The following is a 124,943-nucleotide window of genomic DNA, read 5'->3' on the forward strand; positions in this document are numbered from 1 at the left end:
CACAGCACCACTGCTGGTTTTTGAGTGGTTTATTGGAGATAAGAGTCTCACGGACTTTTCTGCCTGGGCTGGCTTTGAACTGTGATCCTCAGATCTCAGCCCCCTGAGTAGCTTGGATTACAGGCATGAGCCACCTGCGCCCCGCTTAGAGAACTGCTTTAGGAAGAATTGCTTCATGACTTTAAAAGGTCCTCAGTACTTTTGCCTGCTTGAACTTCTTTCTCCATAAAATAAAAAAAGTAAAAAATTACATTGGATGATAATATTGGTATAAAGGTGAATATACTATATTAATAGCACATATTGGCTTAGTCTGCTTTCTGGTATTATAACAAAACATTTTAGATAAACAACTTATAAGGAGAAAAGGCTTACCTTGACTTAGTTGGCTGCACCACATTGGGATGGAAACAAAATCACTCCTACCATAGCCTGGGAAAAGAAAAGAAGAAGGAGGACTGGGGTCTCAGTTTCCTCTTCAAGGCTTTACCCTGGTGTTCCAAAGACTTCCTTCTTGGCCCCACCCATTAAAGGTTCCACCACCACCCAGCAGCATCACCAAGACTTTAAACAAACACATGGGCCTTTGCAAGACATTCAATATTCAACCAATAGTATATCACAACATTCTCATTGATCCTAAAGTTCACTTTCTTTTGATTTTAAAAGAAATAACACAATTTCATGGATCTCTAATTTTTTTATAGGCCCCCATGACTAGTGGATAAGTCAGCCCAAGCCTTGTGTGGCATACAGTTAATCAGGAAGGAAACCTTTCTTCTAGATGATATTCAGACCTACTTGATAGCATCATAATTAGAAGCTTCTGGAAGATCTAGCGATACTACCATCATTATAATGGGCACTAGCACAGATAAAACTACTTAAAGTGGTTCTGAGATCAACATATATAAACAAGGGAGAGATAAAGTAGTAGAAGACATTCCGGAGGGACAATTTCATGATGAATGTAGTGACAATGAGGGTTTTTTTAATTTTGAGATAATCAAGACATTTTCCTTTTTAAAAAAGTTTTCTTTATTGAGATTAAGTGATTACATAAATTTCACAGTATTGTGGGATAGTGATACTTAGCTAAAGTTACAAACACATTTTAACCTTCACAAGGGGAATTGTCATTACCATGGTCTATGTTAACTAACATTCATTACTGCAGAGGACAAGTATCAATTTCCAAAAACCAGTACTCCACCGTCATCGTTTTATGTGGTTCTGGAAATGGAACTGAGGGCCTTATGCTTCCTAAGTACTGAGACACACCCTTAGTCCTTCCATTTCTAGTTTATTTTCACAAACAGTCTCAGCTAACTTTTCCAGGGTGGCCTTGAATCATTGTTATACTTTTAACTCTACCACCCAAGTATCCTGGATTACAGATGTATACCACCACTCTATTTCTTACTCCTCATTATTTTATTTTACTTTCAATTCAGCATTCAAATGAATTTATATTCCAGTTTTTATTGTTTTTCTCAAATTCTTTATTTGATTAAGTGATTACATAAATTTCCCAAATTTCACAGTATTGTGGGATAGTGATGCTTAGTTAAAGTCACAAACACATTCTAACTTTCATGGGGCAAATTGTCTATTGTGGTCTATAACATTTACAAGTTCTATGAGCATTGACAATACAGTTATTTCTTCCACATTGGATGGTATGTACATTTCTTTCGTTTTGCATAGCATCAGCTGTTCCCTCTTTCTCACTTGTTCCCTCCCTCTTTATTGATGTTTTATCACTAATCACATGATTAAAATGTTTCTAGCCCTGCTCACCACTCATCACTCCCAGCTTAAGTGATATTACAAAGCTCAAAGCCCCAAGCCCTTAATCATGCAATTAGTTTCCCTAGTATGAACACACTCCAGCCTGTGTCACCTTACTACTATAAACTCAAGTATGGTCCCAGGGGTGCTCACCATGAAAACAAAAACACTCCTGTCACTTAGGAAATTCTAAGGGCTTAGTTTTTCTCCCAGAAAACAAGGAGAAGACTAGAAAAAACTATTTATTGTACAATAGTGTGTGAATAAGAGATACATGCATCTAGTGCACTTAAAGGAGTATATACATAGTAGGCATTCGGTAAATGGTACAATTAGCTTATACTACAAACTATGAAGGAAAGGTCCTTGTAGAACACCTGTGCAATCCAATAAAAACATTTTTATAATATCTATGAAAACATTTAGTACAGAATTTTGATAATGAGGTTGCTTAGAAAATCTCTTTTAGCTATCTTTAGTTTTATTTCCATATAAAGTTGGCATCAGGCTCTCTTTTCTTCCTTCCTTCCTTCCTTCCTTCCTTCCTTCCTTCCTTCCTTCCTTCCTTCCTTCCTTTCTTTCTTTCTTTTCTTTGTTGGTTATGGGCCTGAACTCTGGGCCTGGGTGCTGTCCCTCAGTTCTTCAGCTCAAGGCTGGCGCTCTACCACTTGAGCCACAGCACCACTTCCAACTTTTTCTGCTTATGTGGTCCTGATGAATCGAACCAGGGCCTCATGCATACAAGGCAAACATTCTACCATTGAGCCACATTCCTAGCCCTCTCTTTTCAAAATAAGGAAGTTGTGAGAGGACCAGATGGAAAGAAGACAACTTTATTAATGATTATACTGAACTGAAGATACATTTTATTTTTAATTGTAAATTCAGAATTCAAAGAGAGTTGAAATACATATGTTCTTTGTACGATTAAAAACGTCCCAATATTACTGCTTCATTTGCTTGCTAAAGCTACTACCTGAGTGTATCATAATCCTCTTGAGAAAGCTCATGATCATGTTATTAGTATTTTGAATGCTGACCTACTCAGTGATATTAAATAGCCTGTAAATCTGTATTAAGAGAAATAGAGCCAACAGGAAGTGTGTGTGTGTGTGTGTGTGTGTGTGTGTGTGTGTGTGTGTGTGTGTAGAACTTTGTTATAAGGAATTTCCTTCCTATTCCTTATGGAGGCTTGATGAAAGTTTAATCCAAAGCAAGTTGAAGATAAAAGAGTTGCAGTTTGAGTCCAAAGGCAGTCTGCTATAGACTCAGTAAGAGCTAATATTGCAGAGGATGTTCAAATATGCTGTTCAGTTCAATATGCTAGAGAATTCCTTCTTGCCTGGGGAGAGGGGAGCAAGGAGGTCAGTCTTTGGTTCTACTCAGGCTGTCAATCACTGGATTTAGGTAAAGCCCACCATATTGTAGATAGCAACGTGCTCTTCTCAAAGTCAAATAATTTAAAAATGGAAACACCCAGAATAATGACCAAATAATCTGAGTATCATGGCCCAGCCAAGCTGAAACAAAATTAGCTATCATAAAATTGTTATCTATAATGCACTACAATGATGTGGTCTGACATAAATAGTTCTACTACATTAAAAAAATGATTAGAAGAAAGTCTTCTTGAAAAGCTGGGCGTGAAAAACCATACCTATAGTTCTAATTTCCCAGAAGGCAAAGGGTAGGAAATTCATGGTCCAAAGTCAGACTGGGTAAAGCATAAGACCATATCTGGAAAATAAATTAAGAGCAAAAGGACTTGGGGTATTGCTCAAGTGGTAAAGCACTTGCCTAATAAATGAGATCCTGAGTTTAATTCCCAGCACTGAGTAGAGAGATTGAGATAGAGAGAGGAAGGAGGGGAGGGACCAACTATGGGTGATTGTATTAAGATGGTGGAATCAGGATCATTTATTATCTTTCCTGAACTTCTGGCTTGAGGAAAGGCCTAATTCAGCAGAGTTGGGGATACTAGTAAACCTCAGTCTAAAGCAACTGGGTATAGACTAAGGAACTCAGATATTTCTTAGATAGGTAGACCCATAGGTCCCAGCCAGAGAGATTCCTCTAACAGGTAAAGAAATTAGAAATCTGAAAGCCAGGGTCCCACCTGGGATTATAATATTCATCAGCCTCAAGAAGGAAAACAAAGGGAATAAGGAGAAACATTGAGGAAATGAGAAACTGTCAACAAATGGCCTGTTACAATAGAAAAGTTTCGATTAGAAACTGGTCTACTTAACTGAAGAAATTATTCTCATTTTACTTACTGGGTTTGCTAGATACACTGACTTTTCTATTTGCTCTTTTCCTAATCTTTCACGTATACATTTCCATTGCCTTTCAGGCTCTGATGGAAAATTAGATCCATTTTGTTAAATGAGAGAGCTTTTGTGAACTCTATTAAATCAGCCTCATAAATCAGCTTCCCTATTCCTTAACTATTGATTCTGCTCAGACCTGGACTCTCTCCCACTTATCTCCGTCTGGCATGGAATTATCCATGGCTGAACAGAGTGTCCTTGATTGTAGCAAGCCTGTGTTATCGCACATCCTCCCTCCTATCTTTCCTAATCTCTCCTAGCCCTTCCTCTCCATTCCTCCCTTCCAAGGTCCTCACTTGACTGGAACATGTTTTACTCAGCACTTAGTGCTCTATTGTGCCCCCCAGACAAGACTCTGGGCCAAATCTTATCTAGGCACTTCTCTTTGGCGCCTCCGTATTTGTCTGCAAATTTGGCAACTTCTTCCAGCAAGAGGGACCTATGATGGTGTACTCTTGACCCAGGAAATTCTCACTGAAAGTGCAGCTCTGGAGGATCTGAAGGCTGGGATGTGGTGCTAAAAGAACTTTTATTTTAGGAAGGCCTCAAGGCTAAACTTGGATGTAACTATGAAGCTGGCAGAACTTACCTTCAGGCCCATCATGATCTTTCCTTCCAAGTTCACAGGGCTGTCAGTAAGATCCATCCAAATGTATATTTCATTAACTCTCAACCAATAATGAAAGGGCAAAAGACTTGAAGAGGTCATTAAAGAAGATAAAGAGTCACTGGGTGCCAGCGGCTCACTCCTGTAAATCCTAGCTACTCAGGAGGTTGAGATCTGAAGACTGTGGTTCAAAGCCAGCCAGGGACAGAAAAGTCCTCCTGAGACTCTTATGTCCAATTTACCACTAAAAAGACAACAACAAAAAACAAAAAAACAGAAGTGGAGCTGTGGCTCAAAGTGGTACTGTGCTAGCCTTGAGCAAAAAAGAGTTCAGGACAGTACCCAGGCCTTGAGTTCAAAAAGAAGATACAGAGTGAACAATTAAGTACATGAAAGAATGACCAACATCACTAGTCATTAGGAAAATGCAAACTAAACCCACAATGAGGTGCCACTACTCACAGGGTGTGTTAACCTCAGGGTGGTTAAAATGCAAAGGTATTGGTAATAACATAAAGCAACTAGAAGCCTCATTCACTGCTGGTGGGAATGTGCAGCTTGTTTGGTGAGTAATTTGAACCATTTATTTAAAAGTAAAACATACATTTCCCACTTAACTTAGGTATTTGGCTTTCTAGGTATGTACCCAGGAGAAATGAAAGTGTAGTTTCCCACAAACACTTGCACACAAATGCTCACTGCAGCTTCAAAGCTTCACACTGGAAACCACCTTGGTGGGTTTACTCAAGCTGCCATCACAAAATACCACAGTCTCTATGGCTTAAAGGGCAAAAATTTTATTTTCTTACAGTTCTAGAAGCCAGAAAGACCAAGATCAAGGGTCTGGCAGGATTTCTGCTCTGAGTTCTGTCTGCTTTCAGACAGGAGGGAGGAGATATGCATGGTCAGAGCACTTGTTAAATAACTGTTAAAGCACCGTTACTGTTAATGATAAGCCTTTATTGTAAGCACTTCTAATGTCTTTTTTTCCCCTTTACGTTGTCTAATTTATTGGGGGACTGGAATGATTTGACTTCCTGTTAGACATTTCCCGGGTGCCCTCATACCAGAAGCTGCTGCTTTGAACATCTCTCAGATACCTAGAGGAAGCTAGGCAACCACACGTTGCTGCTAAAGCACAAGCCTGGCTCCTGGAGGCACTGTCCCAGCAAACACCAACCTTTTTGCTACCTTGGTGAACTCTTGAAGACCCAGCAGATATTTCCACCAGAAGGCTCATGAGTGGTACAATAAAAACACTCGTTTATTTGTATGAAAGAGCTTCTCTGATGGTGCAGAGACCCGGCTGCACCCACTTTTATGTAAATTGGTTGTTTGGTTCACTTCAAGTCAGCTAAAATACACTCCCTGGTGCTGCCCATTGGTACTGCAACATTAGGCTTCTCTCAAATGGTCTTCTATTGCCTGGTTTTGATTTTCATCATCAGCTGAGCTGGGAAGGTCCGCACACACACAAAAAGAAGTGGCAGTGGCAGGAGCAGCCTAGGAGCTAGCACTGGCTGCTGTGACAGAGGAGCTGCACCAGTGGCCCAGTGGTGACAGTGGTGACCAGCGATGGCAGCCTCAGAGCAGCAGAGGAGCTAGTGACAGCACTGCTTCCAGCAGTGGCAGAGCACTGCCCAGTAGCAGTAACAGTGGTGGCAGTGGCCAGGATAAAATGACAGAAACAGAAGTGGCAGACACAAACAACGAGGGATGGCAGAAGTAAAGAGGAAGACAGATGTTGGAGAGCCGAGCTGAGCAAAGTCAGCAGATTATATAGAGCCATGAAGATGAGAAACTGAGCCCCAATTGGTGGGGGAGAGATATAATACCCATTACCACTGTCCAGTGCTGAACAGCATGACCTCTAAGGTCCAAGAGCTGCAACCCTGGTCATACCTCCTGTTGTTCACTGCTTTCTGCTGACACCACTCTGAGAATAACAAAAGTTGGCCAGGGATAACTGGATGAGCTTCTCATCTACCTTACCCATGATTCCTTGTTCAGTTTTTTTCACTGGTTCTGATGCTACTATATAACTGAGTCACAGTGGGAGTTAAGAACAGCAATAAAGCAAGTTGTGGTAGTGCACTCATGTAATCCCAGAATTCAGGAGGCTGAGGCAACAGGATCTTGAAGTTCAAGGCCAGCCTGGGCTACATAGTTAGACAAAACAGCAACCTAGTACCAGGTAGCTTACCTTGTTTACATTATAATTAGTTAAGGTTTGGATGCACATTAAGTTCAGTTACTTAGATTCGAAACCCCTACTCACATAAAATGAAATCTTCACGACTTTTACATCTTGACTATTAGTGGAAGCAAATATTTTAGTTTCTGTATCCAGATTCTTTGTCAAATGTTTTCTGCCCAAATAAACATTTATATAGAAGATTAAGAAAATTTTTATCTTTAAAGAAAACAGATTGTCATACGTGGAAGAAGATGTGGAATAGTGGTAAGTACTCTGGTTGTGGATCTATTATTGGAAATATTCTTTAATATTCTATTATTTGGGTTTCTAATGAGTCTTACTATGAGAGGCAACTTGTATGATATTAGGAAATATTTCCAAGGATCTGAGTTGGCTCAAAAGTGTATAGTGTCCATTAAGAACATTTATAACAAAAAAATCTGTCTCTGCCCCTACATACACTGTCTCTTTTTTTTTTTAATATTTTTTATTGTGAAAATACCGTACAGAGGGATTACAATTACATGAGCAAGGTAATGAGTACATTTCTTATCAAGCATTGTTGCCTCCTCCTTTGTTTCCCCTTCCCATCCCTTCTCATCCTTTCTAGCCCTCTGCCCCTCACTGACTCTTCTTGAGACAGCATCTTGTTAAGTGAACCAGGTTGTCCTTTAATTCTTAGGCTCAAAGATCCTCCTGCCTGTCTCCTTAACTACCATTTGCATCTTGCTTTGGAATCTGTCCTGATGATTTTTTCCTTTGGAAATAAGCATAGCTGACTTAGTAGAAGGGAGAATGGGTACAGCAGGAGCTAACAGGGGCTTTGTAGAAATAGCACACATGCTGTCCTGAAACAAGCTCCAGCCTTCAGCCAAAGGACTTGTGTAGATTTCTATAAATAAAAGACCTCATGGTAAATATAGATCCACTGCAGGGTCTTAAAATAGGAGCCACTTTGCATTGTAACTTTCCTCTCCTAGTTTTTTGCTGTACTCATTCATGAGCTTTTACCCAAAATGGATAGCAAAGACGTGTCAAGACTCAGGTTAAAAGTAACTCAGTGGGGGCTGGGAAGGTGGCTCAGTGGTAGAGCGCTTGCCTTGCATGCATGAGGCTCTGGGTTCAATTCCTCAGCACCACATAAGCAGAAAAAGCCAGAAATGGTGCTGTGGCTCAAGTGGTAGAGCACTGGCCTTGAGCTGAAGAGCTGGCCCAAAGTTCAGGCCCCACAACCAAAAAAAAAAAAAAAAAAGTAACTCAGTGGCCACTTTAGTTCTAAGGCTATTTTTCTTTTGAGATTTAAAAAAAAAAATCAAAACAACTAAGTCCTGGGATGGCAGCCCCAATCTGAGCTCCTGATTGATCTGGCTCCAAATGCCTCCTGTATTTATATCTCTGCTCAAAATACAGATTCCCCAGAAAGACATTCCAAGTGAATATTTTGGGTCTTAAATCTACTCTGCGGTCAGACTAAGGGGGTCCTGTGTTTTATGGCCTTGCTAGAAGAACAGAGGATGATAGGGTGACACAGCTCACCCAAGCTGTGTATGTGCTGGGAATGGGTTTAGTAGCTGTTACCCTAAGTGAGAGGTCATAGAAATGCCATAATGCCTAAGACTTGAGAACTTCTTAGGGACAACCACAAGTGGCCTCCATTAGAGGCCACTCAAGTGCTCCCAGGACATAACTGGATAATTTCAGCAGCTTGAGAAACAGTTGGCCAGAAGACTGACAAACAGTGGCTGACTTGTATCACAGAAGGCAGAGTCTATACTTCTCCTTTCCATATAACCTTTATGAATAACTGACCATCAGTGGTGTGTGTTGCGGTTTGATTCCTTGGTACCATATAAACAAAAATAAATAAAAAAAAATTAAAAAAAGAATACTATATCTGTCCTTACTCCTGATCAAACTAAGTATTAATCATTATTATTATTGTTACTATTAGAACAGGGAAGGGGTTAGGGGCTGAAGCCTTCCTAGTCAGAAAAATCAACTGTTTTGACTGGCAGAGACCCAGAGTCCACAGCATTCTACTCTTCGCCAAACTAGTCTTTGGGAGATCTGAGAGGCAGGACTTTTATTTTCAGCACCAACAACTGGATGGAACTCTGGTGGATAATGTTAAGGGCATGTCAGAATAACTGCTATGATCTAATTTCGTTCTTTCCTTCACACCCACCCCTACCTATAAGTGATCTGGTATCACAGCCCCAAAAGACAGCATGGAGAGAAGCAGGCGAGTGATCAAGGATGTAGGGCAGGAACTTCAAACTCTACTATAGAGCCATAATAACAAAGACAGCATGGTACTGGCACAGAAACAGACCCGAAGAGCAATGGAATAGAATAGAAGATCCAGAAATAAAACCACATACCTACTGTCAGCTGATGTTTGACAAAGGAGCCAAAGACATACAGTGGAAGAAACACAGCCTCTTCAACCACTGGTGCTGGGAAAACTGGGCAGCCACAGGCAGAAGACTAAAAGTGGACCCCAGCCTATCACCATGCACCAACAAAAACCCAAAATGGATTAAAGACCTTAACATCAAACCTGAATCTCTGAAACTACTGCAGGGCAGAGTAGGAGAGACACTTGAACTTACAGGCACAGGCAGGAACTTCCTGAACAGTCTCAGGGTCACAACAAATTGGAAAGAGACTCGACAAATGGGACTACCTTAAAATAAAAAGTTTCTGCACAGCTAAAGCTATAGCAACCAAGCTAGAAAGACAAACAACTAATTGGGAAAAAATATTTACCAGCAGTATATCAGACAATGGGTTAATATCCAGTATATACAGGGAACTCAAGAAACTAATCCCTCCCAAACCTAACAAACTAATTACTAAATGGGTAAGGGAACTAAAGAGAGACTTCTCAGAAGAAGAGATAAAAATGGCAAAGAAACACGTGAGGAAATGTTCACCATCCCTGGTTGTGAAGGAGATGCAAATAAAGACAACCCTGAGATACTACTTTACCCCAGTCAGAATGTCCCACATCCTAAAGTCAGCCAATGACAAATGCTGGAGGGGATGTGGAGAAAGAGGAACCCTATTACACTGCTGGTGGGAATGCACACTTACACAACCACTTTGGAAAGCAGTCTGTAGGGTCCTCAGAAAGCTAAATCTTGACCTCCCTTATGACCCAGTCATACCACTTCTAGGCATCTATCCTGAACAACAGGAACCAGTATACAAGGACACATGTACCCCCATGTTTATTGCAGCACTGTTCACAATAGCCAGGATATGGACACAACCCAGATGTCCCACCACAGATGAATGGATCCAAAAATTGTGGTATCTATACACAATGGAATATTATGCAGCCATTAGAAATGACAAAATAATGACATTTGCAGGGAAATGGATGGAGCTAGAAGAAATCATGTTGAGCGAGGTAAGCCAAGTACAAAGAGACAAACGGCACATGGTCTCCCTGATAACTGGATGTTAAATCCAAAATGTTAGGTGATACAACAAAATTAACAGGACTTAAGAAACAAAGGACTTCCACTCATCTGGTCAAATCACTACTAAATAACCCCCATTCTGCTTATCACATGTATGGCATATATGTGTACACCAGAGGGGAACCAGGAAGACAACACAGAACTAGAGGGAATCAGGGAAAAACACAACAGCAGGATCCATCAACTGCACTGGACATTGACCAAAATGAACTAAGCAACTCAATGGCAGCAATGGGAGGGAGGGAACAAGTAGGAAAGAGGGAACAGGTGATGCTATGCAAAACAAAAGAAATGTACATATCACCCAAGTGGAAGAAATTACTGTATTGCAAAGTTCATAGAACTCATAAATGCTATAGACCACGATAGACAATTTGTCCTATGAAAGTCAGAATGTGTTTGTGACTTTAACTAAGCTTCCCTATCCCACAATACTGTGAAATTTGGGGAATTATGTAACCACTTAATCACAATAAAAAAAATTTTTTTTGGGTCCGGTCATGGGGCCTGAACTCTGGGCCTGGGCGCTGTCCCTCAGCTCTTCAGCTCAAGGCTAGCACTCTACCACTTGAGCCACAGCGCCACTTCTGGCTTTTTTCTTTTTGCTTATGTGGTGCTGAGGAATCGAACCCAGGGCCTCTGGCATGCAAGGCAAGCGCTCTACCACTGAGCCACCTTCCCAGCCCCACAATAAAAAATTTAAAAAAAAAAAAAAAAACAAAGGATGTAGGGCAGAGAGGAAGGGGGAGGAAGAGGGCAGCAGCGGGGACCCAGCAGAAGCTCCCCAACTGCGCAATCATGCTCAGCCTGTGCCTGAACAGCTGCGGGAGGAGGGGCGGGAGGATGGGGGCCACCACGGGAGTAGACGGAGTGACAGGAGACGAGTGTGCTGACTGTGGGATATTAATAGGCACCAGAACATACATTTACAGCCAGTGGTGTGAAATAAGGGCAGAGGAGTCCCACGGAGACATGTCTAAGCACCACACAAAAGGCGCCGCAAGTGCAGAGGTAACACAAACCCCTCCACGTTCCTCGAGGGCTCGCTCTGTCCCAGGCACTGTTCTTACTGTGCAGATCACCTAATTTCATCTTGCAAACAACATTAGGATTTTTTTTTTTTTTTTGTCAGTGGTGGGGCCTGAACTCTGGGCCTGGGCGCTGTCCCTCAGCTCTTCAGTTCAAGATTAGTGCTCTACCACTTAAGCCACAGTGCCACTTCCGGCTTTTTCTGCTTATGTGGTGCTGAGGAATCGAACCCAGGGCCTCATGCATGCAAGGCAAGCGCTCTACCACTGAGCCACCTTCCCAGCCCAGGAATTTTTTTTTTTTTTTGTCGGTCGTGGGGCTTGAACTCTGGGCCTGGGCGCTGTCCCTCAGCTCTTCAGCTCAAGGCGAGCGCTCTACCACTTGAGCTACAGCGCCACTTCCGGTTTTCTGGTGGTTTATTGGAGATAGGAGTCTCACGGTCTCTCCTGCCCGGGCTGGCTTTGAACCGCGATCCTCAGATCTCAGCCTCCTGAGTAGCTAGGATTACAGGCGTGAGCCACCAGCGCCCGGCCAGGAATTGTTTTTTATTGTACTTGAAGAAACAAGTTTCACACAGAGAGGTCAAGTAGTTTAGGACACACAGCAAATCACAGCAGGACTGGGATAAACCCAGGCAATCTGTTTTCAGAGTCTGTGCTTCTCATCAGAACAGGAGCACCTCTCTGCACAGCTGTTTTCTGCACTGTAAAATGCTACATGGACGCTAATTGTTGTTAGACCCATGGTATAGCTGGTTAGGAGGGGGCATCACGTTTATGTACTAAGGGCATGTGTGTGAGTGCCTAACCCACTGTGGTGCTCTGCCACCTCTGTAATAAAATAGGAGAGTGGCAGAGCCCACAGTGGAAAGCAACCACACCTGATGCAAGTGAACACTGACAAAACCAAAAGAAGCAAAGAAGGGAAGTACGTCTGCAGCTAGCTCTCCTGATCTTCAGTAGACCACAGAGTGTAGGACACAGGGTTCCATCCAGCAGAGGACAGGAGGCAGACATCCCAAGGTTTAACCAAGTGTTTGGAGACTCATGTTTTATGTCTATGACAAGAGAGAACAGCTTTCAACCAAAGAGGCAGAGCTATAAAAGCATTGCTCTCTGCAGAAATCTGGTGAAAAACCAGATACTAAAATGGAAAGCATTTTGTCATCGGAGGCGCTGGAGTGAATGTCTTCCATGTCTGTGGGGTTATTACTGTCCCGTGTCTTTCCAGTTATGAACAACTGTTCTTGTCTGAACTCAAGCCATACATCATCCACTGCCTACCTGACATTTGCATCGAGGGGGCGATCTCCAACCTAGCACAGTAACATCAAACTTGAGATTTTCCTCACTTCTCCACAAATGGAAATCCTCGCTTTTCAGTTGCTCAGGCCAAACTTTCATGCTATCCCTGACTCCTTTCTAATCCATCAGCAAAGCTGTGGTCTGCCTTCAAAGTGTATTTTACAATCTAAGCACCTTTCATCCTACCCCACTGTCTCTTTCTTTGTTAGGTCTGTTCTCATTTCCTAACAGCATTATAAAGAGCCCATCTCCAGCCCTCCTTTCTCAGTCCACTGTGAACCCAGGAGCCCCAGGAGCTCGTTAGTCCGCCTGACCACACCACTCCCTCGTCTAAAGTTCTCCAATGGCCTAGCTCCCTAAAAGTAGCAGTCAAAGGCCTCCTGGGACGTGAAACGGCCACGCCTGGACTGGACTCTCCCATTACCTCTCAGGGATCCTACTCCCTTTGAGTCCTTATTCTGGCTCTCTTTCCAGGAGCATTTCCCTGCTCCAGGGCCTTTGTACTATTGTGCAAAACTTGGCTGAATGTTCTCCCCACGTATCTGTTTACTCAGTTTTTCCTTTCTTGATTCAAAGGTCACCTTGTCAAGGAGGCCTTCCCTGGCCAGTATGAAATGTATCCCTTCTGAGGTTCCCACCCCTCCAACCCTGGCTCTTTTCTTTCTTTGCATTTACCTCTCTCTAAAATTATATTATGTATTATTGCATATCCTGTTGTTCTGTCTCCACTCACGAAACATGAGCTTTATGTGGGCTGTGCTGCCTTGTTTGTTCACTACTGTAATTCTCAATGCTTTCACACCCATAGTAACCATATATGTAAATATTTGGTGACTAAATGGATGAGTAAAATATAATGGGCCTCAAAATTTGCTATGGAAACATTAGCAAGTAATTGACCCCAATCTAGGTCTTTTTTTTTGGAGGGGAGGGGTGTGCATGTGAAATTATATGTCTAACTCTAAGTACTCCCCCAACCCATACCTTTGCCTTATCTGAAAGGCTGGGTTAACGCGAAAAGCTGGGTACAGTTGTGGTAAGAAAAGTTCTGGTGTTCTTTTTTCGCAGCCTCCCTTTTGTTTATTTATTTTAGATAACAAATACAAATTGTACGTATGGTACAACATGTTTTTGACCTTTTGGTTCAAGCTCTGACAGTCCATTTGTTTAAGCCTTTGTTTCCACGCTAACAAATTGATAGGGCTCCACTCACTGAAGGCTAAGGGGAATAATAAAATACCGAAACAAGGACAGAGGAAGACCCATTGCAACAATGATACTCACAAGACACTATGTTGGAAATTAACTTTACAACTTTGGGGGGAAGGAAGGGAAGAGGTGGGGAGGGAAGGGAAGGTAGTAAAAAAACAAAGGAGGGGTAACAATGCCTGACAAGAAATGGACTCATTACCTTACTCATGTAACTGTAACATCTCTGTACAGCATCCTTACAATAAAATAAAATATTATATATACATATAGATAGATATATAGAATATGTATCTATATATAAACAAAAAAACCCCTCTGAGAGGCGATATATTCTTCATGACCACACGGTGGCGCAATCACCTCCCACTGTCTCTTAAGATTAGGTTGTGCCAAGTCCATTATGAAACTGTAGCAGCTACTGTAAAATAGGTTGGCCCGCCACTATGAGATGCTTGTTCAGATTTTTATTAGTTCATTAAATAGAAAATGACGAGAACAAAATCCTTAAATTGATATTACTTCAGATAACAAGGCATAAATCTCAGAACCAGAACAAGGAGTTGAACTTTGAGCTAAGGCTTTCTGACCAACGTGATTTAAAGACCAGATTTGGAAAAGCTGAGGAATCTAAGGAAGCCTATGCCAGTATTAGGTGAATGACGCTTGGTTAAATCAGATCATGCATCTGTCTACAGGCAACAAAAAACAGGAGGCACTAGGAGAGGAAACGGATGAAGTGTTTGGGTTCCAGGATGATTTTGTTTTTCTTAGAAGACTGCTTGAGTCTCTGGTATTTTTTTTTTTTTTGCCAGTCCTGGGACTTGAACTTGGGGCTTAGGCACTGTCCCTGAGCTGCTTTTGCTCAAGGCTAGCACTCTACCACTTGAGCCACAGTGCCACTACTAGCTTTTTCTGTTTATGTGGTACTGAGGAATCAAATTCAGGGCTTCATGCATGCTAGGCAAGCACTCTATCACTAAGCCACATTCCCAGCTCTCTGATAAAGTAAAAAAAAAATGATTGTGGATAGCAAGCAACACCCAGTAAGCCTGCAATTTATAGTGGATTTTATCCTTATGTCAATTATTGGGTGTCATCTTTGATTCAGGTTTTGTTTTTCTTTCCTCTAGCATCTCTTTAGCTAACAATGATTATTAATTAATAAAAAAAAAAACCAAAGATTTTGTATTCTTATTTCATTTACAGGAATACTCCATGGAAAATAAAGAAAAGTAAATGAAAGCAAGAAAAATCAGCTATAGAGCTCAGAAATTTGAGATCTGGACATCACACACTCAGACACAATTGTGATGCATTCTATATACAGGCTCTTTCTACTACTGTTTCATTCATTATACCATAAACATAATTCTATATCATTAAAGTATTTCCTAATTATCATTAATTACATGCTGTTTGTTTGTGGTAGCCACTCTTTTACTTTTGTTACATTGCAAATCAAAATTACATATTTATGGTGTACAAAATGTTTTGATATATATGCCTCTATATAACAATCTATATATATTTTGTATCATGTACTTTTCTGCATGCTGAACAGCTAAAATTTATTGTTAAAAATTAAAGCATAAGCCAGGTGCTGGTGGATCATATTTGTATTCCTAGCTACTCAGGAGGCTGAGATCTGAGGATAGTGGTTTGAAGCCAGCCCCAGCAGGAAACACTGTGAGATTCATATCTCTAATAAACTACTCAAAAAAAGCCAGAAGTGGCGCTGTGGCTCAAGTGGTAGAGAGCAGCCTTGAGCAAAAGAAGCCCAAGAACAGCACCAAGGCCCAGAGTTCAAGCCCAAGGGCCAGCAAAAAATAAAAAGCAAAAAATAAAGCATAATTTGGTGCTGCATCCCAAACCCACCACCATGGCTGCCTACACGCTGGTGTTGATCTAGGCGAGAGCCCCTGGAACCTAGAGAATGGCTTTAGCACATGTTGAACCCTGTGGGCCAAGTGGAGGCAAAGAGTGGCAGGCCGGCTCTACGAGATAGATTCTGGCTATGATTTTGACATCTGCTTCACTTCAGTGCAGAAATAAAGACTTAGGACCCACTGGACAGTACTGGACACCACTGACCAGATGTACTTGTCAGTCGTGAGGACTTGGCGCCTCCATGAGCGGCACTGCGGGCCTGACTGGCCTCAACAAAACAGAAACTGCTGCTAAGCATGGTGAGGCCCAGATGAAGATCTGGAGGTGCTCCTAGGATGTCCCTCCTCCAATGGAGCCTGACCATCCCTTCTGTAGCAACATCAGTGAAGATCGCAGGTAAGATCTCACTGAAGGTCAGCTGCCCTCCTGTGAGAGCCTGAAAGATAACTATTGCCAGAGCACTGCCCTTCTGGAATGAAGAAATTGTCCCCCAGATCAAAGAGGAGAAAAAGGGTCTGATTGTAGTCCACGGTGGCAGCCTCCTGGGCATCATGGAATTGAACCTGCCAACCTGTATTCCCATCATCGGTGAACTGAACAAGAACCTAAAGCCCATAAAGCCCATGCAGTTCCTGGGGGATGAAGAGACCGTGCATAAAGCCACGGAGGCTGTGGCTGCCCAGGGCAAGGCCAAGAAGTGAAGGCGAGCAGGCCGACTGCCACCCCATGGAACACCTTCCCTACCCACTCATTGCTCTGCACCTCACACTGACCACATCTATACATCTTAAGTTGTAAGTATCTGCAGATGGGGACAAGCGGCTCCCATTTGCATTCTTAACATTATCTCTTACACTTACTACCTTCATAGAATCTAGTCAGAATGGCACCTTTGGGGTGCAGGTTTTCAGCCTGAGCCCAGGGAAGGCTCCTCTTAAACTCAGGAGGGTTGAGAGACAGGAGTTCCAGTTTTTCCTAGCGCTTTGTTTACTAAGGACCTGCTTGAGTAGGGGTTAGGGAGGAACCAAGCCATGGCATGACCAATGAGAAGCCAGAATTCACTGTGAGCCAGCACCCAGTCCTAAGCTCTGATCCTCAGGTTCTGGTTGAGGAGGCTGGAGTCATTCCAGTGGAAGGTGAAAGTGCCCTCCATGGTGATTTCAAAAGAGCTATTTCCTCTGACTCCAGAGTTGCTGGCTCCAGATGGTTGCTATCAATCCTGAACTACATTTTTGTATTACATTCACATTTACAAAAAAAAGGAAATTATACATATTTATATATACATTATTGATATATATATATATATATACTGATATATACACATGTATTATGTATTACTGAACAAAAACCCTTCTAGAGTTTCTAGTGGCAGTTGAAATAGTGCCACATGTAGTCATCCCAAGATGAGCCATTCCTCACACCAATGTGGAAAAGCTCCTTGGCCTATGGGAACAGGAGTGCTTCCTGTTTGGACTTAAAATCCTCCTACCTTGTTCTGTGGCAGTGTATCTGGTTTTCCAGTTGCTTAGTTCTGCCACATGGACCCTATGCTCATTTTTAGCATAACTACTAAATCTTTCTTCCAGATCAGTGTGATTAAAGGAGTGATGTGAAAAGAAATGAAAACATAAAAGACATCATTTTTACGTTCACTATGTTACACAGTAGCTCTCTTGTCAATATTCCTCTTTTGTAGTTGAAATGTTGTGTGCTTTGGCCAACATCTCCCTAATTTCTCCATCCCCCAGACTCCTTCCATTTTACTGTTTTCCAGCATCGGCTTTCTTAGATTTCCCCAAAAAAGTGGAATTTTATAGAATTTTTATTTCTGCATCCAACATACTTTCTTAATGTGAAAATCAGTACTTGTAATGGTAGGAAAGACTAAATAGGCCAGGACAAAGCAAATAATCAACTCTAATCCCATCATCGAGATTGAAATATTTGTTGTTCACATTTTAATATCTTTATTTCAATAACATTTCTGCATTTTTTCTCTTACTATATCAATCATTTAAAAATAACAGAAGATTGGTTTCTACTTTTGTTTCTCACTTGTGTGGTTATTTTTCTGGTCATTACATGTTCTTTATCTCTTCTTTTGATTGTATCTATTTGGCACCCCTTGACAGTAAGTCTTACATGAAGGCCTTGAAGAGCTAGCACAGTCACAGTGGCGTAATTTCACAGAGAGCTGTCCCAGAGGCTCAATATGCCACCAGCCTGCATGAAGCAGACATTCACTCCTTGATTTAAGGCTCTGATCCTAACAAATGCAGCTCTCCAGAGAGTTGACATTCAAAACAACCCTCTTCCTTAGTCTGTTTTCCTTCTAAACTAAGGTTTTCCTAGGAGATAGGAGGGAGAGGGAAAATAGGAGAGATTCCTTACCATTCTGGTGTTCTAAAGCAGCAACCATTCTCAGAAGGCAGGAATAAAAATACTGTCAACTGTAAGAAGAACATGTATAAATAACTGAGCACTTATATGTTAGCTACTGCCAGGGGACCTCTTACTTCATCTAACCTTACAACCCTATTTTATACATCCTCAGTAAAAGCTCAGAGAGGTGAAGTGCCTCATCCATTGTATATTCTCCTAAACCATTTGCTTAAAATCACACTTGATACAAAATGGAGCATATGAATTAGTGTCTAAGAGTCATTTACTTGAGAATTAGAGCATAAGAAACAAGAGGAGCATGCTGACCACCTCCTCCTGCTCCTCCTCCTCCTCCTTCTTCTTCTTCTTTTCCTTAAAGAAAGGTTGATGTTTGTACCAAAGTACTGATTTAACATGATTCCCAAAAGGACCAATGGAAGAGTAACACTCATCACTCATTCATATCAAATGATAACTAGGTGCTAGAGTCTATGTTAGGCACAAAATACACATATATCATGGGTAAGCTAGAAATAAGTATTATTATTCTAATTTCCAGATGAGGATTGAAGGCACTGGAGAAGAGAAGTATCATTCAGTATCCAAATTTAACTTTGAATCCAAGAATTTAAATTCAGAATCCAAAGCAAAAAATGGGTCATTTCTGTAATTAATTATCTATTTTGCCAGTCCTGGGGTTTGAACTCTGAGCCTGAGCGCTGTCCCTGGGCTTCTTTGTGCTTAAGCCACAGCACCACTTAGTTTTTTTGAGTAGCTTATTAGAAATAAGAGTCTCATGGAGTTCCCTGCTTGGGCTGGCTTCAAACCATGATCCTCAGATCTCAGCCTCCTGAATAGCCAGGATTACAGGTGTGAGCCACCGGTACCCAGCTTCTTCTATTTTTTATTTTTTTAGAAAAACCTTAGGCTTAGCTTCTTGCCAAGAGATCTTTGCAGTTTTCTAAGGTACATGTTTCTGAGGAAAATGTATAGAGAAAAGACAGAGATAGACATGTTGAATATCTGCTGGGTGATAAGAAGCATGCTTTTGGATGTCTTATTTAATCCTGTATACATCCATGAAAAAGAAGATTCTATTATTATACCTATGCCAAGATGAGGAAACTGGGGTTCAAAAAAGGATAAGGCTACCTCTCTCTCTCTTTTTCTTAAAGGATAGAGTGAGGATATATCATGATTTTTAACCCAAGTCTAGTGCCAACCTGAATTTCTGATTGTCATAATTTTCTCTTGCTTTGTGCTAATCTTTCCAGTGTGGTAGGGGGGAAAATGTTCCTTTTGGGGTGACATTTGTCAGCTTCTCACTCAGGAACCTAACAGTAGTAAAATTTGGTAATTCCACCTAGATTTCAAAGTCTCAAAATCTTGTTTAGTCCCTTTTTTGCTCTGTCGTCTTCCCTGGTTAGATTTTTTGTTGTTGCTGTTTTTTGAAACAGGGTCTTGCTATTGTAGCTCAGGCTGGCCTCAAACTGGTGATTCTCTTGCCTCAGACTCCCTCTAGCTAGAATTTCTACCAATGCCTATTATATTAGTTTCAACACCTATGACTTCTACTGTCCATCAATTAAATTAATTAATATCCTTCAATGCCGAACTTTGACCTCTCCAAATCTATTCTAGAGGCATTACTTAGTCACTGTGCAGCCCTGCTCAAAACCTTCCTTCTATGGGCTGCATAAAACCCAGACTTTCTAGGCTGGTATCCAAGTCAGCCATTCAAGTGTGACTACTTCCTGAGAGTCAATTAGGTGACAGGAATTCTCTAGGTGCTGGGAAAACTGCTGAGAACCAGATAAACCAGTTCCTGCCTTTATGGCAAACACACTTGGCATTAAATAATTACAAATAATCAATTAAATAATTACAATGATGAGTCAAATAATTACAAGCTCCTCTACAACTTGTTTGCAATCCATCTTTTCTGAGTTCTTTCTCATCCTTTGATTCCATCCACATGGACTCACTTTCCTACCATTTCCCATATCTATGGTTGTACCTATTCCTTCCTTCCTTTCCTGAACCCTAGCTCTTTCCTGCTCTTCCCCACACCCCTCTAGGAATTTCTTTCCTGAAGCCTTGTCGGGCAACTGTGTTCTAAAGGCTCTTTCCTCACATGAATTCCTAGCACTTATCCATTCAACAAATATTTACTGAATGACTTGCTGAAATGTTTAATGAATGAATCTTCATGAGATCTTAAATACCTGTTGTGGTACTAAAGACTTAAATAACACAGGGAGTTAGTTGCCTATTTCTAAGGGATCAAGGATTATTTTCCTCCTCTCTTCTCTCAAAACTACATAAACCATAAAAAATTATAGACAAGCAAAATGACAATAAAGATAATCCAACTGCTCATAATCCTACTAGTTGAATAGACCCAACAGACATTTCTTCTGATATTTTATTTATCTGTGTCTATACCTAATTTGTAAAACTCCTGTCTCTCCTAAAGGTAAATTTTATGAAGAAAATCAATTATCATCTGAATACCGGTAGCTCATGCCTGTAATCCTAGCTATTTGGAGAGCTAAGATTTGAGGATCACAGTTCAAAATCATAGCAAAGTCTGTGAAACAGTCAGAAATGGAGCTGTTGTTCAAGTGGTAGTTATTGTTCAAATGCCAGTCTTGAGTGGAAAAAATTAAGAAACAGCATCCAGGTCCTGAGTTTAAGCCTCAGTACTGGCACAGAAAAAAAGAAAATCTTTAAGATCATAAATTCTCTTCTGTGTTTCTAATACTTTTGTCTTAAAAAAAAAAGTCAGAGGGCTGGGAAGGTGGCTGAGTGGTAGAGTGCTTGCCTTGCATGCATGAGGCCATGGGTTTGATTCCTCAGCACCACATAAGCAGAAAACCTGGAAGTGGTGCTGTGGCTCAAGTGGTAAAGCGCTAGCCTTGAGCTGAATTGCTGAGGGACAGCGCCAAGGCCCAGAGTTCAGGCCCCATGACCAACAAAAATAAATAAATAAATAAGAAATCAGAGAACTTAGACTCATCTGTATCTTCTCCAGTTCATCAATCCTATCTACAGTAAGAACTGAATATTAGTTGAGGGCATTTACTTCAGGGATTTTCTCAAGAACTACTCTGGATACTCGTTTGAAGAATACTACTTACCTCTCATTTTTAAGACCTTCAATGTGTAGTGTGCTGGATTTATAATACAGCCATATTCACCAGCAAAGCACAGAATGTCGGGATGTCCAGTCATGCCCTTCACTTTTTCCTCAAGCACTTTCCCAGGGTCATGCAATTGATTGCTGATTTTTTTTCAAAATGTTTTCTAATAATAAGCCCCAAACTAAAATTAAACAATAGTCAGAAGTGGCATGATGGTACATGCCTATAATCACAGCACTCAGGAGCCAAAGGCAGGACGATTTCAAGTTCAAAGCTACTCTGGACTACATAGTAAGACCCTGTCTCAAAAACAAACCAACCTATCTGCCTCAGTAAAATAGTAACTCTTGCTTAAGTTATTTGTGTCTGTTCGAGCTTCGGAAGGGGAAAAAATTTGGAAGACATTAGGCTAGATCCTTAAGTATCGGCTCATTTTTAATATCAGAATATATATATATATATATATATATATATATATATATATATATATATTCTGCAGCACACATCGCTCCGGTAGAAACAGGGGCCACCGGTCTAGTCTTAAGGTTTGAAGAAAAAAACAAACAGCAGTCTGAGCTAGGCACCGGTGGCTCATGCCTGTAATCCTAGCTACTAAGGAGGCTGAGATTTGAGGATCCTGGTTTGAAGCCAGTCTGGGCAGAAAAGTCCCGATGAGACTCCTACCTCCAATTAACTAGTCAAAAAACCGGAAGTGGAACTGTGGCTCAAAGTGGTAGTGAGCTAGCCTTGAGCACAGAGCTCAGGGTCAGTACCCAGACCCTGAGTTCAAGCCCCACCACTGAAAAAAATAAATAAAAACAGAGTCTCTATATAAAGAATTGTAGAAGGCCAGGCCTTGCTGGAGTAAAGGCTCCAGCTTGCATACCTATATATCTACACAGCCACACACAGACAGACAGACACACACACGTTTTTCTTGATCTGATCTCTATAGGCGTCACCACCAGTGGAGGTGCAATTAAAACCAGGCAAGAGAAACTCCAAGTGGAGTCGAAAAGAAGATTCTCATCAGAGTCCACAGCTTTCTTAACCTCAGCTTGAAGCCCACACAGATGGTCTGTGACCTTTCTTTTCTGGTCTTCTAAGGCCACAGTGGTGTTGAACTCTTGACTCGGAAAGGGAGAGCTGCAGGCAAGTCTTTATGAAGGCCAGAAGCGCAAAGCACTTCCCAACGGGACAGAAGTGCTTCACTGAGGGCGAGAGGGGGCATCCAAACTGGTCCGAGGGTTGGACTAAGAGGCAGATGCGAAAGGTGCAGAGTCAATTGAAAAGAGACTTTTTTGGGGGGGTGCACCCCTGCTCATTCCTGTGTCCCCTTCTGCAGGCCCCTCGGGGTGAAAACACCGTGCACCCCAGAAGAGCTCCAACCCACCTACCGCAAACAAAAGGAGCGACCGCCCCACCAGCCTTTTCCTCTGAATGAACGCCCGCCGTCACCCTTCAGGACCCACCCTTCGCTGCGGACGTGCCCAATGAGGCCCGGCCTTCCTCACGGCGGGAGGTGTCTAACTCTCCCCGGAAACGGACAGGTGCGGCGGACCAATGGTTGGAGTCACGGCGGACCAATAGCGAGAGCGCTGGGTCGACCTGGGGTTCGAGAATAGGAGGAGAACCCTCCAAAAGGGTGGGACAAGGGGCGGTGCGACTGTAACGCAGAGGGGTGAGGGAACCTGCGAGGCCCTCCCAACCGCGGTGGTGGGGGGGGGAGGGGGGGAGGGGAGGAGGAGAAACCCGGGCGGTCACCGCAGCCAATGGGAGGACGACCTGATGCCGGGGACGGGGCCCAGGCCTCTAGCCCCGCCCCTCAGGTCTGCAGGGCTGGGGCGGAGCCAGGCCTGCGTCAGGTGGTCCCGGGCGTGCGGGAGGCGCAGGGGGCGGGGCCCGCGCGGCGCGGGGCGGATTGGGGAGCGGCAGCCAGCGGGCGGCGGCGGGCACCGGCTGCGCGGGCAGGTACGCGCACGGCAGGGAAGGTGAGGCCGCCCCCGGGGGCGGGGGGGCGGGGGCCGACGCGCAGGCGGGGACTCCGGCTCGCCGCGCCCCTCCGCTGCGGTGAGCACCTGGCTGTCGGCGCCCCAGTCCAGCCGCGCCGCACCGCGCCGCGCCTCCAGCCCCGGGCCAGTTGGCTCTCCCCGCCCCGGCAGCCCGGGCCCTACCTGCGGCCGCCGTCGGGGGGGGAGGGGGTCCCCCCCAGCTCTGCGGAGCCGCATGAACAATAGGCGGCGGCGGCTCCTGCGGGCGGCGGCGGCCCCGCACCCTATGGATCGGCCGCTCCATGGAGCCCCCGAGCGCGCTTCTCGGCTGCCTGGCGAGCGCCGCCGCTGCCGCCCCGCCGGGGGAGGATGGAACGGGGACCGGGGCCGAGGAGGAGGAGGAAGAGGAGGAGGAGGCGGCGGCGGCCCCCGGGGGGCTGGGTTCGGACGCCCCGCTACCCTACTGGACGGCCGTGTTCGAGTACGAGGCGGCGGGCGAGGACGAGCTGACCCTGCGGCTGGGCGACGTGGTGGAGGTGCTGTCCAAGGACTCGCAGGTGTCCGGCGACGAGGGCTGGTGGACCGGGCAGCTGAACCAGCGGGTGGGCATCTTCCCCAGCAACTACGTGACCCCGCGCAGCGCCTTCTCCAGCCGCTGCCCGCCCGGCGGCGAGGACCCCAGTTGCTACCCGCCCATTCAGTGTAAGGCGAAGGCGGGGCGCGGGATCGGGGCGCGGGGCGGGGAGGGGGGAGGGACGGGGTGGAGGCCTGGGGTGGTCGTGGAGGGAGGGAAGGCCCGGCCGAGGGTGGTGGGTTAGAAGTGGGAAGCCAGGGTGGGGCGTGATGGGCGATCCGGGTGGAGGGGGTGCGCGCCATCTCCGGGCGGCCCGGGCTTTAGTTTGGTGAGGTGGATTTCCCAGGGACGCCGCAGGCCGGACCTGGAATTCAGACTCCTGGGCTTCCTCTCCCCACTCAGCAAGAACCCCTGGGGTCCACGTTCCGGAACCTGAGAGTCTCCCCGCGTCCTTCCTCCTCTTTACCCTTCCTCGTCTCCCCTTCAAATCGGGAAAGATTTTCAGGCAAGCGGGTGGTTGGTTACTACTGAAACCACCAAAGTCCCCACATCAGGGACTTTGCCGACCTCTGGTGTCGCCTATCCCCGCCTCTTAAAGGTATTTGTTGAGAGAGGGAGAGAGAGAGGGAGAGGTGGAGGGTTGGGCTGGCTGACTTACAAGTTCCGGAAGTATGTGTGAACTCAGGGCTGAAGTGTCTTTGAAATGTGTTGATTTCCTGGATCCTAGTGCTGTGTTTCAGAATCGCACCTTTAGGAGTCTCGCTGGATGATGTGTTAAGAAAGGTGTGTGTGAGGTGGTGGTTGGGGTTGGGCTGGGGAAGTGTTGGGTGGAGAAATTATTAGAAAGGGACAAGGATGTTGGAGCATAGGGTCCTTCAACAGTCTTAACAGTTCACACGATAAAGATTTTCTCCTCTCCTCTCACCCTAGATCTTTGCCTATATTTGGAATTGCCCAAGTCTCGGGGGTGGGGGGGGGGGGGAGTATGTCCAAGGTTCCCTCCCAGGGCCTTTATCCCAGTGTCCTGGTTTTTATCAGTTTCCCAAGAGCACTCTGGTCCACACCTGTAATAAAATTCCCTTTGTTTTTTTTTTCTTTAGAATTCCCTAAACAATCATACATACTTGATTGTTTTAGAAGGATGCAAATGTCTTAAAATGCAGTTTACTGTGTGTGCATGTGTGCACACACCAGTTCTAGGACTTGAACTTTTTTGCTCAAAGCTAAAGCTCTATCACTTGAGCCACAACTCCACTTCCAGCTGTTTTGGTGTTTAATGGGAGATGAGGATCCCTCGAGCTTTCCTGCCTAGCCTGGTACCCTTATGCTCAAATCACAGACCTCTGAGTATCTAGGATTACAGGCTTGAACCACTGGAGCCCAGCCATACTGTTTTTGTATTTAAGAATTCCACTGTTTCTTCTCTGTTAAGATACATTGCAAGCATGTATTTATTATTGAACATTTATTTCAATTGTAACAGTTATTTTTTGTGAATCTCTAACTTATCTCCACTTGAATAATGGTGCCACTTTGTCTTAAGATATGTAGTAATTAACATCAGAATCATTAGTTTTTTTTTGTTTTTCTACCTATTTCTTTTGGTGTTTTGAATGCCAAATTGATACTCAGATCTTTGATTTTCTTCATATTTCTTTCATTCAGTTTAAAGCTTTATATTTCTACCTTTTGATCTCTAGAATGCCTGAATGACAAATTAAATTGTTTCCAGTGCTACATCTTTTTGGCACAGGTATTGGTAAGATGAAGGCTACTCAAAGGTCCTGGCATAATGTTTTGAAATAGTGTTAAAGTTAAACTTAGCCATATGTTGGAAGACATAAAAATAGTGGCATGTTAGAAAACACTGTAGTTTTAAATGTAAGAGGTTCTTTGTGGGTGAAGTTCTGTTTTGTTTTTTAGCAACAACTAGTGTCAGAGTTCATGTGCAGTTTGTGAGCAGAAACTGTTTCTTCAGAGTCTTGATCGCTGTCAGAGCAGTCAAGAGTGAATATCAGTGACTATGACTTAGACTAAAGAAACTTTGTAGAGGGAGCCAGACATGTCAGGAGTGTGCTACTTTGGGAGTTCCTTCTCTGTAAGATGGCCAAGACTTACTTATATTATAATCAAAGCTTCCTTGGATAGAGTTGATTCTGAAATCTAGAACCCAGATGATGAGGAAGGAAGAAGTATCTTCTGCTTGAATAACATAGCATTTGAAAGTCCTGGTTGTTAAGTACTCTAATTTGGCTTTGCTAAATTTGATTACCATCAATTCTTGATAATTCAGAAATTTTATTTCCAGTCAGAAGTTGAGTGCTTAGTGACAGATAGTGTTAGGTACCAGGAGATATATGACAAAAAGGTGCTTAATTTCATTTTAGTGCTTTGTAAAGACAGGTGGTTCTCTGATCTGTATGGATCTATCCACAAGTTCAGTAAGTGTCAGAAAAAAAAAAGCGATTGACAAATTTTTCTTTTAAGATTTGGAAATATAAAGGAGACACCAACAACTCTTGAACTTCCTCTCCGGAACTTCCATCATGGTGCCCAGGTTATATTCTGGATTGTGTGAATAGATGACATTAAGTCAAGCAATAATGCTCAGTTAATGTTAGGTTTTTTTACTTTTCCAAAGTGAAATTTTTGTTCCAACTTTATTCCAAACAAAGGGAAAATTATTAAACTTTTTGTTAAAAAAAAAAAGCAGTGATACTATAAACCATTTATATTTATATAATGCTTTTTTTCTTGTCCTATGTAGGTGTTAGGGTTGAGCTTTCCTTTGATGATAAATATAAATGAATCAGGAGCACATTCATTTTACTTATTTTAGAAAAATATGTAAATGTAAAGTTCCAAATTTATGATTTTGAGTGACATAGTCCTAGGTCTTTAAAAAAACGTTTCTCTTCCATGACAGTTGTGTCTGTTTGAAAACAGGGCATTAAATTCATTATTAATTCACACTTTTTCTTACATCCACTAAAAATGTAAGAATGTGTTTTCAGGTGTATTTAAGATTGTTTTAAAATTATTTTTAAATAGTTGTACAAAGGAGTTGCTATTTAGCAAAGCAGTTTATAAATACAATATACCTTGATCAGTGTTATGCCTTTCAACATTCTTACCCATCCTTTCTCTACCCACCCCCTTCACTCTTCTTAATTTTGTAGGTTATACATTAGATTCTTTTTTAAATAGTTATTATAAAGGTGATGTACATACAGAGGGGTTACAGTTAATAAATCCGGTAAAGAGCACATTTTTTTTGGGGGGGGGTCCGGTTATGGGGCCTGAAATCTGGGCCTGGGCGCTGTCTCTCAGCTCTTCAGCTCAAGGCTAGCGCTCTACCACTTGAGCCACAGCACCACTTCCGGCTTTTTTCTTTTTGCTTATGTGGTGCTGAGGAATCGAACCCAGGGCCTCGAGCATGCAAGGCAAGCGCTCTACTACTGAGCCACCTTCCCAGCCCCGAGCATATTTATTTTTGGACAGTGTCATCTCTTCCCTTGTTCTCTCCCAGTTTTTCCCTCCTGTCCCCACCCACAAGTTGTATAGTTCATTGTCAACATAGTGTCTAGTGAGTACCACTGCTGCATTTGTTCACCTTTTGTCCCTCCATTTCTAGGACCCATCTTACCCTCCCAAAGACAGATAAATGAACAAACAAAAACAAAAAAGAAAGCAACAACTACAAAAAAAAAAAGCGCCCTTCGTTTCCATTTCCTGGAGTTCATTTCAGTAAATACTGTTGTATATGTTCAGATGCACATAGGCATTGCACTTCTGTGTTCCTTCCATAAGAGAATCCACCTTTGGTCTCACTGTGTGTGAATGCTTAGAGACCTGTATAATTTATCATGTTCCAGTGTATTTTAGAGCTAGTTTCTGCATGTGAGAGAAAACATCCCCCATTTTGTCTCTCTGAGCTTGTCTTACCTCACTTAACTTGATTTGTTCAAGGTCATTCAGTTCCCTGCAAATGACATACTATTCTTTCTAATGGCTGTGTAAAATTCTATTATGTATAGGGTACCACATATTTTGGATCCACTCATCTATGGCAGCCCTCTTTCCATAGCTTGGGTATTATGAATAGTGCAGCAGTCAACATGGATGTACAAGTATTTCTATGGTATCCTGGCTTGTAATGTTCTAGGTAGATGCCCGTAAGTGGTATGCCTGGGTTGTACAAAAGATCTATGTTTAGTTTTTTGAGGAACTTACAGACTGATGATCTGAGTGGTTGTATTAGTTTACATTTCCACCAACAGTGCAATTGGGTTCTTTTTCCCCCTACATTGGATTCTTGACTGCATTTTCCTTTACTTCTCTTCATTTGTCCACTGCTTTCCCCTTGACCCATACCACCCTATCTAGTACTTGCTTCTTGGTGTTTTGTTTTGCTTAATTTTGACTTTACCTTTCTAAGGAATTACACTATTTGAGTTCTCCCTTGGATCTACCATATTTCTGTACTTAAGATTTGAGGTTTATTATTTTTTTTTAAGACAAGATCTCATGTGTACCCTAAGCTGGCCTTAATTTCATGATTTTCTGTCTCTGCTTCCCAAGTGCTAGGAATACTGGCATGCAGCAATATTTCCACAGACCCAGCTCTTTAGGAAAGATTTTTTTTTTAATGAGTAGAATATATACCATTCATATACTTTATGATGGAGTATATACCATTTGTTTGTACAAACTTCCCAAGAATCTTCCTCTATATTCAGTTTCCAACCATACACCTAAAAAGGAATACCATTTTCACTCTTAAAAAAAAAGTTTTCCTTCCTTCCTTCCTTCTTTCTTTCGTTCTTCTTTCTTTCGAGTCGTGGGGCATGAACTTGGTCTGGGCACTATCCCTGAGCTTGTCAGCTCAAGGCTAGTACTCTAACACTTGAGCCACAGCACCATTTCCCATTTTCTGGTGGTTAATTGTAGATAAGAATCTCATAGGGGCTGGGAAGGTGGCTCAGTGGTAGAGCGCTTGCCTTGCATGCCTGAGGCCCTGGGTTCGATTCTTCAGTACTACATAAGCAAAAAGAAAAAAGCTGGAAGTGGTGCTGTGGCTCAAGTGGTAGAGTGCTAGCCTTGAGCTGAAGAGCTGAGGGACAGCGCCCAGGCCCAGAGTTCAGGCCCCACGTCCGGACCCAAAAAAAAGTCTCATGGACTTCCTGCCCAGGCTGGCTTTGAACCTCAGTCCTCAAATCTCAGCCACCTGAGTAGCTAGGATTACAGGCGTGAACCACAGGCACTCAGCTTTTTTCCTTTCTAAAAACCAGGTCTTGACTGGAGTGATAAATATATATACATATATATAGAAATATATATGGAGAATATATATGGAGAGCTCCATATATTCTCTGCTGAAACTGCAATTCTAGTTCCTTAGCTCTTATCCAAAGGGACTTCTTAGCAGGGAAGAAAAAGAAAGTCCTCCATCTTGCTTCCAGTCTTTGTGTAGTAGAATTCTGTGCTCTATACTTTTCTTGAAGGCTGGTCCCAAAAGCTCCTTAGCTACGTAGGAGGAACCTGAGCTTTTATGTTCTTACCAAAGAGAGGTGATTGTTTTCCTTTGTCCACAAAGGATTTCAGTCTTTGGTGACCTGCCCTAGAGGAGCTGTCCTTTCAGCACCCTAGTCCCAAGTTAGATGTGTTTCCCCACCCCCATCCTGGCATTTAAATAAACATTCAACACCTACTGTGTGTTGAGAAAGTACAACAGTAATTCCCTAAGGAAGAACTCAAGACACTGTTGAGGAACTAGGATAATGAATACAAATTTGTTGAGAGGCAGATAACTTTTCTTCATATAAATGGTAGGGGGTGGGAGACTCTGATCATAGTTCTCTAAGAGGTTTTCTACCTTTCTTTAAGACAGATGTTTTTCTCATACGTAGAGACTGCATCAGGCAAAAATTAGTAATCAGTTAGGGTCCAGTTTTAGGACTCAGAAACACTGAAGCTATTTTAAGCAGGAAAGGGATCTAGCACAGGAAATTAGGTGTTCACGGAATTGTTGGAAGGACTGAGAGAGGAGACTCAGCTGAACCTATAGGAAGAACTCTTGGGATATGGCCTACCAGGCGAGCTGCCACTTCTCTGTTTGGGCAGGTAAAGATTCTGGAGAGGCCATTGAAGATGCTGGCTTCAGGAACACCCTTTGTGTCTGGAGCCCTGAGATGAGGCCACCACTTGGTGATGAAGCAATCCTTCCTACATCTACAGAGCTAGTAATTGGACAACTATCTGTTGTTGCAGATAGACATGCTTGTGAGGAGAAGCATCAAGATGGTCTCTTTGTTGCTTCTGCATCTGGTTGGCAGAACTTTTTCTGTAAACAAACCTGGGAAATACAGGTTTCTTGCCTTTAGTACTGAAAGGTGTTGCTAGCGTAAAATGGATGCTGACTGCTAGTCTGCAGTATCATCCACATCACTTGTTTTTCAAGAAGATTGCTAGATGAAGCAATAACTAAGTGTTGTTGGCAATCAAACCAGGTCCTTGCAAATGCTAAGCACATGCTCTACCATCAGCATGCTATAACTGCATCCCCAAGGCTATAACTTTTAAAAATATATGTGTTTTTTATTGTAAAGATACTGTACAGAGGACTTACAGTTACATGAGCAAGGTAATGAGTCCCTTTCCTATTGAGCATTATTACCCCCTCCTTTGTTTTTCCCCTACCATCCCTCCCCTCCCCCCTGCAAAATTGTAAAGTTCCTTTTCAACATAGTGTCTTGTACATCTCCTTGTTACAGTGGGTCATCCTGTATCCTTATTTCAGCATTTTTTTTTTTTGTCGGTCGTGGGGCTTGAACTCTGGGCCTGGGCACTGTCCCTCAGCTCTTCAGCTCAAGGCGAGCACTCTACCACTTGAGCTACAGCGCCACTTCCAGTTTTCTGGTGGTTTATTGGAGATGGGAGTCTCATGGTCTCTCCTGCCCAGGCTGGGTTTGAACCGCGATCCTCAGATCTCAGCCTCCTGAGTAGCTAGGATTACAGGCGTGAGCCACCAGCGCCCGGCTATTTCAGCATTTTTATAACTTCTTTTTTTTTCCTTTGTGGTTCTTCTGGTCTTTGAAATAAGGGCCTAGGTGCTGTCCCTGAGCTTTTTTACTCAAGGCTAGTACTCTGCTACTTGAGCCACAGCTGCACTTGTGAATTTTTGGTGTTTAATTGGATATAAGTATCTTATAGATTTTCCTAGCTACCTCACTTTGGAGCCTTTATCCTCAGCTCTCAGCCTCCTCAGTAGCTAGAATTATAGGTATGAGCCACTGGTGCCTGGCTAAGGCCTTTTTAATTGGAACTTTTAGAATCAAATGCCAATCTATCCAACTTTCTCTTAAGAGTTTCCTTTTAGCAGCCTGACAGTTGCACTGCAAAAATTCAAGTGACTATCAGTCCCAGATAAAATGGAAGTACTATAATTAAGCAAGGACAGATTTTTATTTTGGGGCATCACCATCATCTGAGTAGAGATCAGGGGTGTGGCAGAGCTGGCCAAGTAAGGAACGGAACAGCTAGCAGTGGGCAGTTCCTCTTTCAATCTTGCCAAAAGTTCAGAAATATCTTTGTTTTCTTAGTATTTTAGTAGAGTGTGATTGTTATCTTTGTTTTAGAAAGCCCAAGTGGGGGCTGGGAAGGTGGCTTAATGGTAGAGCACTTGCCGTGCATGCCTGAGGCCCTGGGTTCGATTCCTCAGCACCACATAAGCAAAAAGAAAAAAGCCGGAAGTGGCGCTGTGGCTCAAGTGGTAGAGTGCTAGCCTTGAAAGAGCTGAGGGACAGAGCCCAGGCCCAGAGTTCAAGCCCCATGACCGGACCCAAAAAGAAAAAAAAAAGAAAGCCCAAGTGGATTTTATTTTGTAGACCTGAAGTTGGTTTACATTCTGCTGAGGTAGATTTGTTTGTTTTCATTTTATTTCAGCAAACTATTGGTCATCTACTAACTTTTTAGCATGGTAAGTACAGTGGTGAGAAGGCAAACAATATCATATGGACCTTTTTTTTTAGGGTGAGGGAGTCGGTTGTGTGGCTTGAACTCTGGATTTGGGCACTGTCCATGATCTACAGCACCACTTCTGGTTTTCTGGTGGTTAATTGGAGATAAGAGTCTCATGGACTTTTCCTGCCCGGGCTGGCTTTGAACTGCGATCCTTAGTTCTGAGCTTCCTGAGTAGCTAGGATTTCAGGCTTGAGCCACCGGTGCCCGGCTATCCTGTGGATCTTACTGTCCAGCAGGGTAGCAGGTGTTGAACAGACCATTAGATTTTGTTTTTGGTTTTTTTTTTTTGGTTCCGGTCATGGGGCCTGAACTCTGGGCCTGGGCGCTGTCCCTTGGCTCTTCAGCTCAAGGCTAGCACTCTACCACTTGAGCCACAGTGCCACTTCCAGCTTTTTTCTTTTTGCTTATGTGGTGCTAAGGAATCAAACCCAGGGCCTCAGGCATGCAAGGCAAGCGCTCTACCACTGAGCTACCTTCCCAGGCCCGACCATTAGATTTTGTAATCTTGACTAGGTCATTGTAATCTTGACAAGTCTTGCAGAATAGAAATGCCACTGAAGTATTATATATAGGGGCTTGACTTCATTGGTCTCAGGATTAGAAGTTCTTCTGTGAGATCTTTTAGCTGACTGTAAATGAGTCTGATTTACAGTCATCTAAAAGAGAATAAAGAGTGATGTAATGAGTTTAAAGGACAGAGAACAGTTTCATAATGAGAAACATAAAATAGCACTATGTTCATATAGCTCTTAACACTATATCTTCTAGCTCAAGATTTATAATCACTGGTAGCTGTTATTATCTATCCTTGAAAGCCTTTTTGAACAGAGCTGAAGGTATAATCAAGTATCTTAGGGTCTGACTGGATTTGGGAAGGAGAATGAGTGGTTTACCCATTAGGTAAAATGGATAGTTAAATGATGTTCTTAGGATTTTTTTTTTGGGGGGGGGGGTCTGGTCGTGGGGCCTGAACTCTGGGCCTGGACGCTGTCCCTCAGCTCTTCAGCTCAAGGCTAGCACTCTACCACTTGAGCCACAGCACCACTTCTGGTTTTCTAGTGGTTTATTGGAGATAAGAGTCTCACAGACTTTACTGCCTGGGCTGGCTTTGAACCGTGATCCTCAAATCTCGGCCTCCTTAGTAGTTAGGATTACAGGTGTGAGCCACTGGCTTCTGACTTTAGTATATTTTTTATTTGCTTCCTTTTATGTTCTTTTTCAGTGTTAGAGATTGATTTTGCGGAGCTAACGCTGGAGGAGATCATCGGCATTGGTGGCTTTGGGAAGGTCTATCGTGCCTTCTGGATAGGCGACGAGGTTGCTGTGAAAGCAGCTCGCCACGACCCGGATGAGGACATCAGCCAGACCATAGAGAATGTTCGCCAAGAGGCCAAGCTTTTTGCCATGCTAAAGCATCCCAACATCATTGCCCTTAGAGGGGTGTGCCTGAAAGAACCCAACTTCTGTTTGGTCATGGAGTTTGCTCGCGGAGGGCCTTTGAATAGAGTGTTATCTGGGAAAAGGATTCCCCCAGACATCCTGGTGAACTGGGCTGTGCAGATCGCCCGAGGGATGAACTACCTTCATGATGAAGCAATTGTCCCCATCATCCACCGAGACCTTAAGTCCAGCAACAGTGAGTATAAAGAGCTGGGCTGCCCACTTAGTCCCTAGCTTTAGCGGGAGTGGGTTCCCAATGGAAACTTGTTTTAAAATGTTCCATCTTGGAGTGGAGATGTAGGGCTGGAATGAATGCTAGGAAAAGAGGTTTAGAAAGAGATGGATGGAGGTACCTGAGGCATATGGGAGTAATTTTGAACTCATCAGACAAAGTTGACAGTGTGTGATTCTGATATACTGTGAAAAAAAAAAAAAAAGGCAGGTTTATTTTCTCACTTAAGGGAAATGTGTATGTAATCACACAGGGAGGTTTGCCCTTTGTGGAACAGCAGGTAAAGCAAACCTTTAACAGCTATTTGAAGTGCTGCCTCAACATCTCAACTCGAGGTGCCTGCTGGAGCAGATACCATCAAACACTGAGGCATATTCAGCTTCAACTGAGCTAGTTCAGGTGCTGGTGTCAATCTGGAGAGCATGATATTGTGATGGTATTATGTTACAGACCTCTTTGTAGCCCGAGGCTAGTGTTAATTAATTTCATAACTCTTAGAATTTAATAGCAGGGAACAGAGAAGTAACTGTTTATTAAGGACTCATAATCCACAAACTAGATTGTAAAGTAGGTGTGAGGTATAATTAAGCAGTAAGTTGCTAGAGACTTCAGTCTTTCACCTGTATAAGTATGCTAGGAATATGCTTCGTTTGGGGGTAATTTGCATTCTCTCTTGCCTAAACTGACTGTAGAGATGATAGAATTTCTTGATGTGTTTTAAGATCACTTTGAGCATCACGCCCCAGAGAGGAGGGCATAAATATATGTATATATAAATATATAATCCCAATTTACTTTAAAATAGTCATTATTACTTTTTTTTCTACAAGTATGCTCTGCCTGCTTAATAAAAGAAAACTTTGTTTCTGAAGGAGTAGAAATATTAGATCCGTATTTTAGGTAAAAATCTGTTTTTTCTCCCTTACTATTATTTTATCTCCTTACTTTGTAGTAATTCTTCCCTCCTCTAAAGCTCTGTACTTTAAGGTATTAAACAATTAGGCTTTCAGTGGCTTCTTTTCAGAATACTTTCTACCTAGAGATCACTCTGGATGTTGGGATAAGAAGCAGCAGGTGTGTTGTTCAGAAATGTGACATTGAAGATGGATTTTCCTTATTTTTTTCTTATGTCCTTACCATGCTGAAAGAACTGGGCAAAGCTATGTTATATAACCAAGCCCATTTAGAAAGCTAGGTTAGGATAATAAAATTGTAAAAGTTTGTAATTTCCTCAGTGAAGGCTTCAAGCTAGACATGCAAAGTTTTCTTTCATAAGATATCTCTTTTAGATCTAGGTTCTCATGACTTAAAAAGCACTGCCAAAGTTAGGGTATTTGTAGGAGAGGGCAGGGGAACTGAGTGTCACTCTGTCATCCAGGCAACAATGCTCTTGTCCTTTCTGGGTCTTCTTTTTTTTCTTTCTGGATCTTAGAGTGCTAGCAGGGAATCTCTCAGGGAAGTGTGTTGTTGCAAAAATTGACTTCTACATAGGTAGCGTTTTAAAGGAGTCAGGCAAAACGTGGCCAGAAATGTTCATGATGCATGGAATGGCATGGTTGGTACTGATACTGATGTTAGCTGTAAATCTCACATGTGAGTTGGGTAACTCCTGGGTAAATAGTCTATGGGTGGGTGACAATTATACATACCAATATGAACCTAAATAACACTACCGTTCCTAATTCATTGCAATGTGTGGTAAGCATATTTGGAAATCTTTTTGGAAATGTGATGTCACTTCTTTGCTTATTGCTTTTAGTTTGGGAGTTGTAACTTCATTATTTTTTGTTTTGTTTTGTTTTGTCTGTTGTGGGGCTTGAGCTCAGGGCTTGGGACTTGTCCCTGAACTTTTTCACCCTAGGCTAGTGCTCTGCCTCTTTGAGCCATAGTGCCACTTCCCTTTTCCTGGTCATTAACTGGACATAAGAGTCTCACAGACTTTCCTCCCCATGCTGGCTTTGAACTATGATCCTCAGATCGCAGTCTCCTGAGTAGCTAAGATTACAAGGGTGAGTCACTGGTACCCAGCTGAGTTATAACTTCTTTATGTTTTGTAGCCTTGAGGACTTTGTCTTCTCTCTATTTTTATTAGACGTTCCAGAGAGCTGGATTCTGACCACTATCATGTAAGGGCAGAATACTGGAAATCATGTGAGTTAGTTTTGAGCCAACAGAGTGATGGATACATAGGAGTAGCCTAGTAGCCTTTCTGTGGTAAAGTAGTTGATGATAAACATTGATTTGTCATAAAGTCAAGGTGATTTATTAAATGGTTTTATTATTATGATCAGCTATTTAAAACAGTTTTTTGATGTTTACTGATAATAAAAGATTTATGGCATGGACATTAGAGTACCCTGTGCTGGTGTATACTTGGCATTAAGTTTAGGTTTGATTCCATATAATATAGGAAACAAATCAAAATGACACTAAAATAAGGTCTAGATTTATTTTTCTTTGAAAAGAAGTCCGGAGGATTTTATTTTATTTTATTTTATTTATTTATTTGTTTTTTTTTTTTTGGGTCCGGTCGTGGGGCCTGAACTCTGGGCCTGGGCGCTGTCCCTCAGCTCTTCAGCTCAAGGCTAGCACTCTACCACTTGAGCCACAGCGCCACTTCGGCTTTTTTCTTTTTTGCTTATGTGGTGCTGAGGAATCGAACCCAGGGCCTCAGGCATGCAAGGCAAGCGCTCTACCACTGAGCCACCTTCACAGCCCTGTCCGGAGGATTTTAGATCAGGCTCTGCAGTGTCATCAGGCCCCAGGCTTGTGTTTCTTCCATCATCACAGCGTATGTTTGCATCCTTACTGTCACTTTCTGATTTTAGGTAACTATGGTAGTGCCAGTTATTTGATCCAAGTACAGGCTTAAAGGAAAAGGAAAAGCAGACATAGAAAATTTGCAATAAGGCCAGAGGTCCAACCTGAAAATCCCATTGTCTCTGTCAGCTCTTTAACTAGCACAGAAGCTTTGATTTCCCTGTCCCGCAAGCCGTCCTGGCCTCTCTTGAGTGAAATGGCTTACTTTGAGTTACACTCCCAGGCCTGATAGCTTTCTTTTATGTGGAAACTGTTTGGAATATAACAGTATACAAAAACAGTCACATGCCTGATCCTGTGGGGTCAAGGAGAAGGACTTTATCAAAGCAAAATACACAAAAATGTAAATCCAAGAGTGAGGTCAGTGAAGGGGAGATACTGGTGCAATGAGAATGACTGGTAAAGGCACCTGCCTCCACAGGTGCAATTGCAGAAGAAGTTCCTGAGAAAGAATGTCACATGTGACCTGAGGTTTATGTTCCAAAATGTGTAGGAAGACAAGAATCTGCTTACTTTCTTTTCCGGAGACTTATTCCTTAACCTAGTGCTGTTCACCTCATTCCTGTGAGGTAACTCAGGGCTTCTTACAGTGCAGACACAAAGCCATGTTTTCAGTGGTCTGCTGGAGTCAAAAGAAGAATGTAACTTCTTCCACGGGCCCAGGAACATAGCCTTTTACATGGAGTCTTCAGTATCCCAGCCTCTTGGAGACCTATACTTTGTTCCTCTTATAAAGCAAGGATTGTGAACATAGGGCCTGTGTACCTCCCTGGAATTGATGCAAAGTGTGTATTGGTGCATTTTAAGGAAGAGGGTTACAACTTTTATTAATTCAAGTCTCAGAGAAGGTTATGATTCCACACTCTCATCAAGAGCTTAAATTGGCACATGTAGGAGGTAGAAGGAATATGGGCTCCATTGCCATTCTTGAGGCTGACTGGTTAGATGGCCTCGAGCCCATCTTGTGAGGTCCTAGACCTCAAATTCCTTATCTGTAAGGAATTCTTCTGTTGTGATGTTTGGTTTAGAGGTGTGGCTCAGCAAAAACATCAGGTACCAAGTTGGAATCCCGGTCTCAGACCAAAAAGAAAAAAAAAATCCTCTGTTCAGAAATTTGGATGAAATGCTGTCTGAGATCCCTCCTCAGACAGTGTATATTTGGGAACAGGTAATGACAATATAGTTTATATCTGCATTTGCATGGAAGGCTGCAGTGTGTCCAGGTTCCACACTTCTGGGCTTTTTACAGGGACTTGATTTCCTGAGAGAGACTCTTTGCTAAGTTTAGTTGGGAAACTGTGGACAGGAGCCTACAAGTCCTTCCCTTCCCCCACTGCTGCCCAGGCTGTGACAGATGGCCTTGCTGAGAGAAGATGCTCTGGTCACATGAGTCATGAAAGGGATTTACAACAAAACAAGGACAACAGCCTTCATCCTGGAAGCAGGATACATACAGTAAAACCCCAGGTTTGCCCTTGGAGCTGGGCGTATGGGTGTCTCGGTCATTTGCTGCTGAGTATAGCAAAGAAGGTGCTGACTTGTACTTTTTTCTTGTACACTTTTGTGAGTCAACCTGGGACATTTTCAGAGTGGTGCTGGGGAAGTGGAGATGTGGCTGATCAAAAAAGCCAAGTGAAGCCTGGTGCTGGTGGCTCACGCCGGTAATCCTAGCTACTCAGGAGGCTGAGATCTGAGGATCCACATTCAAAGCCAGCCTGGGTAGGAAAGGCCATGAGATTCTTATCTCCAATAAACCACATAGAAAACTGGAAGTGGCACTGTGGCTCAAGTGGTAGGGCACTAGCCTTGAGCTGAAGAGCTGAGAGGACAGTGCCCAGGCTTTTTGCAGGAAACTTGATGTTTTGTTCTGAAAAGGAACCATTTACCTCACAGTCTTGGTTTTGGGGACCACTGTGATATAACGTCAGGAACACTGATGTGGAGTCAGAAATTTGGACTGAAGCTACTTGCTTCTTGAGCACCTGTTGCTGGACATGTGGGGTTATCCTTATGGAGCTCCAAGAATCATATTGGTAGAACGTGGACAATACAGAAAACAGCTGTACTGCATTAGGATGGTATGAGATAAAATGGGCTAAGCATTGCTCAGACACCACACCCAGTAACTGGTACTCTGCTTTTTTGCTCTCTCAAGAATAAGGGAAACCTCTTTCTATTCCAAGACAAGATAAAGTTGGATTTTACTTAGGGAGCCTTCTCCCTCTTAAGCTACCCAGGCTTACCTCTCCTAGCGAATGAGCAGATTTGTTTAAGCTAAAGCCTCTGAAAAGTTGATCTTCACCAACTTCTCTTTTTTTTTAAATCATTCTTTGTATTTTTTGGCTTGTTGAGATTTGAACTCAGGGCCTTGTGCTTGCTAGGCAAGTGCTCTACCACTTGAGCCATGCCTCCAGTCTCATTTTGCTGTAGTTATTCCTCCCTTCCCTCCCTCCCTCAGGTAGTTGAGATTATAAGTATGTATCAACAGCCTGACTTGCTTGGTCAGATAGTCTCCATAACTTTTTGCCTGGGCTGGCCTTGAACTGTGGTCCTCTTGTGTCTGCTTCTCAGGTAACTGAGATTATAGGTGTGAGCCACCATGTCTGGCCCAACCAACTCTAGAAAAAACTCTTGTGGATCCAAATTTAACTTGAACTGCGAGGTTCCCTGGAAAATACTTCCTTGCCCTGTCAAGGCCTTTGGCATGAACAGATGGGACATCTGGCCATTTTATGGCTCTGCTGGATTCTCAGTTGATAATTAAAAATACTTTTGCCCCAGGAGGAAGGCAGGCTATTTCCTTCTCTCCCTTCTCTGCTGTTGAGGTCAATGGGAGTATCTGTTTTCACATCTCCTCCTAGCTTCCTATTTAGCATTCTTGTGGCACAATCTCTTTAAAGACTGAATATTTATTGAAGATGTGCTGTAGCACTCTCATGTGGAAAAGCAGTAAAGTGTTTGCCCTGTTTCCTACTTTATGGGAGAACTGTATTTCATACAGCTACTTCCCCAGACTTATGCCAGCTTTAACTAGGTCCTCCAGGAGTGATTATGATTTTGGTCACTGTAAATTCCAGCACTGCATCTTTTCCCATGCCTACCCTCTCCCTGATAGATATTTCCTAGACATTGCCAACCCTCTTCTCAGATCCTACATGTAACATGTAAATCCCTTTTTCTATTGGAGATCAACCCATGAGCTCTGAGTTTGTGTCCTGCCTAGTATACTTACTAGTGAGTATCTTCAGCAAATGACTCACTGCATAGATGTGAAACAGGAATAATTATGACAGTATTTGTGTCATCTTACAGGATAGACTCAAGGATTAAATGAAATAATGTAAGCAAAGCTCTTAGTCATGCCTGACACTTAGTAAGTGCTGATGTTCAATGGATTGTAATTCTGGCTGCCACACTTGTACCCTCAGTATTTAAATCACAGTTTGTCCTGTACTTTTAGTATACTTTATTGTGTATGTGCCCATTTTGTGTTTTCACATTCTCCTCAGTTGCACTGTAGACTTAAAGCTTTTTAAAAGCAATATGTGCGCATGGGTATAAATAGCACAAAAAGTGAAACATCCCAAGCTTACTTTTTAAAAATTTTATTTACTTTTTATTTAAGTATTGTACAAAGAAATTCCCATTCTATAAAACAGTATATGAATACAAGGTATCTGACAACATTGTCACCCATCACCCAAGCTTACTTCTTAGAAGAAATTACATTAAAAAAAACCTTTTGATAATGTAAGAGTTTTGGTAGGATTCTCTTTTCTTACGATTTTCTTTTTTCCTTTAAAAATGTTTTAGTCTATAGTATTCTTGATAGCAAAAGTGTTGTGGTTTTGTTTTTTAACTACTCAGGGGACTGAGACTCAAGAGAATTAAGGTTTCAAGCCAAACTGGGCAGAAAAGTCCATTAGTCTCCATCTTCCAAAATAACGCAAATACCTGGCTGGTAGCAGGGCTCAAGTGGTAGAGCACTAGGCAAGGGAGCACAGGCCCTGTACAAACCTCCAGTACCACCAAAAAAATTAAAAAGTTGTTTTCTTTAAGCCCTTGTTTTTGTAATTCATTTCCTAAGCTTTTCAGAATCCTGGGACCTTAGAAGAAAGTTGGAAGCCTCATGTTTGCCTAGAACTGTTCCACCCTAACTTTTGAATCATTCCTAAGAGCTATGGGGGCAGCAGGTCCTTGGCAGCAACTAGTCTTATGACTGCAAATGGTGGTGCTGGTAAAGCAAGGCCACAGAAAAGAGAAATGAGTTATCCCAGCTTCTAGGGTGCAAACACAACTGTTTCCATCTTTTACATTTAGTTCTCCTGACTCCTTTATCTCTATATACCTCAGCTCTTCTAATTATTTGAGTCTTGGTAGATGGATTGTCTGGACAATAACAGGAATGCATCCTGTTAACCTTCATAAGTCTTAAGAGGAAGGCGAAAAGGACAAGGGCTAGGGAAAATAGTAGTTTTAACCTTTCTTTTGTGCCTGTTGATACAACGAGGGCTTACAGAACCATGTAGTTGTGACCAGAAAGAGTTGAGGAGGACTTGCCCACAGTCACACAGTTTGAACTTTATTGCTTGTTAATGTTTGTCCTAAACCAAAATTCTGTTTACATACAACTATCCAAAAGTTGTACTAGAAGCTGTGATAGAAGTTTCTACTGAAGTGAGCTCTTGTTTTATATTATGGTTTTGTTTTTGTTTAAACAAAGGAAGTATAGATACATTTCAGATAAATTCACAAATAATGTTTATCAAAATAAAACCAAATTTAACCAGAAAAATAATATAAACATTGAAAAAGAGACCACATAGGTCCTCATGAGAATCTGTAGTTTGGTTTTGCTAATAGCAGAGCCCTGTGTGATTATTCAGATGCCACAACTGTCAGCTTTCTATTTCAGCCTCCTGGGTCAGTGACTCTGGAGCTGGCTGTATTGCCAGATGGACCATATGAGACCAGCATGACAGTTCCATTCCAATGGAGGAGAGCTAGGCATGCTCTGTACTGCCTACTTACAGGCTGGACTATTACCACGAAGGAAAGATGAAAGACAAGTTTGACTTTGCCATTCATTCCTTAAAGCTTCAGTTTGTTTTAGTTGCTAGCTCCACAATTCTTTGTTTGTTTTGTTTTTGGGTACGGTTGTGGGCCTGAACTCTGGGCCTGGGCACTGTCCCTCAGCTCTTCACCTCAAGGCTAGCACTCTACCACTTGAGCCACAGCACCACTTCCGGCTTTTTTTTTTTTCTGCTTTTGTGGTGCTGAGGAATCAAACCCAGGGCCTCATGCATGCAAGGCAAGCACTCTACCATTGAGCCACCTTCCCGGCCCTAGCTCCACAATTCTTGACAAGAGAAGCCTCCTGGCTATTTCCTCCTGTCTCGTGAGAATCTTGACCATGCTGTTATTAGAACTTTTGAACTTTTGTGGTAGAAGGAAAGGGAAGGAAACAATGACTTAGAACCTTGTAAACTTAGTCTGGTAACTTTTATTTTTAAAACGGTGCCAAGGATTGCAAGTGCTCTACCATTGAGCTACATCCTCAGTATCAAATACACTATTTTAAAAAGGAATTGAGCATGAATTTAAGAGAGTCTTTGTTTAAGAGCAGTGGTAGGCATTAAAAGGCAGGATTTCTAATAGGGTTGCTGTGAACACTGTGAACTCTTTGGAGGCAGAATAAAAATGAAGAGTCTGAGTAATTTTCATTGAGTTTATGATGTTGTCTTCTCCCTTTCCCCTGGTTGGACATATCTCAGCCCTGGACTTACAGCATATGAGTTTTATATGCATGACTTTAGGTTGCAAAGGCCACAAATCTGGCCAGTTTTAGGTATTTTTTTTCTCTCTCTTTTTAAATCAGATTTTTTTGGTGTTTTGTTTGATATATTGCATAGTAGAGGAGAGACTGGTGTTGGAATGATCACCAAGAGTAAAAGTGTTCCTAGTCAAGCTGGGTATCAGTGGCTCACTCTTATAATCCTAGCTACTCAGGAGGCTGAGTTCTGAGGATTATAGTTCAAAGCCAGCCTGGGGCAGAAAAATCTATAAGACTTATCTCCAATAAATTACCAAAAAAGCCAGAAGTGGAGCTGTGGCTCAAATGGTAAATGCTAGCCTTGAGCAGAAGCTCAGGGACAGCACCTAGGCCCGAGTTTAAGCCCCCTCGGAGTGGCAAAAAAAAAAAAAAAAAGCGTTTCAAGAAAAAGGAGGTATTCTAAGACCTTTCTTCACTTAAGGGCTCACCAAGATTAGGGAATAAGATATCTGAAGATTTTCCTAGCAGTTTCTGAGTATGCCTATTAGGACCTCCTTCCTAAATAGTAGGGAAGTAGCAGCCTGGCTTCCTCACTCGAAACAGGTATATTACCTTTGGGGATGTGTGGTTTTGAATTAGCTTAATCCTAATGAAATCTCCAGCTCTGCTTCAAGGAAAACAGGGCTTGTAGAAAAGTTTTTGGAAGTAGATTGAGAAATTGTAGGCAAAAGCTCTGGCTTCCTCCCCATTGGACTTGGAGAGAAGAGGAAGAAACCAGGGAAGTTGGCCATAAAGTAGTCTGAAAGACAATGAGTCAGGAGAGATCTAGTCTTAGCCTGAGGACGTACTTGAGGTTGTCACCTGCACTTGGATAGAGTGAATCATAACTTCAATCTATTTTTCATAGCTTTCCAGGACCATTAAAGATTCGTTATTTAAAATAACAGCCCTGGGCTAGGAAGGTGGCTCAGTGGTAGAGTGCTTGCCTTGCATGCATGAGGCCCTGGGTTCAATTCCTCAGCACCACATAAGCAGAAAAAGCCGGAAGTGGAGCTGTGGCTCAAGTGGTAGAGCGCTAGCCTTGAGCTGAAGAGCTTAGGGACAGCGCCTAGGCCAAGAGTTCAGGCTCCATAACTGACAAATAAATAAATAACAGCCCAATGTTTTGAGCCTTTGTGGGCCTGGGTTTGTTTGCCTGTGAAGTGATGATGGGAAGGTAGTGACTGTGGTGGGTTTGCTGCTTCCTCCTTAGCCCTCAGGTGCTTTCTTTTCTGTGATCCCTGAAGGAACTACAGCCTGGAGTGTTGACATTCTATGTGGATTATGAATTTCAACCAATTTATTTACCAATAAATCCCTATGAGAATAGAGGGCCTACTGTTGTATAGATGCTGTAGGAGATATATATGAAACATAGATATCACTCTCATTACATTCTTTCTGTCTTTAGGAGCTAAACATGCTGTGAAACATACCAGAAAAGGGTGGCACTATAGAGAACAGCATGCCATGGATATGCAAGTTAGAAGTCTAGAGAAAGCAGAATTCCCTGAAAAACCTTGATGGATGAGTTAGGACTTAAAAGAAAAGGGTGGGATTCAGGAGGAGTCAGTAATAGGGTGAGTTGGTCATAGCTATGATCTTCCAGAGAAGGATCCTGTCCTACATCAGACAGAGCCAAGTATTTGTTGACGTTGTGCCCTATCACCTGATTTCTTTAGGACATTCCCAGACATTGAGCACAGACACCATGCTTCCACACAGATAAATCCATGTAGAAGAAGTTTTTCTCTCCGTGTGGCCAGAGTATAGCATGGTGTGGTGCTGTGAGCTTTGAATCAGGTAAATCTGGCTTTGGGCAAAGTTCTCAATCTCTGAGCTCCTTTCTTCTTTTGTTGAGTGAGGGCAATCCTTTTAACTCAGCACTGTGATGAGGATTAAGTGAGGTTATACATTCGAAGCCAGCACAAGCAAGAACATCTGTGAGACTCTTATTTCCAATGAAGTACCAAAAAAAGCAGAAGTAGACCTGTGGCTCCTCTGGCTGAGGGAAAAGACCCCAGGCCCTGAATTCAAACCCCAGGACTTACGTGCATGGGTGCGCGCGCGCACACACACGCACGCGCACACACGAGCACACACACACACACACACACACACACGGTAACGTTTACTTTATCAAAATTCTGTTTCCAAGAGTATCTGCTTCTTTGGAATAAGCTACCACAAACAAGAACCTTTTTACTATTTCATAGAGACAGTAGGTTAGGCTTTGAGAAGGGCCGGGAGGGGTAGTTCTCAAAATTAGGGACCTCAGCTGGGAAAATGTATAGGCTCAGGGTGAGGCCACAGATGGAAATGAGAATCATCTTAAGATTGTCTACATATCTCATACCTAGGCTGAAAAGCTTTGAAGGCTAGGACGGTGGTTCTGCCTACCTGTAATTCTTCCATGGGTATGGCTGTTAGGACTCTTGGCCTAATGTAGTAGCTTAATGCTTCAGGCACAAGTTTTCCAATGAGTAAAGTTAGAAGCTGCTGTATCTTTTCTGATGTAGCTTAGAAGTCGTGAAGTGGCTTTTTGTTAGTTATAAGGAGTCTCAAACCCAACCAGATTCCAAGTGGAGGGGACAGAGATACACCTCTCAAGATAAGAACCAGGCATATGAATGATATTGCATGTGAATTTGAAAATACATTCTTCTATACAACCTGCCAGGGGAACTGTAGGGCAGAGATTAGGGGTATGCTAGATCCTGGGAGTCTGCAGCAGCTGGACTCCATGTTTACTTGTGGAGAAAGAGCGACTTCCTTTTGGCAAAATCATCCAGGGTCTGTTATACTTTGTACTTCCTCTTTCTTGATTATTTTTAACTGCCATGTAGCTGACAGAGATCTGGTAGCACTTCTCAGTTGATTTGAGTTGGTAAGGTAGGAGAACACAGGACAGACAGGTATTTGAGGAGATAATTACACCAAAGCCTCACTCTGGCTTTCTATTTGATTGCTTTCTGTGATGTCTGTCTCTAGCTGGCCTCAAGGCTTGACTTCTAGCTGTGCTATTTGGGCTCAATTTGCAGAAGGTAGATGCTGCATCATACTTTTTGACATAACTTCTGTTTTTCTGAGTTGTTGTCTTTTTTTTTTTTTTGGTCAGTTGTGGGGCTTGAACTCTGGGCCTGGGTGCTGTTCCTCAGCTCTTCAGCTCAAGGATAGTGCTCTACCACTTGAGCAACAGTGCCACTTCCGGTTTTCTGGTGGTTTATTGAAGATAAGAGTCTCACAAACTTTCTTGTCCAGGCTGGCTTTGAACTGTGATCCTCAGATCTCAGCCTCCTGACTAGCTAGGATTATAGGCATGAGCCATGGGCGCCCAGCTAGTTGTTCTTTTGAAGCAGTTGTATTTTAGGATGTTAGAACTAGTGTCTTTCAAACACATGCTAGGAGATTGGTCAGGGAAATGGCACCTACTTTTCTGTTTTAATCACAGAAAGCTTTACCCAGCAGTATGGGAGATAATGGGAAGGGGTACAGCCTCCAAGGAGAGATGAAAGTGCAATTTCCATGGGAAGCAGCAGCTGGCTAAAGGACTCATTTTTCTAGGATGATGAACTAAGGCCTATAAATATATTGATTTCCATCATGTCCTTCAGCCCAGTAAAGGATCAGAAATCCACATGTACTATAGCATCATGTGGCAAGCACAGGTATGGACATATTATGAAGGCTGTTGCTTTGATTTGTTTCTCATAATCAAGTCTATATATCTACATCTGGTTTTCTCCCTTGCTCTCTGAGGTACAAATTCATAGCCAGGGCAGAATTGGGAGTGACCTGGAAGCCTAGAATCCTTTAATTTAAGCTGAAACCCCAGGATTTCAGTCCTGTATCTGACTATCTAAACACTGTGCTTCAGGCCCATATGGCACCTGTCTGGGGAGAGCATGAGCCAGACCTGGCTCTTTTGCAGTTTGTCCTCTCTCATGTCATTCGTTGACCTCCTTGCTGAATGCCCTTTTCTGACATTGTGAGGTACAGTACTGCAATTGAAAATGAAGAAGCCACCTACTAGAGATAAGGAAATGTAACCACAAAAAAGTCCCTCTGCTGTTTGATGCTAGTACCTTTTCATAAGATTGATTATATACAGACATCTAGCCAGAGCAAATAGCAGATGGGATGGTAGTGGCAGTGTAGTGTGGTATTTTCTGACTTGTAACTGTCTTTTACCATCTCATTACAGTATGGTTTTGCTGAAACATACATCTCATCACACCACTTCATTGCTTAAAAACTACTGACTCAAATGTAGATTCCAGACTTTTTTTGGCATGATCTGTAGTCTAGTTCTGTCCCTTTATTTGTCTTCTTCTTTTTGAAGGTCCTACTTTAGCGACAAGGTTTTATTTGATAGATGTGCCAGCCACACATATCCATTGGCCTAGAATTCCATTATTCCTCTGAATGCCGAGAGTGGCCTGCTGGTTCTCTTCCCTGGACCAAACCCTGATCTTTCCTCATAGCTCAGAGGGCTGTATGCTAGCTCCTTTCTCTGCATGGCAGTTGTTTCCAGCATCTTCCACAGTAGGTGCTCAAATAAGCTGGACAGATGGGGTAGAACAAGGTCATTGTGGGGGAACATGGGAATTGAAGACAGTGGTCCCTGCTTTACACTTCTAGATTATGAAGTTAGCTTCTTTATCTATACATAGAGATTAAAATACCATGTATCTCATAATGTTCTCAAATGAGGTAATGTATGTAAAAATGCTACACAATACTTGGCAGATAGTGAAGTGCTCAGTCAGAACTAGCAAACATTGTGATGATGGTTGTAGATGTTGACCTATGGCCAGTATGAATGGGGATAGAGATGCCAGAGTGAGAGGGGAGATCCATCCTGTTTTCCTTTATGGGATCACCTGTAAGTCCCTCTCTCTTTTACCTATGTAGGTGACTGCTGGTCTATTTCAATGCAGTTGGTATCTCTTACTTGCTGAAATCAGTAAATTGTTAGTCATGAATTTGGGGTTTTTGATTTATTGGGGTAACAACTTGGATTTTCTCTTGGTTTTAGTTCTGATCTCAGATATAGATGGCATTTTAAAGGCTTTAGCTAACCCCAGGTCCCTTTGTACCCATGGTGGTGGCATCTCCTTCCCAGAGAATTGGGTGGGCACTATACTTAGTCAAGGTGGGACCTCTGTGTCCTCATCAGATCTCTCTGAGGGAAAAGAGCAGTGTGTCAAGATTGGCTTGCAGGGCATGTGACTCCCTGGTCAGAGTCCTGGGCCTTGTGCTCAGGCCTCCACCCAGTATACCTTTGACCATTAGCACCTGTCAGCATCTCTGGATAAATAGGGGTACCCTGGGCTATGAAGGAGCAAGATAGAATCTGCTTTAGTAAAAGAACCTTTCCTCCATTGAGGGTAAAAAGAAGAATCATTCTAGGGTAAATAAGTGAGAAATGGTTTTCCCAGGGGTGACTGGGAGGTCTAAGTTGAGGTCTAGAAGTTTGGAAGTTGATACTTACACTTTTTTTTTGTTGCACGACTCTCAACTTTTCAATATATCAAGTCAACTCCGATACAGAACAGTTCTTATCATGTGATGTCTGAAGGGCTAATGGAGAAGATTCTGAAACTGAAAGTGGTAGTCCTGGACATTCTATATTTGCCCTTTTCCTAATCAACTGTTTTGTCCTACCTGCTTTCACTAGCACCAAATATTGTACCTCCCTGTTTTGAGGATAAGGCTGTAATGGAGAGAGCAGAGCCTCAGGAACCCAGGGAATTCCTGTAACGTATTTTTGTTCACATACTTGAGAACATTGACATTTTGGATATCTAGGCCTCCCCCTACCTTCCTGAGAGTTTGCCTGGATGTACTAGGCAAATTTGTAGGGCCTAGCATAATAATCTAAAGCAAGACTGGAAACTTCTACAATGGTTTCAGATCTAGAGTGGGAGGGCTATTTGTCTTGCCCATCAGCATCAGCACTTCATCTCTCAAGCTAATATAATGTCCCAACTATAGTGCTTTTTTTTTTTTTGGGGGGGGGGGGTCCGGTCGTGGGGCCTGAACTCTGGGCCTGGGCACTGTCCCTCAGCTCTTCAGCTCAAGGCTAGCACTCTACCACTTGAGCCACAGCACCACTTCTGGCTTTTTTCTTTTTGCTTATGTGGTGCTGAGGAATCGAACCCAGGGCCTCGAGCATGCAAGGCAAGCGCTCTACCACTGAGCCACCTTCCCAGCCCCCAACTATAGTGCTTTGAGTACACATTTGTTCTAAAGTATGCCTGTGGAAACCTTCTCTTCTACCAGCCTCACCAGAGCTGTCCTTGTTTGATCTTAAGTGTGTGTGAGCTCCCCAAATGTTTGTTTAGTCTTAGGCACTTATTTATATATATAAAGGACTGGTTCTCTTCCTTAGGACATAGACTACACTTTATAGCTGGGCTTTAGCCTAAGACTTGCTGGGTTCTGGTGGACGGGTTGTACACTTAGAGATAGAATTAGGTTTGACAACCAGTTTTGGTGGCCTCTCCTTCAGTTCTTTGTTTAGAACAGCTTTCCTTCGTTGGCCCTGGCAGTGAGAAGTATCCCATCTACAGGATAGCTTTGTGGAAAATGACTCAGTGCTTGCTTTGAGTTCAGTCAGGACTAGGAGATGTTTCTGCCCAGTCAGTTTAAAATCTGAGGCTATCCAAAGACAAATAAAAGGAAGATGTAGTTCCTGATTAGTGGCATGTGAGAGACCAGAATTGGGGAGCAGAGGGTGCAGTAGATCTGGTCTCCCTGTGCACAGGTACAATATGGGATAGTGAAGGAGCATGGGTTTATAAGCCAGAGCAGGATGCCAGCTTTTTCATCTGTACAGTGGGGCTGCTTCCCAGCTTGTTGGCCTGCATGAGGAGTGAATGAGGTAGCATACCTGAAGCACCTTTGATGCACAAAATAGCAGCAGCTGCTGGTGTTAAGTGACTTCATTTTTTTTTATATAACAAAATAGATATTTGCTAGGCGCCAGGGGCTCATGCCTGTAATCCTGACTACTCAGGAGGTTGAAATCTGAGGATCAAGGTTTAAAACCATACCAGGCTTGAAAGTTCCTGAGACTCATCTCCAATTAACTACCAAAAAATCCTGAAGTGGAGTTGTGGCTCAAGTAATAGAATGCTGGACTTGAGCAAAGAAGTTCAGGGACAGTGCCCAAGCCCCTGAGTTCAAGCCCCAGTAGCTCTAACACACACACACACACACACACACACACACACACACACACGTATAGATAGATAGATATGACAATATGGTTGAATATAAAGAAAGACTTGTTACCTATATCCCATGACCCATCTATCACCAGTGTTAGCATTTTTGTTAGATCCTTCAGGGCATTTTTCCATCTTATAGATAGAGCTAGTAATAAAATCCTTTAAAAATGTGATTTAATTGTGTATTTTATGTATTATTGTTTTCATATGATGTAGTCACATATATTATCAAGCTGCCTATTGTATTTTTTTCGTGATGTTACTGGGACTTATACTCAGGGCCTGGGGACTGTCCCTTAGCTTTTTTTTTTTTTTGGTTGGCCATCGGGCTTGAACTCTGAGCCTGGGCGCTGTTCCTGAGCTCTTCAGTTCCAGGCTAGTGCTCTACCACCTTGAGCCACAGCTCTGCTTGTGGTTTTCTGGTGGTTAATTGGAGATAAGAGTCTCACAGACTTTCCTGCCTGGGCTGGCTTTGAACTATGATCCTCAGATCTCAGCCTCCTGAGTAGCTAGGATTATGGGTGTAAGCTACCAGTGCCTGGCTTTGTCCCTTAATTTTTTTACTTATGGCTAGGGCTCTGCCACTTGAGCTACAGCTCTACTTTTGGCTCTTTGGTGGCTAATTGGAGATAAGAGGCACACAGGCTTGTCTGTCCTAGCTAGCTTTGAACCACAATACTCAGCCTCCCAAGTAGCTAGGATTACAGGTGTGAGCCACTGGCACCTGGATAGAGATATATATGGGGGGAAGGGGAGGGAGAGAGAGAAAAAAAAAAGTGCTGTCCTGTCCCTGTTCCTGACCCTCTTTGTACTCAAGGCTAGTGTTCTACCACTTGAGCCACAGTACCACTTCCTGATTTCTTTAAAGTAATATATACATGATTTAATTTAAAGAAACAGAGCAAGCTGTTATTACTTTGTCAATTAGATTTGCTATCCGTTCTAATTAATGCAAACTTAAATTTCAACATGACAAAACCTCTTTAATGCAAAACAAAAATACAGCTGGGTATTGTGGTATGCACCTGCAGTCCCAGCTGAGGCAGGAAGATCACTTGAGTCTAGCAGTTCAAGGCCAGTCTGAGCAGCATAATGAGATTTCCTCATCACAAGGAAATAATGAAAGGAAGAAAAAGCTAAAGTATATTACAAGTTTTATAATAAATAGCAAAGATTCCCCTGCTCTACCCTTTCTCATTCTCTTACATTCTGGCTAGTTAGTTATATTCTGAGGAAGTACTGGTTGGATAGCTATTTGAATACCCACTGCACAGTGTACATATGGGCCTTCCCTATACATGAACTTGTGTGTGTGTGTGTCTGTGAGTCTGTGACCTTGTGTCTGTTTGTCAGTCCTGGGGCTTAAACCCAAGGCCTGGGCACTGTCCCTGAGCTTTTTAGCTCATGACTGGTATTCTACCACTTGACCCACAGATGTACTTTTGGATTTGGGGTGGTTAATTGGAGATAAGAGTTTCACAGACTTCCCTGTCCAGGCTGGATTTGAACCATGAACTCTGATCCTCAGATCTTAGCCTACTGAGTAGGTAGAATTACCGGCATGAGCCACTAGCACCCAACACATGAACTTTTTTTTAAACAGATTTAAGCCAAAACTTGTTATAAAATGTGACATAATGCTTTAAAAATGTGCAGTTCAAGGGGGGGAGGATGCTTCAGGTTAGTTCATTTTATAGCAGTGCAGAGGCTGTCCAAATTGTGAGCTATATATATGCCTTTCTGGTGGATTTTTTAAGAAATGTATTTCTGTTATGGGTTTTTGTTTGTTTGTTTGTTTTTAGACAGGGTTTGTATGTAACTCAAGTTGGCCTCAAACTCTCAGCTCTCCTGTCTCAGCCTTCTGATGGCTGCTGAGATTATAGGCATGTACCATCACCAGTTATATTTCTGTTCTGCCTTAAAGAGATTTTTGTAATTGTATTTTGTATTAATTACATTAGGTTAGCTGTGAGAAACAGACACCAAGTACCAGTGACTAAAGAAGTACGAAGTCTATTCCTCTTGTATGTGACCATCTTGTGGAGACAGCCTACGGCTGGTGTGACCTCACTCCTGCTCACAGTTCTGCCAGTTGGGCATAGTCCTGTTCTCATGGGTCAAGATGGTAGCTAGTTCAGCTGTCATATTCATTTTCCAGGCAGGACATATAGAAGGGGATGAAGATCAAGGGCCAGATGACCCAAGCTGGTTTATTTTTAAGACAGGTTATGAAAAGTAGCCACATGCCACTCCTTAGTTACCTAGCTACACCTTGGTGGAGGAGACTAGGAAATGCCATTCGTGTTATAAGTGGATGTTATTACTGTGGGAGGTGGGGACAATGACCATTGTGATTAGCAGTCTGACTCACAGATTTCAGGCTCTTTTCCTGTCATTAATCCCTTGTTAGCTTTCCATGAAGTGTTGTCAGGTTGCTAACATAGCAGCAGTCCATTCCTGTGCCTTTTCAATTTGTTTTCTATTTCTCTCACATGCTGTTGACTCAGACCTTTTGATTTCACCCATACTTGTGGGTTTCTCTCTCATTTGTGCTTCTAGAGTTGGAGGACTTGAGATACCTATGTGGATGTAAGAAGGCAGCAGGCAGGTAGATCCTCAGGAGCAATCAAATATGCTTTTGGTATTTTTTCAATAAAGAGGTAGATTTATTTTAAGTCAGTTTGGTACATGATACAGATTGGTTTTCAGCTTTTAATGAACCCAAAATAGAAATTTCTAAATACAGCAGTATCTGTCTGTGCAACAAGTACCTGTAAGACAAAATAAAGTATTTGATAGAACTACATTTGCATGAACAAATCAGATGAAAAATCTGAAAACATTTTTATATACCTTCTGGATTAAAAAAAAAACCCAAAAAATGTTAAACATTGAGATCAGTGGTCTTTCCAAGGGATTGCTGTACACATCTGTAAAGTATGAATATTAATTATCTTTCTGTTTTCCAAATGTTTATAAGTTTAGATAGTGTTATGTTTATAAGTTTAGATAGTGTTATGTTGTTAAAATGCAAATTTATTTACAATTGTTCTCTTTAGGCTGTATTTGTGGTCTGAGCCCCTGGATGATTTTTCTAGACCTTGGTTAAGTCTGGCCTGTGTGGGACCAGCCTGTCTGAATTTTAGTCTCCATATCTTAAATAATAATAATAATAATAATAAGTCTACCTTCAGGAATTGTTGATGGGACCTGACAGGAAAGTTCTCACAAATGTTAGATGTGGTTACTTTTTATTCTTTTTTACTTGTTTGTGTTTTTTTTTTTTTTGGTCGGTTGTGGGGCTTGAACTCTGGGCTTGGGTGCTGTCCCTGCGCTCTTCAGTTCAAGGCAAGCACTCTACTGCTTGAGCCACAGCACCACTTCCAGTTTTCTAGTGGTTTATTGGAGAGTCTCACAGACTTTCCTGCCCGGGCTGGCTTTGAACTGTGATCCTCAGATCTCAGCCTCCTGAGTAGTTAGGATTACAGGCGTGAGACACTGGCACCAGCACTTTTTTATTCTTTTAGATCAACACATATTAAAATTAGAACTAGCATCATAATGCCTTTATTTTTTTAGCTGAAAGGGCATATTTTTAAAGGTTGGAAGTCATTGTTCTGGCTTCATAGGTGACTGTGATACAGAACCTTCACAGGTGTTCAAACCCACACTTGAACTGAGTGATTAGAAGCAGTTTGTGATCATTTGCCTTTAGCGTGCAAGACCCATGTTTCTTGAGCACCTTTTATTTCATTTTCTGATTATAGGAAAAGGAAAGGCCATTATGGTTTACCTTTGTCTCTGGGACTTAACAGAAAGGTCATTGTATTGAGTGCTCCTGATTTTGCCTCTATCCATTCACTTTGGTTCTTCTGTACCAAGAGGAATAGATTACAAATCCCAAAGAACCTGGTTTCCTCCACCTTGCCATAATTCTTTGACAGGACTTGTAGTTGTCTTTACCTGTGTGCTTGTGGGAACAGTTTTGGTTGTACCAACAGAACTTGACACAGCTCTGCTGACAACACAGAGCCTGACTGGGTCACAGTCGGGACTGGCATCTCTCCGCTGTCTCCAAGCAGCACCACACCTCTGCTGAGGCCCAGAGTTGAGGAGTCTAGGCTATGACTCATTTTCCTCAGTAAGCATGTCCTCTCAGTATGCAAGACCTTGTCTTGGAAGTACAGAGTGGGCACAGGGCCAGGAGAGGTAGGGGGAGGCATACTGGCTGTACTCTCATCATACCTGGTAGTGGTCCCTAGTCAGGCTTTCTCATGTAGCTCTTGCTGAGTCAGCCAGTGGAGGCCATTCTGTGTCAGTAGTTGCTTTGTTGGCATTCCAGGCTGCTGGCTGGGATGCATTTCCAAGATCATCTTCCTTCCTTCCTCTGGAGACATGGTGCTGCCGGCAGTAAATGTCTCAAGTGCTAAGACAGGCGCCCTAAGGCCTGCAGTGTTGCAGGAATGTGGCTTTGCCCTACAGTAGAGTCACCTTGCCTAACTCCTCTTTGCCCTTGGATTTAGTTCTTCACTTCAGACAGATGGTGGAACTTGGCTGGCCCCCAGAGAGGATTGGCATTGTTTTCAGGAAATGTAGATTTTTTTTTTTTTGGGTCTGGTCGTGGGGCCTGAACTCTGGGCCTGGGTGCTGTCCCTCAGCTCTTCAGCTCAAGGCTAGCGCTCTACCACTTGAGCCACAGCGCCACTTCCGGCTTTTTTCTTTTTTCTTATGTGGTGCTGAGGAATCGAACCCAGGGCCTCAGGCATGCAAGGCAAGCGCTCTACCACTGAGCCACCTTCCAAGCCCGGAAATCTAGATTTTTGAGAATGACAGAGATAAGGAAATGGGGTCCCACTGAAGCGTGCACACAAAAATGAACCCAGAACCCAGACATCCTGGGCCCGTGTCTTGATTCTTCCTGCCTTGCTGCAGCTCAGAGGTCCTTAGAGAGGATGCTGTGATACAGACCTGGCGGGGTTTTGTTTTGTTAGCAGTACTAGGCTTTGAAGTTGGGGCTTCACACTTGCTAGGCAGGTACTCTACCACCAAGCCACAGTACTAGTCTTAGGTCTGTTTGAGCTGTGGACCTTAGCAGGAGCCAGCAGTAGTATGGATTTGGCATATTGAAAGAGGTGAAAAAGCACTGAGTGCTGGAAACGTTCACAGCTACCTTTGGAAACAGACTATGTATACTAGTTTCCTTCTTTCTGTCCCAAGAAAACAAACAAAAACAAAGCAGGGTGCCACACTAAGGAAATAGATGAAACACAAAATGATACATCTGCTTCTGCTCCTCCTGGAACAGCTAAAATGACAGCTGACCCCCACAGGTGCATCAGAGAAGGGACAGCAGTTGCTAATTTTTAGAAGCTGGAAAGCAGGTGGAATGATAACTAATGACCTGGCAGCAGGAAACCAGCAAAAGTTAGTTTGGTTTGATTTGGTTTTGTGTTAAGCACAGAAACTTAAGAAGTGTGGAAACCGGTAGCTCAGGGCACTAGTAGGCACTGGGGTGAAGGGTGCGCTAAAATGAAAAAGGTTGAATAGTGTTATATGAAATGCAAACCTAGGCCCACAAATCTCTTTCTTCTCTTGTCTATGCTGTTTCCTAACTTGTAGAACCAAATGTCTAGGTTGAAACACCAGACTCAGCAGAGCATGGGAATATTCCATTTTAAAAAGCAGAGATGGTTGGGTATTGGTGGTTCATACCTGTAATCTTTGCTACTCAGGAGGGTTCCAAGCCAGCCCAGGTAGGAAAGAGAGACTCCTATCTCCAGTTAACCACCAGAAACCTGGAAGTGGAGCTTTGGCTCAAAATGGTAGCACTCGGGCCTTACACAAAAATTGCTCAGGGACAGCACGCAGGCCTTGTGTTCAAGCCTCATGAGGTGAAGTAATCTTATGTACTGAGGCCTGCATGATGAGACTGCGTGGCGCCCCACAACTTCATGCCGAGTGCATTGGCAGCTGCCCTTTATTTTCCTAGCAGGAGTTTAGGAGAATACTGGGGAGGAACCCGACAGCTCAGTGACCTCAGACCTTCCATCTGCCTCTTCACGGTCAAAGTAGATCAATTCATCTTATGTACTCAGAGGTCCTAGTTAGTTTTTGGTTCCCTTTCTCTCTCCCTTCTTTCCTTTCTCTTCCCTCCCTTCCCACTATTAGTGTGGAAAACCTGTGTGCATGTAAGGAGAAGAGCCCAATGAACTCCTTTTTACTCATCTTCCTGTTCTAACAGTGATCAACTCGTGGATACTCTTCCTCCTTTTGTCACCCTCTCATTTCCCACCCTTGATCATTTGGCCGGAAAGGGAAGCTCCCACATCCTCTTTATATCGAGTAATGAGATAGAGTATTTTCACTTTCTGACAAATGTACCATCCAGAGACAGAAATGAATGCAGAAGAGAAGGGAAATGATCCCAAGGACTGTGAAGGGAGAGACCAGGGAACTCCTCTGCACTGTGCCTGGAGGATGGCAGCTTAGAGCCCATGACTCAGGCTGTCATCACCAACTTAACCTGCTGTCAGTGTGCCATCCACTGAACTTGAGTACTAACTGCTTGGGGAAACCTGGTCTAGATTACTATCTGTACTTGGCTGGCTAGCTAGGGTGCTGATGAAGCTCCTTTCTTGTCCTACAGATCAAATAGAAACTCATTTAACTCTCATTGGAAGTGTTTTCTTTGCCCAACCCCGAGAACATGAGGTAGGCCAGATGAATTTAGAAACAGAAAATATAAAGAAGCCCAATTGTCCTAACCATATACCTGATGGATGTCCAGTATCTGCCCTACTATGGTTCCTACCTTATTTTCCTAGGGTTCTTTCATGACTTTGCCTACTGACCATACCAGAAAAGGCTTTCTTTGCTTTGGCAGTACTAGGGTTTGAACTCTGGGCCTTGAACTTGCTAGGCAGTCACTCACTGCTGAGCCACACCTCCAAGTTGTGTTTTCTGCTGGTTTTTTTTGAGATAGGGTTTTGCTTTCTGCTTGGGCATGCTCCTGGGCAGTATCCGCCTGTGTTACACTTCCTATAGTAGCTAGGATAATAGGTGTGCATCACCACAAGCGGCTCTCATTGAGAAGGAATCTTGTGAGCTGACCTCCATCTGCAGTCCTCCCAGTCTCACTTCCCAGGTAACTAGAGTTATAGGTGTGAGCCACCAGCACCCAGCCAGAAAAAGCTCTCGTAAATTCTCTAGAAGTATGACAAGACTCCATTTATTCTTTTCTCAGTTTTATCTAGCAAGGGCAATATCTTAGCTCTTACACAGTATTGATAGAATTTTTGACTCCCATTCCTGCAAAAAAAAAAAATATGTTGAAATCTTAACCTGTAAATGTTGCCAATAAAATCTTGCAGATGAAGCCAAAGTGAAGTTATACTAGGTTAGGGTGAGGTGTGACCTCATGATTAGTGTCCTTATAAACGCAGACAACTGAGAGAACACAGAAGACAGGCGCAGAGGGAAGAAGGCCAAGTGGAGATGGAGGCAGAGGTTAGTTGTGCTGCCATAAGTTAAGGAGCACTAAGAAATGCTGGCAGCTACTAGAAACTAGAAGAGGCAAGGTAGGACTCATGGGAGCCTGCCCCACCAAGGCTTCTAGAGCTGTGAGAAGATTAAACTTCTATTGTTTTAAGCCCTTACAGTTTGTGTTCACTGGTGGCTCTAGGAAAGCAGTGCACATGCTTTCTCTCTGTCTCTCTCTTTTTTTTTTTTTTTTGGGTGGGTTGTGGGGCTTGAACTCTGGGCCTTGGCGCTGTCCCTCAGCTCTTCAGCTCAAGGCTAGTGCTCTACCACTTGAGCCACAGCACCACTTCCAGTATTTTGGTAGTTTATTGGCAATAAGAGTCTCATGGACTTTCCTGCCCAGGCTGGCTTTGAACCATGATCCTCAGATCTCAGCCTCCTTAGTAGCTAGAATTACAGGCGTGAGCCACTGGCAACTGGCTGACATAGTTTCTTTTTCGCTTGCCATTCTCTTTTTAAAACACAACATCTTTTTTAAGGATGTGTATACATAGGCATCAAAATCCTAAAGAGAAGTCAGTGTGGTGAGCTAGGGTTGTTGATCAGTAGTGAGTATTTAGCATGTGCAAGACTGGGTTCAGTACCCAGCCTCACTCCTCCAAATTAACATTGAGACTTCTGGGGAGAGACATCTGAGGAGAGAGAAGGGATGTGGATGGTGAAGGACACATGGAGCTTCTAAAGGGGCTGGAGATAAGGTCTTCATCTTTAAAATAAGTTTTAATGCATCCTTTTACAATTCTTTAAACACACAGACACAAAATCTCAAAACAAGTTAGTTTTATCATCTGAGAGAGATAGATGGGACTGACTCATTGAAGCCAAATGAAAGTCTGGACACTGGCCTTAGTGCCAAGGTAAGAATTTAGCAAGTCAGAGACCCCTGCATTAATAGTGAAATCTGAAAATGATAAAACCTAAACCAGAGCCAAATTTGCCATTAGGACCTAGTGAGGGGACTATCCTTGATTAATGCCAAGTTTTGAGAGCCCAGCCTCTGTCCTTTTCCCCATTTCTCCATCTGATTTCCTAGCTGGTTATGTCCTTGAGACCATAGGTAGTCCACACTAAATACCTGCCCTTCCCCCTTTTTTTGTCCAGACGTATCACTTGAGTCATACCTCCAACCTCATTAAATATCCTTAATCCCATCCAGCATCTCTGTATGTGGAGGGTCAGTATTCATTTGGGTGCTAGTTTGCTTTTCATTCCTCTCTGATTTTTTTTTTCTCTTTTCTTTTTCCTTTTTTTGGTTAGTCATAGGGTTTGAACTCAGAGCCTGGGTGCTACCCCTGAGCTTTTTTTTTTTTTATTTTTATTTTTTGGGTCCGGTTGTGGGGCCTGAACTCTGGGCCTGGACGCTGTCCCTCAGCTCTTCAGCTCAAGGCTAGCACTCTACCACTTGAGCCACAGCACCACTTCCGGCTTTTTTCATTTTGCTTATGTGGTGCTGAGGAATCGAACCCAGGACCTCAGGCATGCAAGGCAAGTGCTCTGCCACTGAGCCATCTTCCCAGCCCCCCTGAGCTTTTGTGCTGAAGGTTAATACTCTACCTCTTTTAGCCTCAGCACCACGTCTGTTTTTCTGGTGGTTAATTGGAAATAAAAGTCTCATGGACTTTTCTGCCAGGGCTGGCTTTGAACCGCGATCCTCAGATCTCAGCCTCCTGAGTAGCTCGGATTACAAGCATGAGCCATTGGCATATGTTCTCTCTGATATTTTCAATTTTTACTTTCTAACAGAACACAGGCCTTAGGCTCAGAACTTTGCTCATGAGTAAGAGCTACTAAAACATACCTTTTTTTTCTGTCTTTTTTGGTGCAATCTCTGGGCCTTGATGTCTCACTGGACTTTTTCTTTCACAACTGGCACTCCACCACTTGAGCCATACTTCAGCTTCAGGCTTTTTGCTAGTTAACTGATGATTAGAGTCAGTGGATTTGTCTACGCAGGCTGGCTTTGAATTACGGTTGTTAGATTTCAGCTTCCTGAGTAGCTAGGAATACAGACATAAGCCACCAGCACCCGGCTAGTACTTGTTTTTGTTTTCATCTAATTTACACAATGTTAGAATAGTTAGCTCTTCCATTTACTATAGTGATCTAAAATTTATGAAGTTATTTTTTTAAAAGACAATATAGAGGGGCTGAAAAGGTCTCTCAGTGGTAGAGCGCTTGCCTTGCATGCATGAGGCCCTGGGTTCGATTCCTCAGCACCACATAAGCAGGGGAAAAAAAAGCCGGAAGTGGTGCTATGGCTCAAGTGGTAGCGTGCTAGCCTTGAGCTGAAGAGCTGAGGGACAGCGTCCAGGCCCAGAGTTCAGGCCCTACAACCGGACCCAAAAAAAAAAAGACAATATAGAATCGATACTAGTAGCTCATACCTGTAATCCTAGCTTTTCACCAGGCTGAAATCTGAGGATTGAGGTTTGAAGCCAGCCTGGGAGACCAATGCAAGAGGTTCTTAACTCCAGCTAACCAGCAAGAAGCCAGAAGTGGAGGTGTGGGCTCAGGTGATAGTGCACCAGCCTTGAGTAAAAAACCAAGCAAGAACACAAAGCCCTGAGTTCACTGGCACAAGAAAGAAATAAAAGAACAGAACAGAACTAAAATCAAAGCCAGGAAGCAGAGATCTGGTGAAATGGTTTGAGGCCAGTCTAGGCACAAAAGTTCATAAAATCCCCTCTCATTAAGTAAATGCTAAGTGTAGTGTGTGCACCATTATCCAAGTAGTATGGGAAATGTCAATAGGAGGATCAAAGCCTAGGCATAAATGTAAGGCTCTATTTAAAATCAGGCAAAAAGATTGGGAACTTGGTTCTAATAGGAGTGTACCTGCCTACCAAGTACAAGTCCTTGAGTTTAATCCCCAGTTCTTCCCCTCACCCAAGAACTAAAACTAAAAGAAGAAAACTTAGAGATAAATCTTTATGATGTTGGATTTAGTAATGCATTCATAGTTATTATTCCAAAAGTATGAGCAACAAAGAGAAAAATAAAGTGGAATTCATTTAAATTAAAAACATTTGTTCCAAAGGAATTTAGTAAGTGAAAAGACAACCTACAGAGTGGAAAAAATATTTGAAAATCCTATGTCTAATAAGAGTCTAATTTGAAAACATATAAAGAATTCTTATAGTGGAACAATAGCAAGCTAAACCAACCACTGAAAAGATGAGTTGAGGATTGAGTAGATACTTCTCCAAAGAAGATAAACAAATATCTAATATGCACGTGAAAAGATGCTTAGTAGCATCATTAGTCCATTAGAGAAACACAACTCCAAATCTCAGTAAGATATTATTTCACATGCATTAAAATGGCAATTTAATAATAATAGTAAATAAGTTATTATAATGAATATAAATGTTAGAAAAGATGTGGAGAATCCTCATTCTGTGGCGGAATTTTAAAAAGCGTTCAACTGCTGTGGAAAAGTTTACTAATCTTTAAAAAAATTAATGCTTAGCCAGGTGCTGGTGGCTTATACCTGGAATCCTAGCTACTCAGGAGGCTGAGATCTAAGGATTGTAATTCGAAGCAAGTCCAGGCAGGAAACTCCTTGAGACTCTTAATCTCCAATAAATTACTCAAAAAAGCTGGGAGTGGTACTGTGGCTCAAGTGGTAGAGTGCTGCTCGCCTTGAGCAAAAGATTTGCTCAGGGACAGCACCCAGGCCCAGAGTTCAAACTCCATGACCAACCAAAAAATAAAATAAAATTAATTGCATTGTCTCCCAAGAGAAGTTGAAATGAGTGATTAGAAGGATTCAAGCCCCACGATCACCAATAAATAAATAAATAAATAAATAAATGGTTGATTTTATGTTATATAGATTTAATCTCAGGAAATAAAGAATAAAGCTATCACAATTTTAGTGTTTGGTAGATAATTATTGCTAAGATTTCTAGTTACTTTCTGATTACAGCCCCTCTTCTTGGATGAGAGTAGCACCTCTGGGCCAGGTATTCTTTTTTTTTTGGTCATGGGGCTTCTACTCTAGGCCTGGGCCCTGTCCCTGAGCTCTTCAGCTCAAGGCTAGCCCTCTACCACTAGAGCCACAGCTTCACTTCTGGTTTTCTGAGTGGTTTATTGGAGATAAGAGATTCATGGATTTTCCTGTCCAGGCTGGCTTGCTGGCTTTGAACCATGATCCTCAGATCTCAGCCTCCTGAATAGCTAGGGTTACAGGTGTTAGCCACCAGTGCCCGGCTTAAGGCCAGGCATTCTTAAGTCAGATGCCTTCAGAGACCTGAGCAGTCAGGGCAAGTGTTGGAGCACCATCTGGGTGCCAGGCAGCAGGGACAATGGGGATTAGCTAGAGCTGGCCTGTAGTTAACGGTCTCAGGCATTCCCATTCACAGAGACCCTCTGGCTGGTCCTTTCCCATCCATCTACCATCCTTTGTAATCCATCTGACAGACCCTCCTTCCTCCCCACTTGACCCTGCTCCAGCTATCTGGGGCTTTGAAGTGACAAGGCTGAGCCCCACTGAGTATGCCAGGGGAAAGACTCCCTATGCCTCCTGGTGTAGTCTTCTCAGAAGCAAACAGTGCCTAGTGGCTGCTTCTGCAGGAAAATGGTGGGTTTCTTTAGTGATACCTGCCTGGCTATTTGAATGTCTGCTTGCTAGCTGTCTGCCACAGAAGATTGGATTTTTTGTTGTTGCTGTTGTTTGTTCTTTCTATCCCTCCTTTCCCCTCCCCCTCCTCTCTTTTTAGATTTGCCTAAGCATCTGAGGCCTGTACTTTCTCAGTATGTAGGAAGCCTGGAGTGGGGATGCATGTGACAGGGATTGAGGGTGGGGATTGTTTTGTGTCATGAACTCTGCATGCTGCTGCTTTTCTGGGAAGCACATATGAACATAAAGCAATTTGCTTTATATCCTTTCAATCTCTGATAATTCAGTGAATAGCCAAAGAACCTTGTGGCTGTGAGACTCCACCCCTGCCCTGAAATATCCATCCAAAGTGCCACTGTCCTAGATTCTTTTCTGGAAGAGTTTGCGCTTTCAGAGTGTTGGGATGAAATACATCTTTAGAGGCGATAGCTTTCATCAGAAGCAAAATGGAAAGCAAACCAGGAAGGACCAACTTGTGGGGCATCCTCTGGGATAACCTGACACTTAGGGCTTAGAACTACTTTCAGTCTTCAGACAGAGCTGGCTAGACAAAGCAGTTCCTAGTTTCTAGTCTGTCTTCTGCAGTTTCCTTTGTCACACTCACCATTTAGATTTGAGTAGCAGGGATGAGGAGGAGGGAGTCTGGCTTCCTGCTGTGAAATCCTGCATTCAGAACCCGGAAGTCTTAAGCAGCCCTGTGTCTGGCTTATGAGAGGCTGTCCTCCTGTAGAGCCTTTAGAAACATCCCACTTAGGAAAAGGGAGTCTTACTTTCCACATATCCAGAGAGTCCCCAGGTGCCCACTTGGGCAGTTTGTTACAATACTTGAATAAATTAATGGCTTTGGTGTTTTTTGTGAGATTGGCTCCTATCAGGATACATTTATGAATGGGACTGTCACAGGGGTGAGGTGCTGCCTAGGCTGCTGTCCTAGGACAGCCATGATGCCTCCCACAATAGTGCTTTGAAGTTAGAGCTTGGTGTAATTTAGGATTCAGAGAAAAACTGTGCTAGTGTAAGTGTGCCAGCTTCTTTCTGGCACATATCTACATCATGGCTGTAAATATGGATGTGCCTCTGACTTCCCTAATTTTTCAGCCATTTCTTAGTGGGATGGAGCATTTCTGGCTTATGCAGAAATCTTTGGAGCCTGATAGATATGTTTTCTCCAAAGAGCATAAGGAAAGTGTGGAGAGATTCATGGATAGTGTCCAGGTACTGTATGTAACCTTGAAAATAGAACCTCCCTCCCCTGCGACCTGCAAATAGTTTTAACTAGGGTTATCCTGGCAGATTGAATACTAAAGCAGCTGCTGCTCAGAAAGATCCCTGTAACACACAGCTAGCTCTTCTCCCAGAAGATGTGAAGGGCCTGTGGGTTAAGAAAGCAGGCTCTGGTATCATATAGCCTAAGATCCAACCTTAGCTGCATTGCGTGGCCTCTGGAATTTTAGAAGTTTTACGTAAGAGTTTCTTCATTAAATAAAGATGACAATATAGGTTGATTGCTTCCTATCCTAAATACTAGAAGAATGGTAGATTCTGAATATTTTTTCAAGATTTGGCAATATCTGTGTTGACTAATGGTTGAGTACCCCTATGTCATTTTTGGATTAGTAGTACCTACAGTCTAAGGTTCTGGTGAGAATTAAAGGTAGTGCCTAGAAAATATGTGTGCATTGTCAGTGTTTAAGATATGATGGATCCTACCATCAGTCCATCATAGCAGAATGATGGAGCCTGAAGGAGACTCCAGGAGGATAGCTGCGTTCAGTGCTTTCCCTCTGATGAATGCAGATCTGGTTTCTTATCTCTTTTCTGTTCTTGCCCAGTACTGATCCTGCAGAAGGTGGAAAATGGAGACCTGAGCAACAAGATTCTGAAAATCACTGATTTTGGCCTGGCTCGGGAATGGCACCGGACCACCAAGATGAGTGCAGCAGGAACATATGCTTGGATGGCACCGGAAGTCATTCGTGCCTCCATGTTTTCCAAAGGCAGTGATGTGTGGAGGTAAGGACTAGAGGTGTGAGGGCACTGGTCCAGATCTATTTTGCCTGCCTGCCTGCACACACTTCTCAGGACTTAAAGAGTGGAGGTCACAGAGAATCCAACCCAAGCAGGTCTAAGTGACCCCTTTCAAGCTATCTATACTAATTCCCATCATAGTGCTAAGGGACAGGCCTATGCTTTCCTCTACCAAAGAAATCCTTATATTGCTGTGGCAAGCACCACCCTGTGCAGACCCCTTTGTGGTGGAGATTGCTCCTGAGGAAAGGCTACTCTGCCCATCTCCCTGTAGGATGGCAAGAGCACTCTTATCACTCCTGGAGTTCTTCCCTGGTAGTTAACTTGGCTCTCTCAGCAATGGTGCTGAGCTTCAAGGCTTATTATTGCTGTACCCAGGGATACACAATGAATATTCTTTGTATTATTGGTTTTCTTTTTTCCTTTTTTCTTTTTGGTGGCTTTTGAAATTAACCTCTGTAATTATCCAGTTTTTGTATTTTTTTTACTCAAGGCTCTGCTAATTGGATGTTGGTCTAGAAATGGAAGGAGTTGCATCCTAAGTGTGCCCCAAGAACCACAAGTTACAACTTTTCCCCCTATTAAATGTCAGGATGAGAGGTCACAAAGACAAGAGATTTTAAAAAACAAACAAACAAAAAACTATTGTGGAAATGGAGGTATGGCTCAATGGCTCAAGTGGTAGAGCTCCAGCCTTGAGTGAAAAATCCAAGTGAGAAAGTGAGGACCTCAGTTCAAGCCTCAATACTGGCACAGACATTTTTTTTCCCTTCTCCTTAGTGGAGGACAATGAGCAGCTACCACGTATATAATTCCTCATGGCTATGGGACAGGTGCTTCACCTTGATTTACCAAAAAAACCCACAAAAAAAAAAAGGCGATGTGTTTTGGTATATTCAGTCAGTGCTTCCTGACACACAAAGCTGTTAATAGCTTCCCTAGGCTGCTATAGTAAATACCATAGATCAGTTAGCTTAAAGCAACAGAAATCTATTCTTTCATAATTTTGGGAGCCTGAAGTCTAAAATGAGTGTTAGCATGGCTTATATCCTCCAGAGACCCAAATCCAGAGAACTTCCAGATAATAGGATATTGACAAATCTTTTTAGGGCCATCATTAACCCTACTTACTATCCACTGTGTATTGCTAGAACATTTTTATCACCCAAAAAGAAACCCCATAACTATAATGAATCATTCCCCAATTTGTCCTCCCCCTGTTCCCTAGCAACCACTATCTTATTTTCTGTCGCCGTTGCCTGCTCTTGGCATTTCACATAAATGGAATCATAGAGACCATGTACTTTTGTTTAGCATAATGTTTTCAAGAGTCCTTCTGTGTGGTAACTTACATCAGAAATTTATTCTTTTATTGGTTTATAGTATTCCATTATATAACTAGGCCATATTTCTTTATTCATCAGGTATAGGCAATTGGGTTGTTTTTTCTTTGGAGCTTTAATATACTACTATGGACATTATGAGCAAGCTGGAAGGGGGGTTGTTTGTTTGTTTGTGGTGCTAGTCCTGGGGCTTAAACTCAAGTCCTGGGTGCTATCCCTGAGTTTTTGTGCTCCAAGTTAGCACTCTACTACTTGAGCCACATCTCCACATCTGACCCTTTGGTGGTTAATGGAGAGAGTCTCATAGACTTCCTTTTTTTGTTGTTGTTGTTGTTTTGTTTTTTTGGGGTCCGGTCGTGGGGCCTGAACTCTGGGCCTGAGCGCTGTCCCTCAGCTCTTCAGCTCAAGGCTAACGCTCTACCACTTGAGTCACAGAGCCACTTCCGGCTTTTTTCTTTTTGTTTATGTGGTGCTGAAGAATCAAACCCAGGGCCTCAGGCATACAAGGCAAGCACTCTACCACTGAGCCAACTTTCCAGCCCTCACAGACTTTCTTGACCAGGCTGGCTTTGATCTACAGTACTCAGACCTCAGTCTCCTGAGTAGCTAGAATTGCAGGCATGAGCTACCAGTACCTGGCAAGAGTTCTTTATATATTCTGCAATACAAGTCCTCTCCCAGATATATGATCTGTAACTTTTTTTCCCATTCTGTGTGTATATATTTTTTTACTTTGATGACCTTTGAAATATAAGTACTTTAGTTTGATGGGAGTCCATTTTACTTTTGTTATTTTTAGAATTATGTCTAAGAAATCATTACCTAATCCAAAGTAATGAAGATTTTCACCTGTGTTTTCTTCTAAAAATTTTATAATCTTACCTTTTGCATTTAGGTTTCTGATCCATTTTTGATTTTTTTTTTTCTTAATGTGGTATGAGGTAGGTGTTGATCTTTTTGTTTTATTTGATGGTACTGGAGTTTGAATTTGAGTACTCTTACCACTTGAGCCATACATCCAGATCAACTTTTTTTTTTCCAATGTGGCTATTAAGTTGTCCTAGCACTATTTATTGAAAAGATTATTTATTAGCATACACGAGTTAGGAGGTTCATTGAGGCACTTCTACTCTTGTATTCAATGAATTCTCATCTGTCTCACCACCTGTATTACTCTCTCTTGCCCCGTTTCTAAAAAATGTCAACAAGTTCCATTGTTCTGTTTCCATACATGCAAGCTTTCTATTTTCCCATATTCATCCTCACTCACCCTCCTTGTTAGCTTAATTCCATCCAGCTAATAGAGTACTCACCTCCCCAACAGAGCCTGTTTTTCTTTCCCTACCTCCAGACTCCTATTGATTAGCAGCTTTTTTTGAAGTTCTTTATTGTTTTTATATATAGTTGCAATGTATTTTCTCCCCTCTCACTTTTCCTTTTAAGTAGATCCTTGGTTAGACTCATTTCTCCCTATCGCCTTTGTAATGTGTGCTTTGCATGTACATGTTGATAAATATATCAGTTTGAATGAGTTAACAACAACAATTGTATGACGCTTTACAATTTCTAGAGTGACTTTTCATTTATCTTGCCAAAGATTATTAGATAGTGAGGTTCCTGGATTGTGGGGTCACAGATCAGGAATTCCTCAGGGCCCAAGCTGGCACAGCCTTAAAGGATAACAGTCTACTAAGAAGAAAAGCTCAGGTATAGAGTTTGCTGTGCCTTTGGTTGGGAAGAGTTGCAATCTGATCTGACCTTATTTTCAAAAAATTAAACCCCTTTCCCCAAATCTGACACACTGAAATGTATTACTGAACCTCTTGATCTGGATAATAAGTAATCAAGATTAGGCTATGTAGGAACTAATGGTTCTATGTTGCAAGGAGAGATTCAAATTCAGCTGTGCTTGTCTTTCCAAACTGCTTATAAATGGTCTTGATGGGACTTTGTCTTCCAACCTTTAGAGGGCAATACAGTAATCTAAATCTGAGGAGATTGCACTGACTTCTGCTGCCCACCTGCCCTCGTGCTCAGAGGCACCTAACTTGTACTTCCCTAGTTTCATTCTTGGACTGTCCTTGCCAGAGAAATGCCGAGTCTTCATTTATGTCAGTCACTTTTCATTGTAAAAGTAAAGAGGACAGGAAAACTGGCTGGTTTAATCAGATCTAGAAAGGCTAGGCAAAAAGTGAGACCTTATTTTTTTTTTAAATGGGGGTGGTTGGACTGGAGGTGTGGCTCAAGTAGAAGAATACCAATACCTTTATGAGTAAGATCTGTCTTTTATCCTTCATCACACTAACATTTAGCTTTATGAAAAGTATTTAGTGGATGTTTAATATGAATGATTGAGAAATGAAGGGGAATTTGTGTTGTTTTTTTTTTCTTTTTTTTTTATTGTGAAAATACCATACAGAGGGGTTACAATTACATGGTCAAGGTAATGAGTACATTTCTTATCAAGTATTGTTGCCTCCTCCTTTGTTTCCTCTTCCCATCCCTTCCCATCTCCCACCCCCGCCATCCTCTCACTCCCCCTCCCCCGGCTAAAGTTGTAAAAACAAATAGTTTAAATAGGGATACAGGTGGACCCATTGAAACAATGAGACGTACAGGTTGTTATATCAAAAAATGAACTTTACAACTGTGTTGGGTTTTGAGACATGATTAATTTTTAGGATGCAGAGAAATGGTAGAAGGGCATTATCATGTACGTATATACCACTAATGAATGAATCTCTTCCCTCATCTGCCAAATAATTACAATACCTTGCATCCTTCTTGTAGGGATTTAAGATGATCTTAATAAAGTTTCTTAGCAGTCTGCACATACAAAACTGTATCATGATAGGTTAATGGTGTGGCTGTAGCTGAGTACTGTGTAGCTGCTCAAAACCCTGTCCAGTCATAACAATGAAAAAACAGAAATAACAACAGGGCGTAGTGGTGCACACCTGCATTTCTATACTTGGGAAGCTAAGACAGAAGGATAATGAATTCCAGGCCAGCCTGGGCTCTATAGCAAGACAAGACCCTTTCTCCAATGAACAAATTAGGTATCATGATAAATACTGGATATTTTACTTGGCCTTAGTTGGCTGTTGCATACTGCTGATAAATAATACAGAAATTTGCAGTTACTGTTAAAAATATAATGAAATCAAGTCTTCTGATCATAGTCTTAAGGTTTCTTGTTGTAACTGATTCATTGGAGAATTAAATGCTATGTTATTTTGCTTGATTTTGGTTGTGAATTGTAGAATAATTATTCCACTGAATTTTGTTCTTTACATTCTCTGACTCAAAGGGCATATGAAATTTTTATCTGGACTTAAAAGGCAGGGAGGACACACAATTGACAGCATGCTCCGTCCTCCTTATGAAATTTCATCCTTTCAATTAAACAGAAGTCTCTGTGAAGGGCTCATTGGGGTCCAGGAATCTTTGGTCTAGAGGTCATTTAGAGGAAAAAATATATATTATATATATATATATATATATATAATATATATTTTTTTTTTTTTTTGGTCAATGTGGGGCTTGAACTCAGGGCCTGGGTTCTGTCCCTGAGCCTCTTCGTACTCAAGGCTATCGCTCTACCACTTGAGCCACAGTACCATTTCTGGTTTTTGAGTAGTTAATTGGAGATAAGAGTCTCATAAAGACTTTTCCGGGCTGGCTTTGAACCACTATCCTCAGGTCTCAGCCTCCTGAGTAGCTAGGATTACAGGTATGAGCCACCAATGCCTGGCTAGAGAAAAATTTTATAGTAACGAAATTTGTGTTGAGCGGTCAGCTATTTTTTATTTTCTGTTTTCTGTATTTTTTAATTTTTTTTTGTATGTGCAGAGAGTTGGTACATGACATTGAACTCAGTAGTACATATTAAGTACAACCCTTTGCCTTTCTAAAGCTAAAAAAGTGTGTCTCAGAAAAGCTGGTTTTCTGAAAACGCTAAAAGATTATGTTTGAAAGGCTGCCTCTTCTGTTTTTGCTTCAGTAATGTTAATAAATAATTGTAGCCTTTGAGCACTTATTTAAGCTCTTAATTGTTCATTTAATTTTAAGACAGCTTTGTGAAGTCAGTAGTGGTATTTGTTCTCTACAAAGAGCAATTAGCGGTATAATGAGAAATAGTAGTTCACCCAAGCAAGTTCCTAAGAATGACAGAACAAGACTTTGAAACTACCTGTAGTCTACTTCAGAGTCTTTGCTTTAGCTAATAGGCTGTAGCTACTCTTTTCTGTTGCATTAGCATGTCTATTTCATTGCTCTCATACCAAGTGGGATGCTTGGTAAAGCCTCATGAGCTGTTTCAGTGAGGTTGAAACTAGTTTCTTACCTGACCTTTTTCCTCTTCCTCTCCCTAGTTACGGTGTATTGCTTTGGGAGCTGTTGACTGGTGAGGTACCGTTCCGAGGCATTGATGGCTTAGCTGTGGCATATGGAGTGGCAATGAATAAACTTGCCCTTCCTATTCCTTCTACATGCCCAGAACCTTTTGCCAAACTCATGGAAGGTAAGTCACCCTTAGCTTGAAATAACTGGAGAAAAAAAACTTTTTTTTTTTTTTTTTTTGCCAGTCCTAAGGCTTGAACTCTGTCCTGTGTGTGTCCTTGGGCTTTTTCAAAGCTCTACCACTTGAGCCGTAGCTCTGCTTCCAGCTTCTGTGTGTGTGTGTGTGTGTGTGTGTGTGTGTGTGTGTGTGTGTGTGTGTGTGTGTGTGTGTGTGTGTGTGTGTGTGTGTGTGTGTGTGTGTGTGTGTGTGTGTGTGTGTGTGTGTGTGTGTGTGTGTGTAATAAGAGATAGGAATTTCATGGACTTTCCTGCCTGGGCTAGCTTTAAACTATTAACTGTGATCCTTAGATCTTGTCTCCTAAGAAGCTAAGTTTATAGGCACGAGCCACTGGTACCCCAGTAAGATTTATCTTTTTATAGCACTTGGCAAATGTTGACCCATTTCATGAGATCAGTCAAAGGGGAGAATTTTTTTTTTGGTCAGTCATGGGGCTTGAACTTTGGTCCTGGGCGCTGTCCCTGAGCTCTTCAGCTCAAGGCGAGCACTCTACCAATTTGAGCCACAGCGCCACTTCCGGTTTTCTGATGGTTAATGGGAGATAAGAGTCTCATGGACTTTCCTGCCTGGGCTGGCTTTGAAACATGATTCTGAGATCTCAGCCTCCTGAGTAACTAGGATTACAGGTGAGCCACTGGCACCTGGCTCAGATAGAAGTTTTAGTTACCCAGGAAAGAGCCCTGCATCAGTTGGAAGACTTATTAAAAACAGTGGCAAAGAGGGCTGGGAACGTGGCTTAGTGGTAGAGTGCTTGTCTAGCATGCATAAAGCCCTGGGTTTGATACTTCAGTGCCACATAAACAGAAAAGGCCAAAAGTAGTGCGCTAGCCTTGAGCAAAAGAAGAGCAGGGACAGTGCCCAGGCCCAGAGTTCAAGCCCCAAGACTGGCAAAAAAAAAACCCAAACAAACAAAAACCTCCCTCCCAACATCTACCAAGTGCTATAAAAAGATAAATCTTACTGCGGGGTCCCAGGACTGGCCAAAAGAAAAAAAAAATGACAACACCCTGCTAAGACAGGTCCCCTTTGCTATCTCCCACAGCAATAGAAAATTTAGTAACTGGAACCTGCTACTTCACTGACTTACAACCTAAGGAAGTATAGTAGGTTTATGTCAAGACCTCTGAGTGTTTTACATGTAAAAATGAAGAACATTTAAGAAGAAAGAATATCTGAAGTCATCTAGTCTTTTATAAGAGAGAAATACAAATCTGAGCAAGTTTAAGAGGATAAGTAGTAAGGCACTCAGAAGACAGAGACAGAAGGATCCAAGTTCAAGGCCAGGCAAGGCTATACAGCAAGACCCTGTCTGGGAGGTGAGAGGGAGTTGCCATCCCATTAGTTAGTGACTGGGCAGAGATTAAACAAAATTCGCTCTTCCTGACTCCAACTTGCTTGCCTTTATCTTTGTCTTTTTTTCCTTCCACCAGGTGGGAGAAAAGCAGTGAATGAATTTATGGGAAATTAAGGCCCAGCCTGCAGTTAGCTATTGTTGAGCCTTGTATTGTGTAGAAACATGGCAAATTGTGATAGTAGTACTTGATTTAAAAAAAAAAAAAAAACAACTATGGATGGGGAACTGCTGATTTTCACTATAATATGGTTGTGATGTTAGGTAAAAGTCTACTTTCCGAGTCCTGCTTGTGATTATTTAGATTCTCATCTCTGTTTCTAGAAGAAGAAATTGAATGATAGTTTCCTGGTAAGTTAAGCAATCTATGTTTGTAAGTTAAGTAAATCTATGTTTGCCTCTTGTCCATTTGTGCCTTCTGTTCCTCATATGGGCCATTCAGACTGCTGGAATCCTGATCCCCATTCACGACCATCTTTCACAAGTATCCTGGACCAGCTAACTACCATAGAGGAGTCTGGTTTCTTTGAAATGCCCAAAGACTCCTTTCACTGCCTGCAGGATGACTGGAAACATGAGATTCAGGAGATGTTTGACCAACTCAGAGCCAAAGAAAAGGTAAAAAAGAGAAAAAAGATATATTGACTTAGTGGACTTTTTCAACTGGGGAGCTCTAGTTTTAAGTCTGCACAGCCACCTTGATCCTGGTATGATCTTGAATCCTGATGCAATCACTTTCCTGTTTGGTATCTACTTAATTGTGTAAGCCAAAGAAAGAGTACTGCTGGAAAGCTACCACTGGGGTATCTCATCCTTTCATTTGGAAAATTAGAGGATTCTGGAAAGTTTCTTGGTTCTACAGTGGATTTCTAGAGGGAAGTTGACTTCATATAGAGATACTTAAATGTTGACAATAGCTAACAGAAAATCCTGCCATTATCTTTTGATATCAGTGTCAGAAATAGGATAAGAGCCAGAAGTATCATAGATCTGAAATTGTGTGGCATTTTTCATGTCTTTATGGAAAGGGTTATGAATTGAGACTATTGATGGAATGATCACAAGAAAACTACTACTGTTCCAGATAAAAGAACTCCCAGAATGGCTGGCTTTTTATAGGCTTGCTAAATTATTGACTCTTGGTTCTTTTTCTGAATGATAAAATTATAATAATAAATTATATAAGCTAGTGAGAAAAATTATAATTAGATTTAATCAGTAAGTAGTTAATAATTACCCTGTTCCCTTGTCTATGGTTCACTTCCTGTGGTTTTAATCACCCTTCACAAACATTATATGGAAAATTTCAAAAGTAGTAAGTCAAATTGCATTGCATTTTGAGAAGTATGATAAGATCTTTTCCTATCTCACCTGCAAATCAATCACACCACCTCTGATGGTGTGTTCTAGGAAGAAACGCTCCTATGTGTGGTTTAAAGCACCCTCTGAGAGTCTTGGAAAAGAAGATACCCAAAGATGAGGGGGCACTACTATTCCAGGAAGTGAAACTCATTCTGAAAACATCTGATGTTTGTAGAGCATGTGCTGTACTCTGTAATAATTGGTGTGAATTGTGTTAATAAGATAATTCTTGCTTATTATTCTATTAACCCTTCGTTACTTGTGTGTCTACTTGACTCCCCCAGCCCCTGGCCTGTGACATTTACTTCTCTTTTTTTTTTTGCCAGTCCTGGGGCTTGAACTCAGGGCCTACGCATTGTCCCTGAGCTGCTTTTGCTCAAGGATAGCACTCTGCCACTTGAACCACAACACCACTTCTGGCTTTTTCTGTTTATGTGGTACTGAGGAATCAAACCCAGGGCTTCATGCATGCTAGGCAAGCACTCTAGCACTAAGCCACATTCCCAGCCCACTAACTTCTTTTGCTGAGTCCTTTGTATGGTTGTCCTGAACCTTCCTCTCCCCATACTCAGGATGGTCAGATATTCACTTGCCCACTTAACTGTTGAGCCCCTTCTCTCCACTGGACAGCTCAGGCTCTATCCCAGATTACCTCTACACAGAGCATTTCAGTCTTTCCTCTGATGGTTCTACCCATTTACAGGAGCTCCGCACTTGGGAAGAGGAGTTGACACGGGCTGCACTCCAGCAAAAGAACCAAGAAGAGTTGCTGCGGCGTCGAGAACAGGAGCTGGCTGAGCGGGAGATTGATATTCTGGAACGGGAACTCAACATCATCATCCACCAGCTGTGCCAGGAGAAGCCCCGGGTGAAGAAACGCAAGGGCAAATTCAGGAAGAGCCGGCTGAAGCTCAAGGATGGCAACCGAATCAGCCTTCCTTCTGGTCAGTGGCCAGCAGCGGGAATTAGGAGCAGGATCAAGACCCAGTGTGGCAGGAGAGTTTGTGGGAATCACTCAGCTTAGAAACTCAAGTTCCTGAGTCAAAATAATGCCTGTTGGAACGGGCCATTCTTTTCAGTAAAGAACTGGCTTGCTAAAATATGGCCCTACTTGAAGGGGGGAACCATTGGATGAGAGTGAAGGCAGAAATTAAAGTGAAGACAGACTTGCAAGGCCCAGGCACTTTGAAATGTGGCAGCTCACCCACAACATCTCACTATGGGCAAGATGGGAAAGGGTGGGTGGCAGGAATTCATATATATATATATATATATATATATATATATATATATATATATATATATATATATGAGACACAAGGATTTGGCTCTGCAAAACAAGTCATCTTGAGGCTTATTTAAATAATGTTGTAAATGCAGTTGAGATTAGACTTCATTATGAGAATTTAAGTCAGTGTGAACCAGTGACTCACCTGTAATCCTAGCTACTCAGAAAGCTAGATCTGAGGATCACGGTTCAAAGCCAGCTCGGGTAGGAAAGTCTGTAAGACTCTTCTCTCCAATTAACCACCAGAAAACTGAAAGTGGTGCTGTGGTTCAAAAGGTAGAGTGCTCGCCTTAAGTTGAAGAGCACAAGGACAGCGCCCAGGCCCAGAGTTCGAGCCCCACAACCAACAAAAAACAACAACAACAACAACAAAAACCCACTTTAATTCTAGCACTGAGGGAACTGGCAGGAAGATTGATTTCAAGGCCAGCCTTGGAGTACATAGTAATACCCCTCCTCCCCAAAAGAAAAAAAGCCAAAATAAATTTACATTGAAAGGTTTATAAATAGCCTTTCAGAAGTGATCTGGTTCAGTCTTGGGGAAAATGAAAAGAAATATGAAGCTGTAAATTATAATATTTTTGGTATATAACGTACCTATAGAGGGAGTTAGGTGCTCAAGTGTCTTTATATAGATAAAAATGTTCTTTGTGTTCTGATTCCTTAAGGCTCTGGGAAGCAAGCTTATTAGAAGTGAGGAACAAGGCAGTTGTGGGTGATTTTAAGCTTTAACAATGGTGGTTTGGGCACAGACAAAGGAATTCATTCAGCGCAATTGAGAAAATGTGCTCTTGAGACTGACTTACTGGCTTTACTGTTTTTTTTCTTTTTCTTTTCAGATGCATGGTGTCTTTAAGTACCTCTTATTATCTAGCCTAGGCCAGGATATCACTAGCTGGAGATGCAGGAGTAAAAGCTAGTCTCCAGTTGTAGGGAGATCTAAATACAAACAAACAGATGTTTATTATACCTCTTTGATATGTGAGCAGATTGGACTCAGAAATTCAGAGCTGAAAGTGTCACATTCTTGTCTTTTCTTTTTCTTTCTTTTTTTTTTTTTTTCCTGGTCATGAGCGCTGTCCTTGCGCTCTTCAGCTCAAGGCGAGCACTCTACCGCTTGAGCCACAGCGCCACTTCTGTCACATTCTTTAAGCTGTACCATAACTGACTTTTGAATATGTTAAAACTGGGGCCACTTGCCCCATCTCCCTGGGATCCCACTGTGGGCCACTTCTCAATATTCGACCCTCTAGCAATTAGTGAGAAGCATCAGGCGCCCTGTAAAGAAGGCATGTACTGGAATTATATGCCAAAAATTTTAAATTACGCATCTTAAAATAATCAACAAGATCTCATGAGCTAAAAGATGTTCTCCGTATACACACACACACACATATATATATATATATATATATGTATATATATATATGTGTGTGTATATATATATATTCCTTCCACCTTGTATACATTAAACAGGGAGCTTTTTGAAGACTATCTAATGACATTCACTCAGCCAATGAATTTTGCGTCATTTCATACGATTATCTTGCCATGTCCCTTTGGGAAAAAGAGATAAGACATTACCAGCTATACAGCTTTCAGAAAATGGTGGCCTATCCTTCAGGTCTGCCAGGAGACCTCAGATTTAGTAAATGAATTCGATAATGGGATGGTTCTAATACATACAATTACATTTCTTTTCCCCTAGCAGATTTTCAGCACAAGTTCACGGTGCAGGCCTCCCCCACCATGGATAAAAGGAAGAGTCTTATCAGCAGCCGGTCCAGCCCTCCTGCAAGCCCCACCATCATTCCTCGCCTTCGAGCCATCCAGTGTGAGACAGTTTCCCAAATAATTTGGGGCCAGAACAACCAGGAGACCCTGTCCCCTGCTCCACCCAGTCATTGACTTGCTCTGTCCATAACTTCTGCCTGCTCTCCTCAGCAGTCTGTATATATATATACACACATGTATACAAACCCTTAGCTCTCCCTCCTGTCTCTTTGTATTTTCATTGCTATCTCCTCCATACTTTACTCTTTTTTTTCTTTTTATGTGGTTTGTGTGTGTGTGTGTGTGTGTGTGTGTGTGTGTTTATGCCAGTACAAAGGTTTGAACTCAGCACTTTGTGCTTGCTTTGTTTTTCTGCTCATAGCTGGCACTCTACCATGTTTCCAGCTTGGCTTTTTGCTGATTAATTGGAGAAAAGTCTCACAGACTTTTCTGCCCTAGTGTGCTTTGAATCCTACAGATCTCAGCCTCCTAAGTAGCTAGGACTTTTTTTTTTTTTTTTTTTTTTAATTTAATTTTATTTTATTTGAGAACATACTGTACAGAGGGGTTACAATTACATGGGCAGGATAATGCATACATTTCTTACCAAGCATTGCAGCCTCCTCCTTTGTTTACCCTTCACCTCCCTTCCCAGCCTCCCCCCTCCCTCCCACCCAATCATACCCCCCCTCCCCCCCCCCCCCCGACATTGTAAAGCTGGTTTTGACATGACATTTTGTACTTCTCATTGTTGCAACAGGTCCACCTGAATCCTTAAACGACTTGTTTGTCCCCATCTCCTCCACATGTTATACTGACATCAAATATAGTGAAAGCGGGGGTTACACTGTGGGGGAGGGACATACAAAGCAACAAAGAGATAATCTTATAAATGTAGCTAGGACTTTTTGGCTTACCTTTCACTCTTGATCAGATATTAATGCAGCTGTTTGTTGGTACTGAAAGGTCTCTAGTGAATTACAGAGTTAATTTGGAAACTTTTATATAATGCAACTACAGGTTGGTACCCTGGCCTGGGGATTCACACAGTGTCTGCCCTGTTTGTCTTTTTGCCCATGCTTCCCAAGTAGGAACTTCTCTAAAGAAAATCTTTAAAAAATGCCAAATAATTTCTAGTGATAGGTCAATTTTATTTTTACTATACTATTGTCCTTTAAAAATGTATTTATATATAACTATATAGGTATATGTATATATGTATGTATATGTATACCTTTATACAGTTAGAAGGTAGGATTCATTTTAAAATCCTGTATTTCTGAACCTCCTTGAAAAATTAGATCAATGAGTTCCCTTTTCCTGTGTCTACAGTTGGCTGGAGCTGATAGCCATGTCTTCGTATACTCCATAATTTACCTCTGTCCTCTCAGCTCTGTTTTTGGTGACTAGCTCACTTCCCTTATTTGTGGTATAAACCTGGTCCCTGAAGATTTTGGGCTTTAAGGTATCAATGTCATAAGGCTGTTCCTTCTGTCTTAGCTGCTAGTTCTCTAGGCTTATTTCTCTTTCTCCTCTTCCTGACTTCTCTGTATTCCTGAACTCATTGTTTTCCTTTCTATCCCAAAGTTCATTTTTTCCCATGTTTTCTTATCCTTTGTCTTTTTAAAAATTTTCTCCCCCAACAACTTCTTCATTCTCCCACCATCCAGTTCCACCCATTAAAACATGTTCATTAGTCAGATCTGTTTAGAACTTTAGAGTCTAGCTAGCCTAAATTCTAGCTTTACATTAGACTTGTGAAAATTTCTGACTTTTTTTTTTTTCATGCTTCATGCTATAAGAGAGCTAAATATTTGGTGCTGAGGACTCCATTATTCTTCTGGAAGGGTACACTTGGGCACAGAGTTTTTGATGAGGTCTAATTTCTGTGTGTGTGTGCATGCAAGCAGCCACCTGCATGTGCCTGCATATGTCTGCCTGCTGTGATAGATGCTAGTTTTAGAGGATCCTCTTGTCCATCTTCTGTATCTTATCCAATTTTTGTTGTTTATAGTAACACCAGGCGAAAGCAGCAAAACCTGGGGCCGGAGCTCTGTCATTCCAAAAGAAGAAGGGGAAGAGGAGGAAAAGAGGGCCCCAAAGAAGAAGGGACGGACATGGGGGCCAGGGACCCTCGGGCAGAAGGAGCTTACCTCAGGAGATGAAGGGTGAGAGCCAAGTGATGTGAAATTCTCTCACTTAGAGGTGGGCAAATAGTTTTAAAATATGACAGGAAATATCTTGTTTCATTGCTTTCTGAGAAATTACAGCCTTCCTCGTCTTCACAACAGCTTCCTAAACTCAGTTTCCCCAGACTTTCTAGGACAAGAATTGTAAGTGTCATCCACAGAGCTAGAAAATCAGTATTTTAGTCTTTCTGATCCATACAGTAATAAAGAGGTACAAAAACAGTGGTAGGCTTTGGGTAATATGTAATGAAAGAGCATATCTGTGTTCCAGTTAGATCTCATGAAAAGAAGTAGTAAGTAGAGTTTAGTCCACCAGCAGTTTAGTCCACCAGCAATGTGCTCTTCCCAGAGTAGCAGGTAGCCTAATCATTAAAGAAATGCAGGAAATTCTGCCTTAGTGTTTCACTTACATCATGCATACTCTTCCCCTTGGGAGCGAGCAGGGGTTAATAAGAAGCTTATCCTGAAACAGGGACAGGTAGAGAACTGAATGTCCACAGTGCCGTGGGGTGTACGTGTAGGGCTACTTGAAGACCTTTCAGGCCTCACCTTATCACCCATGGGCACGTGTGAGAGCTCCTCTGGGAAGAGCTCAGGGATACTCACTGTGGGCATAAAGCCTAAGGAGGCAGTTTTCCCCCGTATCTGTGTTTTTCACAGGCGAGGAATTTGTGGCCTAGTAGTGAAGAGCTTAGATGCTTACCCGAGACTGATTGGACATGAGTCCCAGCTCCACTGCACCTACTGTGGGAGCATGTGTTTTCTCATCCCAAGAATTTGGATAATACTAGTACCCAGCTCATATGGACAACATGAGCATTAGCTAAGTCCATCTTTGTGAAGTGCATAGATTAGTGGGCTTGTGCCAAGTATGTATAAATATTAGTTGTGATGATTTTTCCCTCCCTCTCTTTCATACCCAAAGCATAGAAATTATGGCTTATATATGATTTTATTCTTGGTGTTAAGCTCTAATTTCCTGACTTTTCTAAGTGTGAGGACAACTCTTCATCCTTGTTTTTTCTTTTTCTTTTCTTTTTTTTTTGCTGGTTGTGGGGCTTGAACATGGGCATTGTTCTCAATGTGTTCAAGGCTAGTGCTCTACCACTTGAGCCACAGTTCCACTTCCAGCTTTTTGCTGATTGAGATAAGAATCTTATAGACTTTCCTATCCAGGCTGGCTTCAAACCACAATCCTTAGGTCTCAGCCTCCTGAGTAGCTACTATTACAAGCATGAACCACTGGCACCTTTTCACCTTTTTTAGTGACTTTCCAAAGACTTTCTAAGGTTGACCATTAGGCTTATGGGTGCCCTGAACCTATAACTGGCCTCAAATTTATTTCCTATGTCAGATGTAAAAATAACAGTTTGGTTCAAAAGGACTGACTGTAAAGCCAATCTTCAGAAATAACTAGATACCTTTGAAGAGAGAAATTTTAAATTTAGGCATGTAGAACAAACTATGCAATGTATGAATTCAGCAATTGACTCCTTTGGGAAAAGCAAATTGTTCTCCTCTACCAAGAAAGAGCTTTCCAGTCTGTCTTTCAAACACTGGGCTAGAGTAGAGTATGAAAAACTTAGTCACCCTGAATCCTTGCTATTTCCAAGATTTTTTTTTTTTTGGGTCAGTCGTGGGGCTTGAACTCTGGGCTTGGACACTGCCTCTGCACTCTTCAGCTCCTCAAGGCGAGCGCTCTACCGCTTGAACCACAGAGCCACTTCTGGTTTTCTAGTGGCTTATTGGAGATGTGAGTCTCACAGACTTTCCTGCCTGGGCTGGCTTTGAACCGCGATCCTCAGATCTCAGCGTCCTGAGTAGCTAGTATTACATGCGTGAGCCACCGGCACCCAGCTATTTCCAAGATTATTGTAATGGCAGGATAGTGTTAACCATGCTGAAGATCAAGTAGTTTCTTTGGCTCTGCTTCATTTAAACATAGTTTTTGTCTTGGTAGAAAATTAACTTTATTTCACACTGGTAAATATTAACTTTGAACATTTCTTCTTCCCCACATAAACTTCCTTTGTTGTATATTTCTGAAGCAATTAAAAAATACTGCCTTAAATTATACTTCTTGGTTCCTATTAAAGAGCTGAAAGTACTTTCTATACAGTATAGTACAGTCTTGAGTAAATATCTTACTGGTGTCAATTTTTTTTCTTTTGTTTGGTATAGGTCCTAGGGCTTGAACTCAGGTCCTTGGAACTGACCCTGAGCTTTTCTGATAAAGGCTCATGCTCTACCACTTGAGCCACAGTTCCACTTCTGGCTCTTAAGTGTCTCTACATGATAACATTTCTAATTTTAGTGTCTGTTGACTTGAAAAAATATATGTAGGTAGCATAAAGCTGTCTTGAATTTTGTAATAGTATGTGAATTCTCATCTTTCTCCTTTTAACCAGCAGTAGATATCCATCAGAAATACACACATTTGTCTACAGACATATGGCTTAGGTATCTGTGGGTATCTGCAGTTAACTTCATTACTCTCCAGGAACATTTGTCTTGATGGAGAGAGCCTGGACCCAAAGCAGCTCAAGCAGAGCCATCTTGTTGAGTTCTTTCCTGGTGTGGGCTTGCTGACTGGACAAGGGGAGGGTATCTGGCCACATATTTCAAGCCTAGTCTTAGGTGTTCGATGTGGGAAAGGCTAAGTCTGCCCTGCCAGCTTCTGATTTTCTTTATTCATTGAAGATCCCCTCAGAAACGGGAAAAAGCTAATGGCTTAAGTACTCCATCAGAATCTCCACATTTCCACTTGGGGTGAGTCCAGCTTCTCCTCACCAGCTATTGTGGTTGGTAATAATCACCTTTTCATTTCATTCCTCTCATATTCCCATAGAATTAAGGCTCATCACTATAGGGGCTAAGCTTTTTTTTTTGTTTTGTTTTTGAGGTCAATACCAACCACCATGCACATTGGGAAAATTCCTGTGTTGATCTATCACTTCCCTAGCCACTTCAATTGTTGAGATACTTCTGGCACCCTTAGTTTTAGGGGAAAAGAACTGGTCATTTGTCCTTTAGTCTTAAGCACTATTTTTGATTTTGCTAATCTTTCATATGCTTGGAGGAACTGAGATAAGAGCTGGAAATGACATTATAAAGTTTTCAATTAGGGATCTCGAAGTGTAGGTTTAGCAGAATGCCTCTCTCTGGCTCTGTAATTTTATTTATTTATTTACTTATTTATATTTTTTTATTTGTCAGTTCTGGGGCTTAAACTTGGCTTGGACCCTGTCCCTGAGCTTCTTTTACTTATTTATTTTTTAATTTGTCAGTTGTGGGGCTTGAACTTGGCCTGGACTCAAGGCTGGTGCTCTACCACTTTGAGCCTTAGCACCACTTCCAGCTTTCTAGTGGTTAATTAGAGGTCAGAGTCTCATGGACTTTACTGCCTGGGCTGGCCTTGAGCTGCAATCCTCAGATCTAATGTCTCCTGAGTAGCTAGGATTACAGATGTGAGCCACCTTCACCCAGCTTAGCTCTATATTTTTGTTGAAACTAGCAGAGGTTGGGATATAAAGCAGAGTTTTGAGGTCAAGGAGAAAGCTAGTCCTTCTGAATTCCTGAGGTAGCCTGGATCACTAGAGAGGGCTTTCATTGAGCATGTATTTAACACTGAAAATAGAGCCATCTCTTATTATAATCCTGAATCTCTATAACACACAGATGTCTCAATGCTCCTTTTTACTGCCCTCTAGGAAAGAGGCTAGGACTTTCTGACCTCTTGATACCCCTTTGTATCAGTGGACCCAGTGCAGGACCCAGTCTGTATCCTTGGAGAGTTACCGGCTTGCCAAATGAGTTGATTACAGGGATTTGAAAGTGAGCTGCTGTCCTTTTGTTAACCATGCATAGATAAACAAGGACTATGTACAATGTAATGTCCTATTCACATAGGTCTGTCCCAAAGAGCTCTTGGTTGGTGCAACTTTGTTGATTGTTGTTTGGATTTTTTTTTTAAGTGGATGACTTTGAAAATTACCTCAGCAGGCCAAACAGAAGCATGGAAGGAGAATTTGAGACATTGTATGAATGGAGTGGCCCAGCCCATGTCTATTGATTCATCTGCTCCATGCTTAGTTTGCATTGCAGTACTTCTGATGTCACGAATATTGTTTTATTCAGTGTCTGTGATTTGCTTGCCTCTCCCACAAGAATGGCTCATGCAAGATCCCTACCAGCTGGGCAGTCCATATTATTTCTGTCTGCTTTCTTACCTGTCCACCACATTTTGCGCAGGGAGCATGTGAGGGGCTGGGTTATACTGCTGTTTTGCTTCCCATAGAGCATGTGCATTTCTGTTTGTGAAACAAGTAAGCTCAGTAAGAGTTGTTGCCTATAGGATTGTTGGGATAGTTAGAATAAGAAAAGTAGTTTGTTGTGACAGTCTCCTCATTTCCTCTTTTCAGCCTCAAGTCCCTGGTAGATGGATACAAACAGTGGTCATCCAGTGCCCCAAACTTGGGGAAGGGCCCACGGAGCAGCCCAGCCCTGCCAGCATTTACCAGCCTTATGGAGATGGGTAAGCATTGCTCTTACCTTGATTGTCTTGATTGTCTCCCTGTTCTCTCAAGGCTTTCTGGTCAGTCTTCCAGAACTGTTTAAGGACCCCTGGGATCATGCAGCTTGTTTGATCTTTTACTTGATTCCCAGCCTACAACTCTGTCTCTCTCCTTAGTCTGTTTTCTCATTTCATTGAATCTTTTTAAATCACAGTTGCTTTCTACCTGGAGTTTATCCCAGGGGCCAGTAATAATCTTCTTAGGGCTATATAAAAGGATTAGACCTTGAATCAGACATTATTTTTTCCTGAGTGTATCTTCATATATTAATTTGGGGAGTTACAAAGTGGAGGATGGTTAGAGAAAATAATGCATCCTTCCAGGAAGCTTTCCAGTGTTGTCCTCCAATTACTGAATGATGGGAAATTATTTTCAAAATCGATCTCTCTCTCTCTCTCTCTCTCTTCTTTTCCTACTTCCTTTCATCCCTCCCTCCCCTTTCTCCCTCTATCCCTCCCTCCTTTCTTTTCCTCCTTCCCTCTTTCTCTTCCTCCATCTCTCTCTCATACTCACTTTTTTCTCTTCCTCTCTGTCAGATAATATTGTTATCTCTAGATTTCCATTACAATAGGTTAGTCCATGGAGTAGATTGGCCTTCACCCATGTAGAGGATAGTAATCCTTGGTAAAGACCAGCCTTAAGTTACTAGGCTATCATTCTAGAGATCCAAACACTCTTCTAATTTTAAGGTACAAAATATAGGACTGTTTTCTAGTCAATTTCTAGAAACTCATATTAAGGGTTCCTATAGTATGAAGAGTATAGCTCAGTGTTAGAGTTCTTGCCTAGTAAACATGAGATCCTGGGTTCAGTCCCCAATATCATACAAAAAAGGAAGAAGTAGCAAATTAGCGTGTTCTCTTTTCTGTAAATAGGAAAATGGGCTCCAGAATAAAGATTGATTTCCCTGTGTTGGTCACATCTGAGTTGAGGGGAGGGAGAGATGCAACCCTATTGGTTCAGTGTCCAATTACATGTCCCTCCTATTAGGCTATTGGAACTTTGCATCCCAGACATTGAATCAGGTCGCCTGGGTTTGAGGAAAGAGGACCAGATTCTTACTCTTGCTTTTTTGTTCTATTTTCCATCCATTCTTTACTTCACAGAGGATGAGGATAGTGAAGCTCCAAAGAGTGGAGAGAGTCATCTACAGCATTCACCCAACCAGTCCTACCTCTGTATCCCATTTCCTCGTGGAGAGGATGGGGATGGCCCCTCCAGTGATGGAGTCCATGAAGAGCCCACCCCAGTCAACTCGGCCACCAGTACCCCTCAACTGACGCCAACCAACAGCCTCAAGCGTAGTGGTACCCACCACCGCCGCTGTGAGGTGGCTCTGCTCGGCTGCGGGGCTGTTCTGGCAGCCACAGGCCTAGGCTTTGACTTGCTAGAAGCGGGGAAGTGCCAGCTGCTTCCCCCAGAGGAGCCTGAGCCACCAGCTCGGGAAGAGAAGAAGAGGCGTGAGGGTCTTTTCCAGCGGGCTAGCCGACCTCGTCGGAGCACCAGCCCCCCTTCTCGAAAGCTCTTCAAGAAAGAAGAACCCATGCTGTTGCTAGGTGACCCCTCCGCCTCCCTGACATTGCTCTCCCTGTCCTCTATCTCCGAGTGCAATTCCACACGCTCCCTATTGCGCTCTGACAGTGATGAGATTGTGGTATATGAGATGCCAGTCAGCCCTGTCGAGGCCCCACCCCTGGCCCCATGCACCCGCAACCCCCTTGTCAATGTTCGTGTGGAGCGCTTCAAGCGAGACCCCAACCAATCCCTGACGCCCACCCACGTCACCCTCACTGCCCCCGCACAGCCAAGTGGTCACCGACGGACTCCTTCTGATGGCGCCCTTAAGCCATCAGCTCTCCAAGCCAGCAGGAGCCCCTCCAGCAACGGATTGGCCCCCAGCCCTGGAGCAGGTGAGTTCCTCTTCTCTCTTTGTGGCTCCCAAGGAGCCAGAATGTGTTAAACACTTCCTACTTCTGTATGTAAGTCCTGTTCCTCATGTTGTTCAGCCGAGCATGACAAACTGATCTTGTCTCAGGGACATAGCCAAGGCTGGCAGACATCTCCCTGTTCTGGACCCCAGCGGGGGTCTTCCCTGAGATTAAAAGGAGACAGGCAAGTTCTAGGAAGCACAAGACCTGTGTCTAGGGGTATCCAGGATAAGACATTGCTTTCATGAATCAGGCTTCTGGTTATTTCCTGAGGTGTTGGCAGCTACTAGGAAGTAATCTGCCCTGCACCTAGAAGAGGTGCTTTCCCACAGAGCTGGACCCTTGCTTTCATATTGGTTCAGACACACTCAGAAAGTAAGCTTCTGTTCATTCCTCTTGCTCTGCAGCAGTCATCCTGACTCACACCACCTCTTCAGACATGGTGAGGTGACCAGGCACATTATATCCATGTGTACACTTTTGCCTTATGCATCTGACACCAGAGACTCTGGGGAGTACATCATCTGATCCTACGACTGCCACCATTCCTAGCTGTACAAACCTGAGTCTGAGTCGGAAGCAGTCCCTAGTCCAGTGGGAGAAGGGATTTAAGTGCCAGTGGCCATCGTCTTCTGTCATTCCTTTGACCTCTCCCCCTATATATTTGTTTATTATACTCTGGTATATAACCTCTCTGGGAACAGACTCTGTATTCTTCACTTTTAAACTTACGCTACTTGACTCTGTTTCTGTCACTTGGTGATTAGATGGATGAACACTGAATGACTGGCATTCCTTGTCACAGGTCAGCAAACTATTTGGGAAAGGACAAGAAGATGAATAATTAGGTTTTGTGGGTCAGTTTCTCTTGTAAATATTGAGCTACACTGCTTCTGTTAGAAAGCAGCTGTTGTGGGCATCCATAGTATATTCCCAAAAGTTTATTTACAAACTCAGTGTCCAGCTTGTGTGGGTCAGTATCTGTCTTACTTGTCAGGTATCAATATCGGACCTGGAACTATGGTGCCATCATGGAATGCTTCTCCTTTTGTCTCCTTGACCAGGAATGTTGAAAACCCCTAGTCCTAGCCGAGACCCAGGTGAATTTCCCCGTCTCCCTGACCCCAATGTGGTCTTTCCACCAACTCCACGGCGTTGGAACACACAGCAAGACTCTGCACTGGAGAGACCTAAGACTCTGGAGTTTCTGCCTCGGCCACGTCCTTCTGCCAACCGGCAACGGCTGGACCCTTGGTGGTTTGTGTCCCCCAGCCATGCCCGCAGCACCTCCCCAGCCAACAGCTCTAGCACAGAGACACCTAGCAACCTGGACTCCTGCTTTGCTAGCAGCAGCAGCACTGTGGAGGAGCGGCCTGGACTTCCAGCCCTGCTCCCATTCCAGGCAGGGGCTCTGCCCTCCACTGAACGGACGCTTCTGGACCTGGATGCAGAGGGGCAGAGTCAGGACAGCACTGTGCCCCTGTGCAGAGCTGAACTGAACACACACAAGCCTAACCCTTATGAGATCCAGCAGGAGTTCTGGTCTTAGTGTGAAAAGGGTCACGGGTGGGCAAAGGGAGGCCAGAGGAGATAGAGGGAGCTGGCTGGCACAGCCCTTTCTCAGAGTTGGGCCCCCTGGCATCCAGCCCTACTTCTTGCACTGATAATGCACTTTGAAGACAGAAGGGATGGAAACGGGGCCACGTCACAAGGTCTCCTGTCCTGCAGGGCCTTCCTACCTGTCTGCTGGAGGGGCTGTGGCCGTCAGCTCTGGCTGTGTGAGGGAGGGAGGGGTGCATGCATGTCCTCCACCCTCCAGTCTTCCTTGCCTTTAGAGTGACTTGCAGAGTCGCTCAGCCAAATATGTCTGCTGCTCCTCCTCAGCCAGAGCTATCCTTGGGTCCCTTTGTTAGCCCTGAATTCCACCTTCTCACACACCAGTATTGGATGTTCTGTGATTGATTTTACTCCTTTTCCACTCTCCCCAACACGTATGAATTGGAGTCTTGTTTAGTGTGAGATATGATCTGTCCTGTGTCCTAAGCCTTTTCATGCCAGCTGGAAGACTGAAGGCAGTGTGTAGTGTGGTGCATCGATGTTGACAGACTTGGCACTACCTATCTGCATTTGCAGGTGCCCTGCCTGTTTATTTGAGCCCACATGTGGTATAGGGAGCTGGCTCTGTGAGAATGGAAGGGAAAAATGCAGTCAAGTTTCCATGAAGAGAGTAAATGAGTTTCCTTTCCTGTCCTGTCCTTCCTCCTTCCTTTCTTCTTGCCTCCTTTTTTTCCTTCCTTCCTTCCTTCCTTCCTTCTTTCCTTCCTTCCTTCCTTCCTTCCTTCCTTCCTTCCTTCCTTCCTTCCTTCCTTCCTCTCTTTCTCTCTGTCTGTCTTAATTTCTTTGTATGAAACTACTCAATGAGGGGCACTTGTTAAAGACCCGTTTACCCTCTTGGGGTCAGGACATGGTTACACAAGGTACTGATCCAAACATGCTCATCCTAGGACTAGCATCTTGGGAAATTCAATCACTGGTGTCAGTTCTAAAGTCAGATATAGGTCCCATATTTATCTCTTCTTGTTATATCTTTATGTGTAATTCCCTCGCCTTGGTCTTCCCACTAATATCTGGAATCAGTGGGCTTCAGGTCGTGTTTTTGGGTAGGAGTCATCTCCACAGCACACCAGAATAGCACAATGGGAGTAGGTACTGGACACTGAGAGTTGGAACTGTGAGGATTCCTTCTCTGTTGGACCATCTATTTTGTAATGCCCTTGAAGTAAAATAGAGTCATTAGTAGTACCTTCTGGAAATAGATGTGATAACAAGATGCTGTTAGTACTCAGCAACTTATCTACAATAGCTGTGAAGTCAAAAGCACTGGTCGCTGACCAAGGCTGCCTTTGTCTCTGTGCACAGGTAGCCTTCGTGTTAGGCTACACACCTTGAGCTGGTGAAAAGGACAACAGGGGCTCATGCTGATTTGTGTGGCATTTGCTTCTCATACTTGAATGTTGAACTTCATCTAATATTTTCTTGCATATTTTCTACACTGTTCACCTTTGCTGAGGCGTCGGTGTTATATGTGAACTGTGGTCTGTTGTACCTTGTTTGGGAATGTAGTCCTCCGGTCATGCTCCTTTCCTTCTCCCTCCCTTGCAAGACTCTCAGTGTTGTTCCATTGCCTTTGATCATAGAATATTCTGTTGCAAATCAGTCTATTATAAGTGTCTTGCACTTGCTGCCTGGATGCCTGATAGACATAGAGGTGGAGCAGACCTAAGTGATGAATTGGTCACTACTCTCTATAACTGTATATAAGTCTGGTCCTAGGGAGCACTAACGACCTTGGTTTGCATATTATTTTTTGCTTTAGGAGCCTGTTTTATGACTGTGGCTCAAGGGCCTCACCAGGTCTCAGATGGGGAGGGGCTATTGGTAGGGTTGTCTGAGGTTTTGTTATTCTATCTTTTCTCTCTTCTTGGTTCATTGAAATCAGAGAATAAGAGATTACTTTTGCCCCCATGTTTCTGCTCTTCTCTAGGAGGGAAAAATCTGAATCCAGTCAGCAGTTCCAGCCAACTCAGTATGCACTCTTACTTGAAGGGGAGAAGGGACTACATTTGGGTCCTTCAGAACCCCTGTCCCTATGCAGGAACACACCCATGTGCCCGTGGACGCTTAAGTGGGTCTCAAGTAGACTTCAGCCTACAACGTAATCTATCTACACTAGAGACCTATGGCTTTGGACTTCTCTGGCACAAGGCAGGGTTTTTTTTTTTCCTTGGCTCAGTTTTTACTGTTTGCCATTTTGTTAGGTTGCAGCCATCTTTCTCGATAAGAGATAGTATAATGGCTATGGTAGAAGCTGCATGACAGCTACCTGCCACTAGGCGAGAGGTTAAACCCATCTCTCACTCATCTACCCAGGGGAAAGACAGAGAAGGCCCAGTCTTTGCTAAAGAAATCATTGTACCAAAGATGCAAAAGCAGGATTGTTCTAAAGATGCAGCTGTAAGCATGCATAATGATGTGGTTGCTGTCTCAGTTCCTCCCAGTCTGATAGGCCTTTATCAGCCACACTCTAGTGCCGAAGATGGAACAGAGATCAAGAAAGTAGCAGTTTGAGTGGTTTTCTGTCCACCCAGGTTTCCCTTGCTTCGAGTTCATGGTCAAGAGCAGGCCCTGAGCTGTGCACAAAGCCACTTGAGCAGCAGTCACCATCATCCCTTTGCTCTTTACTTCCCTTTCCTCAGAGAAGGTCCTGCTTTTAGCAGTGGTTACTGCATGGACGGTGGTGATAGGAACAGGTATAGCTCTCCACCCCATTTCCGGATCCTTCAGCTCCTTACCACTGTGTCTAAACTTGTTTATTTCCTGGATCTCCTTGGAGATCCAGGCTGCTACTCTATTTCTAAGAGGCTTCCGTGGATGCTCTTAGCATCCTTTGGCATTGCTAGGATCTATTAGTCATAATGATAAGAACAATAACTCACATGAGGACTATTTGGAATAAGGGCTAACTTTTCCTCCTGACCTGTATAGAATGACATCGTTGTCCTGCATTTGATACCTTACCTGGTACAGGTGGGAAGTGCTTACAGATGAAGATGCCAATGAAGAGAAGTCCAACGGCTGTTTGGACTGATCCTCTCGTTGGGCCACTTGGCTCTGAAACCAAACAACTTGGCGGTTTCCCCATTTGGCTTTATTGTGTGACCTTTGGCTCGTCTCTTAGCCCCTCTCAGATTTCCTTCCTGTAAAAGCCATCCTCATGTTTCCCCTCACTTGAGCAATAGGAGTATGTATCAGAGAAGGTCAGTGAGGCCCTGTGGCTCCCTGCCAGCCCCAAGAGGAAGTTTCCTCCTTCTCTGCAATTTGAATGTGTTGAAGCTGACACTGTGATTCTTCCTGTTTTTGCCTCAGGCAATCTTGCCTTGTTTCATCCTTTAGCCTCTAGGAGTGATTTGAAGCTATGACTAATAGCACCAGGTAATGTGGTGAGGCACATCCCCTCTGACCATGTTACATATCACCTCTCATGACAAACGTGGTTTCCTGATTCCTCCTCTTAACCTGGCAGGCCAGCCATCCTCACCGTTTGTGTCTTACAACACAGGAGGCTTGGTGGAGCATCAGAGTGACAGTTAGCTGTCTCTCTTAAGGTCATCACCATGATCAGATTTGATAAGCACCTGGAATCAGGCCAATTTGTAGAAGAATCTCTGGGAAAGGGCCCTGTTGATCCTGGGGCCCTTTTTCTTCAGGCCTTTGTTGCACAGAGACAGGATACCCCAAGAACAACCCTCGGACATCTAGATCTGACTTACCTTCAGTGCTTTTGTCTTTACAGTCCCCATATGGAAGCTTCCTCCCATTCCCATGTAGAGGAGACACCTCCTGAGAATTAACTCATTAAGCCTACCTTTTCCCGTGGTGTTTGAGCTGTGTGAATGCCAGGCAGCAACTCTACCACTGTCAAGCTCTTTTTTTGCAGCAGTGATCAGCAAGTATTGAAGGTTGGATGGCTTTGACAGGAATACCTCAGGGTTGAAATGTCCATCTATTCTGGAACCCTTTGTCCCCTTGTGTTTACTGGAGCTTGTGCCTTTTGAGTCAGGTGTGTGAGGAAAGGGCCTGGCAGGTAGGACAGAAACACTCCCTGCCTCCGAAAGTACCTCTAGGAAGGAAAAACACATTATTGTTTGTATAACACCAGTCTTACCCAGAGGGCTCAGCCAGATTGTGGGCCTAGGGTAGAAATGAGAGCAGCATTGTGGTCCTAGTGAATGAGGCACGAGGACCTGGTGATCGAGCTGCCCACTTACTACTAGTAATCTTGGGGAACAATTCCCACCTCTGACCTGAGAAGGGTGATCGAGCTGCCCACTTACTACTAGTAAGCTTGGGGAACAATTCCCACCTCTGACCTGAGAAGCCATGCTAGCATGCCCATCTGAAGCCCCTTCTAACATTAAAACATAAACTATAAAATACCTGATCCTAGCCAGGTGTGATGGCATGCACCTGGAAACCCAGCTGTATTAACAGGCTGAGGCAGGAAGACCCCTGGAGCCCAGGAGTTTGGGGACAGCCTGGTCAACAGAGCAAGACTCCTCCATCTCATATATCTGCTTTTGGAGCCCCTAGTCCAGCGCTGATAAGCCTCACCTTGCTAAGTTGTTTCCCACGGAGAAAGTGTGTAAATGTATGTGTGGTAGGTCAGAAACAGTCAAATTTATGCCAAGTCACATGGCTCAACTTAATTACCACTTGTCCTTCTCATAGGCTTGACCCGAGAATGACTTCTCAGAAAGATAAGGTGGTGGTTGGGAACACATTCCCAAATGCCTTTCTTCTTTCAGAAAAATCAGTGTAATTTTACATGTCAAAGGAAAACTGAGGAGATATCACTGCCTGGGTTCTCACCACTTCAGCTGCTGGTGTTGGAAGATAGAGGCTGTGCACTGAACTGGTCAGTAAGACTAATTAACAGGTGCCTCACAAGCCTGTCCAGCCCTGGCTTTTGGTTGGTCCTGCAGGTCAAGTGAGTCTCATTGGCTTTTTCAGACTCCTAAGTGTTTCCTGTCCATCTTGATAGGCCCCCTCCCCCTCCAAGGTCCATTTCCATGTTTTGAGAGCCACGCATTCCTTTAGGCCACTTAGGCCCTGTTGTTGGCTCTTCCGCATTTCTTCCTGAGCTCCAGCTTGTATAACAGGTTCTTCTTGATTCTTCCTGCCTGTGCCTCACCCCCAACCCCCAAACCCTGTACAGAACCTGTTTGGGGCATTGAGCTAGAAAGAGAAGAGGCCCGAGGCCCAGCTGGTTACCAGAGCTGGGAGATTTCCCTCATCTTTGTTTCCCTGACTGTCTTCCCTACGGACTGGTCTGACCTGCTCTCCCGTGGACTGATTGGCAGGCCTGGACATAGCAACCTGACATCAGGATAGGTGATTGGAGTAAAATATCATCAGTTTAATGACAGAACTTTTCTCCTGGGACACAAGAGATAGGTATCTCAGAATGAGATGTTCTGGCAAGTGAAGGCCTCGTAGATTTGGTGCTACTTGCTTTGCCCTCACTGAAGTCCAAGATCAGATTTCAAAAGTCACATGTTGAGCTGAGCGCTGGTGGCTCACGCCTGTAATCCTAGCTACTCAGGAGGCTGAGATCTGAGCATCGCTGTTCAAAGCCATCCCGGGCAGGAAAGACTGTGAGACTCCTATCTCCAATAAACCACCAGAAAACTGGAAGTGGTGCTATAGCTCAAGTGGTAGAGCGCTCACCTTGAGCTGAAGAGCTGAGAGACAGTGCTCAGGCCCAGAGTTCAAGCCCCATGACTGACCAAAAAAAAAAGTCACATGTTGCCCATATTCCTAAAATCCAGATCCTGAGTTGATTTAGTTTTAATACTCTGTCATTAATTTTTCATTAATTTGGATTTTTTTTTAAAAAGAATACAGTATTGAAATAAGATTTGTCCTTGACTATCTGTGTTTCTGATGCCTCTTTCAACTTTATATCCAAGGTATGGGCTTTACCCACCTGCCCCAAGCCCAGGCCCTACTTGCGCCTCAGTCCACAAACAGGCTCAGGCATTGTTGTGGAGAGGTTTTATATTTTTATGTTTTGATGTTATTGCCTTCCCCCTATTCCTCAGTGAGGAAGCTGTCTCTGGGAGATATTTACATAAGAGTGTTTCTAACTTTGGACATGCAATTTTTTTCTTGGCTGTTCTCTGGCTGCCTTCAAGCCCTGTAAAGCCATTTTCTGGGTACATAATATGTTCAGGAGAGAAGGGGAACAATGACAAGGTTAAAGAGTCACAACTTTAACCTTGGACTTGGTGGCACATAGCTATAATCTTAGCACTTGGGAAACTGAGGCAAGAGGATCACAAGTTAATGAAATAATCACACCATAGTGAAACTGTCTCAAAATAATAACAAAAGTACTCTTGACACATCTCTGAATAGATCTCAGTCATTCTCTCACCCAGATCTCAGAAGGGACAAAGAATGGAGGATTCTCCATTCTGTCCAGCATTGAGCACAGTACTCTCTAGCCCAGGGCCCTGCATAGTGAGCCTTTTAAACACCTCCACGAATATCATTTTCACTACTGTTACTACCCATAGTCATCTTTGCTTTCCTTGTCTTGTTTATTCTACCTCTAGATCCACAAGCCACACCCCCTACCGCTCTCTGCTTTACTGCTGTTGGTGAAGTGTGGCGAAGCTCTGGCCTAGATGTAAGGATTCACAATAAGTTATAAGAAACGATTGTTAAGTCTCTTTCATGTCAGAGGTGCTTTCCTGGGATTTATATGTTTTGTTTTGGTTTTTCTTTTGTGTGTGTGTGTGGGGGGGGGGGGTGCTCTTCCTGTAAACAGGCTCAGGTAGTTATATAATTTGATTGGGATCACACAGCTAGGAAGTGAGTCGTAATTTGCCTGGTTCTGAAGTTGACTCTCCTGAGCACATTTCTAGATTAATTGGCCCAGCTTAGACCCACCTTGGCTTTGAGATCACTCTTTATCCAGGAGTTGTTTCCCTTGCCTCTCCTATCATCTGCCTATGTGACTGGACTTGCAACCTCTCCAAAGCTGACAACCTCCTCTCTGCTGCCATCTGCCTTCTCCACCATTCCCTTGACTTGGTTCTTGAGAGATTCGTGCCTCACAGGGGTGACCACATTAATTCTGTAGCTCTACTTCCAGCCCCAGCAGGCTCTAGGCCTGCCTGTTTTCAGTCCACAGTCATCCCATTACCTCTCCTTATACAGCCTCGCCTCACTTTTCTCACAGTCTCTTAACCTTGTAAGTCTCCGTGGCTCATGTCTCCCTGGGAAGTCATGCTTTGCCTCTGACACATTGTCATATACCCTTGGTATTCAGCTATAGCAAACGAGGGAGGTGATGAACTTCTAACCATCTTGGTACCCCTTCATTCCTCATACTGCATGAACCCCCACAACCACACACACACACTCACACTCACACACATACAGCAGTCTAAGGCTGGTCTTTCAGAGGACATTAAGGAAAGGAACTGGAGATGGGTTTTAGTTCACAGAAATGCTTTCTTTGGGATTTTCCTCTACCTTAGGGCTTTTGAATCTAGATAAAGTGAAAGTTCACTTTTGTGTTTGTTTTGTTCCTCTGTTAGCTTCTAGTCTGTGCCAATGTCTTCTCTGGTGTCTTGACCCTGTGTTCTTAGACTCCCATTTGCTTTGGGACTTAAGTTATTGTATGTTGTTAATATTTAAAGATGGAAAGGTTCTGAAAGAAATTTATCAGGTTCTTTCCTGTGACTTTTTCTTTGCCTTTTCCCCCCTTTCCTTTTGAGGTACTGTAAATCATTAACTAGGGATGCCAAGCAGGCTTGGTTAAATGGCTAAACCTCTTACTGTATTACAGTGTAATGCTGATATCAGCCTGGTCTCAACACCAGAACACACAGAGACTTGAATAAAACTTGCAATGATTACTCCTGCTTGCCATAGTCCTTTGTAAATTTGTTTTTCCTCCCTTTACTTTTTATTAAACTAAATACCCCTGTGCCTGAGATGTTCCTGGAGGATTTTTCTAGGGAAGAAAACAATACATAGAGATACCACAGGAATGAGGCAGTGGGTGAGAAGCCTCTGAGGGGTTTGGGGAAGATGGGCTGAGCAGCCTGTACAGATGGCCATTTTCTACAGATGACCCCACTAGCAGACCTTCCCACAGGCAAGGTCATAGCAGAGGCCAAGGAATTCAACTTTTGAGTCTCATGAGTATGTGTGTTGTCTCTAATCCCTACCATTATCCATGGTGGCACTCCAGTGAAAGCTGCAGATGGGGCAAGGAAGACAAGCATAAAAGGAGCTGTAGACAGAGTTGAGATTTATCAGCCCAACATCAAGTGCTCCTTGTGACTCTGATACCCTCTGCTTTTGTTGTTTTGCTATTCTAGGATATGAACTTAGGGGCACTTGACCACTGAGCCATGTCTCCAGCTCTGGCTCTGATTTGCTCAATGACACTTGTCAATTATGTGACTTTGGGTAAGCCAGTTAAATTCCGCAGCTGCTTCTGGATGGAACAAGCCCGTCACAAAGCAGTCTTTGTGCTCCCTCTTCCCATGATTTTGTGTTGGAGAGAGACAAGGATAGGAGCAGACAAGGAGGAGTCTTGTTTGGGGTCATTCTTCACCACTAAGTTCATGATTCAATTACGTGTGGAAAAATGGCTTCTGAGCCCATATGTTAAGATACCTTTGTGCTGTAACACTGTGACCTTCATTTCACTCCTGGCCTCTCTGGGTCTTCTTCTGACACCTGGGAAAGGGTGATTGCAAGGAGGGGTTTTGTGCTGGCTACTTGCTTGAGGAACTTCTGTTGCCAGTACCAGCTGCACATGGGAGATTCACAGTTCATCAGACAGAGCCCTGCCTCTCCAGACTCTGATCTGAGGAGGCAAGAGCATGAGAAATACGTTTAAAAAATTATTACTGTCAATGCCATAGAGGGTCCTGTGGGAGCTCTGTGGACAGTGTTAGCCTCAGCAGAGGCTTCCTGGAGGACTTCAGTGCAGGGGCCCCTGGGGGAGCCCTAAAAGTTGGAAGGGGCACAAATGATGGAATGGTTCTCTGACACATCAACCAACACACTTCTTTTTTTAAAGTGAACTCTTCAAATGGGCGAGGCCTGCTGTGTTAGGGATACAAGGCAGGCTGCCTGCTCTGTGTGCTTGCTTGCCAGATTTTTTGGCTGATGGTGCGCCCTTCTGTAGAAGTAAATTTTGCCTTACCGGAAAAAAAGTGAATTCTGTGATAACTCACCTTAGGTTCTTTTGTTTTATTGATCATATGAGATGCGTTAACCCGAAAGCTGGATTGTTAGGGAATAAGGAAATGGATACAAAAATCTTCAAAGACAAAAGCCAAGTGTGGTGGGACATGCACATAATCCCAGCACTCAGGAGGCTAAGATAAAAAGACTACAGATTGAGGCCATCTTAGAACATACAGGGAGATGCTGTCCCTAAAACAAAACAAACCTAAGCAAATTTTTTAAAAATGTCTTTTAAAAAATACACACTTGGTAGACATGAGACAAAAACTAGGGGAAAGTCAAGTTGGGTATTTTGGTGGAGGGTTACGATTTTTAAAACACTCTTGGAAGCCGGGCGCTGGTGGCTCACGCCTGTAATCCTAGCTACTCAGGAGGCTGAGATCTGAGGATCGCGGTTCAAAGCCAGCCCGGGCAGGAGAGACTGTGAGACTCCTATCTCCAATAAACCACCACAAAACCGGAAGTGGTGCTGTAGCTCAAGTGGTAGAGCGCTCGCCTTGAGCTGAAGAGCTGAGGGACAGCGCCCAGGCCCAGAGTTCAAGCCCCACGACCGACCAAAAAAATAAAATAAAACACTCTTGGAATTACTACAACTTTTAATTTTAAACCATGAATATAATATTATAGGAATATAAGACTATATAAGAATATAGGAAAGCTTTTATAGTCACCAAAAGAATGGCAGAAAGTGGTTGGGGATGTTTCCCAGGCCACTTACTCAAAGCCAACCTCTGTCCTCCAAAGCAACTATCTGTGGAACTCTTAGAAAGTAGAATTGGGCCCAAGGTGAGGGCCATCTTCCTTATCCTAAAGGAAATTCCCTGTACCCCGTTACTCACCGGTGAAGAGATGGTGCTGGAAAGATGAGTCACCTACAAACAAGTATAGTATGAGCAGAGAAAGCTCTGGGAGAGGAGGGGCTGTGTGGGTCTCCTAGAGGGCAGAGCTGGTTATGAATATCAGGTCCTGCACGGGCAGACAGACTGCTCTTGAGACAGACTAAGCACACACCCCTTTATGAAAGGACCTGGGCTGGCCTGCCTTTACCACACCCTGTTTACCTGGCTGTGGAATGTGTTTCATTCAAGGCCCAGGCTGGTGTCCTAATTCTCTGAGCCCTCCAGTCCCCACCCCATCTAGTCCAACCAGTTGGAAAACGTGTTTTGGCCCAGAGGTGGGATGGCATGGAAGGTGGGTAACTGCTGCTTGGCCTGGCTCTTCCTCTCGACACAGGTGACAGACTGCCAGCCATCAGGAGGCTCTGTTGTGCAGTCCCAGTAGGCACTGGGCACTTCATGATGGGGAAAAGGGAAGATAGAGCTGAAGATCAGCCTTAGGAACATTCCCGGAGAGTCCTACATTGTCTGGTCCCAGCCTGTCTTCCCAATGGCTATCACAATTACCCTGCTCTAGTCCTTCCCCAGCCCAAAACAGTACATGCCTCTGCTTCCTATGTTTGGTTTTCCCAGAATGGCAGTCCTCTGTCTGAGACATTATTATTTTATCATCATCGTCGTCGTCATCAACATCATCGTCATCATCATCATGTCCTGCTACCTACTCAGTAGCTGAGTAGACTATTGCCCCATTAGATAGTCACCAAATTATGTGGTAGAATTTGTAATGGGGAAGAGGTGAAGGAGAGCTGGGCATGAGGAAGAAGGAAAGAAGGGAAGAATAGAAGCCAGATTCTGAGGCAGGTATGTTGGTACTTGTCTGTAATCACAGCCCTTGGGAGGATGAGGCAGAAGGGTCTTGGGTTAGAAGCCAGCCTTGGTGATATAGTGAGGCCTTGTCTCAAACAAAAGAGAAGAAAAAAGAAGAGAGGAGAGGAGAGGAGAGGAGGAAGGAAAAAAGGAAGGAAGGAGGGAAGGAAGGAAGGAGGGAAGGAAGGAAGGAATCCAGCATCTGCCCATTAGAAGATGGCGATTTCCGTGGGATGCAATGACATTTACCAGGCATCACAGGACACCTGCAGATGAAATGAAGTTCTGAGGGCCATAGTTAGAGATAGCCAGTTAAACATAGACTTCTCATGTTGGTTTTTGTGTTTTGCTTTGTTTTGTTTTTGCTTTATCCTACCTGAAAAGACTCAGTCTTCTAATCCTCTGATAAATATTTACTTTGGTTTGGGATGAAATGTGCCTGGCAATTCCGATTCTCTTTGGGGACAGACAGGTGAATGGGTGAATCAATCTTAGGACAGGAAGATGCAGAGAGAACTGTGGGGAATGGAAGGGCAATGCCCCACCCAAAACTATTTAGTAGGAACTAAAGCTTATAAACAAGGCATCTTTTTGTTCTAAAACCCCAACAAGTGAAGTAGATAGAAATTGAGTCCTGCCTTTTTTGGAGTTTCCCATCAAGTGGGGAAAATCAAGTAAGGCAAGATTCTATGAGAGGCTCTAAATATAGCTGTATCTTCACATCTTTACATCTATTTCTATATCATTATACAGAGAAGGAAAGGGAGGGAGGGAGGGAGAAAAACGTGGCAAACAGGTGGAGTGGTAATGTCTAAGCTGAGACCTGAAAGACTTGAAAGATGACTAAGCACAAAGTGGTCCCTGGGTGCCAATGGTGCTTGCTGAGTGTCTCAAGTATTGATCGAGACCCATACAAAAGGGATTTTTAAAATCCTCTGCCAGCTTGTCTTTCTTTTATTTCTTGGGTACTTTGTTCTGAAAGCTTTTTCTTTATCATGAGCATTAGAGTCAGGCAATAACTGAGAGAGAAAAACAATTTTCAAAAGAGACAGAGCAGGTACTTCTAGCTAGATTTGGGCCATGTTATCTTCTCTGGGTTAAGGAAATAATGTACCTTTGAGAAGCGTCTATGAGGAATCAGAAACAGGAACTGGCAATCAAACACCATGAGGGCTTTAGGAGATTGGTTTCAGGCATGAGAAAGCTTTTCCTTGGTTCCATCTCTGAACCAAAGATACTAAAATCACTATGTCACTGGCCCTCCCTCCTTACTCATACATTCAATTCATCTTGGGAGATTTGTCTCAGGAGAGCAACAGTTTGCAAAGTTTGGCCTACTCATTTTTGGAGCCCCAACAATTTTCCCCAGGACACTCAACAGTCATTTGCTTTTTTCCTGTGTTGACACTGGAGGTAAAACTCTGGCACCTTGGCATGTCACCTGGTCAGACAGCTCTTCCTGTGTTCTTCACCTCCAGGTAATGGGAATGCCAACTCAACTGAAGAATGTTCTTGATATAGCAAGAATTATATAGTAAAATTATTAAGTAATTACGTCTTGACCCATGAGGATAGTATTTTTACGATTCTATGTGATGAAATGTGGAGATCACATCAAGTACTTGGGCTGTGTAGCATTTTATCTGGAGAGAAAGCACATAGGCTGATGGAGTTCTGAATTAGCTATTTGTTTCCATAGAATACTATTTTTACTTGAGAGAATGATGACCAAGCAAACTATAGTTATTCAGGCTTGAGAATTTGGCAAGTCTTTGCTTGAAAATGAATGAAGCAAGTCTGCCACTTCAAGGAAAACCATTATATTTGCTGCCAATGATCAGATTCAAGCTTTCGTGTAAAAACTGGAATTTTGGAAAACTTATGTGTCATTAACTTGACAGTTTCTGGGCATTTGAAGAATGTTTTGATGAGATTGTTAGCCATATTAATGAATGTGATTTTTCTGATGTCATATAATAATATTTGGGAGATTTCTGTTAATCAATGAACCAATATTTTCCCAATAATAATGAATGAACTTACAAAATCAGGCATTTAAAAAATCCACTTACAGGGCTGGGACTATGGCTTTGTGGTAGAATGCTTGCCTAGCATGCATGAAGCCCTGGACTTGATTTCTCAGTACCACATAAACAGAAAAAACTGGAAGTGGCTCTGTGGCTCAAGTGGTAGAGTGCTGGCCTTGAGCAAAAGAAGCTCAAGGATAGTGCCTAGGCCCTGAGTTCAAGCCCCAGGACTGGCAAAAAAAAAAATCCATTCACTCAGCCAGGCACCTGAAGCCAGCCCAGGCAGACAAATCTAAAAGACTCTTATCTTCAATTAACCAGCAAAAAGCCAGAAGTGTAGTAGAGCTCCAACCTTGAGCAAAAAACTGAGCAAGAATATGAGGCCCTGAGTTCAAGCCTTGGTACTGGCACATGCATACACACACACACACACACACACACACACACACACTTTTTATTTGGAAAATATTGCTACTTTTCATGGAAATATATTAAATATTTAATAGGACTATTATTTTTAAATGAGACAGTATACCCTAGTTTCTACAGTTAGGTAGAATAAATCTGTTGCCTTTTAAAAGTGAATCCATAAATATTTAAAATATTTTCAGTGTTAATTTTCAGTACAGTAAGCATGGGAGATACATATTAATTACTGAGAGTCTTCAGTAATTTTTTTTTGGGGGGGGGGGGGTCCAGTCATGGGGCCTGATCTCTGGGCCTGGGCACTGTCCCTCAGCTCTTTAGCTCAAGGCTCTACCACTTGAGCCACAGCAAAACCACTTCTGGCTTTTTTCTTTTTTGCTTATGTGGTGCTGAGGAATCAAACCCAGGGCCTCATGCATGCAAGGCAAGCGCTCTACCACTGAGCCACCTTCCCAGCCCGGTCTTCAGTAATTTTTAAGTGCTAGAATATTTGAAATACCACTAGATGGTGCTGGTGAGAATTTAAAAAAATAACCAAGATTTTGTGTGCGTCTGTGTGTGTGTGTCTGAGAGAAAGAGAAATGTGGGGTTTGTTAATAGTAAGTTTTATAGCATTGAGAGTTCTAACTTGCAGTGATATTTGTAGACTGAATGGGAAAAAACATTGACAGACCTGGGACTTAATCAGTAGGTTTCCACAATCTAAATTAGATAGACCAGTTTGTGCCAAATAATATGTTGAGCCTTAGGATTTTTTTTTTTTTTTGGTACTAACAAAAGCTTGCACATTCTTTGGAGAAGCTTTGTACAGCCTCAGAAACTAAGCAGATTAAACTGAAAGAGCTCAGTCTTTCCCATTTTGTGTTGCTAATAAGATAACATTAATCTCTGGGGCTTAAAGTAAAATCTAGGCAGTCTTCCCGGGAAGAAGGGTATCACAGAATCCTCCAGCAGATTCCCACAGCTCCCTAGAAGTTCTAAGTGGGGAGGAAGCAGTTGGGGGATACTTGGAGAAGCTACTTTTGAGTGTTAGCTAAGGCCTTGGAGTGACAAAATAATATAAATGCCTATGGCTCTGTGTGAGGAACCGGAAGTTAGGGGCTTTGGGAAAACAGAGAGCCAAACTTGACTTCCTTTCTCAGGTTGCCTACAGTAACTGGCCAGGATAAAATTTTTATCCAGAGGTGATGTTTTTACTGGTAATGTTCTTGGAGGGGTTATCATTAAAAGGAGCGAGAGCCCAAACTGGGGGAATGCCCTTTTTGTTCCCCTCTGTCCTTCCTTCCTGTCTTTCCTCTTTGCTTGAGTATTTCTTGAGCCTCCACTAAGTGGGAAGTGCTGAGGCAGCAAGGACAAGCAAGGCATGGTCTGCGGCCCACACATGGAGTTCACAGAAGGGATGTGAAGATCAGCAAAAATGGCTGCAGTACACGGTTGGCTATATGAAGGACATGGGGATAGGAAGCAACTCTAGAGGTGGTCACGTAAACTCACTCTGAATATATGAATTGAAGCCAGGGATATTCAATCTAGGCACTATAAGCAGTTGGGGACAGATAAGTCTCTGCTGTTGGGAACAGTCCTGTGCATTGTAGAATATATAACAGCACACCTGGCCTCTGCCCATCAGACTTCAGTGGTACCCCTTTCTCCCATTTTGGAACAATCAAAAATGACTCCAAACATTGCCAGAGGTTCCTTGTGGGAGAAAAATCATTCCTAAGTAATTTTAAGTAAGGGAACAGTGAGGGTCGTTGGTGACAAGGGGTTTAGGTTTTATCCTAAATAGAAGACAATCAACATTGTGCCAGGGGTGCCACTAGATCCACTGAATTCTGGCTATAGAGTGGAGAATGAATTGTCTAGAGTCATAGGGATGGTCACCGCAGCCACTGGAGACTATTCTAGTTACCCACCCCAAACCCAAAAGAGTTGGTGGCCTGGATAGGAATAGTGAAGCCAGAGATATTCATAATTTCTGGAGTAGACCATCCAGATCATTCTGCGGGATTTGATGTAGAGTCCCTCACCCCACGGCACCTCATTTGCTCCCTAGCAAAGGGGTAGCAATTTTCTCACCAGTTAAGCCTCAAGCCTTCTAAGAGTTCTCATAAGAATGTATAGATGAAATGAATGCAGAGTTTGAGAGGATGTGTGAAAATAATTTTTCTGTCTCTCCAAGATTCAAGCTGGTAGAGAATGTCTCTTAAGCACAGATTCTGCACTTCCCCCCCTCCCCCACCACACACCCTTTAAAGATGGAACAACACACATTGACGAATGAAGGCTAATCTGTCAGTCTGATACTGACACCTCACTTTCAATTTTCAAAACCACCAGTGATGAAAGACCCACTGAACATCCCCACCTCATTCCCAGCCAGAATCTTGTGCTCCTCAATTTTTTTTTAAAGGCAGTTACCTGGAAGTTCAGGTGGGAACTGATAGTTCAGATAGTACTGCACTGTGGGTGACTAATGGCACTCCAAGTGTGATCGAAGTTGGAGAGTGATTGACAGGCTTTTGGGAATGGCTAGGGGCTGTATAGTGAAAGCATTAAGTATGTGAACAGCCCAGAAAAACTCTTAACAAAGTATTAGGGGCCCCAGTAAATCTTGTTTGTTAGTTTATTCTTTAATTGCACAGAACATGGTTGCCAGGATTTTAAATTGTAATGCTGTAAGCATGTAATTAAGTGAGAGGGCTCCATTGGCACCAACTGGGATACCAAATTGTTCATGTGGCTTAGGATAATGATCTTCTGATATTAAAATTCACGGACTGTGTGTGTTTGGGTCCTCAGCCCTGTTCGTAATTTTTACCTCTGGGCCACTGCCAAATTCCAGGTAAGAATAACCAGCCTGCTTAAGTCTGTTTTTCTGCTGTGTGAAGCTCTCTACATGAGTCTCAATATGGCCTGTGGCAGAGATGTTTGGTAGAAAGGGTTTCTGGACCCCAAACATGAATCCTTCAACTTAACCCAATCATGAGCCATCCTTGTCATTACTAGTGCTCCATGTAATTTCTTCTTGGGCTTAAACAAAGAAAGTATAGAATTTTAGAGGTGGATGTGAACTTAGTAGCTAGCTTCTCATCTTCACTATGAGAAATCTGAGGCAGGCATCTTGAACTGATCCTGATCATTTAAGGGCTGGAAGGTGTTAGGAAACAACAGGAACCAGAAGCCAGGCCCAGAGCCCTTTCTGGAGTGTCTCTGAGGCCCCTTGCTTGGCTCTAGAACAGTCTCTTCTCTACCTTCTCACCCTGCCTTCTTCCATGTGATTTGCAAACTCTTTGAAATCTGTGCTTGTTTCCAGGAGTGTGGTGACCCCATGGTGGTGGGGGTCTCATGAACAGAGAAGAGGAATGTCATCACCCAGGAATGTCAGATGCCTCCTAGAACAGCAGGTGATGGTTCACTTTCAAGTCACGAGAGAGAAGCATTTCGCCTTGGCAAAGGCACGCAGTTAGTGGACTGCAATGGCCTGGAAGAGTTCCTGCCCCTCCCCAAAGTGAACAATTACCTACTTCAGCTCTGCCTGCACAGGCCCATTACATCATGACGCCTGTGCATTTATCAAGCAATTATCTCCAGGAGGAGCCAACCCTTTCAAGAGGTTCTTTGATCTCTAAAAGTAATATTGGTAGGGGTGGGTGGGCACATGAGGATCCTCTAGAGGAGAGAGATCAAAGGCACACAGTTGGTCCCAAGTTGGTCAGGCATTATGACAGTTTCCAGATGGCCATCTCCCACCCAAGCATTCTACAGATTTGCTGCAGCTCTGACAAGTAGATGATTTCAAGAATCTCAGTGTCCCCTTTCCCAGTGAAGGGGAATCTTAGACACCAGTGAAGAAGGTGCTTATTAGAGGTCACTATTGATACAAAATCCAAGGATCTTTGAGAACAAGTAGCATCTATACCTCGTTAAGTTCTGCATCTCTTCAATGCCTTTATTTCAGATATTCTGTTCTCTCTTTCTTTGGGGAATGGCCTCTGAGATAGAATCTTACTATGTAGCATAGGTTGGCCCTGCTTAGGTTGGCTCCAAACTTGCTATATTTACCAGCAGCTGGCCTTAAACCCAAAACTCACAATATTCCTGTTTCCACTTCTGATTGGCTGGGATTATGGGCATGTACCACCATGCCTAATTCTCAGCCTCTTTTATATGGTCATGTGCATATATATATATATTTTTTTCTGATTCTGAGCACTGAAGATAGACATATTACACTTGTTAACAAATGGGATTCTTTGCCTCCTTCTTGGTATTTGATTTGGAGTCCTATGAAGCCCTCCCTGAAGAGACCAGCATCAATCCACCCAGTCACGTCAGCCCATCACCTGAGTGAATGCCTATGATAAGAATAAGCGAGAGTGTGGGAATCCGTTCTGAGAAATCTACTGAGTGCTGACTTTTATCTCCCATGGCCCTTTCCTGTAGTCTATACTAGAGCTCCAAGCTCCAAGTCTATCCAGCAAAAGATATTCCCCAGGCTCCTCCCCTCACCATGGATACCAAAATCTGCAGATACTCAAGTCTGTGCTATAAAATGCCAAAGCATTTTCACATAGCCATACATCTCCTCCTTTATATCTTTAATCATCATTAGAGTAGGTACAGTACCTAAAAAATATAAATACTATAGATGTGTTATTTAGGAGTAATGATGAGGAAAAAGAGTCTATACAAGTTCAAAACAGGCACTGGTGTTTTTATTTTCCTCCAAGCACATTGGACTGTGTGTTGTCTGACTCCGTGGTTAAGGGTGCAGAGCCTGTTGGACATGGGAACATGCACCCACTACACTTGGTACATGCCTCAGGGCCTTTGCATGTATGCTTCCCTTTCTCTGCAATGCTCTTCCTTCAGATACTGAGATGCACCCTTGCCTTTTTTCAAGCCTGGCTCAATGTTATCATGTGGAAGCTTTCCATGACCATTTTCTTAAGAATTGCAAACCTCCCCTCTATCAAACTCTCTTCTCCTTTGATCTGCTTCTCCATATGATAAACACGGACCACCTTATTTAATAAAATCCTATAGGAGAGTATTCTTTTTTTTTTTATTTAATTTAATTTTATTTGTGAACATACTGTACAGAGGAGTTACAGTTACATGGGAGGAGAGTATTCTTTTTATCTTCACTATACAGATGAGGAAATTGAGGCTTAAATTCAGATGATTATTTCTTAGAGATCAGAGCCAGTATTCTTTTTTTTTTTCTTTCTGTCAGTCCTGGGGCTTGAACTCTGGACCAGGGCACTGTCTCTGAATGCTTTTGCTCAAGGATAGTGCTCTACCACTTTGAGCCACAGCACCACTTCTAGTTTTTTTGGTGGGTAACTGGAAAAAAGAGTCTCATGGACTTTCCTGTCTGGGCTGTCTGTGAACTGCGATCCTCAATCTCAGCCTCGTGAGTAGCTAGGATTACAGGCATGAGCCATCAGCAACCTGCTTATAGCCAACACTCTTAACCCTTAATCTGTTTCTCTCTCTCTCTCTCCCCTCCCCCCTGCTTTCTCCTCTCTCCTCTCTCTCTTTGTGGCTAGACCTGGGGTTTGAACTGGGGCTTAGCTTTTTTGCTCAAGGCTGGTGCTATACCACTTGAGCCACAGCTCAATTTCTGGCTTTTTTTCTGGTAAATGGAGATAAAAGTCTCACAAGGCCAGGCACCCGTAGCTCACACCTGTAATCCTAACTTCTCAGGAGGATGAGATCTGAGGATTCCCGTTCAAAGCTAGCCCAGGGAGGAAAGTCTGTGAGACTCTTCTCTCCAAGTAACCACCAGAAAACCGGAAGTGGTGCTGTGGCTCAAGTGGTAGAGCACTTGCCTTGAGCTGAAGAGCTGAGGGACAGCGCCCAGGCCCAGAGTTCAAGCCCCATAACCAAGAACCAAACAAACAAACAAAAACAAGTCTCACAGACTTTCCTGCCCAAGCTGGCTTTGAACCATGATCCTCAGATCTCAGCCTCCTGAGTAGCTAGGATTACAGGTGTGAGCCAGTGGTGCCCCGCTACCCCTCTTCTTTTGTAAGCCTGCCTTCCTCCTGTCTTCAGGGGACAGTGTGGTGTGGCAACAAGATTGTGAGCTTGTTAGTTGGGAGACCTGGGCTCTGGCACGGCTTGTCTCTCTATCTTACGGTGTGATCTCGGGCCTTGGCTTTCTTTTCCCCAGTTTGATTGGTTTAGCTAAGGTCTCTTCTGGCAAGGCCACTGAAACCAGTCCCCTAGGATAGAGAATCTTGCCCCCAGGCTGTGGCCTCAGCCTCAGAATTCCATCAAGCAGTCTACCCTGCTTTACTACTACTGGGCTTTTCCCTCCCACACCTCCTAAGCGTACATCTCAGGCTGCTGGATTTGAGTGGGAAGATAGAGGGGGCAAGGATCCCTTTCTCTAAAGGCAAGACCAAGAGAAAGAAAGGAAGGTAGGGGGCCCCTTCTTTCCCAGCCTCCTGGTGTAATCAGCCCAACCCTCTAGAAACCTCAGGGACTACATGAAAGAAGACATCTACCCGACACCCCCTTTCCAGTTCTCATGGCACACCTCCTGCCAAAAGAGTCCCCAAAGATCCCCTTCCTTACCAATCTGAAAACCGTCTCCCTTCAGTTCCAAGTTCTACATTGGGAAGTCTTTATCATCCTTCTGAAATGGTGGCTGACTAAGTCAAGCTAGCCAGTGGCTTGGGTTGCTCTTCTTGATTCATTTATTTATTCATCCACTCTGTTGACATTTATGTTCCAGACTGCTTGGGCAATTAGTCAGGGCCTGGCAAATTTGAATTGGGTAGTAGGTCATGTGAGGAGAGTTTAATGAAGTTTTCAGACATGAGGGCAGAAAATACATGAGTGGAGAGTCTTAAAGCCAATGACACAGTTGATACCATCAACCTCATCAGGGGAAGAAAAGTCCCAGAATCAGGAAGCAGAGAGTCAAGTGGGAAGGGTTGTCAGAGAGGAGCTGTAACATCTGGTTGGGGGTCTAATCTAACTGGTGCTATGAAAACCAGGCCATGAAAACTCTCCTCTCCAGTGCTTGATCTCTCCTGGCAGGGAGGGGTCATTAGCCTGGGTCAGTTTTGTGGGGCTCTTGGGTAGGGGCCAGAGAACAGTTGCCGCAGGATAGATTTCCATCACAGAAACCAGACCTGGCTTCTGTCCTCAAGGAGTGTGTGTCCTATCAGGAGAGAGCAGTGTGAGGGTAAATGTCAGTGTGATGAACGCTTTCATAAAGACAAGGACCAAGGGGAGTCCTCCTGTTAGGAAATAAGCTCTGTCAGGAAGCAGGTTAATGACATGCAGGTGTGCGAGGGAGTTGGCTTTAGGGAGGGACATGTAAAAAGGCTGGTTTTCAAATGATGATCAGGCTTCAGAGTACATACAGAGGATCTGAACATACATCTTAGGTGAGTAGGAACTACCTAGGATCAGAGGAGAAAGCTAGGAGGAATTCAGGCAGAGTGAAAGATATAAAAAGGCTAGAGGCTGGAATAGTGTGTGGAACTCACTGGAAAACTCTGATGTCATGTATAATAGTGCCCAGTGTCTGAGGGAACAGAAGGAGGGCTTGAAAATTCCTTGGACCAGACTAAGGAATTTCGAATTTTATCTAAGGCCTTTGTCCAAGGTCTTTAAAAGGTTTCTATGAATGGATGAATGTAATTGTATTTATGTTTTAGAATATCGCTTTGATGGAGGAAGTGAGAGTCAATTTAAGACAGGTAAATTAGAAAGAAGTTTGGTAATCTACATGACCCAAAGTAAGCTGGTAGAATAAGGAGTAGGAAGAAGTATGAAAAAGATAAATCCTGGTGGCTTACATTTGTAATCCTAGCTACTCAGGAGGCTGAGATCAGAGGATCATGGTTCAAAGCCAACTCAGGCAGGAGAGTCTGTGAGACTCTTATCTCCAGTGAAACACCAAAAAGCCAGAGGTAGAGCTGTGGCTTAAGTGGTAGAGTGCTGGCTGTGAGGTGAGCAACTGAAATGAAGGTAATTATCAGAACCTGCTGTGTCCATAGGACAGGCAGGAAGGATTTTAAAAGGTGGGTAGTGGGGTCCATGAAGTGGAAGGAATTTGAAGCATCACTGAGAGCATCTGGAGGTTGGGAGAGGTATGTGAAGACAGACAAGACCATGGTAGGGTGACCCCACTTCCTGCATGCTTTCCCCTCCCCCTCTCCCTCCCCTCTGCTCCCTCTTCCTCCTTCTTTTCTTTAACATCCTCCCCTTCCATCTCTCTCTCCCTCCTCTTCTCTCCCCCTCTCTCCCTAGCTCCCCTCCCTCGCTCTCCCCCCCCCCCCCACTTCTCGCTGCCAGTCCTTGGGGCTTGAACTCATGGCCTGCACACTGTCCCTGAGCTTCTTTTGCTCAAGGCTAACACTCTACCACTTGAGCCATAGCACCACTTCTAGCTTTTTCTGTTTATGTGGTACTGAGGAATGGAACCCAGGGCTTCATACATGCTAGGCAAGCACTCTACCACTAAGCCACATTCCCAGTCCCCCCCCCCCATCTTTTTTTCCACACATCTGACCCCTAGGCTTCTCTCTGACAGGCGTACCCTGTTTCCCCCTGGCTCCCGGTTATAGGCTGTATGTATCCATGCTCCCATGCCAATCCAATGCAGCAAGGAAAAATCTGTTTCCTCCACTCTGCTTTGTTCTCTGTGACAAGAACCAGCAAGCTCCATAGCGACGGCGACAGACGCTGACACATCTTTTTAACCTTGCTTCTCTTTCCATTTCCTGTTTATAGAGTGGTTTAAAAAACGTTGACCAGTGTCTAGGATTGTTCTAAAGACAGACACATGGCTCCAAAGGGAACCTCGAGGGAATTTCTGACATGAGGGAGGAGGAAGGAAACCCTTTGTCTCACTCTTGCTGTTTTCTCTGGAGTGGTTCCTAAAGGGCACTGGCCCGTTGCCAGTGCAGCCCTGGGGCCTGCGGGGGTGGCCTTTCTATCCTTGCCCCTGGTCCATGCCTGTCCCCGCAGCCTACGGACTGCTTGGTCTGCTGCACACACACCCTGAGCCATGCTGGCTGGAGCTTCCATGTCTGGGTTCCAGCCCTGCTTCTTACCCCTTTCTTCCCCAGGCCCTGGCTACCTGTGTCGGGAGGCCACTAGCCTGTCGTGCATTGGGAAAAATTTGGTGACTATGAAGACTACAATGGTGAAGCCACCCTGCAGCCCTCTGCATCGATGATCCGGAGGAAGGCTGAGCTGCTTGAGCTAGAGCTGGCTCCCCAGCCCCTGGTGAAAGGGCAAGCTGTTTCGCCTCTTCTCTCCGGTCAGACTTCTGCATTCCCTCTCTCTACGTCCCATTGCGCCGTACCTCCACCCTTCGGTGCTCTGTTCCTACTCCCAGCCACAGCAGATGCTACAGAATGGAGGGATATCCAGCCTCCTCTTTGGTTTAGGGACTCTGTCTTTTTTCCGTGTTCACTGCCCTCCCCTTTAGGTGTCTGCCTCTTCATGTCCTTTGTCACCTGTCACACCACTTGTTCTTGGGCAATGATTGAGCATCAGTCAAATGTACCTTCAGTGGCTTCATTGTGTAGTGTCTGGGGACATAAAGCACTCTGGATTTCAGCGGCTTCATCCAGGCTTGGTTTCCTTTCTATGCCACTGTGGATATGTTAACAAACTTCTCCCGGCTCAAGTTTCTTGAGCCTGTACATTGAGGCTAACTAACAATCATATATACTCATTGGAACGGAGGGGATCAGATGAGTAACTTTGGGGAATTTTAATTTGGACAATTTGAGTATGATCAAAGTACTTTACATTCATGTGTCAAAACAGACTAAATGAAACCCATTAAAAATTTTTTTAACAAAGGAAGATGCAGGATACGAAAGCAATATGAGGGGTGAATTTGATCAATGCATGTATGAATGGATACAGCACAATGAAACCCCTTTATACACTTATGTGTGCTAACAAAAATAAGTAGATAAGTTTACAAAAGAAAAAAATGAGGCATTATTGTCTATGTGGAAAGGAATTGCTGTACTGTCTTTTTTTTTTTTTTTTTTGTCGGTCGCAGGGCTTGAACTCTGGGCCTGAGTGCTGTCCCTCAGCAATTCAGCTTAAGGCTAGCGCTCTACCATTTGAGCTACAGCACCACTTCCAGTTTTTCTTGTGATTTATTGGAGATAAGAATGTCACGGACTTTCCTGCCCAGGTTGGCTTTGAACCGTGATCCTCAGATCTCAGCCTCCTGAGTAGCTAGGATTACAGGCGTGAACCACCAGTGCCCAACTCTGTACTGTCATTCTTTAGGGAGATGTTTTGCTAGTAAAAGAGGCCACTTTCCACAGCATCAATATCTGTTGCCACCAGAGTGGCCAGGCTAGCAAGGATGATGACCAGGAAAAACTGAAGTAAATGACTAGGTCAGCCCAGCAGTTTGGGACATGGGAACTACTGTAGAAAAAAAGGAGCACAGTTGAGGTAGGAATGGGAAGTGGGTTGTGCTCAGGCAGATCGGATGCTGTTCCAGCAACCCCAGGACCGCAGGGGAAGCATCAGGCTAGTAAGCCAGGAGAAGAAAGAGAACTCCGTGGCTGCCAGCGGATCTGAATGGCCAATGTAGAAGATGTGTACTCTTTAGAATCTGTGCATGTGGAGGGCTGATGGTTAATCGAAACCATTTGCCTGTCGCTCTCCTCTTCCATTTCTTGTATGTAGTTCAGGTCCTCAATGCAACTCATGGGCTCTTCCCTCCCGCCCCTCCCCTGCCTTCCATGAGAAGTCCCTAGGAAAAGCCTCTAACAGCAACTACACTCACATGGAGGCTTGTACCAGTTAACAGTTATAATGTATCATCTCTGCTTTCACTGTAAGAAAGGAATAGAATACTGTGTGTGTGTGTGTGTGTGCTCTCAGATATCTATCTGACACTAGGAGTTACAGGAAAATCAGTAAAACAGGCACAGAACAGTGAGACAGGCTACCATAGTGGCAGCATTCATGTCTCCTTGGGCTCAGGAACAAACCAGACTTTTGTCGAACACAGGTGGCCATGTGGCTGGGCAGGGCTGCAGCTCCAGTAATTCAGCAGGAAAAGAATTCCCAGCACCAATCTAGCCTTATATAGTGGTTGGGTCTGTTTGCTTTTTCAGGAAAGACTCGCCTCCCTTCCTGTTTATTGATAGATTGCTATGCTTTTCAATCCTTTTCTAAAAGGAGATTTTGTTTTGTATTTTTTTGTGTGTGTGTGCTTGCCTTGGGGCTTGAATTCATGGTCTGGGTGCTGTTCCTGAGCTTTTTCACTCAAGGCTAGTGCTCTACCACTTGAGCCACAGCTCCACTTCTGGATTTTTGGTGGTTAATTGGAGATAAGAGTCTCATAGACATTGCTATCTAGGCCGGCTTCAAACTGTGATCCTCAGATCTCAGCCTCCTGAGTAGCTAAGATTACAGGTGTGCACCAGTGGCCCCTAGCATAAGGTTTTCTTTTAATTTTAATTAGCATAACGTATACAAGGAGTGGGCTGTTTGTGACATTTCCACACATACATACTATGTGCCCTAATCAATCTTAAACTCTAGCAAAAGTATGCTTAAACCAAGTCCCCTAGCCTTAATAATTGCCATTTCCATAGTAATGCCAGACATTAATCATTTTATGGCAGATTGTCAAGGAGGTCCTTGACAGGCTGAGGGGATATATGTGGCTCAGGGTAGTGACATTTAACCATCTAGAAAAATGAACCCGCTTCTTTATTTGTACCAGTCTGTATTTATACAGGTCTTGGCTGAATGCTAGCCCTGCTTAGCCCTTACCTCAAGTCAGTTCCTACTGCACAAGAATTCTGGTACTTACCCTTGATTTAGTTTTAAAGAAATTGCATTCCTAATTAGGCATGGTGGCTCATGCCTGTAATCCCAGTTTTTTCAGGAGGTAGTGATTAGGTGGGTTATGGTTTCCAAGCCAGTCAGGAAAAATGGTAGCAAGACCTCTGTCTCAGCAAATAAAGTTGTGTGATGACATGGGCCAGCTATCACAGCTTTACGGAAAGCATCACTAGGAGGATTATAGTCCAGGCTGGCGCCAGGAAAAATCACAAGACTTTATTCAGAAAATAAGTAAAGCGCCGGGCGCCTGCACCTCACGCCTGTAATCCTAGCTACTCAGGAGGCTGAGCTCTGAGGATCAAGGTTCAAAGCCAGCCCAGGCAGGAAACTCCATGAGACTCTTATCTCCTATAAACCACTGAAAAACAGGAAGTGGTACTGTGGCTCAAGTGATAGAGAGCTTGCCTTGAGCTGAAGAGTAAAGGAAAAGCGTCAGGCCCAGAGTTCAAGTCCCATGACCGACGAAAGAAAGAAAGAAAGAAAGAAAGAAAGAAAAAGAAAGAGAAGGAAACAAAAAAGCTCTAAGGTTATGGTAAAAATGATAGCATGTCTGCTGAGCAAGTGTGAGGCCCTTTCTTAAAACCCTAGTACTCCTCCCCCTCCCGTTCCCCCCCACAAATCCACAACAATAACAACAAAAACCCAAAAGCTTTGTTCCTCACCTCCCGATTCTTTTTTTTTTTTTTTTTTTTGTCGGTCGTGGGGCTTGAACTCTGGGCCTGGGCGCTGTCCCTCAGCTCTTCAGCTCAAGGCGAGCGCTCTACCACTTGAGATACAGCGCCACTTCCAGTTTTCTGGTGGTTTATTGGAGATAGGAGTCTCACAGTCTCTCCTGCCCGGGCTGGCTTTGAACCGCGATCCTCAGATCTCAGCCTCCTGAGTAGCTAGGATTACAGGCGTGAGCCACCAGCGCCCGGCTTACCTCCAGATTCTTAATGGGATTCTTTGCTCAGTATGAGTCATAGACTATTGTAATCGGAGAAGTCTCTGCTTGTTTTGACCAAGACCTCACTCACTATAATACTAGGGGAGCTCCTTTCCTAACTTGGTCCGGACTATTTCCTTTTATAGCATGCATCTTCTAGCTATTTCTTTCCAAACACACTAGAGACCTTATTGTAAGGTCCGCTCCAGGATGTCGAGCAGACTACTCCACCCTCCTCGCAGCAAAGTCTCCGCCCAGTACCTGCATTACCTAGGCAACCAGCACACCTGGAAGAGGTCACATCTGCATCTGCTGAGGTCACATCTGAATTCCTTGTGGCCACACCTTTCTCCGCCCATACCCTAGATAAGGCCTAGCCCAGAGCCAGACACTCTCTTTCCCAGGTCTTTCCCAGGTTTCTCCCAGCTGCCAACATGATCTGGTGCCCGCCTGAATGATGAATAAACCTACCCTTACCTGAATACCTCGTGCGTGGTGCTGTTCTTACTCGGCTACTTCTTTTAAAAAAAAACCTAACACTTACCTGCATACTTTTGCTCTATATAGGATATCTTATTCACCTTAAAAAAAAAAATCGTATCCAACCCAAAAGGCCTAATCAAGTGCCATCTTTTAAAACAAAACAAAACTCTGGAATCTAAAATGATCCCTCTGAGCCATGCATGATGGCACATTCCTATAATTCCAGCTCTCAGAGTTGGGCTGCAAATTCAAAGCTAGCCTGAAGCTAGGCGGTGGTGGCTCACACCTGTAATCCTAGCCAATAAAGAGGCTGGGATCCAAGGAGAGAGGTTCAAAGGCAGTCTATTATCATTGGTTATCATCACTGGTAGTATTTACTAAAGAATCTCCTGGGTGTCAAAACATTCTCTTTTGCTTTTCTATCTCCTGAAATATTTATGCATGTTTTCTTTCTTTCTAGTTTATCCTAAAAAAGCAAATTGGATATGTACATTAGTTTCATTACTGGCCAGAAGACTTGGGACAAATTTGCCCTTATCAGCCTCAGCTTTCTTGTTGCTAAAACAGATAATAATACCCCATATGGGATAATTGTATTATATGAAATAATAATTGCCGTCATTTGTTGAATGCATATTATGTGCTGGGCAGCGCTCCAAGTATCTTCTCTGTACCATCTTATTGAATAATTTAAATTCTCACAACAACTCTATGAGGTAAGGAATAGTACCATTACTTTACAGAGAGCCATCTAAGGTAAAGAAACTAGAAAGTGGGAACCCTAGAATAAAAACTGACTTTAGAATTTTTACTTTTTTTTTTTTGTCAGTTGTGGGGCCTTGGCACTGTCCCTGAGCACAAGGCTAGTGCTCTACTACTTAGAACCACAGCTCCACTTCTGGTTTTCTGGTGGTTAATTTGAGATAAGAGTCTCGTGGACTTTCCTTGCCTGGGCTGGCTCCAAACCATGATCCTCAGATCTCAGCCTTCTGAATAGCTGGGATTATAGGGGTGAGCTACCAGTGCCCAGCTTAGAATCCTTACTTGTAATCACTACCAGTGGTGGATAATGTCTGGTTTGAACTGGAAAATGTTCACACAACATTTAGCCCAGTATCTGTGGCAACTTTTCCTTTTTTCTTTCTTCCTATCAGTTTTCAGGCTTGAACTCAAGGGCTGATGCTGTCCCTTACCTTTTTCACTCGAGTGCTCTACCACTTGAATAACAGCACCATTTCCGGCTTTTTGGTGACAAATTGGAGATAAAAGTCTCACAAACTTTCCTGCCCTAGCTGGCTTTGGACTGCAGTTTTCAGATCTCAGCCTCCTGAGGAGCTAGGATGATAGATGTGAACAATGGTTCCAATTGCAGTTGTTATTTACAGTCTTACTGTTCAATGTTCAATGCTGGGTCCATCCTGTGATTGTGGTCTCCCACAGCACCACCGCTGCTGCTGCTGCTGCTGCTTGTTCTTCTTGTTCTTGTTCCTCCTCCTCCTCCTCCTCCTGCTCCTCTTCTTCCTCTTCCTCCTCCTCCTCCTCCTCCTCCTCCTCCTCCTCCTCCTCCTCCTCCTCCTCCTCCTCCTCCTCCTCCTCCTCCTCCTCTTCTTCTTCTTCTTCTTCTTCTTCTTCTTCTTCTTCTTCTTCTTCTTCTTCTTCTTCTTCTTCTTCTTCTTCTTCTTCTTCATATAATAATAATAATAATAGCTTATAGTTAACATTTTCCCATGTGCTACGAATTGTGCTTAGTCTCTAGCTCTAGCAGATGAATCAATGAGTAATTAAATAAGTAAATGAACAAAGAGGGGACAAGACTTCTTGAACAAAGAGTGAAGGTTAACTCAAAAGAGCATTGTTAGCTAGGCAAGAAGTGGGGGGGAGGGGGGAGGGGGGAGCGGGGAAGAAGAGGCCTGAGGGATCTGGCTTGCTACACACAGTGTTCATCAGTATTTTCATTAATGACTTGAAAGAGTGCAGAACATGGTAATCAAATTGGTGAAGCTTGTAAGATGAAACAGAAGCTGAATGCTTGGGAAGCAAGCTGGAGTGTGCAGACAGCCCTTGACAAATTAGAGAAATAAACAGTCAATAAGCACAGCTTCAGGAGCTGCAGGCTTCAAGTGGCTCCAAGGGAGCAGCTAATGGATCTGCTCAGAGAAGCCCGTGACCCATTTTTCTATAGGCTTCACCCGACTCCATTGCATTGTGGGACCAGGGCAGAATGTGAGGCTCCTAGTATCCTTGATGGCCACTGATTTGGGCCTGGAAGCCTTGTGGATGAAGTCCTTAATCCCAAGGCTAAATTGTCACCACACTCCTTTTTGGCCTCTTCTTTCTTCATCCTGCCCATCTTCTGTCTGGCTGTGTCTCAAGAGAGATGATTCCATTGCTCTCCCAAAGAGTTCATACTCACTCCATGATGCCCCACTCCTGTTCACCAAATGGCATAGCCCCTCTCTGCTTCCTCCTCATTGGAAAGGTGGGTTTCTTGTCCTGTTTGAGGATGCCATGCAAGTTCTCTGACCTCTGTTTGCTTAGGACTCTGAGCTACTAGGATCTGATGGGGAAGCTATACACAGCCCTTGCTAGTCTTGGTCTGAATAAGCTAGTGGTTGCAGAAATGAATGGGCTGTGTCCCAGCTTTATCCTTCTCAACCTATGTTGTGTTAGGTAAATCCTTGAATTCTCAAAGATAGGCTTCTTTGATTATGAGTATTTGAAAGCCATTTGATTTCTTTTTGAATGGAGTATTTAATTGGAAAAGAAGAGTCTCAGAGAACCTGGGAGGTAGATAGTCAAAAGGGCTTAAAAGAATGAGATATGAATGGACAAGCTACTGTGGACCAAGGGATCATTCTCCTTTGGAGCTGCAAAGTTCTCTGTGACTGATTTGCTCAGCAATTTGAGTCTTTGTTCTTTCTCTATTGACCTCAGGTGCATGTAACTAGATATTGATGCTCAAATCCTGTCTTATGAAGAACTTCATAGTAAGGACACATGTCTATCCAAAGTTATACTTCTATGAAAAAGAAAAAGATGAGCCCCGTTTTTCTATTACGGTTCAATCAGCCAGGATTGGCCTGTGGAGTGGAGGATAGAAGTTGTTGATGCTAACATGCCAGTCAAAGCCCATCTTTATGCATGGTTGGAAGAGAAAAATTACCCAATTAGGTGTTAATGTGGTCTCTAGGTTCAAGTTATCATGTGAAAATAGGATATTACCTACCTTATAATAATGGAAATCTCTATGTAAAGTGGTTAGCATAGTGTCTGTACATTAAAAAATGCTTCCATTTGTTGAATAATTTATTACCTTTATTTAAAATAAGATTCATCATCTGGTGCCGGTGGCTCATGCCTGTAATCCCAGCTACTTAGGAGGCTGAGATCTGAGGATCGCAGTTCAAAGCTAGCCCTGGTGGGAAAGTCCATGAGACTCTTATCTCCAATTAACAACCAGAAAAGGAAGTGGTGCTGTGGCTCAAAGTGATAGAGCATTAGCCTTGAGTGCAAAAGCTCAGGGACAGTGCCCAGGTGCTGAGCTCAAGCCTCACAACTGACAAAATTAATAGATGAATAAGATTCATTGAGTTGGTTCCTCAAACACATCTTATTACATAGTCCTTTTTTGGGGGGGGGCGGGGGGCGGGAAGTCCTGGAGCTTCAACTCGGAGCCTGGGTACTGTCCCTGAGCTTCTTTGGCTCAAGGCTAATGCTCTACCACTTGAACCACAACACTACTTCCGGCCTTTTCTGAGTAGTTTATTGGTGATAAGAGTCCCATGGGCTTTCCTGCCTGGGCTAGCTTTGAACCATGATCCTCAGATCTCAGCTTCTTGGTGTGAGCCATCAGTGCCTGGCTACTATATAGTCTTTCTTGAAGGCGAATTCTTGCAAAGAATGTCAAATAATGCCTCTGTCAAACATGCTGAAAAATTAGCCCCTTTCTATGGAGACTACCGTGTAGAGCACTGCCTGCTATCCTTTCCCTGGCTACTGTGGAAGAAGGCTCTGCTACTGGGTCCTTAGGGAGGAGACACAGAGGCTTTCTATTGTGGCTGCAGGACTCTTTTCATTTAGGGACCTGACAGTGAAACCCAAATGCCACTTTTTTTTGGCCGGTCCTGGGGCTTGAACTCAGGGCCTGTGCACTGTCCCTGACCTTCTTTTGCTCAAGGCTAGCATTCTACCACTTGAGCCACACCACTACTTCCAGCTTTTTCTGTTTATGTGGTACTGAGGAATGGAACCCAGGGCTTCATGCATGCTAGGCAAGCACTCTACCACTAAGCCAAATTCCCAGCCCCCAGAGTCCTCATATAAACCAAGAGAGAAAAGTAAACTGAATTTTTGCTAAGATGGTGTGATAGCATGATGACAGCAAGGAAGACTTTGAGCTAGACTTTGTCCAGGCCAGGCTTGGGAACCTCACAACAGTAGGCCTCGCTTCAGAGATGGAGCTAAGATGCTCACTTCTCTTTTCAGTTGGTCATGGGGCTGAACTCAGAGCATGGGCACTGTTCCTGAGCATTTTTGCTCAAGGCTAGTGCTCTACCACTTTTTTTTTTTTGGTTGGTCATGGGGCTTGAACTCTGGGCCTGGGCACTGTCCCTCAGCTCTTCAGCTCAAGGCGAGTGCTCTACCGCTTGAGCCACTTCCGATTTTCTAGTGGTTTATTGGAGATAAGAGTCTCATGGACTTGGGCTGGGAAGGTGGCTCAGTAGTAGAGTGCTTGCCTTGCATGCATGAGGCCCTGGGTTCAATTCCTCAGCATCACATAAGCAAAAAGACAAAAGCTGGAAGTAGTGCTGTGACTCAAGTGGTAGAGCACTAGCCTTGAGTTGAAGAGCTGAGGGACAGTGCCCAGGCCCGGAGTTCAGGCCCCATAACCGGACCCCACCCAAAAAAAAAAAAAAGAGTCTCATGGACTTTACTGTCCGGGCTGGCTTTGAACCACGATCCTCAGATCTCAGCCTCCTGAGTAGCTAGGATTACAGGCTTGAGGCACCAGCGCCTGGCTGTTCTACCACTTTGAGCCACAGTTCCACTTCTGGTTTTCTGTTGGTTAGTAAGAAGTATGGGTCTTACAGACTTTCCTGACAGGGCTGGTGTTGAATTGTGATTCTCAGATCTCAGCCTTCTGAGTAGCTAGGATTACAAGTGTGAGCCACCAGTGCTAACCTAAGATGCTCATTTCTTACAGAAGATGAAATGACTCTGCAGAAATGAGCCAGTCAGGGAAAGTGACACCTGCAGAGTTTTGTTTCCTTGTACCCAAGTTATCTCTAGTCTCATGTTTCTTGTGAGTTGCCTTTTCCCAAAGCCAATGAAACCTCTCTGTCAGCTCCAAAGTAATATGTGTGGCAAAAGGGAAGGTGACTCTCTTACTCAGTCTGTTTGTGGCTGTGACAAAGTCTTTGACAGAAACTACTTAAGGTAGGAAGGATTTATTTCTCTCATGGCAGCAGAAGCTTCAGTATAGGGCTGAACAGGCAAGTGAGCAAGCAGGAGGAAAGAGATGGGACCTATGTTCCCTCAAAACAAGTGTCTTTGGATTAGAAACCATACATCCCCTCTTCTTTAAGTGGCAGCTACAGACTATCTAGTTAAAGGTAAAATCAGCCTCTGTGGCTGGAGAAGGAACTGGGAGGTGGTCCCATGGAGGCTGGCTGGGAAGTTCAAGAAGGGGAGCTCAGAGATGAATCTGGCCAACTTCTCAAGTGCCCACGTTGCTCAGAAACAGTCAGACTATGATCCTAGACATCTCAGACCAAACACAACTATTTTTATTCCAGGTTAAGGAGAAATAAAAGTAGTCAGAGTGAGTCAGTACCAGATATAAATAACCTGGCGTGAGGAGAGGGTGTAAGGGCTTTGAACAGCCCAGGGAGAATGGACCGTTCATCATTCCAGGACCCAACTTCCCACCTCACAGTGGGCCAGGAACTCGGGCTTTGCAGTAGGGCAGCCTTGGCTTCACATCTTGGTATTGCCACTTAATTAGTCACATGACCTTGGGTAATTTATTTAGCCCTAGAAGGTCTTCTATTCCTCATTGGTAACATGCAGGTTAAAATAAGAGCTGCCTCATAAGATGACACTTAAAAACTTAATAAGGATAGCAAAACACAGCTCTAGTACAGAGGATTCACATCTTTCTTAATATAGGTCTGAACTTTTCTGGAAGGAGGAAAAGGAGGAACTAAATGGTAGGGTTGGAGTATGGATTATAAAGGATGGTTTAGGGTTGAGCAAAAACAAACAAACAAAAAAGGCCTAGAGGTTAGAAGGAAGCTTGGAGGGGAGCTGGTATGTGGAAGTTCTTGTTCTAGTTTCCATGCTGTTTGGAGATGGTCAAGCACCCAAACCTCAGGGACACTTAGAATACTGTAGTGTATTTATAAACAACATGTGGCTAGATAAAGACATGTCAGAGGCAGTATCTGGACACAGGGCTGGAAATCAGATGACTTTGCAGGCTGTCTGCTTCTGTCTGGGAGTCAGGCAGTTTTTCCCCTCCTACTGAGACTGTGGTCCACAGGCCAGTTGCACAGCCTCACCTGGGATCTTGTTAGGCAGAATCTTGGGCCTTGCTCCAGACCTACTGAATCATAATCTGCATTTTAACAAGATCCCAAGGTGATTTATAAGTACATGAAAGCTGGGAGGGGGGAGTAAGAGAGGAGTGAAAGGGGGGAGGGGGTGAGAGGAGGAGAAAGGGAGAAAGAAGGAAAGGGAAGGAGAAAGGGAGCGAGGGGAAGAGGGAGAGAGAGGAAGGGAGGGGGAAGGGAGAGGGAGAGGGAGAGGGAGGAGAGAGAAATGACTGCTGCTGGGATTTTTGTCTACACCAGGACAGAATGTCATCAAGTGTTGTTAAGAATCCGATTACATTGTAATTTTAAATGAACTTTATACATCAGTGGTTTATCTTAAAATAAAAGCTTTGTGTAGAGAGTAATAGCAAAAGAGAAAAAAACCCCACATCACCAATATATAAAACATTCTTAGCATTTGGCATATATGTGTACACACATATACATACTGTAACATCAGCAACATTCAGTGTAAGTTTGAAAATAAGCACACATAATTTCTGTATTAGTGGATTTGCTAGACATTCCCTAATGCATAACTTCTATTAATAGTCTGAATAATAATCCCCCAATTGTCACCTGACAGGGGATGTAGAAAATCCATTGAAGCAAATAACCAAAGTCCTGAATAGATAATTCAGCTCTCCATGCAGTGAGTATCAAAGGCCCGAGAGCCAGGTTAAAAACGCTTTTGTGGTGACCATCATCATTGTTGGACCCGCAACTGCTCTTTTCCTCAGTGTCTTGTCTGCAAAAGAGGCAATATGACCCATAGAGGGTTTGAGCTTATTGAACACACTGTCAGTTCCCTTTCCTCTTTTGTTTTACCCTCCCTCCCTTCCTCCCTTCCTCTCTCTTTCTCTTCCTTCCTTCCTTTCCTTCTTTCCTTCTTTCTTTCTTTCTTTCCTTTTTTCTTCCTTCCTTCCTTTTTCTCTTTTGTGTTGCTTGAAAACCAAGAGTTTCGAGCATGCTACCATTGAGCTGCACTTCCAGCCCTAATCTTCTTTTCTCTAGAAACCTTGTGTTCCTTAAATTTAGAGTAAGTGTGGACAAGTGCAGAGGTAGGCCAGGCTGGGACTGTACAACTTAGTGGCTCAAATAGTAGTTGTGGTTGCAGTGAGTGAGGGCTAAGCTTCCATTAAAAATTTAACACGCTGCCACCTATGAAGATATCTTAGCATCCTAGGTCACCCTATGCTCCACCGAAGATCTGGTGTCAGTACCTTGCTGACACCAAATGATGGGCCAAATGTGACACTTGTACCTTCTAAAGTCTCTTCCTATCATCAAAGTTTCCATCAAGCATGTACAAGTCTTCTAGAAACTTATATGCATGTCTGATGGTGAGATTCTCCATAGATCTGCCTGGTTTTTATCTCTATCTCTTCGTGCCTCTCCTCCCCTCCTTCTAGGGTTCAACTCGGGAATTTGTACTTGTTAGATAAGCACCCTAGCACTTGAACCTTGCGCCCAGGCACCTTCATCTTCTCTTAAACATCTTTTCAAACTAAATTAACCTAAAATCTTTTCTTCCCTTTAACCAAGATAAATGTCCCCACAAGTATTTTTTATGCAAATATGTGCAAGGCCCAAGAAGAACCAGTTCTACCTAGTTGTATACCTTACCATACATTTATAGAATATTGAAACTATGAAAAATCATATAATCATTCAGTGATCATCAAATATCAGACTATGAGCAAGTATCAGACATTTAGCTTCTATACAATTTCCTTCCTCCCTCCCTCCTTCCCCCCCCCTTCTCTCTCTTTGGGTGGAGGGGGTGGAATAGATAGAATTTTACTAAGTTTCCTAGCCTGGTCTTAAACTTGTGATCTCAGATGATCTTCTTGACTTTTCCTCTTAAGAAGCTGGGACTATAAGCACGTGCTATTGCAAATGGCTGACTTTTGACTTTTAAAGAAAACACAGAGACTGGCCATGAACCCAAGACACAGAGGCACATAACTGTAATCCTAGCTATACAGGGGCCAGAGACAGGAAGATCTCAATGGACTTGGAGGCTTGCCCAAGCAAAGATAGCAAGACCCTATCTCAGGCACAAAACAAAATGAAAAAGGGCTGGAGAAAATAGCTCAAATGGAAGAGCACTTGCCTAGGCCTTGGTTTTAATCCTCAGAACCAAACCAAACCAACCAATCAAACAAACAAACAAAAAACAGAGCTGGGGTACAGTGTAACAGAGTAGTACAGTTGTTCCACTGCTTTTGTATCAGATGTGTGTGGCCTTGAGTTTGATCCCCAGCACCCCCCCCCCCCACACACACACCATATGCACGCACGCGCATGCACGCTTCCTGGATCTGTATCTTAAAAAATGCTTGATGGGAGATTCTGATTCCCTGACAGATTTCTGATTCTCACCTATTTCTAGATGAAATAGATGGAGTTAAACAAACCTGCCACAAGTTCAAGGTCCCACAGTGAAAGGTGGCAGTTCAGGTTTCCCGCCATAGGAAAGCTGTACTTGTAAGCTCACATGTTTCTAAGAAACACACGCCCTGTAACACTGCATCAAAAGCAATCAAAATGGAAGGAACATTCTGACCAGGTGGCCTTTTCAGGTTCCATGAAGACTAACAGAAGTGGCATGTTCTAGACATCCTTTTCTTCCTGCCTGTGCTCAGCTACACCCCAAGCCTCATTGCTTTGAGGTAGGGGTGACAAAAGGGACTAAGTGCTCTTCAAATGTCACCATTTCAGTAGCTTCTAAATCTAGAAAAAAATTGGTTTTCCTTATAAGCTGCCAGATTCCATTTAGGACTTACTAAAACAAACAAAACAAAGCATATAACCATTAGACTAAACTACTTGTGTTCCCAGCTACTCAGGAAACTGAGATCTGAGGATTGTGGTTCGAAGCCAGCATGGGTAGAAGAGTCCTTGAGACCCTTATCTCCAATAAACTACTCAGGAAAAAGCTGGAACTGGCACTATGGCTCAACTGGCACAGTGCTAGCCTTGAGTACAAAGAGGCTGAAGGACAGTGAGTGCCCTGGCTATAAGTTCAAGTCCCAGGACCAGAAAAAGAAATCCACACCAAAAAGTTTCAGCTTAAGCTTCCTTAGAGGATTTTGGAAAGGCTCAGGACCCTCCTGTATGGACACCGGGAGCCTTGGTTGTGCCCCTAGAGATGGAACTACTTCCTTTTTCCACTTCAGTGCTCATTGGCATGCCTGTGATTGTCAGATCCCCTCCCCCCCAACCCAGACCTCTCTCAGCCCACGTGACTCAGGAATGTCCTGCCTCCCACCCCCTTCCATCCCAAAATATAACTATAGGAAACCAGACTAAGCCACAGCATGCTGCTTTGCTATATTGATTATTAATTAACCGGTTATTTTGAGGATCTGCAGACATAAGGTAGCTCTGGAAAAGCTACCTCATGCTTTGGTCAAGCTGTCCCTTTGCGAAGGACATCTTCATATATACAGGATATTTTCATGAATTAAACTATCTAGCTGGGTGCCAGTGACTCATATCTATAATTCTAGATATTCGAAGAATGAGGTTCAAAAAGCCAGCTAGTGCAGGCAAATCCTTAAGACTTTTATCCCCAACTACCTAGCAAAAAGCCAGAACTGGAAGTGTGGTTCAAGTGGTAGAACTCCAACTATGAATGAAAAAGCCAAGTGGAAGCATGAGGCCTGGAGTTCAAGTTCTAGTATTGACACAAAAACAAAGAACTGTCTTCCTCTGAGAGGGTAGATCCTGGACAGCCTTTTTCACTTGAGAGAATCGTATTTGCATCACGAGGCAAACTTTACTCATCAATTCTCCTCCCCTCCCCTTCCTATAATTTGTCACCACTTGCCTGCAGCCCCTCCCCAGAAATCTCAAGTCTCAGCTCCTTTCTTTAGCTCAGAATTTCATGGAAGCGCCAATCATTTGTCTCTCCTTTGAGTATCATATATTGGTGGGACTTTTGTGCATAATTAAGAATGATCTTTCTCCTATAAAATGCTTTATGCAATTTAACACATAGCTTAGCAAAAGACTCTGGAAGGGTGGAGGAAGCTGTTTTTCTTCCCCTATATATTCATCCCACACAGAACTCAGTCCTGTTCATCAAGAAGGCTGGTACTCCTGTGCCTTCTCTGGACACCACTTCCACAGTGGGTCTCATCTCCTAAGCTGAATACTGAAAGGAGGCTTATGGTTTAAATACCCAGGTGCCATCTTTGTTCTTCTCTCATGTTGGATTAAGAACAGAAAGAATCATGACCAGTCTGTTGACCAGTTGAGGACTTTATTGTAGGTATGTATTGGAGAATCACTACCAAAATGCCTACAACCACTATGAAGAAAAGCTAAAGTTGATATGATTACGTTTAATACCAATTTAAAAGTAATAAAATTGTGGGTTAAGATAACATGTTATAATACCATACTGTCCCACTTACATGAATTTCAAAACCCTTTTCTGTTTTTGCAAAAACCAGTTTATGGGGCTAGGAATCAGAATGGTGATTGCTTTTAGGAGTTTGGGATCATTGGATGTGAGAGAACTTTGTAGGATGATCATGGTGTCCTATGTCATGATTAGTGTGTTGGTGTAGGATTGCATTCGTTTAATTCCTGAGATCTGTGCGTGTTACAGTACAATAGCTCCCCTCCCACCTATTTATTGTGGCTATGTTCCAACACCCCACAGGGGATGCCTGAAACTGCAGATAGTGACAAATTCTGCGTATGATGTTTTTTCCTATGCATACACACTTATGATAAACTTTATAAATCGGCACAGTGAGAGACTAAGAACAATAATGGACAATAAAATAGAACTATTACTGCACTGCATTGTAATGAAATTATGTGTATGTGGGTGCTCGCTCTCAAAGTGTCTTTCTGTGCTTTGAACTTTTCACTTAGAAGAAAAGTACATTACAACTTCTCTTTGGCAAATACAAATTTTCAGAAGTATTTCTGTAGAAATACTTCTGCTCTTTGGGGTGGAGCCATTCTTAAGTACAATAAGAGCTACTTGAACACAAGCACTTTGATGTGGCCTTAGCTACTAATGACTAAAGAGTGGGAAGGGTAGACAGCGTGGACACATTAGACAAAGAGGTGACTCACACCCTAGGACTGTGTGAGATTTCATCATGTTGCGCAGAACAGTGCACAATCTAAAACTCATGAACTGCTTTTTTTTTTCTGGAATTTTCCAATAAATATTTTCAGATCACAGTTGACCATAGGTAACTGAAGAACAGAAAATAAAACCATGGGTAAGGAGAGAGGGACCTGATACACATAATTATATCTCATTACATGAAATTGTGAAAGGTCAATGGTATAAGTAGCAGATAGGGCTATAAACATAATACAAGCTAATTGGAACGGTCTGATGAAAAACTTAGTTAGGCGCTCATGTAGTCCAAATGTCAGGAAATGATGAGGGTCCCTTTATGATTCAGTATGCCACATTTTTTAATGGTACTGGGGATTGAAACCAAGGCTTTACACTTGCTACATTGGCATTCTACCACTGAACCATGCCTGTAGGCCCTTTCTGACTTCTTTTCTTTTCTTTTTTTTTTTTGGGGGGGGGGGGTCCGGTCGTGGGGCCTGAACTCTGGGCCTGGGCGCTGTCCCTCAGCTCTTCAGCTCAAGGCTAGCACTCTACCACTTGAGCCACAGCGCCACTTCCGGCTTTTTTCTTTTTGCTTATGTGGTGCTGAGGAATCGAACCCAGGGCCTCAAGCATGCAAGGCAAGCACTCTACCACTGAGCCACCTTCCCAGCCCCTTTCTGACTTATTTTCAAGGTAAAGTCTTAACTTTATGCCATGGACAGCCTGGCAGCCATCCCCATGGTACAGGTTGGTACCACTAGGCCCATCCATTAGTTGAAATGTAGTCTTGTCAATTTCTTTTTACCTGGGCTGATCTTAAACTTCAAAACTTCATCTCTGTCTACCGAATAGCTAGTATTACAGGCTTAAAACAACCATACTGCTGGGCACCAGTGGCTCACACCTGTAA

General features: G+C 43.3%; 1 protein-coding gene, 1 long non-coding RNA gene and 1 pseudogene across 2 annotated transcripts; 2 read left to right on the forward strand and 1 right to left on the reverse strand.

Moving 5' to 3' along the window:
• Positions 1–375: 375 nt before the first annotated feature.
• LOC122118826 lies at positions 376–22,837 on the reverse strand. Its single transcript, XR_006149441.1, has 3 exons — positions 22,771–22,837; positions 18,240–18,298; positions 376–432 (listed from the first exon to the last, which is right to left on the reverse strand). It is a non-coding gene; the product is annotated as an uncharacterized LOC122118826 (long non-coding RNA).
• LOC122118825 lies at positions 15,838–16,665 on the forward strand (annotated as a pseudogene).
• Positions 22,838–23,513: 676 nt separating the features above from the next.
• Positions 23,514–86,324, forward strand: Map3k9 (mitogen-activated protein kinase kinase kinase 9). The gene is made up of 11 exons (XM_042692788.1): positions 23,514–24,066; positions 33,183–33,596; positions 63,492–63,672; positions 69,404–69,552; positions 71,403–71,578; positions 73,026–73,266; positions 75,322–75,444; positions 77,398–77,551; positions 81,994–82,106; positions 83,253–84,056; positions 85,139–86,324. The coding sequence occupies exons 1-11, from the start codon at positions 23,667–23,669 to the stop codon at positions 85,621–85,623; spliced, it is 3,240 nt and encodes a 1,079-aa protein (XP_042548722.1). The 5' UTR covers positions 23,514–23,666; the 3' UTR covers positions 85,624–86,324.
• The last annotated feature ends 38,619 nt before the right edge of the window (positions 86,325–124,943 follow it).

This window comes from Dipodomys spectabilis, unplaced genomic scaffold, assembly GCF_019054845.1.
Source record: "Dipodomys spectabilis isolate Male_0828 unplaced genomic scaffold, ASM1905484v1 ptg000157l, whole genome shotgun sequence".
Taxonomy (NCBI): Eukaryota; Metazoa; Chordata; class Mammalia; order Rodentia; family Heteromyidae; genus Dipodomys; species Dipodomys spectabilis.

Bases quoted from the DNA above. Each gene is read 5' to 3' on its own strand.
- Map3k9 (XM_042692788.1), top strand. From the start codon at position 23,667: ATGGAGCCCCCGAGCGCGCTTCTCGGCTGCCTGGCGAGCGCCGCCGCT. The intron at 82,107-83,252 runs GTAAGCATTGCT...TTTACTTCACAG, and splicing joins TACCAGCCTTATGGAGATGG to AGGATGAGGATAGTGAAGCT. The intron at 84,057-85,138 runs GTGAGTTCCTCT...CTCCTTGACCAG, and splicing joins GGCCCCCAGCCCTGGAGCAG to GAATGTTGAAAACCCCTAGT.